At 42.6% G+C, this 119461-nt stretch overlaps 1 protein-coding gene across 10 annotated transcripts; it reads left to right on the forward strand.

The window, feature by feature from the left end:
* The first annotated feature begins 3043 nt into the window (after nt 1–3043).
* On the forward strand, nt 3044–105846 carry lrch3 (leucine-rich repeats and calponin homology (CH) domain containing 3). 10 transcript variants are annotated; one of them, XM_082966443.1, is made up of 21 exons: nt 3044–3344; nt 28615–28759; nt 45712–45838; nt 46002–46107; nt 48370–48506; nt 48678–48787; nt 50994–51087; nt 59558–59690; nt 61324–61466; nt 62395–62471; nt 62796–62835; nt 63102–63260; nt 63539–63586; nt 83220–83300; nt 83869–83946; nt 84645–84681; nt 84940–85053; nt 85780–85880; nt 86165–86302; nt 86649–86726; nt 99336–105846. In XM_082966443.1, the coding sequence occupies exons 1-21, from the start codon at nt 3101–3103 to the stop codon at nt 99477–99479; spliced, it is 2334 nt and encodes a 777-aa protein (XP_082822569.1). In that variant the 5' UTR covers nt 3044–3100; the 3' UTR covers nt 99480–105846. The 10 variants fall into 10 exon arrangements, with proteins under 10 accessions (XP_082822569.1, XP_014017407.1, XP_082822568.1 ...); XM_014161932.3 differs by lacking the exons at nt 83220–83300; nt 99336–105846 and adding exons at nt 80949–81002; nt 87266–98909; XM_082966442.1 differs by lacking the exons at nt 83220–83300; nt 99336–105846 and adding exons at nt 80949–81002; nt 87266–98909 and having other exon boundaries at nt 84648–84681.
* The last annotated feature ends 13615 nt before the right edge of the window (nt 105847–119461 follow it).

Consider the following 119461-nt stretch of genomic DNA (forward strand, 5'->3'; position numbering starts at 1 on the left):
TTTGACCTAAAGTCATTAAATTTGGTAGATAGGTCCCTCACCTCACAAGGAACACATGTTCCAAAGGCCAGGGACCAATAAGGTTTGCCATGATGAATTTTCCATCATTTTGAATTTTGTGAAAAACACTTAAAACGCTACCAAAGATTTTTAAAACAGTTCTGTCTGTGACGGTACTCTTCTGGCACCGAATGACCGATCTGCACGAAAGTATTCACACCTCGTGACTTTTTCCACATTTTGTTGTGTTACAGGCTGAATTGAAAATTGATTAACTTTAGATTTTTTGGTCACTGGCCTACACACAATACCCCATAATGTCAAAGTGGAATTATGTTTTTTGAAATGTTTACAAAAAAAATAAAATATGAAAAGCTGAAGTGCCTTTAGTTAATAGGTATTCAACCCCTTTTTAATGGCAAGCCTAAATAAATTCAGGAGTAAACATTTGCTTAGCAAGTCACATAATGAGTTGCATGGACAATAATATTGCAATAATAGTGTTTAACATATTTTTGAATGACTACCTCATTTCTGTACCCCACACATACAATTATCTGTAAGGTCACTCAGCTGAGCATTGAATTTCAAACAGAAGTGCAACCACAAAAGCAGACTTTGATATCCTTTAGAACATGGTCAAGTTATTAATTACACTTTGTATGGTGAAGCCTAGCGGTTAAGAGCGTCGGGCCAGTAACGGAAAGGTCGCTGGTTCGAATTCTGCCATTCTGCCCTTGAGCAAGGCAGTTAACCCACAACAACAACTGCTCCCTGGGCACCGATGATGTGGACGTCGATTAAGGCAGTCCCCCACACCTCTCTAATTCAGAGGGGTTGGGTTAAATGCAGAAGACACATTTCGGTGTGCACAGTGGCAACTGACTAGGTATGCCTTTTCCCTTTCCCAATACACCCAGTCACTATAAAGATAAAGGCGTCCTTCCAAACTCAGTTGACCGAGAGGAAGGAAACCGCTCAGGGATTTCACGATGAGGTCAATGGTGATGTTAAAACAGTTGCAGAGTTTAATGGCTGTGATGGGAGGAAACTGAGGATGGATAAACAACATTGTAGTTACTCAACCATACTAAGCTAATTGACAGTGAAAAGAAGGAAGCATGTACAGAATAAAAATGTTCCAAAACATGCATCCTTTTTGCAACAAGGCACTAAAGTTATACTGAAAAGAATGTGGCCAAGCAATTCACTTTTTTTTCCCTGAATAGAAACTGTTATGGTTGTGGCAAATTCAATACAACACATTACTCTGTGCCACTCTCCATTAATTCAAGCATAGTGGTGGCTGCATCATGTTATGGGTATGCTTGTAATCATTAAGGACTGGGACTGAGTTTTTCAGGATAAAAATGTAACGTAATGGAGCTAAGCACAGGCAAAATCCTAGAGGAAAATCTGGTTCAATCTGCTCTCCATCAGACACTGGGGGAAGAATTCACCTTTCAGCAGGAAAATAACCTAAAACACAAGGACAAATCTAATCTAATAAATAATCCACTGGAGTTGCTTACCAAGAAGACAGTGAATGTTCCGGAGTGGCCGAGTTACAATTTTGACAAATCTACTGGAAAATCTATGGCAACTCCTGAAAATGGTTGTCTAGCAATGATCAACAACACATTTGACAGAACTTTAAGGATTTTGAAAAGAATAATGGGCAAATATTGCACAATCCACGTGTGGAAAGCTCTTAGAGACTTAGCCAGAAAGATTCACAGCTGTAATTGCTGCCAAAGGTGCTTCTACATAGTATTGACTCGCGTATGACTACTTATGTAAATTAGATATTTCTGTATTTCATTTTCAATACATCTGCAAAAATGTCGAAAAGCATGTTTTCACTTTCTCATTATGGGGTATTGCATGTAAATGGGCGAGAAAAATATATTTTATCCATTTTGAATTCAGGTGGTAAAACACAACAAAATGTGGAACAAGTCAAGGGGTATGAATGAATACTTTCTGAAGGCATCTATGGACAAAGGTCTCTCAAAACACAATATTTTCCAGACTTGTACCTAAAACAACATCATTCTTGGGGGTCAACATGTTTACTGTTGACCAATAATAATTCACATGGGCATGGTCTGGCACATAAATGCATATAAATCAGTCAAGGATATTCATATTGTAACAAAATGTGGTGCACATGTTGCAAACACTGTCAAGACACAACAAGAAGATTCATATCGACCCCATGGTGGCGCATGTGCACATGCAAGGGCACAGAGTGATGAAATTTGGCTAACATGCTCAGGGATGAGTCTAGCTAACCTACAAAATATCTCAGACCCCATTGGCCTGATTTTGACTAAACGTGGGTGAATGATGAGTCTTGTCATAGAGATCCATCATTTACAAAATTACACTGAGTGGCCCAACAGGGTCGCTGCATCATTCGTGGGGGACAACATGTTTACTGTTGCCTTGTTTTATATTAACTTTGTAAACTTTGTCTTATTGTGGTTATTCTCATTGATCATTTGACCACTGACTGATACCTGTTGAGTAAATTCTGTATTGTTGCAATACAATGAATTTGTACTGTAGTGGGATAGTGGACAGTTCAGTGGAGGAAGTTTTTATGTTTTGTTTGTTTGTTTTGCTCTTGAATGTGATTTGACCTTGTTACCTTTTGGATTATAAAAGGTTCAACCAATCTAGCTGTTTTCATTAGTGGTCAGGCCGACCAATGGTCGGTCAGATACACTTGCATTGTTGGGCTATCGTATCATTATAGGCCATGACCTAAGTACTATTGCTGGGGTTCTCAAACGTTTCCTTTCTGAGGCCCACTACTTAGTTAGATGTATATTATGGTTCTTCTGTTTCATCTCTGCTTTTTCAGGGACCTAACCTAAATCTAACTAAACAACTCCCTTGGGCCCCCTAGTGAGAACCAATGCTCAATAGACATCATTTTTAGGCTTACATTTGTATTATCACTGCGCATGGCCAATTCCCAAACTAGCCTCTCCCTTCTACGACGCTTCAGTCTGCCCTCACATTCTGCGCTTGCGTATTATCAACCTAGCGGCTGCGGGGTAGGGAGAATCGGTGGGAGTTAGCTAGGTGTGTAATGGCGGCTTCGGTGTTGTTGTCTGCGGAGAACACTGGACCGACTTTTGCGGTCGGCAATTCTGGAGTGGTAGGGGCTCCCGGTATTGGAGTAGGGGCACCGGGTCCCGCGTCTTGGAATCGGTCTCTGGACAGGGCATTAGACGAAGCCTCGGCAACTGGTTGTCTCAACCTCAGCGGCAGGAAACTGAAGGAGTTCCCGAGGAGCGTCGCCAACCACGACCTCACAGACACAACTCGGGCCGGTGAGTGTGAATCGAAGCTCGTGCAGTAGAATAGATGGAAATGTTTATAATAAACCCAAACAGACACTTAAACGATGGCTGTGGGTATCTAGCTAGACAGCATAGACTCGAAAAATAAACTTGTTTTGACTTGGAGTAGCTACCCAGTTAGCCTGCTAGCTACTGTCAAGACACTGTCCGGCCAACATTAGCAAACTAGCTGACGTTAGCCAGCCAGCTAGCTAGTTAGCGTCCAGACGTCTCCAGACTGAGCAGAGTTGGTAAACACTGCTGTGAATGAGAGTTACATTTTCTGATGAACGATGTTGCTTGTTTTGGCTGCTAGCAAACTAATTAGCTAATTTAGTTAGTTAGCTTACTATTTGCTTTGCTAAATTAGCAAAGTATCGTTCAACTAGCTAAAGTATTAAGCATGTCACTATGTAACAATACTCCTGTTAATTTGGAGAGCTACTCAGCTAGCTAACGTTAGCGGTAACCTTAAGTTAGATAACTGGCTAGCTAGACCATAACGTTCGTTATTTGACGGATGGCTAGTTAGTTACCTAAGTTATTTAATTGCCAGCCTAACATTCGTCAGCTCATGTTTTCATATGGATGTAGGTAGTTACAACATGTGCATGTGTCTGCTGAAAATACATTCCCAGACGCACTCAAAACGTTATAATACGTGGCGCGAGAATTTACAGATTTGCACCCTCATGGAATGTGTAAGGACTCTTATCAAGAACCAGTTTAGTCACCATTACCTGTTTTTGTGGTTAACTCGTGGCACAGAAAATGAGGGAGGGAATACGGGGAACTATTTGTTCTTGATTGTGATACGATGTTCATTTTTGGCATGGTGCACTGCATCGTCCCTCACAGCTCATGTGCGGTGGACAGTGGTTTGAGGGACTGTGGCAGGCCTGGGGTTGGGCTTTGACACGATGTCGCACATTCCTGAACTCGCTCCAGACTGTCACTAACGGCCACTAAACACACATGGCATGTATAATATAGTTTACCCCTTTTACCCATTTCAAATTTTTTTTCTCAGTCTCCTATAGGCATAATGAATGCAATAATTAACCTCGTATGAGATTATTTTCCTCTCCCCAGGACCCTTACACAGACCCCTACCCCATACACACTTGCAGAGGTTGACTCATAACCCGAAGTCCCCTCAATTATATCCATGGGCTTTAGGGTAATTAAAGTGGAACTAACATTATTTTATCAACTTAATCTTATTAAAATATGTTCATATACACACCAAGAATAATATGACACTTAATATATATATTTTATTTTTTATTTTTTTATTTTCTGACAAGGGAGCACTTGGATATGGTCATATTCATGTTTTCATAAATTCTTACAATGTTTGGGAATTACCTATACTAAGACATTTGTGAAAATTATATAGCAATATAGAGTGGGAAAGCAGCCTTGCTTTTGGACAATGAATAGACACTGCAGTAAATAAAACCTAATAAAAACATCTTTCTGGTCCAGCACTGGAGTCTATGCAATACCTGTGCACCATAGCCAATCAAGGCTATAGTAGGCCTTTATGCAAACAAGCCATTTGCCACAGGCCTGGGATCACTGACTTTGAACTAGACTGTGTGTTTACAGGCAGTTGCAACAGCGCAACTTTAGATCATTAGAACGCATTCGCCAAAAGCCACAAAATACACCTGAATGGACTTATGCAAATACCAGGGGAGTCATCTTACATTTGACAACTTTACAGTCCTTTTGAACAAACAACCATGAAAAGGCAGGCTCTCTCCCTCAGTTATGTACATCAACAAGATAAAAAATGAATGCTAGCCAGAGCAAGGTGTGCTAAAATCTAACGAAGTAACATCAGATATACCCTTTCAAACTTTTTCAGCTAGTCCGTCAAAATTTCACTGATGAACGATGTGGAATTGTAGCCTACTTGTCCTTCTGCAGCTTGCCTGCGAATGCATGCTTGTCCCACCCAAGCCAGCTGGCTAAAGTTGTCTAGCTTGCTAGCTAGCTGCTTCCAGACACAAATGAGAGAAACCTCACTCTGACCATTTTACTCGCCCTAGCAGAGTTGGTTAGGCTGTTTACATATTATTGAGAGAGTTCATGACAAAGTATAACTTTTTTTTGCCTACGTTTACTGACACCGGTCATATTCAGCGGGTGTTGCGCGTCTGTAAATTCATCAGTTATTCTGTGCTCTGAAATTGGATTAGCGAGCTAGATAGCCAGAGTGAATTTGCAAACACAAGAGACGCTAGCTAACTGGATAAGTCTTTCAAGTTCTTGCTAGCTAACCAAATGACACTTACATCTCTAGCTGTGTATAGCCACAGAAAAACAATATGAGGGGGACAATTCAATCACTTGCCCACTCCTCCAATGACATTACATCTTCCTAGTAGCTGCAGAACCAGTCAAAAGTTTGGATACACCTACTCATTCCAGGGTTTTTCTTTATTTTTACTATTTCCTACATTATAGAATAATAGTGAAGACATCAAAACTATGAAATAACACATATGGAATCATGTAGTAACCAAAAAAGTGTTAAACAAACATATCAAAACAAATTATATTTGAGATTCTTCAAAGTAACCACGCTTTACCTTGATGAAAGCATTGTACACTCTTGGTATTCTCTCAACCATCTTCATGAATTAGTCACCTGGAATGCATTTCAATTAACAGGTGTGTCTTGTTTATTTGTGGAATTTCTTTCCTTAATGCATTTGAGCCAATCAATTGTGCTGTGACAAGGTTGGGGTGGTATACAGAAGATAGCCCTATTTGGTAAAATACCAAGTCCATAGTATGGCAAGAACAGCTCAAACAAGCAAAGAGAAACAATAGTACATCATTACTTTAAGACATAAAGGTCAGTCAATATGGAGCATTTCAAGAACTTTGAACGTTTCTTCAAGTGCAGTCGGAAGAACCATGAAGCACTATGATGACCTGGCTCTCATGAGGACCACTACAGGAAAGGAAGACCCAGAGATAAGTTCATTAGTAACCAGCCTCAGATTGGCTCCGTGTTCTTAGCTTGCTACATAAATAGATACGCTAGCCTATTAGCCACGTTATGACTGACTTGTGATCATTAACCTTGCAAGTCAGATTTAATTGATATTCCCAGCCTTAATTACATTAATCTGTTTTTGTCCAAAATATTGAGTCATTGAAACTGAAACAGTGAATCCCGAATGGAGGCAGTAAGCAATGTACCAGGCCAACTGTGATTTAGTGTACATGATGGAATGTTGAGTCAAATAGAACCTTCAGTTCCAGTCCAGTTTCGACATGGCTACTTAATTAAAGGGTTTTTCTTTATTTTTACTATTTCCTACATTGTAGAATAATAGGGAAGACATCAAAACTATGAAATAACACACATGGAATCATGTAGTAACCAAAAGTGTTACACATATCAAAATATATTATATATTTGAGATTCTTCAAAGTAGCCACCCTTTGCCTTGATGACAGCTTTGCACACGCTTGGCGTTCTCTCAACCAGCTTCACCTGGATTTTTTTCAACAGTCTTGAATGAGTTCCCACATATGCTGAGCACTTGTTGGCTGCTTTTCCTTGACTCTGCTGTCAAACTCATCCCAAACCATCTCAATTGGGTTGAGGTCGGGTGATTGTGGAGGCCAGGTCATCTGATGCAGCATCATCAATCTCCTTCTTGGTCAAATAGCCCTTACACAACCTGGAGGTGTGTTTTGGGTCATTGTCCTGATGACAAGCAAATGATAGTCCCACATAGCGCAAACCAGATGGTATGGTGTATCGCTGCAGAATGCTGTGGTAGCCATGCTGCTTAAGTGTGCCTTGAATTCTAAATAAATTACTGACAGTGTCACCAGCAAAGCACCATTACTCCTCCATGCTTCACGATAGGAACCACACATGCGGAGATCATCCATTAACCTACTCTGCTCTCACAAAGACACAAAAATCTCAAATTTGGACTCCTCAGAACAAAGGACCAATTCGCCACCGTTCTAATTGCTCGTGTTTCTTGGTGTCCTTTAGTAGTGGTTTCTTTGCAGCAATTCGACCTTGAAGGCTTGATTCACCCAGTTTCTGAACAGTTGATGTTGAGATGTGTCTTAGTGCAAGAGGCGACACTACAGTCCCTGGTTCTAATCCAGGCTGAATCAAATCCGGCCGTGATTGGGTGTCCCATAGGGCGGTGCACAATTGGCCCGGGTTTGGCCGGGGTATGCTCTCATTGTAAATAAGAATTTGATCTTAAATGACGTGCCTAGTTAAATAAAGGTAAAATATTTTTTTTTTACTCTGAAACATTTATTTGGGCTGCACTCTAAGGTGCAGTTAACTCGAATAAACTTATCCTCTGCAGCACAGGTAACTCTGGGTCTTCCATTCCTGTGGCTGTCATCATGATAGCCAGTTTCACCATAGCTCTTGATGGATTTTGCAATTGCACTTGAAGAAACGTTCAAAGTTCTTGACATTTTCCGTTTTGACTGACCTTCATGTATTAAAGTAATGATGGACTGTCATTTCTCTTTGCTTATTTGAGCTGTTCTTGCCATAATATGGACTTGGTATTTTACCAGATAGGGTCATCTTTGTACCACTCAATTTGTGAAATTTCTTTCCTTAACCTGTTATGGCTAGGGGGCAGTATTTTCACAGCCGGATAAAAAACGTACCCGATTTAGTCTGATTATTACTCCTGCCCAGAAACTAGAATATGCATATAATTATTAGCTTTGGATAGAAAACACTCCAAAGTTTCTAAAACTGTTTGAATGGTGTCTGTGAGTATAACAGAACTCATTTGGCAGGCCAAAACCTGAGAAGATTCCATGCAGGAAGTGGCCTGTCTGACAATTTCTTGCCCTTCTTGATTATCTCTATCCATTACAGAGGATCTCTGCTGTTACGTGACACTTCCTACGGCTCCCATGGGCTCTCAGAAGGCGGCAAAAAGCTGAATCGTGGCTTTGCAGGCTCTGGCTGAAAAAAAGTAGCGTGTTTGGGTAGTGGCTGGTTACAGTACTGTGAGACTCAGGCTCGTGCCCGCGTCGACAGAATGCTTTGTTTTCTTTCGTCTGTTTACCTAAACGCAGATTCTCGGTCGGAATATTATCGCTTTTTTACGAGAAAAATGGCATAAAAATTGATTTTAAACAGCGGTTGACATGCTTCGAAGTACGGTAATGGAATATTTAGAAATCTTTTGTCACGAATTGCGCCATGCTCGTGACCCTTATTTACACTTCGGATAGTGTCTTGAACGCACGAACAAAACGCCGCTATTTGGAAATAACGATGGATTATTTTGGACCAAACCAACGTTTGTTATTGAAGTAGCAGTCCTGGGAGTGCATTCTGACGAAGACAACAAAGGTAATCAAACTTTTGTAATAGTAAATCGGAGTTTGGTCAGGGCTAAACTTGGTCGGTGTCTAAATGGCTAGCCGTGATGGCTGGGCTATCTACTGAGAATATTGCAAAATGTGCTTTCACCGAAAAGCTATTTTAAAATCGGACATGTCGAGTGCATAGAGGAGTTCTGTATCTATAATTCTTAAAATAATTGTTATGCTTTTTGTGAACGTTTATCGTGAGTAATTTAGTAAATTCACCGGATGTTTGCGGGGGGTATGCTAGTTCTGAACGTCACATGCTAATTTAAAAAAGCTGGGTTTTGATATAAATATGAACTTGATTGAACAAAACATGCATGTATTGTATAACATAATGTCCTAGGGTTGTCATCTGATGAAGATCATCAAAGGTTAGTGCTGCATTTAGCTGTGGTTTTGTTTTTTGTGACATTATATGCTAGCTTGAAAAATGGGTGTCTGATTATTTCTGGCTGGGTACTCTGCTGACATAATGTAATGTTTTGCTTTCGCTGTAAAGCTTTTTTGAAATCGGACAGTGTGGTTAGATTAACGAGAGTCTTGTCTTTAAAATGTTGTAAAATAGTCATATGTTTGAAAAATTGAAGTTTTCGGATTTTAGAGGAGTTTGTATTTCGCGCCACGCCCATCATTGGATATTGGAGCAGGTGTTCCGCTAGCGGAACGTCTAGATGTAAGAGGTTAATGTTTTTGAGGCAATCAGTTGTGTTGTGACAAGGTAGAACTTTTAACAAGGCACACCTGTTAATTGAAATTAATTCCAGGTGACTACCTCATGAAGCTGGTTGAGAGAATGCCAAGAGCTGTCATCAAGGCAAAGGGTGGCAACTTTGAAGAATCTAAAATATAATTTGATTTGTTATACACTTTTTTTTAGTTGCTACATGATTCCATGTGTTATTTCAGTTTTGATGTCTAAACTATTATTCTACAACGTAAAAAATTGTTCAAATTAAGAAAAGCCCTGGAATGAGTAGGTGTGCCAACTTTTGACTGGTACTGTATTTGTAAAACCTCTTATAAAGTGTGTTTTGTAGCGTAAACTAGGAATTTTATATTTTTTACTGATATTATGATTGTCTGTCTGTCTCATATATGCAAAGTAGTTAAAACGCTGTCCATTCCACTTTTATAGCCAAAAGAGAAAACAATACCTTTTTAAAAAATCCATAAATGTATTATTCTTGTGCAATTTATATCTATAGGCTATATTTAGCGCAAAATAATTTATCTGGCATTAGTGCGTAAATCTCTAAGCTTTGGGGCCTATAACTGTGCGCATGTCAAATAGCCTACCCGCCAAATGCTTTTGGGAACAGCAGAAAAAGTGAACATCGTCCGCGTAGGAAAATAATCGGAGTTTAATTAAAAAACAGTAACACTGCGAAATGGAGAGTTGAAAATAAAGAGAAGGGAGGGCCAGAAATTGTTTGGGAAATATTTGGGAAAGTTGTAAAGGAGGAGGATGCCAGTCCCGGCTATGTTATGTGATGATTGTTAGGAGCTATACAAATTTGACAGTCACAAGACGGGGACTTCAAATAGGCCTATGGCATGTCAAGGTAACAGTAGCCTACTGTTCAGAGGTTAAATGGAAACTGAAATCTGGACACTGACTGTAGGTCTATAACCTCTCACAGCCTTAATATTAAATCCTGTAGAATGAACCATTTCTTGCAGTAAAATGATACACCAAATGTAGGTAAGATTGTGACTTGGGAACAGGAGTGTGGAAATAATATTTATTTTAGCATTTTAAGAAAATGCAAATGCGAAGTTAGTCTGTAGGGGTGCCATCTTTATCAGCATCATAAAAGCGGATAGTATTTCGACCACAAAATATGCATCGAAGCCGAATTGAAATCTTATCAGAAACTTTTTGGGTGGTTTTCACAGCTTTCTATTTCCTATTGCATTTTCTCCCCGGTCCCTAAATGTCTTTGCTCCACCAATTAAGCAGAGATGACAGGTAACTTAACCGATATCAACTAGATTGAAGCATTCATTCTATACATTTTATGACATTCTGTTGAGCAAGGGTTTATTTAGTCTTTTTAGGACAACATATAATGACGAGAAGCTGCTTGTATCTATATTACAGGCAAGTTGACTAACAAATAGCCTACCAAAATGTCAGAAATTATAAGCAGAAACGTATCTAAATCTGGGAAAATAAATCCTGCACCCCCTGTAAAAAATTTTTTTTGCCGTCGCTGACTAGCCTACAGGGCATTATCTATATTAGCAGGTTAGGGTTGGTTGTGGTCCTCAGATATAGTTAGGCTGTTGCAGATGGGTTATAAGCAATTGCGGCAGGTGCGGTTGAACATATAGCTGACCTGTGCACAACTAACTCACACTGTCTCACACGGAATGCATGTCGGGATGTATCTGGGTCAATCTTGATTGTGGAAGGACCAACGTGACCTTTAAGTTAAATTGTTTCTCTGCTGCTGTACTGGCCATCAATTTGTGGCCTGGCCATAGAGAAATCAGGAGTGATCAGTGGTGGTGTGATGTAGGTTGTTCAGTCAACCATGTTCATAAGTAACTTTGTATAAAACCTGAGGACTCGTGTAGGTTTTATCTTTTTAGCTAATGCCTAGGCCATAGCTCAGCGAGCTAACTAACATAGTATTTTGGCAGATTATCTAGGTTTAATTACTAATCGGTAACAAAATCTGGGGGTTGATAAGAGAGAGAGGATGGATTCCGGGGTAATGGAATGAAGTTAGACGATGAAGAGGAAAGATATGTTTGGTCGGCAAGGGCCATTATTTTCTCCTGAGCAGGGACCTGTACAAGAATAACTAATGGGTATCTTAGTGGAGGTGTGATGCTTGGGAGGAAGAATAACATCAATTAAAGAGGCATGATGATAGAGGATAGGGCTGGGAGAGGAAGGAGCTAACTAGCATGGCCGGCCTGGCAGCACACACACTGCTGAAAGTAGTTGAGCCCCATTCAGCAAAAACAACATGCACAGAAACACTTAACACAGTTGAAGTCGGAAGTTTACATACACCTTAGCCAAATACATTTTAATTCAGTTTTTCACAATTCCTGACACTTTATTTTAAGAATATGAAATGTCAGAATAATAGTAGAATGATTTATTTCAACTTCTATTTCTTTCATCACATTCCCAGTGGGTCAGAAGTTTACATTCACTCAATTAGTATTTGGTAGCTTTGCCTTTAAAATGTTTAACTTGGGTCAAACGTTTCGGGTAGCCTTCCACAAGCTTTCCACAATAAGTTGGGTGAATTTTGGCCCATTCCTCCTGACAGAGCTGGTGTAACTGAGTCAGGTTTGTAGGCCTCCTTGCTCGCACACGCTTTTTCAGTTCTGTCTTCAAATTTTCTATGGGATTGAGGTCAGGGCTTTGTGATGGCCACTCCAATACCTTGACTTTGTTGTCCTTAAGCCATTTTGCCACAACTTTGGAAGTATGCTTTGGGTCACTGTCCATTTGGCAGACCCATTTGCGACCAAGCTTTAACTTCCTGACTGATGTCTTGAGATGTTGCTTCAATATATCCACATAATTTTCCTTTCCTCATGATGCCATCTATTTTGTGAAGTGCACCAGTCCCTCCTGCGGCATAGCACCCCCACAACATGATGCTGCCACCCCCGTGCTTCATGGTTGGGATGGTGTTCTTCGGCTTGCTAGCATCCCCCTTTTTTCTCCAAACATAACGATGGTCATTATGACCAAACAGTTATGTTTTTGTTTGGTCAGACCAGAGGAAATTTCTCCAAAAAGTACGATCTTTGTCCCCATGTGCAGTTGCAAACCGTAGTCTGGCTTTTTTATGGCTGTTTTGGAGCAGTGGCTTCTTCCTTGCTGAGCGGTCTTTCAGGTTATGTTGATATAGGACTCGTTTTACTGTGGATATAGATACTTTTGTACCTGTTTCCTCTAGCATCTTCACAAGGTCCTTTGCTGTTGTTCTGGGATTGATTTGCGCTTTTCGCACAAAGGTACGTTAATCTCTAGGAGACAGAACGCGTCTCCGTCCTGAGCGGTATGACGGCTGAGTGGCCCCATGGTGTTTATACTTGTGTACTATTGTTTGTACAGATGAACGTGGTACCTTAAGGTGTTTGGAAATTGCTCCCAAGGATGAACCAGACTTGTGGAGGTTTACAATTGTTTTTCTGAGCAAAGAGGCACAGAGTTTGAAGGTCAGCCTTGAAATACATCGTTACACCTCCAGTTGACTCAAATGATGTCAATTAGCCTATCAGAACTTCTAAAGCCATGACATAATTTTCTGTAATTTTCCAAGCTGTTTAAAACCTCTTACATCTAGACGTTCCGCTAGCGGAACACCTGCTCCAATATCCAATGATGGGCGTGGCGCGAAATACAAACTTTCACAGCATTTTAAAGACAAGACTCTCCTTTATCTAACCACACTGTCCGATTTCAAAAAGGCTTTACAGCGAAAGCAAAACATTAGATTATGTCAGCAGAGTACCCAGCCAGAAATAAACAGACACCCATTTTTCAAGCTAGCATATATCACAAAAAACAAAACCACAGCTAAATGCAGCACTAACCTTTGATGATCTTCATCAGATGACACTCCTAGGACATTATGTTATACAATACATGCATGTTTTGTTCAATCAAGTTCATATTTATATCAAAAACCAGCTTTTTACATTAGCATGTGACGTTCAGAACTAGCATTCCCACCGGACACTTCCGGTGAATTTACTAAATTACTCACGATTAACGTTCACAAAATACATAACAATTATTTTAAGAATTATAGGTACAGAACTCCTTTATGCAATCGCGGTGTCCGATTTTAAAATAGCTTTTCGGTGAAAGCACATTTTGCAATATTCTGAGTAGATAGCTCGCCATCACGGGCTAGCTATTTTGACACCCACCAAGTTTGGTACTCACCAAACTCAGATTTACTATAAGAAAAATTGGATTACCTTTGCTGTTCTTCGTCAGAATGCACTCCCAGGACTTCTACTTCAATATCAAATGTTGGTTTGGTTCCAAATAATCCATAGTTATATCCAAATAGCGGCGTTTTGTTGTGCGTTCAAGACACTATCCGAAGGGTAACGAAGGGGGACGCGCCCGGCGCGATTCGTGACAATAAAATTCAAAATATTCCATTACCGTACTTCGAAGCATGTCAAACGCTGTTTAAAATCGAGTTTTCTCATAAAAAAAGCGATAATATTCCGACCGGGAGTTGTTGTTTTCGTTCAAAGACTTAAAATGAAAACATGGAGTCGTCTCGTGCACGTGCGCGCCAGTCTCATTGTTCTCAGATCGACCACTTACCAAATGCGCTACTGTTTTTCAGCCATGGCCTGCAAAGTCATCATTCAACGTTCTGATCATCTCTATCCAAAACAGGGGATCTCTGCTGTAACGTGACATTTTCTAACGCTCCCATAGGCTCTCAGAAGGCGCCAGAACGTTGAATGATGACTTTCTAAAACTGTTTGAATGGTGTCTGTGAGTATAACAGAACTCATATGGCAGTCAAAACCCTGAGACAAATCCTAACAGGAAGTGGAAATCTGATGTGTGGAATCACTTTCAAGCTTTGCCATTGAAACACACAGGGACTTATTAATCATTTAGCACTTCCTAAGGCTTCCACTAGATGTCAACAGTCTTTACAAAGTGGTTTGAGTCTTCTATGGTAGAAACTGACCCAAAGAGAGGCTTGGGAAGTTGGTCACAAGGGGAGGGCCATTGCTACTATGACGTGGGCGCCCATGGCTACCCTCCCCTTTCGAAACGTTTAAGACAATGCAATCGTCCGCCTTGAATATTATTGAAGCTCTGGTTGAAAAAGGCCCTAAAGATTTATGTTATACAACGTTTGACGTGTTTGAACGAACGTAAATATATTTTCTTTGCACATTCGTGACAAGTCCCGCGCGCTTCAGTACATTATGAGTAGCCTTCGGAACGCGCTAACAAGAAGGAACTATTGGGACATAAATTATTAACTTTTTTGAACAAAACTACATTTGTTGTGGACCTGGGATTCCTGGAAGTGCCTTCTGATGAAGATAATCAAAGGTAAGGGAATATTTACAATAGTATATTTGATTTTAGATGGTTCCAAGAGGGCGCTAACATGTATCGCCTAGCCTATTTTTCTGAGCATACCACGTTGTTTATTGCAAAGTGTGATTTCCCAGTAAAGTTATTTTGAAATCTGGCAATGCGGTTGCATTCACGAGATGTTAATCTATAATTCTTTGAATGACAATATTACATTTTAACAATGTTTTCGAATAGTAATCTTGTAAATTGTAGCGCTGATTCACCGGAAGCATTTGAGGGAAAATATTTTCTGAACGTCACGCGCCGATGTAAAATGCTATTTTTATATATAAATATGAACTTTATCGAACAAAAAATGCATGTATTGTGTAACATGATGTCCTAGGAGTGTCATCTGATGAAGATTGTCAAAGGTTAGTGCTGCATTTAGCTGTGTTTCTGGTATTTGTGATGCATGCTAGTTGCTTTGAAAATGGCAGTGTGATTTTTTTGGCAGGGTACTCTCCTAACATAATCTAATGTTTTGCTTTTGCTGTAAAGCCTTTTTGAAATCAGACAACGTGGTTCGATTCAGGAGAGGTGTATCTATAAAATGGTGTAAAATAGTCATATGTTTGAGAAATTGAAGTTATAGCATATAGAGGTATTTGTATTTCGCGCGACGCGATTCCACTGGCTGTTGACTAGGGTTGTTGACGCAAGCGTCCCACCTTCCCAGACAGGTTAAGAAACGCTTTTCAACAGAATCAGTGGAATGAATACACCCCTGATCACACTCAAACAGTTCACGTTCATAGCAGCCACGTTGTATTCCTTGTTTCATCTATGCACTATCCTCCTCACCTCTTCCCTTCGCTTGTGGACTTCAATGGACAACACATCAACTGTATCTGATCAGGCTCAAAACCCTTTCCAAGCCAAACCATAACATAACTTGAACACAGAGCCTACATCGTTGTAACCATCTTAGCTAAACTGACGTCTTAGTCAACATAGCTAATAGAACTAAAGTGATAGTAAACCCATACAATCATGCTGTGACAGTGAACAGTTACACCAGCGGGCCCCGGTGGCAATAAATTAGTTAAACCAAAAGTTTACCTTGACTTGGAAGAGTTCCATTGTTGTGTTGGATAGTCATAGCCAACTAGCTAACATAGCATCCCTTTGTTTGAACAGGGTGTTTCAGTAGGCTGAACTAGTTGGCTGCTTTTTTTCTCCCACTTTCAATCTCTCTATTTCTCTTGCTTCTCCTTAATTTTGGAAAAAATGTATTAGTTCAAAACTGTTCAACGATTGTGTCTCTCTTTTGACTCACCACATTTTGTACACTGCAGTGCCAGCTAGCTGTAGCTTATCCTTCAGTACTAGATCAATTCTCTGATCGTTTGATTGGGTGGACAAGATGTTAGTTCATGCTGCAAGAGCTCTGATAGGCTGGAGGACATCCTCCGGAAGTTGTCATAATTACTGTGTAAGTCTGGAAGGGGGTGGGAACCATGAGCCTCCTAGGTTTCGTATTGAAGTCAATGTACCCTGAGGAGGACAGGCCCTAGCTGTCCTCCGGCTACACCATGGTGCTACCCCATAGAGTGCAGTTGAGGCCACTGGTAGATCTTCTTTGCAAAATAGTGTTTTTAAGTATTTGGTGACTTGATTATATTTAGAATAAATTATTTTTTTTATGTTGTAAAAAAAAAAGAATCGCTGGTGATGGTCCTCACCTTCCTCCACTGAGGAGCCTCCACTGCACCCAACCCTAGTCTGTTCTACATTTTGGGAGATGAGACATAAAAAAGGTATTGTTAGAAAGGTTTAGTTCAAGTCTACGGTAGAATGTCTCTAGGCATGTTGGTGTCAGAATGGCCTACCTGTTGGACCAAACCTCAAATGTAAATAGCGAGTTTAAATGGCTTGTTGTCACGGAGGAAGAAGTCAGCTTTCGTCTTTGTTGTTGAGTGGCAGGAGGAGGTGTTTGGTGTCTGCGAGTCGCAAGGTGCTCACAGCACAAAATGATCGAAGGAGACAAGGCCAAATAGACAGAACGCTTATAAAAATGCAATAGAGGCATTCAGAACATTGCGCTAGAACATGTGTTCAAATGAATTTGATATATTGCCCAACGCTAACTGTATAGAGAGAGCGAGACAGAGAGGGAGTATACATGTCCTTGTCTGAGTAAGTCTGTGATCCTCTTGCCTGGGTGCTCCACTGATCATTGTTGTCTGTGTGCACTGACTGAGGAATTGGAGCATAGTCAATGCAGTGTGTATGTGCCCTGCAAGTTTGGCGACGCTTGGGGGCTACATCCAGACACAGTTCACACTGCCAGACCCTTACAAAGGAAAAGAGGAAAACGGAGAAGAGATCGAGACTGAGGCCTTACTTGGTTAACTTGGCAGAGGCCTCTTTTGTTGTTCTCTCTCCCTCTGTGTTTTGTTCCGCCAGACTCATGTCTCTGTGGCAAGTCCACACCGGTTATCTAAGGCAGGAGCTCGCTGGAAGAAATTAAAGGGGAACTGCACCCACTGATTTGGTATAGTTTTTTGGGCTTTCTCAAGAAATGCTGGCTGCCCTGACAAAAGCCAAACGTGAGTTGGCTTGGGGTTGTGGTTTGTCGGTGTTTCTTGGATGTGTACTTGCCACCACCAAGACACACCTATCTGTCTGTCAGAACCTGGCCCGCAGCTGTTTCCCCCCCATCTCAATCACAACAAACCAACCTCCTGCAGGTTGATTCAAATAACTACAGGCAGATGTATGGTGAGATGCAGGAGGAAGCTTTGAATAGGAATGCAATTTGTGAATTTATGTAGATATTCTAAACTGTTTTGATAACTTTCAAATGTAGTAACAGTTCCATAAAATTAACCTCCCTTTACATAATACAATGGAAGTAGTGTTCTGCTAAAGTAACAATGTGCACCCCTCACCTTTAATTTTCTTTCCCAGCAGATATAGTTACTGTGCATACCAGCATTTTGTCTGGTGGTAATGGGGCTGCCTTGGAAAACATGTCAGTGGTCATACATTCCTGTGTGGTGTCCAGTATAAATCAATTTCGATTTCCCGACGAACAGTTACTGTGCTTACGTTGCTTTCAGAGGCAGTTTGGAACTCGTTAGTGAGTGTTGCAACTGAGGACAAATAATGTTTACGCGCTACACACTTCAGCACTCTGCAGTCCCATTCTTTGTGCTTGTGTGGCCTACCACTTTGCGGGCTGAGCCGTTGTTGATCCTAGGAGTTTCCACTTCACAATAACAGCACTTACAGTTGACCGGAGCAGTTCTAGCAGGGAAGAATTTTGATGAACTGACTTGTTGGAAACGTGGCATCCAATGACGGTGCCACGTTGAAAGTCACTGAGCTCTTCAGTAAGGCCATTCTACTACCATGGTTTGTCTATGGAGATTGCATGGCTCTGTGCTCGATTTTATACACGGTCAGCAACGGATTTAACTGAAATAGCCGAATCCACTAATTTGAAGGGATGTCCACATACTTCTGTATGTATATCTGACATCTAGCTCAACAAATGTGCTACGTATCCAACTAATACGTTTTCAGCTTTATCATTACTAAAAATGTGTAACGTAGGCTTACGATTCATTATGTATTTGTCTTTATTGTTACTTGGCAGCAGCTACTCTTCTTGGGGTCCAGCAAAATTAACTTCTTATGGGTAACTGGGACGGTAGTGTCCCACCTGGCCAACATCCAGTGAAATTGCAGAGCGCGAAATTCAAAAATACTCAATTCAAATACTTTACATTCTTGAAAATATGTGTTATACATCAAAATAAATCTTAACCTCTATGGGCTAGGCGGGACGAATTCGTCCCACCTACGTAACAGCCACTTGAAGCCTGTGGCGCGATTTTCAAAACCTTAAAAATCCTATTACTTCAATTTCTCAAACATATGACTATTTTACAGCTATTTAAAGACAAGATTCTCGTTAATCTAACCACACTGTCCGATTTCAAGAAGGCTTTACAACGAAAGCAAAACATTAGATTATGTCAGCAGAGTACCAAGCCAGAAATAATCAGACACCCATTTTTCAAGCTAGCATATAATGTCACCAAAACCCAGAAGACAGCTAAATGCAGCACTCACCTTTGATGATCTTCATCAGATGACAACCCTAGGACATTATGTTATACAATACATGCATGTTTTGTTCAATCAAGTTCATATTTATATCAAAAAACAGCTTTTTACATTAGCATGTGACGTTCAGAACTAGCATACCCCCCGCAAAGTTCCGGGGAATTCGCTAACATTTTACTAAATTACTCACTATAAACGTTCACAAAAAGCATAACAATTATTTGAAGAATTATAGATACAGACCTCTATGCACTCGATATGTCCGATTTTAAAATAGCTTTTTGGTGAAAGCACATTTTGCAATATTCTAAGTACATAGCCCAGGCATCACGGGCTAGCTATTTAGACACCCGGCAAGTTTAGCACTCACCATAATCATATTTACTATTATAGAAGTTTGATTACCTTTTGTTGTCTTCGTCAGAATGCACTCCCAGGACTGCTACTTCAATAACAAATGTTGGTTTGGTCCAAAATAATCCATCGTTATATCCGAATAGCGGCGTTTTGTTCGTGCGTTCCAGACACTATCCGAAATGGTAAAGAAGGGTCGTGCGCATGGCGCAATTCGTGACAAAAAAATTCTAAATATTCCATTACCGTACTTCGAAGCATGTCAACCGCTGTTTAAAATCAATTTTTACGCCATTTTTCTCGTAGAAAAGCGATAATATTCCGACAGGGAATCTCCTTTTCGGCAAAAAGAGGAAAAAATCACAAAGGCGGGGGCGGTCGGGTCAAGCGCCTAAGCCCAGAGTCCCTTGATCGGCCACTTGAGAAAGGCGATAATGTGTTTCAGCCTGGGGCTGGGATGACGACATTCTGTTTTTTCCCGGGCTCTGAGCGCCTATGGACGACGTAGGAAGTGTCACGTTAGAGCAGAGATCCTTAGTAAAAGATAGAGATGGATAAGAAGTTCAAGAAATGGTCAGACAGGCCACTTCCTGTAAAGGAATCTCTCAGGTTTTGACCTGCCATTTGAGTTCTGTTATACTCACAGACAGCATTCAAACAGTTTTAGAAACTTTAGGGTGTTTTCTATCCATATGTAATAAGTATATGCATATTCTAGTTACTGGGTAGGAGTGGTAACCAGATTAAATCGGGTATGTTTTTTATCCAGCCGTGTCAATACTGCCCCCTAGCCTAAACAGGTTAACTTCTTGTTAATCCAGCCACTGTGTCAGATTTCAAAAAGCAGACCATGGGATTATCTGAGGACAGCGCCCAGCACACAAAAGCATAAATCATATTTCAACCAGGCAGGTGCGACACAAGTCAGAAATAGCGATATAAAAAATGCCGTACCTTTGATCTTCATATGGTTGCACTCACAAGACTCTCAGTTTCACAATAAATGTTGATGTTGTTCGATAAAGTCCCTCTTTATATCCAAAAATCGCCGTTTTGTTGGCGCATTTTGTTCAGTAATCCAATGTCTCAAAGGCAGTCACAACAGGCAGCTGAAAAATCCAAATGGTATCCGTAAAGTTCGAAAAAACATGTCACGATGTTTATAATCAATCCTCAGGTTGTTTTTAGCCTAAATAATAGATCATTTTTCAACCGGACAATAGCGTCGTCAATATAAAAGAAAAACAAGAAAGGCGCGCTCTCGGTCGGGCGCAGGAAACAGGTCTGGCGACTTCCCAGGATCCACTTACTCAGTGGTCTTACTCCCTCATTTTTCAGAATACAAGCCTGAAACAATTTCTAAAGACTGTTGACATCTAGTGGAAGCCATAGGAAGTGCAATTTGAGTCCTAAGTCAATGGATACTGTAATGGCATTCAATAGAAAACTACAAACATAAACAAAATCCCACTTCCTGGATAGATTTTTCTCAGGTTTTCGCCTGCCATATCAGTTCTGTTATACTCACATTATTTTAACAGTTTTGGAAACGTTATAGTGTTTTCTATCCGAATCTACCAATTATATGCATATCCTAGCTTCTGGGCCTGAGTAGCAGGCAGTTTACTTTGGGCACGCTTTTCATCCGGAGGTGAAAATAGTTCCCCTTACCCTAGTGAGGTTAAGGCATATGCACATTGTTTTAATAAATACAATACATTTATACTGCTTGCATTAGTTACTTAATGGGGAATAGAGTTCCATGTAGTCATGGCTCTATGTAGTACTGTGTCCCTCCCATAGTCTGTTCTGGACTTGGGGACTGTGAAGAGACCTCTGGTGGCATGTCTTGTCGGTGTCCAAGCTGTGCGCCAGTAGTTCAAACAGATAGCTCAGTGTATTAAACATGTCAGTACCTCTCACAAATACAAGTAGTGATGAAGTCAATCTCACCTCCACTTTGAGCCAGGAGAGATTGACATGCATATTATTAACTCTCTGTGTACATCCAAGGCCCAGCTGTGCTGCCCTGTTCTGAGCCAATTGGAATTTTCCTTAGTCCCTCTTTGTGGCACATGACCACACGAATGAACAGTAGTCCAGGTGTGACAAAACTATGGCCTGTATGACTTGCCTTGTTGATAATGCTGTTACGAAGGCAGAGCAGCGCTTTATGGACAGACTTCTTCTCCCCATCCCAGCTACTGTTCTGTCAATGTTTTTACCAGGACAGTTTACAATCCAGGGTTACTTCAGGTAGTTTAGTCACTTCAACTTCATTACAAGATTTAGTTGTGGTTCAGGGTTTTGTGAATGATTTGTCCCAAATACAATGCTTTTAGTTTTTGAAATAATTTAGGACTAACTTATTCCTTGCCACACATTCTAAAACTAACTGCAGCTCTTTTTTAAGTGTTGCTGTCATTTCAGTCACTGTAGTAGCTGACGTGTATAGTGTTGAGTCATCCGCATACTTACACACACTGGCTTTACTCAAAGCATGTCGTGAGTAAAGATTGAAATAAGTAAAAAGCCTAAACAGCTGCCCTGGAGAATTCCTTATTCTACCTTGATTATATTGGAGAGGATTCCATTTAAAGAACACCCTCTCTGTTCTGTTTGACAGGTAACTCTTTATTCACAATAAAGCCATAAAAGGGGTGTAAAGCCATAACACATACGTTATTCCAGCAGACTATGATCGATAATGTCAAAGATTGCACTGAAGTCTAACAAAACAGCCCCCACAATCTTTGTATCACTAATTTCTATCAGCCAATCATCAATCATTTGTGTAAGTGCTGTGCTTGTTGAATGTTGTTCCCTATATAAGCATGCTAAAATTTTATTGTCAATTTGTTTACTGTAAAATAGAAATGTCTGGTCAAATAATTTTTTCCAAAAGTTTAAGGGTTGGTTGACTATTTGAGCCAGTAATGGGTGCTTTACTATTCTAAAGTAGTGGAATGACTTTTTTACTTCCCTCCAATCCGCTATTATCCTCAGTAATTTTCCATCCAGGTTGTCAGACCCTGGTTACTTGTCATTGTTGATAGACAATGATTTTTTTTTTCATTTTCTCCACACTCACTTTACGGAATACGAGATTACAATGCTTGTCTTTAATAATTTGGGCACATATACTTGAATGTGTAGTGTCAGTGTTTGTTGCTGGCATGTCAGGTCTAAGTTTGCTAATCTTGCCAATGAAAAAATCATTAGTAGTTGGCAATATCAGTGGGTTTTGTGATGATTGAGCCATCTGATTCAATGAATGATGGAGCTGAGTTTGCCTTTTTGCCATTTATTTATACCATTTATCTTTGTTTCATAGTGTAGTGTCTAATTCTTATTCAGTTTAGTCACATGATTTCTCAATATGCAGTACATTTGCCAATCGGTTATGCTTCCAGACTTATTTTCTATACCTTTTGCCTCATCCCTCTGAACCATAACATTTTTCAAATCCCCGTGGATTGATGAGGATTTTCTGTTGTAATTTTCTTAATGGCTGCATGCTTATTAGTAACTGGAATAAGCAATTTCATAAATGTATCATGTGCAGCGTTTGGTGCTTTTATTACACACCACACACTAGGAAATACTCTTTACATCATTAACACAAGAATCACAATATAACTTATTCTATGACCTCTTATACACTATATTAGGCCCAGCCTTCGGAACATTGGTTTTCGCGAGATGGATACTATATTATGATCATTACGTCCAAAGGATTTGGAATAAAATCATCAATATGTAATGATCACATCTTTACTAATGCTGCAGAAATGTGCTATAAAGCAGTTCCACATCAATTTTCATCTCTCACATGTGCCGAACAGTTGTAGACCTTACCATGAAATGCTGCCTTTACAAGCCCTTAACCAACAATGCAGTTCAAGAAATAGTTTAGTTAATTTAGCAAATATTTTCTTAAGTGTAAAAAAACACAAACAAATAACTAACAAGGCTATATACGGGGGAACCGGTACCGAGTCAATGTACGGGGGTACAGATTAGTCGAGGTAATTTGAACATGTACAGTTGAAGTCGGAAGTTTACATACACCTTAGCCAAATACATTTCAACTCAGTTTTTCACAATTCCTGACATTTAATCCTAGTAAAAATTCCCTGTCTTCGGTCAGTAGGGATCACCACTTTATTTGAAGAACGTGAAATGTCTCAGAATAATAGCAGAGAGAATAATTTATTTCATCTTTTATTTGTTTCATCACATTCCCAGTGGGTCAGAAGTACTCAATTAGTATATGGTAGCATTGCCTTTAAATTGTTTAACTTGGGTCAAATGTTTCGGGTAGCCTTCCACAAGCTTCCCACAATAAGTTGGGTGGATTTTGGCCCATTCTTCCTGACAGAGATGGTGTAACTGAGTCAGGTTTGTAGGCCTCCTTGCTCGCTCACGCTTTTTCAGTTCTGCCCACAACTTTTCTATGGGATTGAGGTCAGGGCTTTGTGATGGCCACTCCAATACCTTGACTTTGTTGTCCTTAAGCCATTTTGCCACAACTTTACTTGTTGTGGGCATCGCTGCTATTAGCTTCACTACTGACATTTGATCAAACTATTTTAAATTTGATTTCTTTCCATTTTGCTTTTCATTTAACTTCCCATTTTCTTTCATTTCACTAATCTATATAATGTTACTTTACCAGGTGAACAAGTTTTAAATCACATACAAAACTTAACATGATAACTTAAGTTCACAGGAAGGGCACTGTCCTCCTTCCACTCTTTAACCGTCTGTTTTAATCAGTCCCAACGTTTATGTAGCCTTTTATGTAGCCTATACTACACTTAGACAAGGCTACATTTATCTCGCCACCCAGTCTAACGATTTACTCCCGTGTATGACTGGTCTCTCTTTTCCTCCGTTATTTTAAGTAACCACCGCACTACAATGCCCTTAATGTTTATGAACAAACAATTTAAAAAGGTAATTTTAGGTTTGGCAATCCCAATGTTGGCGCCGGACACAATTGCTTTTTCAAAACTCTACAATTACTCACAATATTAACTCCACAATTTCTCGTGACCCCCCCTCCCTTTCGTCAATTCTATGAATCTATTTCAGAATAAGACGGAATCAAGTGTCTCACAAGAAAATAATAAAAATCTGAGCTCGCAAGGAATGTTTTGCTAAGTAATTTTAACTTGGTACATTTTTTAGAATCCATTCCCCTGGCATTTCGCATAGATTCTTCCAACCCTAGAATTAGTTACACACCCATCGCCATGTAACATTTTCTGGTTATGTTACTGGTCCTGTACTAAAGGAAATATACTAAAAACCAAATAACAATAACGAGGCTATATACAAGGGGTACCGGTACCGAGTCAATGTACAGGTTAGTCAAGGTAATTGAGGTAATATGTACATGTAGGTAGGGGTAAAGTGCATAGATGATAAACGGTAGTAGCAGCGCGTGTGAGGGATTTTGAATGTACTCGTGTGTGTGTGTGTGTGTGTGTGTGTGTGTGTGTGTGTGTGTGTGGTTCAGGTCCAGTAAGTGTACATCGAGCCTGTGCGAATACAGCACTGCAAGAACCGGTTTATAGGAGTCACAATACTTAACATATGAAACATATTTGAATTTTGTTTCCATTAACCTTGGATAAAATCATGCATTTCCAAGCATGGCACTGGTATTACAGAGGACACAATATGAGAATATAATTTTTAGCAAACTTAAGGTATGTTTATTTTTTATAAATCTTCAGATCCTTTGCTATGAGACTCGAAATTGAGCTCAGGTGCATCCTGTTTCCATTGATCATCCTTGAGATGTTTCTATAATTTGACTGGAATTCACCTGTGCTAAGTTCAATTAATTGGACATGATTTGGAAAGACACACACCAGTCTATATAAGGTCCCACAGTTGACAGTGCATGACAGTGCACAAACCAAGCCATGAGGTCAAAGGAATTGTCCGTAGAGCTCCGAGACAGGATTGTGTGTACTGAATACCCCGCAATGGCACAAGGATGGTATGAAGGTTCGACAATCTGGATACCGCCCAAGCCTAACTTGCTTTCATAATATATGCTGCTACTCGGTTTATCATATATCCTGATCAGGGTTTCCGTTAGCCGGCTTTTGGCCGTTAAATAAATAGAAATAAATAAATAAAAAATAATAAAATTGCGAAATTATGCTTTTTTTTGCCTATTCGTTGATGGAAATATACATTTGACCGGTAATGGTTATCAGTCTATGGGTTCACTTGCATAATTTGTGGAATTAAATTGCCGTGTGTGTATATTTGTTATGAACCTTACTTTCACACGCGCACATCATACAAACACAGAGCCTTTATAAGCCCAATCATTGAGCATCAATTCTAAATCCAATCGTGTGTTAAAAATAGTTTTTGGGCCACAATTAAAGAATAGCTAATATTTGTATTTCTCAACTGGTAATTGAAGCGCGCTTCCCATTCGTCATTCAGAGGCAACGGAAGGCAGGCTTCATCACTTTGCAATAAGCTGGAAGCATTATGCATTTTGAAAATATATAGCCTTCCCTGTGGCTCAGTTGGTAGAGCATGGTGTTTGCAACGCCAGCATGGTGTGTGCAACGCCAGGGTTGTGGGTTCGATTCCCACGGGGGGCCAGTACACAAAAGAAATGCATGAAATTGTATGAAATGTATGCATTCACTACTGTAAGTCGCTCTGGATAAGAGCGTCTGCTAAATGACTAAAATGTTAATGTAAAATGTTAATTGTTTGAAAGCTGAACGTTTTACTACATATTATTAGGCATGTTTTACCTTGCTTGGAAGTAGCCTGGGCAAAATCCGACCTTATTCCTCGAGGCAATTGTTTTATTAAAACGTCTTATGCCATTAAAACCAGTAGCCTATTTCTCTCATGTTCTATTTTTTTTTTTTCTATTTTTTTTTAATTTACTTTTTTAAATTGTCTGTTAGGCTATGCGCAAATGTACATTTGGCTATTGCCTTGTGCACATTGCTGCACTAAGAATTTTTAAGAATAATAGTTTATAAAAATGTTAAGCTAAACGTTCTGATCTGTTGCATTAGATTCATTGCTTTTTCAAGTTTTTTTATGTAGCCTCGGCCTACTTTGGGATTTATCGTACTGTCCTGGAGACTCTTTGGGCTATTTCTTTCTCGACAAGCTGACCAATAGAAAAGGTAAACTTTTCTACTATGGGGGATAGTATATTAAAATAGGCTCATAAGGCTAATTTGAGCAGCGTACGCGGCAAATACCAAATAGATGATTTGAGTTGGGACTGTTAACGGAAGAAAAAAATTCAATTGCGGGAGAACAGTTTGGAAAGCAAATGGCTTCTCTTTGTTAAAAGAGAAGAAAATTTAATTTCCCAACCTAATTGAGTGAACAACAGTAGGAGAGAGAATTTGGACTTAGGCCATATTTCTGTCATTGGGCATCTTTCAGCGTGGTTGTCTTTGGTTGGAGGGAGAGCCTGGCTGGCGTAGGAAGCAGACAGCATTGCGGAGAGCAGCAGCTTCCTGTATCCTGAATCCTCACACAGCTGCAGGGGACAAATATAGATGACTTGGCTGGGAATGCCATCGGGATACAGCAACACTCACTGCACAGTATTACTGAACAATATGTGACAGACACACACAGAAATACTTGCTCGCAGATGATCATGAACTCCTGAAAAAGCTATCCCTTTGTCTGTCTGTGCCCCCAAATGTTTGGATATACTGGTCAAGTTAACAGGTAGTTAGTTAGCTAATAAGGTAACATGACGGAGCAAAGTCTAAACAAATGGTTAACAACGTGCAAGTAGTTTTAGAACCGTCCACGGCATGGTTTATGAATGGAAAATGCGGCCCCGGTGGTCCACTATATGAAGATAAGAATGAGCTATTAGGCTCGTTTGGCATTACTTATTTAGACAAGCACAAGAAGAGCTGCTTAAAGATACTGAGGCCTTTGATCTGACTGGAGGGAGAAGAACGTTCCTTTATCTCTGTCAGCTTGGTGGCTATTTTCAGACGTCACGGGTCTGTGAGACTGGCTGTGTGTGATGGTAATGGTCTTTTGTGTTGCTGTCTGTAACATAGGCCTACTCGTATATAAACCAACAAAACACATTTAGTCAGAATGAGTGGTCTATTAAAATACCTTTTAGTTATAAAATGAGTACTTCTGTAGATACGTTTTTCAGCATTCACCCCTAGTTCTTATCACAGTATTACATCACAATAAGCAGTGAAGAAAATAAAGACCTATGCTTGGGAATAGGATTGCAAATTCACCAAAACATTTAAGTTAAAGATATGAATGTCATCACTGTACCATATTTTTATGCAGCTAGCGTAACACTAATAAGAAATGACCAGCTTTTAGGCTAGCAAACAGAGTGGACCCAGAAACTATGTGGATTGAGGGATGGGGATAGGGGTTGAATATTGCTTTACAGCTGCTGTTCAGTTAAGTTTTTTGTCAGATATTTAGTAGTGATGGGCATTTGAAAGAATGTCTGTGTTGGAGTACTCTCTTGAAAATCATTTTGAGTACTCTCATGTTAGCGTGAAACAGGGCTGAAGGTATTTACAGTATTGTTCCTTTTACTGGTTGTTCTGATACAGCTGAAAATAAAAATGTAACAATTCTACTGCATTTCACATACTCCACAGGCAATAAGCACATCTCAGTTTGACATTTTGACAGTGTTTCTAAATGTAACCTGCTAATTGAGTGGACTTGTACATTTAGTATACTTTTATTATGTTATTGGCAAACCAAAGTATTCATAATATCTATAAACAATTCTGATTTACACTTTTGAAAGGAACAAAACAAAAATACATCTGTTTTATTCATTAAGGACTTTGTCCATTTAGGCCTACAGAACACATGGTAAATGTAGCTGCTGTGCAGGGTTTTCCCCAGGACAGTGACTGGGGACACTGCCCTGTAAAGGGTGCTGTCCATCAGTTGAGATGACAACCTATGTCCTTACAGATCCCATGGCACTTGTCACAGGAGTATGGGTTGGGTTGGGCCCAAATGTCCTGAGTTTTATTCATTAGTGCATACCAAGTTCAAGTAATCACTCCGTTTCAGTACAATTTCTTCTATTTGGTACCTAGTGAATACAACCCTGGCTAGATCCCAACACAGCCTTTCTTGCCGTTGAGAATGTGTTCTTAACCAACTTCAATCTGCCAAACGGCCCTAACACTAGGACACCTACAGGTGTGAAAACAAAACCAGCCAAATCACCTGCTCAAATAAAGGGTTGAATAAATGAAATAAACTGTGGCATGACGTATACGTCTTTCTCCCCTTGTTTAGATCTGTCCCGAAACCGTCTGCCAGAACTGCCCGTGGAGGTGTGTATGTTTGTCTCTCTGGAACACCTTAACCTCTACCAGAACTGCCTGCGCTCGCTGCCTGAGAGTCTTCTCAATCTCCAGGCCCTCACCTACCTGAACATAAGGTAACGGGTGTGCACACACACCAGTGGTGTAAACTACTTAAAGTTCTAATATGCAGAAATTGCTCTGCCATTTCCTGGTTTTAAAACTAATACTTCGCCTAATTTCAGTTTGTGACTAAATAAGCTAGTGTTGTGTAGGGCAGGGTTCCCCAACTGGTTCCCCCCAAAAATGTCTCCATATTTTTTTGCCCCCCCCCAAATTTAGAATAATAAAAAAATCTTTGACCTGAGATGCAAAAAGTCCCAAATGCAATGTCCCAAGAAGGAAGTTAGCCCACCAAAATAATACAAAAGTATCACGTCGAGTGAAATTTGTACAATGAGCTCAATATGAATTCAATACATCAACAGTACAATAGACTTCGATATCGGCTATATATCCCGCGTAGGTTTGCAAAGGGTCTGAAACTTTCCGGTAAATTCCATACATTTTCCATGTGAAGTTAAGCCTGGGAATTTTGGGGATTTTGCTTAAATTCATTTTAAAAAGTTAGCTTATAACAGTGATTTTTTTGTTGTTGTGGGATACACAAGGCAATTCTAGATCTTGTGGCATATTTTGGTTAAACTCCCCAATTCAAGGGAATTGCAACCCTCTGCATGCACAGTGCATTCTTCCATCACATGTGCAGTGCACTCTTCCGTCACATGTACAGCTGATTCTCAAGTTCTTGCGCACTAATGAGATGCTATTGAGCCCACGCTACTACACTGTCTGAGCCAAGGACTACATGCTTTCTGGTAAGTTTTGATTACAATACTGGGCGGGGTGAATATATTTTATGACATATGATTTTTTTTGTTAACTAGTAAATAGTAGCCTACAGCAAAGTATGTTTACCGTAATTTCCGGACTATAAGCCGCTACTTTTTTCCCAGGCTTTGAACGTCGCGGCTTAAACAATGACGCGGCTAATGTATGGATTTTTCCCGCTTTCAAATTTTTACTATTTTTTATTTTTTTTAAATAAACATTCTGTGACGTGCTCAGTTTTTTTGGCGGCATGAAGCTTTCATTAGACCAATGAAATTGCTGAACGGGTTAAGGTCAAACTTTTTTGTTTACTGTTTAGATTAAATCGAGCGCTCTCAAACTTCCCATCATTCTGATTACGGTAGTCATTTTGTCACCCTGATTCCTGGGGGCACAACAAAGTATTTGCAGCCACTCGACATCAGTGTAAATTGTGCATTTAAGGTGGCGCTCCGTGTTCAGTGGGAGGCTTGGATGACAAGTGGGGAGAAATCCTTCACTAAAACGGGCCGCATGCGAAGAGCAACTTATGGTCAAGTCTGCCAGTGGGTCCTGACAGCGTGGAGCATTGTCAAAAAATCCACTATCATCAACGGGTTTCGAAAGGCTGGACTGCTGCGTGTTGAAGAGGGCTCAGCGGGGGATTTGCCTCCGGATGAAAGTGACGAGAGCGACAATGAAAACGATCCAATATCGGATGAAGCAATTCTGAGGCTATTCAACTCCGACACCGAAGGAGATGGTTTCAGTGCACAGGAGGAGGAAGATAGTGACCAATGATTTTGTTGGTAGGCTACTGTTTACTGCAATTTTTTTATATTTTTTGTTACAAGCCGTGTTTCGTTAAAGCCTGTGTAAAGTTAATTTGTTTCAATCTACGGGTAGGCGCCTGCGGCTTGTATACATGTGCGGCTTATTTATGTTCAAAATATATATTTTTTTTTAATTCAGTGGGTGCGGCTTATATTCAGGCGCGCTTAATAGTCCGGAAATTAACTTGTTAACAATTTCTGCTCATTAGTTTTTGCTACCATGTGGGTTTTAGCTTGCTTGAGCCTGCTAACTAAGTGTTAATTCACCTGTTTCCATACATGTTTCATTTTAAAACATTCATCTTACAAAGGAGTTGTTTAATCTAACTGCTTACCTATTTATCTGTACATGGAATTGTATTTGGGTTTTTTCTCTTTTTTCTAATCTTTACAGGAAAATGCCATGGGCACTATCTGATGTGTGGAGACGTTACACTGCAGCTAATGTAGAAGGAAAAGCTGTGTACATTTGCAAATACTGTGCCAAATCGTATGTGAAGAATGCAACAAAAATGAAGAATCATCTGGCCAAGTGCATAAAGTTCCCTCAGCGCTCACAAAAAGCAACCTCTGACAAAAGTCCCTCTACTTCTATTCGAGGTGAAAATTATGAATCGAACACCTTATCCGAAGTTTTCCAGAAATTTTTTGGACTCAATGGAGGAACGTAGTCAGAGAAATGCTGATTAATGTTTTGCTCAAGCTGTGTATGCAAGTGGTTCACCTCTGATCCTCACAGGCAATGTCTATTGGAAGAGATTTCTGAATGTTCTTTGCCCAGCATAAACCCCTCCTTCAACCAGACATGCTTTATCTACTAATTTAATGGATGCAGAGTTCAAGTGAAGGTCAAGCAAATCATAGAGAAAGCAGACTATATTGCAATCATCTCTGATGGGTGGTCGAATGTTCGTGGGCAAGGAATAATTAACTACATCATCTCCACCCTTCAACCAATATTCTACGAGAGCACAGACACAAGGGACAACAGACACACTGGTCTCTACATTGCAGATGAGCTGAAGGCAGTCATCAATGACCTTGGACAACAGAAGGTATTTGCACTGGTGACAGGCATAATCCTGATAGGTATTAGTCTGGTGTCTACTGTAATGACCTTAGTGATCACTGTTTTACAGCCTGTGTTAGTAATGGCTGCTCAGTGAAACGACCTGTCCTGATTTGTCATAGATGCTTGCTAAAAATCTTCAATGAGCAAGCCTTCCTTCATGAACTGGCCTCTGTAAAATGGTATAGAATCAGCTTGATCCCCTCTGTCAAAGACCTTCTTTTTTGATATTTTCAGTGGTATTGTTAACAAAAACGCACCCATAAAGAAAATGAGAATTAAAAACAGGTTCAGCCTCTGGTTCGACTGTGATCGTGCAGAGTTACTCCACAACGAATTGCATTTGGCAAAAGGCTCTGCACACGCATACTCAGGCTGTGACTGGCTCACGTTCAGGCAAATGAGAAATAAGTGCACTCGGGCTATCCGGAAGGCCAAAGTTAGTTAGTTTAAGGAGCCGTTCTCTCTCTGTACATCTATCCCCAAGAATTCTGGAAAACGGTTAAAGACCTGGAGAATAAACCCTCCTCACAGCTGCCCATGTCCCTTAAAGTTGACGATCAGGTTGTTACTGACAAGAAGCACATGGCTGAGCTCTTTAATCACTTCTTCATTAAGTCAGGATTCCTATTTTGACTCAGCCATGTCTCCTTGCCTGTCCAACATTTCCTCACCTCCCCTTTTAATGTGACTATCCCCGATGCTTCTCCCTCTTTTTCCCCCTGCCCAGCTAAAAAGTTTCTCCCTGCAGGCAGTCACTGAATCCTGAGGTGCTAGAGGAGCTCCTTAAACTTTACCCCAAAAAAACAGCTGGGTCAGATGGTTTAGACCCTTTCTTCTTTAAGGTTGCTGCCCCTATGATCGCCAAGCCTATCTCCAACCTTTTCAATCTGTCTCTCCTCTCTGGGGAGGTTCCCATTGCTTGGAAGGCAGCCATGGTTTGTCCTTTATTTAAAGGGTGAGATCAAGCTGATCCTAACTGTTATAGGCCTATTTCTATTTTGCCCTATTTATCAAAAGTGTTGGAAAAACTTGTCAATAGTCAACTGACTGGCTTTTTTGATGTCTATAGTATTCTCTCTGGTATGCAATCTGTTTTTTTCTCAGGTTATGAATGTGTCACTGCAACCTTAAAGGTCCTCAATGATGTCACCTCTGCCCTTGATTCTAAGCAATGTTGTGCTGCTATCTTTATTGACTTGGCCAAAGCTTTTGATACGGTAGACCATTCCATTCTTGTGGGCCGGCTAAGGACTATTGCTGTCTCTGGGGTCTTTGGCCTGGTTTGCTAACTACCTCAGAGTGCAGTGTATAATGTCATAACATCTTCTCTCTCAGCCACTGCCTGTCACCAAGGGAGTACCCCAAGGCTCAATCCTAGGCCCTGCGCTCTTTTCAATTTAACAATAACATAGCTCAGGCAGTCGGTAGCTCTCTCATCCATTTATATGCAGATGATAGTCTTATACTCAGCTGGCCCCTCCCCGGATTTTGTGTTAAATGCTCTACCACAAAGTTTTCTTAGTGTCCAACAAGCTTCCTCTACCCTTAACTTACGCATCATTGGGACGCTAGCTTCCCACCTCGACAACATCCGGTGAAATTGCAGAGCGCCAAATTCAAATGACAGAAATCTTATTAAACATTCATGAAAATACAAGTGTCATACATCATTTAAAAGCTTAACTTCTTGTTAATCCAGCCACTTTGTCAGATTTCTAAAAGGCTTTACGGCAAAAGCTCACCATGTGCTTATCTGAGGACAGCGCCCCGCACACAAAAGCATTACATACATTTTCTAATCAAGCAGAGGGATCAAAAAAGTCAGGAATAGCGATAAAATAAATCACTTACCTTTTGAAGATCTTCATCTGGTTGCAATCACAAGGGTCCCAGTTACATAACAAATGGTCCTTTTGCTCGATAAAGTCCTTCTTTATATCCCATAAAAGTACGTTTCATTGTCATTGACTCATATATATCATGAGTACCTTTCATATAAACATGAATATAGCTCTTAGCTTTTATCTCTTACAGGAATGAGAAAATAAAACTTAGTCAAAATGCTTTATACTTTAACTACACTACTAGGCTCACATTAACTAAACATTCAACTAACCTGGGCAATGCAAAGGACTAGTGCTTACACCTATACACGTTTGCTATTTCAATTGATTGATCGATAACTGAGCTAGCCTAAATGTTAATGGCTTGTGCCTATGCTTGGTTCAGTATGAACACTCTCAAAATGCTAGCAATAGCTTAGCTTGCCTAATCGCCAGTAGCTCGTTCTCCTCATGAAAACTCACCATATCCTGGCGTCAATCTGTCCCTCAACCCTTTCACAGCACATTTGGATAGATAAGGGAGTGTTATTATCCATTTCTTTTTTTTTGTTCAGTTTTATTCAACTTCTCACGACGATTTGGAACTTAGTTTTTCTTCTATAGAATGGTGGTAGCTATTCACATTCCGTTCTAGCTCCTTTTTAACATGTTGGCGCCCACTGGTGTGGAACGTGAGGTTAGGACAGGGACTAAGAGAGCCAATCAACTCAATAATTCAAAAAAAAACTGCTCTTCATGCAGCTTATGGAACTTAGTTTTTCTTCTATAGAATGGTGGTAGCTACTGATTTTGTAATAGCTGTCAACTTTTAAACATATCATAATATAATATGATTGGTTACTGGAATCTCCCGAGTAACGATAAATATTCAACACCTGCGTTTTACAATCATTTTAAGAAAAGTCTTGGGATCTCCCGCTCCTGTCACGACAGAACAAACAGAAAATACTGTCAGCATGAGACCTAAATAGCCCTGGATAAGCACTCACAATAATGTTAGTATTTACACAATACAGTTATATGGGCTACTAAGAAACTTACTTAATGGAAAAAGTAGCATTTCCCCTTCGACACGATCTTGTGGATGTCGTGGACATGGATGTGATTTTGAGTCATTGGGGAAAAAAATGTGCACATCTTTATGCCTCAGAACTGACAATGATGCGCCCAAACTAATTGAGGACTTACTTTATAAGATTGAACTCCCTATTATTTCCGAAGAACCGAGGTCTCCTTAATGCCCCTTACCAAGGAAGAGATGTTTGCAGTTGAGCATTTGAAATGGTAGGGCCTTTAGGACCAGATGGGTTTTGTAGTGAGTTCTATAAGGAGTTCCAAGGCCTGATCCTTAAGCCATTGCTTGATTATGTTTAACTACTCATTTTCAAATGACGACCTCCCTCAAACTCTGAGGGAAGGTAACATATCACATTCTCAAAAAGGGGAAATGCCCCGAGTTGTTCCTCCAACAGACCTTATTGCCCTTCTGAACGTGGATAGGCAATTGCTTTCTAAAATCCTAGCCACACGACTAGAGGACTTATTGCCACAGATCTGACAAAATGGTGCCGACAGATAGGTCTGCCATGATTCTAGTTCTTAAACTTTTTTATTTCTTACATTATTAGCCCAGAAAATGTTATTTTACATACAGCCGAGAATAACCTTTGGATATCAGAGCGGCGGTGATTCACCAGAATTACGACCAGGAATACGACTTTCCCGAATCGGATCCTTTGTTCGTACCCCACAGGGCAATTGAACTGAGGCTGACCCAAAGCACCGCTGGCGGAGGAGAGGTAGTCGACTTCTAGTCCGACTCAGGAGGCGAGCACACCGCCCACCGCTTCCAATTATATTACTCGATTTTGTTAAGTCTCTGGATAATAAAGTTGACGAGCTCAGGGCGAGGATTTCCTTCCAGGGAGACATCAGGGATTGTAACATACTCTGTTTCATGGACACATGGCTCTCTCAGTTCATCGTGAAGAGAGGAATAAATATCTCTATGGGAAGAAGGGCGGGGGTGTATGTTTTATGATTAACTACTCATGGTGTGATTGTGATAACATACAGGAACTGAAGTCCTTTTGTTCACCTGACCTAGAATACCCCACAATCAAATGCCGACCGTATTACCTCCCCAAGAGAATTTTCTTCGGTTATAGTCACAGCCGTGTATATTACCCCTCAAGCCGATACCACGACTCTCAAGGAACTTCACTAAACTTTATGCAAACTGGAAACCACATATCCTGAGGCCGCATTTATTGTAGCTGGGGATTTTAACAAAGCTAGTTTGAGAAAAACACCACTGAAGTTCTATCAAGACAATGACTGTAATACTTGCGCTGCGAAAACACTCGACTACTGCTATTCCAACTTCCGGGATGCATACAAGGCCCTCCCCCACCCTCCCTTCGGCAAATCTGATCACGACTCCATTTTACTCTATAGGCAGAAAATCAATCAGGAAGTACCTGTGCTAAGGTCAATTCAATGCTGGTCTGACCAATCGGAATCCACGCTTAAAGATTGTTTTGATCATGCGGACTGGGGTATGTTCCAGGTTGCCTCTGAGAATAATATTGACAAATACACTGATACAGTGAGTGAGTTTATCAGGAAGTGTATATGAGATGTTGTACCCACTGTGACTATTAACCTGTTAGGGCTAGGGGGCAGCATTGACACGGCTGGATAAAAAACATACCCGATTTAATCTGGTTACCACTCCTACTCAGTAACTAGAATATGCATATACTTATTACATATGGATAGAAAACACCCTAAATTTTCTAAAACTGTTTGAATGGTGTCTGTGAGTATAACAGAACTCAAATGGCAGGTCAAAACCTGAGAGATTCCTTTACAGGAAGTGGCCTGTCTGACCATTTCTGGAACTTCTTTGCCATCTCTATCATTTACTAAGGATCTCTGCTCTAACGTGACACTTCCCACGTCGTCCATAGGCTCTCATAGCCCGGGAAAAAAGAGAATGTCGTCATTCCAGCCCCAGGCTGAAACACATTATCGCCTTTCTCAAGTGGCCCATCAAGAGACACTAGCTTATGCGCGTGACCCCGACCGCCCCCGCCTTTGGGATTTTTTCCTCTGTTTGCCGAAAAGGAGATTCCCTGTCGGAATTTTACCGCTTTTCTACGAGAAAAATGACGTAAAAATTGATTTTAAACAGCGGTTGACATGCTTCGACGTACGGCAATTGAATACTTTGAATTTTATTGTCAGGAATTGCGCCAAGCGCGCGACACTTCTTTACTATTTCGGATAGTGTCTGGAACGCACGAACAAAACGCCGCTATTCGGATATAACGATGGATTATTTTGGACCAAACCAACATTTGTTATTGAAGTAGACGTCCTGGGTGTGCATTCTGACGAAGACAACAAAAGGTAATGACATTTTTATAATAGTAAATATGATTATGGTGAGTGCTAAACTTGCCGGATGTCTAAATAGCGAGCCCGTGATGCCTGGGCTATATACTTAGAATATTGCAAAATGTGCTTTCACCAAAAAGCTATTTTAAAATCGGACATATCGAGTGCATAGAGGAGGTCTGTATCTATAATTCTTAAAATAATTGTTATGCTTTTTGTGAACGTTTATCGTGAGTAATTTAGTAAAATGTTAGCGAATTCCCCGTAAGTTTGCGGGGGGTATGCTAGTTCTGAACGTCACATGCTAATGTAAAAAGCTGGTTTTTGATATAAATATGAACTTGATTGAACAAAACATGCATGTATTGTATAACATAATGTCCTAGGGTTGTCATCTGATGAAGATCATCAAAGGTGAGTGCTGCATTTAGCTGTCTTCTGGGTTTTGGTGACATTATATGCTGGCTTGAAAAATGGGTGTCTGATTATTTCTGGCTTGGTACTCTGCTGACATAATCTAATGTTTTGCTTTCGTTGTAAAGCCTTTTTGAAATCGGACAGTGTGGTTAGATTAACGAGAGTCTTATCTTTAAATGGCTGTAAAATAGTCATATGTTTGAGAAATTGAAGTAATAGGATTTTGAAGATTTTGAAAATCGCGCCACAGGCTGGCAGTGGATGTTACGTAGGTGGGACGAATTCGTCCCGCCGGTCCCATAGAGGTTAAAACCGTGGATAGATGTCAGCATTTGCGTGAACCATCGCATTTAACCATGGCAAGGTGACTGGGAATATGGCCGAATACAAACAGTGTAGTTATTCCCTCCATAAGACAATCAACATGCAAAACGTCAGTATAAAGACATAGTGGAGTCACAATTCAACGGCTCAGACACAAGACGTATGTGGCAGGGACTACGGACTACAAAGGGAAAACCCAGCCACATTGCGGACACCAATGTCTTGCTTCCGGACCAGCTAAACACCTTCACCCGCTTTGAGGATAACGCAGTGCCACCGACGCGGCCCGCTATCAAGGACTGTGGACTCTCCTTCTCCGTGGCCGACGTAAGACATTTAAGCTTGTTAACCCTCGCAAGACTGCCAGCCCAGACGGAATCCCTAGCCACGTCCTCAGAGCTTGCGCAGACCAGTTGGCTGGAGTGTTTGAAAATGTCCGGAATCTCTTATCCCAGTCTGCTGTCCCCACATGCTTCAAAATATCCACCCTTGTTCCTGTACCCAAGAAAGCAAAGTTAACTTAACTAAATTAAAATTGCCTCGTAGCACTCATTTCTGTCATCATGAAGTGCTTTGAGAGACTAGTCAAGGATCATATCACCTCTACCTTACCTGACACTCTAGACCCATAGATGATAGATCCACAGGCAATGTCATCGCACTGAACACTGCCTTGTCCACATGGGATAAGAGGAATACCAATGTAAGAATGCTGTTCATTGACTATAGCTCAACATTCAACACCATAGTACCCTCAAATCTCATTTAGCTCGAGACCCTGGGTCTCAACCCCGCCCTGTGCAATTGGGTTCTGGACTAATTGACGGGCCATCCCCAGGTCGTGAAGGTAGGGGCCCCACAAGGATGGGTGCTCAGCCCCCTCCTGTACTCCCTGTTCACCCATGATTGCGTGGCCATGCACGCCTCCAACTCAATCATCAAGTCTGCAGACGACAAAAGTTGTTGGCCTGATTACCAACAATGACAAGACAGCCTACAGGGAGAACGTGTGGGCCCTGGGAGTGTGATGCCAGGAAAATAACCTCTCACCCAATGTCAACAAAACATAGGAGCCGATTGTGGACGTCAGGAAACAGCAGAGGGAGCACCCCCCCTATCCACATCGACGGGGTCGCAGTGAAGGTGTAAAGCTTCAAGTTCCTTGGCGTACACATCACGGACAAACTGAAATGGTCCACCCACACAGACAGTGTGGTGAAGAAGGCGCAACAGTGCCTTTTCAACCTCAGGAGGCTGAAGACATTTGGCTTGGCACCTAAAACCCTCACAAACTTTTACAGATGCACCATTGAGAGCACCCTTTCGGGCTGTATCCCCGCCTGGTACGGAAGCTGCACCACCGACAACCACAGGGCCCTCCAGAGGGTGGTGCGGATTGCCCAACGCATCACCGGGGGCAAACTACCTGGCCTACAGCACCCGATGTGACAGGAAGGCCAACAAGATCATCAAGGACAACAACCACCTGAGCCACTGCCTGTTCACCTCGCTATCATCCAGAAGGCGAGATCAGTACAGGTGCATCAAAACGGACCGAGAGACTGAAAAACAGCTTCCATCTCAAGGCCATCAGACTGCTAAATAGCCATCACTAGCACGTTAGAGGCTGCAGCCCTATATACATAGACTTGAAATCATTGGCCACTTTAATGTTTACATTTTGCATTACTAATCTGTTTCTACTGTATCTTAGTTTATGCCGCTCTGACACAACTCGCCCAAATATTTATAGATTCTTAATTCCATTCCTTTTGATTTGTGTGTATTCTTGTGAAATTGTTAGATATTACTTGTTAGATATTACTGCACTGTTGGAGCTGGAAACACAAGCATTTCGCTACACTCGCAATAACATCTGCTAAACATGTGTATGTGACAAATAGCATTTGATTTGATTTTTTAATTGTAAAAGGTGACAACAGGCTTCGTTAAGCGCCGTAACTGATGTAATAATGTCAGGCGTATCTTAATGTTATTTAAGACTACCAAGGAAGGCTGCTATCCTTACTAAGGTCAAATAGCTTCTCCACACACCGAGGTACCAGACAGGGCTATCCTTATTCCCCTCTCCTATTTGCGCTCAGTATGGAACCATTGGCCGAGGCCATCAGAGTAACGCCTTATATACAGGGTCTGCTCATTGGTGACGTTCGTCAAAAAATAAGCTTGTATGCTGATGTTTTGATATTAATCTCGAGCCCCGAGACTTCAATTACATCTCTTGTTAATATTATTGAATTATTCAGTGTATTTTCAAGCTACAAGATTAATTTAACTAAATCAGAGTCTATGCCACTTGGTAGTCTTAGCTCTGTACCTACTACCGCTCCCTCATTTCCTTTTAAATGATCTCCTTCAGGTTTTATGAATCTGGGTATATTCGTAACTCCCAAATTCCAGCAAAAGTATAAAGCTAATTTTGTTCCCTTATTTGACACAATAAGACAGGATCTGGAACTCTTCTCTGATTTCATGGTTGGGTAGAATATCTCTATTGAAAATGAATATTTTACAAAGACTACTCTACCCAATCCAAATGATCAAAGTCTTACTTTCCAATAAGGTAATAACAGATTTAAATGGCTGGTTAAGTTCCTTGTATGTGTACACACAAGCCAATACTTAAGATGGCAATATTGCACTTGCTAGGTTCTCAGTGTGGTTGGATCTGCCCAATATTAGGTTTTATCAGTAGTGTGCCCACTTAAGTTATATTTCTGACTGGATCACAAATGACTCCTCTATTTGATTAGATATTGAGACTTTTTGATATTCTTTATTTTTTTCCCCCAGAAGCTTCAAATCTGTGTAAGATTACTGCATTAATCCCATTCTACTTAATACACTCAAAGCATGGAGGAGGCCTGTTCAAAGTGTTTTGGGAAGGTCCAAACTAACCTCTGCTCTTACCTCAATTCTTAACAACCCAGATTTGTACCAGGATTGCTGGATGCTGTCTTTAACGTTTGGCTTAATAAGGGCATCGGCAGACTAAATTATTTATTCACTGATAGGATTTTATTGTTATTTGAGCAGATGGTTGAGAAATATGGAGTTGATAAGTAGGACTTTTTCCACTTTCTACAAGTTAGACATTTTGAAGAGCACCACCTTAATTGGCAACCCTGATGTCTGTCATTTGAAATAATTATTTTATGATGCTTTAAGGTCCATTTCTACTGTTGACACACAGGGGGTCAAGCAGGTGTGGGAGAAATAATTGTCTGTTACTGTTGATGAGATGTGGGAGGACATTTGGAGATGTGCAAAAACAATATCTATCTGTTATGGTACTAGAGCAATCCAATTAAGAATAATACACAGATTGCATATATCCCAGAATCGCAGACATGCTTTTAGCCCCCCCTCGTCCTCTCCTCAGTGTCTTAAATGTATAAGTTATACAGGCACTCTTAACACATTTATGGTCATGTTCCAAATTACAAAGGTACTGATCTAATTGTCTTCAAGAAATGGAAAAATAATCAAATTAACGGACATATACACACACAACTGTGCTACATCAATGTTGTCATCAATAGCCAGGGAAAAATGCCTAAAGCCTGATTGAGCCCCTCCAGAACAATCCTATGCACATCATCCACCAGTGCATGGATGTGGCGGCCTGCTGTTGATGCAGACAGGGGCACCTGTTTGACAGTCTCAATTATGCTATCCATAGACTTGTCCGTAGCCAATTCCACCAAAGCTGTCACCATGCACTTTTTAAACACCTCCACGTCTGTGAAGGGCATGTTGTGTTTGGTTAGAACCCAGGACGCTTTTAATGGAGGCACTGCATGGAGGATTCTGCTTCCATGTGTTAACTCTTACATTTTTCTACATCATGCCTCTCTCTGGAGTGGGAAGACCACTGAAAGTACCATGCTTAGATTCATAATGATTTATGAGATTGAATTCTTTGCAAACAACATTTTCGTTGCAAATAACCCACAGGCTTGGCATTGGAAAGGTGGTAAGATGAATGCATATCTCTCTGTCCATTCATCCCTTAAACGTCAATTTAAAAAAAAAAATCTCCACCTTTTGATACTTGAGATGAAAATTTCCTCTTGCTAGAGCTTCTCAGGGATCGGCGTCCCGTCAATGGGACCGTTGTAAATCATGCAGCGCCTGATCGCAGATTTTAGAGAAACAACAAATTTCGGTACATTTAAGTGTCTTATATCGGCTGAAAGATTAAGTTATTGTTAATATAACTTGTGACGGCCCTGAATTTTTCTGAACAGTCTGTGCTTCTCCTTCCAATAGGGCGCTTTCCCTTTAATTCCCAATTAAATAGTGCTTCTCCTTCAAATATAGGGCGCTTCCCCTTTAATTCCCAATTAAATAGCCAGCATCACCTGCGCAAAAGTGGGGTTGTGATGAAGACGTGAATGAGGATGTGGTCAACCCTCAGTTTTGAAGCTTCTCTCTTCCGTTTGTTTTGTTGCATTTAAAAGTGTGCTTTGTAGCCTAATAGCAAGTTTACCCAGGATCGGATCCACTCTTTGCGTCCGTGGACTACACCTCTTCGTGGCCTTTCTCCGCTGGAGATCTGTCGGCGGATTGGCTTGTCTGACTGACCGACTGACTACAACCTTTTTGTAAACGGTATTTCATTTGTTTTGGTGTGATGTATACAGTGATGATTTATGTAGCTTAGTTGTGAGGACGTATTAAGATTTGATACACTTTATAGTTGTGTGGTAAAATATTTGTTATTTTGATTGTATGATTGATACTGGATTTACGCTACACTTGTATGAACGGACAAACATGGCATGACTAAGGTCACATGAGTTCCCTGAACTTCTTTACTGGGCTGGACTCTTTTTAGGCCCGAGGTACAGGACATTTCTGGAGGAACCAGAGCTCATTATTTGTGTGTGATCATTTATGTTGCTAATACAACCCATGCAAAAGAATACAGTAATTTTTTGAACTTCTTTCCAATGTTTTAAGGGTTTATGAAAAGTGTATTTCCATCCTGACTTTTACATGAGTCCTTTGTATTGGTGTAGACTTGACGGACCAGATGGGACTCATTCCCTCCCAAACCAAAAGGAGAAACCAATATTTTCTCTGGTAGGCACAACCTACCTGGCACCCCAATAAACAATAACCTCAAGTCAAAACCGTTACAAACTTCACTGTCCAATTTACAGTAGCTATTACTGCGAAACAATGCCATGCTATTGTTTGAGGAGAGCTCTGATTTATCATCCAAAGGGTCCCAGAGATAACATGAAGTGTTGTTTTGTTGGATAAAATCATTTTTCATATCCTAAAAAGGTCCATGTAGCATGCACGATAGATTTTGTATTTCCGCTCGTTCAATTTGCAAAGAAAGGAATCTGAAAATCTAACCCTAAACATTGTTTCAACCAGTCAAATCACATTCGTATATATTCCTCAGAGATCCTAGAACGTAACCAGACTTCACTATATCATTAGTGGTGTAGTATATCCAATAGAACACCATTTTAGGTCAGAGAGCAACACCTTCATGGCACGCCGATGACGCGGGCGGTCTTCACTTGAACGACTCTAAATTTGTCAAATAAGCATCAATCGGGGTCAAACAAAGCTAGCTAGATAGCTAGCAAGATAGATAGCTAGCAAGATAGATAGCTAGCTAGATAGATAGCTAGCTAGCTAGATAGCCAATGAGCTGGGCTTTACGGGAGTATCCGGAAACCCTGTATCTGACGTAAAATGTAGCTACTAACCTTGTGCGACAGCATGCCTTTTCCTTTTGGACAAAAATAAGAATATTCACAGTTATGAAGTTATGAAAACTGGTAGTTTTGCAAATGTTGAACTTATAATATGGCTACTAATACTGAAAAGTCCAAGTATACAGATTTGACGATATTCTTGCAGAAAATGTTAGTTCATTTAGTGTGAATGCAATTGTCTCGATTTGCCCTAATGTACCTGGGTGACTTCACACTAAATGTCATGTAGTTCGCTCATACTTCACGTTATCTGTCTGAAACTTTGCACATACACTGCTGCCATCTTTTGGACACCATCGGAATTACAACCAGAGTGATAGCTAGAACTGGGACCTTTCTGTTGCATTTCAAAGATGGTGGTAAAAAAAAAACGTTTGGGTTTTTACTTTGTATTTTCTTCTACCAGATCTGTTATTCTTCTACATTCCTTTCACATTTCCACAAACCTCTGTGTTTCAAATGGTAACAAGAATATGCATATCCTTGCTTCATGGCCTGAGCTACAGGCAGTTAGATTTGGGTATGTCATGGTTTGTCAATGGTGGGTTTATTTGAACAGTGAGAGACAGAATAACAACAAAAATATCCATAAAAAAAACGCATGTCAAAAATATTATAAATTGATTTGCATTTTAATGAGGGAAATAAGTATTTGACCCCCTCTCAATCAGAAAGATTTCTGGCTCCCAGGTGTCTTTTTATACAGGTAACGAGCTGAGATTAGGAGCACACTCTTAAAGGGAGTGCTCCTAATCTCAGTTTGTTACCTGTATAAAAGACACCTGTCCACAGAAGCAATCAATCAATCAGATTGCAAACTCTCCACCATGGCCAAGACCAAAGAGCTCTCCAAGGATGTCAGGGACAAGATTGTAGACCTACACAAGGCTGGAATGGGCGACAAGACCATCGCCAAGCAGCTTGGTGAGAAGGTGACAACATTTGGTGCGATTATTCGCAAATGGAAGAAACACAAAAGAACTGTCAATATCCCTCGGCCTGGGGCTCCATGCAAGATCTCACCTCGTGGAGTTGCAATGATCGTGAGGAATCAGCCCAGAATTACACGGGAGGATCTTGTCAATGATCTCAAGGCAGCTGGGACCATAGTCACCAAGAAAACAATTGGTAACACACTATGCCTTGAAGGACAAAAATCTTGCAGCGCCCGCAAGGTCCCTCTGCTCAAGAATACATCTACATGCCCGTATGAAGTTTGCCAATGAACATCTGAATAATTCAAAGGACAACTGGGTGAAAGTGTTGTGGTCAGATGAGACCAAAATGGAGCTCTTTGGCATCAACTCAACTCGCCATGTTTGGAGGAGGAGGAATGCTACCCATGACCCCAAGAACACCATGCCCACAGTCAAACATGGAGGTGGAAACATTATGCTTTTGGGGGGGGGGTTTCTGCTAAGGGGACAGGACAACTTCACCGCATCAAAGGGACGATGGATGGGGCCATGTACCGTCAAATCTTGGGTGAGAACCTCCTTCCCTCAGCCAAGGCATTGAAAATGGGTCATGGATGGGTATTCCAGCATGACAATGACCCAAAACACACGGCGAAGGCAACAAAGGAGTGGCTCAAGAAGAAGCACATTAAGGTCCTGGAGTGGCCGAGCCAGTCTCCAGACCTTAATCCCATAGGTTCGAGTTTCCAAACGTCAGCCTCGAAACCTTAATGACTTCGAGAAGATCTGAAAAGAGGAGTGGGACAAAATCCCTCCTGAGATGTGTGCAAACCTGGTGGCCAACTACAAGAAACGTCTGACCTCTGTGATTGCCAACAAGGGTTTTGCCACCAAGTACTAAGTCATGTTTTGCAGAGGGGTCAGATACTTATTTCCCTCATTAAAATGCAAATCAATTTATAATATTTTTGACATGCGTTTTTCTGGATTCTTTTGTTGTTATTCTGTCTCTCACTGTTCAAATAAACCTACCATTAAAATTCTAGACTGATCATTTCTTTGTAAGTGGGCAAACGTACAAAATCAGCAGGGGATCAAATACTTTTTCCCCCCCACTGTATGGTGATTAACACACAGTGGAGTAAATTCTGATGGACATATCTATTTACAAATTTGACATAACACTTGTACACTTAACCGTAGAAAGACGGCCTATGCATGCATACAACACACCTGTGTAAAGATGTGTGATGCCTAAAACAGATGGTCAGCATCCCAAAGGCACCCTATTCCCTATAAAAGTAGTGCAATAAATATGGAATAGTGTATCATTTGGAACGTCAACATGTTCATTCATAAACCAATATTAATGCGATCTGTTTTGGGCATAGAGAAACGTCACAACATGTCTGTAACATCAACCTGTTTGGTAGGAAGTATTCCCAGACAATAGCAATAGAATGTCAAGAACATCATTGAACATTGTAACTTTGTTTAATAATAATCAACATTTTCCTGCCAGTACACTTAAGAAAACATCCACCATCACAACTATTTGAATGGACATACATTTACTAAGCTTTACTCAAAAACATCTCTTACATCTTCTCTCCGCCCTCTGTTTTTCTTTCTTTCATCCGGATTTCAGTCGAAACCAGTTGTCGACCCTGCCCAGCCCGGTGTGCAGTCTGCCGTTGAAAGTCCTGATCGCCTGTAACAACAAGCTGGTCTCCCTTCCCGAAGAGCTGGGCCAACTACTACAGCTCACAGAACTGGTCAGTACAGACAGATGCACACAGTAGGGCTTAATTGGCCGTGGGTTTTAGTGTCAAAACCACCATGTTGATTTGCCGTTCCCCCCCCCTTATTGGTAGTCTTTGTGTTGTGGTTTGATTACAGTTTAACCAGTCCATCCTTTTCCTCTCCTTCTCTCTCCAGGACGTGAGTTGTAATGAGATCCAGACACTCCCTCCTCAGGTTGGTCGACTGGACTCGCTGCGAGACCTTAACATCCGCCGCAACCACCTGGCCCACTTACCCCCAGGTCAACACACACACACTCAACCACCTGGCCCGACGCAGTGTCTGCACTGCTCAACACACACACACACACACACACACACACACACACACACACACACACACACACACACACACACACACACACACAGCAGTGGCGCTCAGTGCCGTTTATTTGTATTTTTTTATGAGCATGGCCTTATTTCTATTACAGCATGTTGGATGACTCCCATTCATATTCCATTCACCCAGTACAACGTAGGTGCACACAGCCCGAGAGAAAATTTGAGGTGACAGTGACATTGAATACCGCTTTCCACACTTTTGCCTGCATCTAGCTGATATAGGGTGTAATCATTAGTCCAACAGTTGCAAACGAGTTTCTATTTGACAAATTCAGATATGTTTATCCCCATTTTGTTCTGTTTGCTTCTGTTTAAGAAACATTTTTCAACAGAATCGGCGGAATGAATAGAGTTCACTCTCATAACAGCCACGTTGTATTCTTCTTCCCTTTGCTTCTTCCCTTCGCACGTTGTATTCTTCTTCCCTTCGCTTCAATGCACAACAAATCAGCTGTATGTGACCAGGCCAGGAAAAAAAACGTTCTCAGCCAAACCTCTACAAACAGCCTACATTGTTGTCACCATATTAGCAAAAGCAACGTCATAGTCAGCATAGGTAATATAACTAATGTGTTAGTAAACCACCAGCTGGCCTCGGTGGCAATAAATGAGTAAAACCAAAAGCTTACCTTGACTTGGAAGAGTTCCAGTGTTGCGTTGGATAGTCATAGCCAACTAGCTAACATAGCATCCCTCTGTTTGAGCAGGGTGTTTCAGTAGGCTGAACTAGTTAGCTGCTTTTTTTTCTCACTTTCAATCTCTTTCTCTCTTGCTTCTTCTTAATTTTGGAAGAAATTAATTCGTTCCAAACTGTAAAACGATTTCCTTTCTCTCTCTTTTGAGTCAATTACTCACCACATTTTGGTGGGGTGGGACGGCAGGTAGCCTAGTGGTTAGAGCATTGGACTAGTAACCGGAAGGTTGCAAGATCGAATCCCTGAGCTGACAAGCTAAAAATCTGTTGTTCTGCCCCTGAACAAGGCAGTTAACCCACTGTTCCTAGGCCGTCATTGAAAATAACAATTTGTTCTCAACTGACTTGCCTAGTTAAATAAAGGTAAAATAAATATAATTGTATACACTGCAGTGCTAGCTAGCTGTAGCTTATGCTTCAGTACTAGATTAATTCTCTGATCCTTTGTTTGGGTGGACAACGTTGGTTCATGCTGCAAGAGCTCTGATAAGCTTGAGGACGTCCTCCGGAAGTTATCATAATTACTGTGTAAGTCTGGAAGGGGGTGAGAACCATGCGCCTCCTAGGTTTTGTATTGAAGTCAATGTACCCAGAGGAGGATGGGAGCTAGCTGTCTTCCGTCAACACCATGGTGCTACCCTAATGCGTGCTGTTGAGGCTACTGTTGACCTTCTTTGCAAAATAGTGTTTTTTTAATCAGTTATTTGATGACGTGATTATATTTAGTATAGTTTTATCTAAAAAGGAAAACTTTTGAAATGCTATACAATTTATTTTGTATTAAATTCACTGAGGAGGATGGTCTTCCACTGACACACACACACAGACACACACACACAACCACCTGGACCACACACAAAAGTATATTTTGAAATAAAAAAATACCATAATTTCTTGATTAGATAAATCTGGCATGTTAGAGCTTGACAACACACATTTGGGGGGGGGGGGGGTTAAATAAGAAAGATCAGGATTTAGTTGACCGATATTTAACCCCCCTTTTTTGGGCACTAAACTACATCCATTAACACTGAGTATAGGAAACATTTAGAGCCCCTGCTCTTTTTATGACAAAAATAACTGGTGAAATCTGATCCCTTATTGATGTAACTTGTTAAATCCACTTCATTCAGTGTAGATGAAGGGGAAGAGACAGGTTTAAGAAGGATTTTTAAGCCTTGAGACAATTGAGACATGGATTGTGTATGTGTGCCATTCAGAGGATGAATGGGCAAGACAAAATATTTAAGTGCCTTTGAACTGGGTATGGTAGAAGGTTCCAGGTGCACTGGTTTGAGAGTCAAGAACTGCAGCGCTGCTGTTTTTTAAAATGCTCAACAGTCTCCCGTGTGTATCAATAATGGTTCACCACCCAAAGGACATCCAGCTAACTTGACAACTGTGGGAAGCATTGGAGACATGGACTCTAGGGGATTAAAGTTAACCTGTGTGTCCTATGTCCATACAGAGCTGTCTGAGTTGCCCCTGGTGCGTCTGGACTTCTCTTGTAACAAGGTGACATCCATCCCTGTGTGTTACCGCAACCTGCGCCACCTACAGAGCATCGTGCTGGACAACAACCCACTACAGAACCCACCTGCACAGGTAACACACGCACACAGTCTGACTATATAAACACACCTTTGCTCCTAGTCAGTGACTAGGAAACACTCTCAGCTTGACTATACAGTTGACCTGCACCACACGTGTTAATATAACCTAGTGAAACTGTTCCTTCTATTGTCTATCATGTGTTTCGTTCCCTGTCATTCCCAGATTTGTATAAAGGGGATGATCCATATATTTAAGTATCTGAACAATGAGGCCAGCAAGACTACACCTGAGCTCCCAGACTACGACAGGAGACCCCTCCCCTTCGGATCCTGGTGAGACACACTTGCACACACACGCTTCCACTGCCAATAATATGGCAGAAGCCAGTCTTGGAAGCAGCTGTGTGCAGAGGAACAGCTGGAGAGAGGCAGAAAGAGGGGGTACTCTTTCCTGTACATCTCCCTGCTCCTGTCTTTTTCTGTCAGTATCTCTACTTTTATCTCTCCCTCACAATTGTGATATTTTCTGCTCTACAATCTCTCATGCTTTCTCAGAGCCTTCTGTAAATGTTAAGGTACTTTACTAGAAACTGTTTGGGGAGGAGACATAGAAATTGAGATCAATGGGAAGTGAGGGAGTGTTAAAAAGAAAAGGGAGAAAGGTGAGTTTACGAGGGAGCACAGCTGAAAGAGGGAGTTTATCCATTGAGTTGAGAATGGGGGGTACCATAACAACAACCTTGCAAACACTCAGGATACAAAATTAATCATGCTCACTGGATCTCAGGGGTGTATTTCCTAGAAACCAAGCAGGTCAAAACAGGGAGGGACCAACCTGAATTTGTCCAATAAGAAAACTCTACATGTCCTTGCAAATAATTTTCCATTTCAAAAAGTTTTGCGACAGGTAGGTGTTGTGGACATTCTTACACAGGGACACTCATAGTCAAACTTAAATGAATCATTGTTTATTATCAGTGCGCTGGAGAGGTTCCAACAAACTTGATGCACCATAGTGAAAGTCTGAGTAGCACTAATCGGGATATCCCATTTAGTTTCATAGAGTTTCATAGAGTTGGTTCTGGCATTTTTGGCACCTTCTCCTATCTTGATTTAAAGAACATGTTCTGGGCGTTCTGCCAAATAGTTTAAAGGAGGAGGTCATGACAGCCCCTCATATCTTTACCAGGCACAGGCAGGAACCAAGGAATGTTTATGACACCAAAGACAAGATGCGCAAAGTAACATTTCCTTTACATAAGCCAGCCACGCAACTCAAGTTTATTTATCCAGACCTGCATAGTCACTCTAGTATAGTTTTACACACACGCACCTTTTCCCTTCAGTCACATAATAAACTCAGCAAAAAAACAAACCTCCCTTTTTCAGGACCCTGTATTTCAAAGATAATTCGTAAAAATACAAATAATTTCATAGATCTTCTTTGTAAAGGGTTTAAACACTGTTTCCCATGCTTTTTCAATGAACCATAGACGATTAATGAACATGCACCTGTGGAATGGTCGTTAAGACACTAACAGCTTAGACGGTAGGCAATTAAGGTCACAGTTATTAAAACTTAGGACACTAAAGAGGCCTTTCTACTGACTCTGAAAAACACCAAAAGAAAGATGCCCAGGGTCCCTGCTCATCTGCGTGAACGTGCCTTAGGCATTCTTCAAGGAGGCATGAGGACTGCAGATGTGGCCAGGGCAATAAATTGCAATGTCCGTACCGTGAGACGCCGAAGACGGCGCTACAGGGAGACAGGACGGACAGCTGATCGTCCTCGCAGTGGCAGACAAAGTGTAACAACGCCTGCACAGGATCGGTACATCCGAACATCACACCTGCTGGACAGGTACAGGATGGCAACAACTGCCCGAGTTACACCAGGAACGCACAATCCCTCCATCAGTGCTCACACTGTCCGCAATAGGCTGAGAGAGGCTGGACTGAGGGCTTGTTGGCCTTAGTCTCATAGCAAAGGGTCTGAATACTTATAAATAAATAATTTATTTTTTGCATTGTCATTATGGGGTGTTGTGTGTAGATTGCTGAGGAATGTATTTTTTTTATTTTTTTTATCCATTTTAGAATGAGGCTGTAAATGAACAAAATGTGGACAAAGTCAATTGGCCTGAAAAGTTTCCAAATGCACTGTAGATACTGTCGCTGTCCCCATACTCTGACAGACAGACATATCCACTTCTCAGTGACACACACCGTACCTGGGTCAAGTGACTTCCTTGATTTTGCACTTGTACTGCAACTCAATAAATTGCTTTGTTTCAAATGATTGTGTTTTGTTTCCTGTTGACATGTTGTGTATATAGGTATGTATAGTGTAATGTTGTTTATTGATGTGTTCATGTAGGGCTCATCTGCAAAAGAAACCGTGCTCTCTGCATGACTCCCTGCTTAAGTAAAATAAAAGTAAAGTGCAGCTCAAGTGTTTGAAAGCATTTGACGTTGTGTTTTGACCCACATCCTGTTCTCAAGGTGATCTTGAAGTTGATCTTATCTTCTGTACTCTTAGTGTGGAGGAGCTGTACCCTGGCCGGCCATACGGTGCACTGGACTCTGGCTTCAACAGCGTGGACAGTGGAGACAAGAGATGGTCAGGCAACGAGGTGAGAATGCGCACACACACACACACACACACACACACACACGGTCAGGCAACTAGGTAAGACGCACACACACAAGATGGTCAGGCAACTAGGTAAGACGCACACACACAAGATGGTCAGGCAACTAGGTAAGACGCGCACACACACAAGATGGTCAGGCAACTAGGTAAGACGCACACACACAAGATGGTCAGGCAACTAGGTAAGACGCACACACACAAGATGGTCAGGCAACTAGGTAAGACGCACACACACAAGATGGTCAGGCAACTAGGTAAGACGCACACACACAAGATGGTCAGGCAACTAGGTAGGGCACACACACACCAGATGGTCAGGCAACTAGGTAGGGCACACACACACCAGATGGTCAGGTAACTAGGTAGGGCACACACACACCAGATGGTCAGGCAACTAGGTAAGAAACACACACACACACACACACACACACACAGAAGATGGTCAGGCAACTAGGTAAGGCACACACACACACACACACACACACACACACACACACAATGGTCAGGCAACTAGGTAAGGCACACACACACACAAAATTGTCAGGCAACTAGGTAAGAAACACACACACACATACACAAGATGGTCAGGCAACTAGGTAAGGCACAGACACACACACACAATGGTCAGGCAACTAGGTAAGACACACACACACAGGATGGTCAGGCAACTAGGTAAGACACACACACAAGATGGTCAGGCAACTAGGTAAGACACACACACACAAGATGGTCAGGCAACTAGGTAAGACACACACACACAAGATGGTCAGGCAACTAGGTAAGACACACACACACACAAGATGGTCAGGCAACTAGGTAAGACACACACACACAAGATGGTCAGGCAACTAGGTAAGACACACACACACACAAGATGGTCAGGCAACTAGGTAAGACACACACACATACACACACAAGATGGTCAGGCAACTAGGTAAGACACACACACATACACACACAAGATGGTCAGGCAACTAGGTAAGAAACACACACACACACACACAAGATGGTCAGGCAACTAGGTAAGACACACACACACACACACACACACGGTCAGGCAACTAGGTAAGACGCACACACACAAGATGGTCAGGCAACTAGGTAAGACGCGCACACACAAGATGGTCAGGCAACTAGGTAAGACGCGCACACACACAAGATGGTCAGGCAACTAGGTAAGACGCACACACACAAGATGGTCAGGCAACTAGGTAAGACGCACACACACAAGATGGTCAGGCAACTAGGTAAGACGCACACACACAAGATGGTCAGGCAACTAGGTAAGACGCACACACACAAGATGGTCAGGCAACTAGGTAAGGCACACACACACCAGATGGTCAGGTAACTAGGTAGGGCACACACACACACGATGGTCAGGCAACTAGGTAAGGCACACACACACACCAGATGGTCAGGCAACTAGGTAAGAAACACACACACACACACACAAGATGGTCAGGCAACTAGGTAAGGCACACACACACCAGATGGTCAGGCAACTAGGTAAGAAACACACACACACACACACACACACACACACACACACACACACACACACACACACACACACACACACACACACACACACACACAGAAGTTGGTCAGGCAACTAGGTAAGGCACACACACACACACGATGGTCAGGCAACTAGGTAAAGCACACACACACACACACAAGATGGTCAGGCAACTAGGTAAGGCACACACACACCAGATGGTCAGGCAGCTAGGTAAGAAACACACACACACACACACACACACACACACACACACACAGAAGATGGTCAGGCAACTAGGTAAGGCACACACACACACACACACACACACACAATGGTCAGGCAACTAGGTAAGGCACACACACACAAAATTGTCAGGCAACTAGGTAAGAAACACACACACACACACACACAAGATGGTCAGGCAACTAGGTAAGGCACAGACACACACACACAATGGTCAGGCAACTAGGTAAGACACACACACACAAGATGGTCAGGCAACTACGTAAGACACACACACACAAGATGGTCAGGCAACTAGGTAAGACACACACACACAAGATGGTCAGGCAACTAGGTAAGACACACACACACAAGATGGTCAGGCAACTAGGTAAGACACACACACACACACAAGATGGTCAGACAACTAGGTAAGACACAGACACACACACACACACACACAATGGTCAGGCAACTAGGTAAGGCACACACACACAAAAAATGGTCAGGCAACTAGGTAACACACACACATACACACACAAGATGGTCAGGCAGCTAGGTAAGACACACACACACACACAAGATGGTCAGGCAACTAGGTAAGACACACACACACAAGATGGTCAGGCAACTAGGTAAGAAACACACACACACACACAGAAGATGGTCAGGCAACTAGGTAAGACACACACACACAGAAGATGGTCAGGCAACTAGGTAAGGCGCACACACACATGGTCAGGCAGCTAGGTAAGAAACACACACACATGGTCAGGCAACTAGGTAAGGCGCACACACACATGGTCAGGCAACTAGGTAAGACACACACACACACACACACACACACACACAAGATGGTCAGTCAACTACCTAAGACACAGACACACATACAAGATGGTCAGGCAACTAGGTAAGGCAGGCACACACACACACGGTTAGGCACTTGGGTAAGATTAGAAGTAACTCTGGGTCCTCCTAGTAATTTTTGGGTTGTGTAACTTGGTAAAAAAAAATAGAATTTCTTATACTAACTAGGGGTTAAATAAAGAGTACTATAGTAAGTGCCAATGAAGTGAATCTTGTTGTGTGCATCAGAGAGGGACAATTAAATGCACGTCTCAGTCTAGAAATGTTTTAACAATTTGCGCTTTTATGAATCTTTCTATGGGTAACAGGGTTGACGTGTTATGCTCGACCTGCTCAGTTTTCCACCACAAAACACCAGAAAATGGCCAAAAAGAGTAGAACCAGCTCACCTGCTTTTACTCTGTGATTTAACTATTAGATGTTCAATGTTTATAAAATCTATGGTTTCACCATATTAAAACGAGAGTTCAGTTCACATAACGGGGTTGACCTTAAATTGGAACTGTCAGCATTTTAGCCTCATGAAATGTTATTAAAATCTGTTCAATTTTTTTTATTTATTTTATTTCACCTTTATTTAACCAGGTAGGCAAGTTGAGAACAAGTTCTCATTTACAATTGCGACCTGGCCAAGATAAAGCAAAGCAGTTCGACAACATACAAAAACACAGAGTTACACATGGAGTAAAACAACATACAATCAATGATGCAGTAGAAAAAAAATAAAAATAAGATTATATACAATGTGAGCAAATGATGTGAGATAAGGGAGGTAAAGGCAAAAAAATGCCATGGTGGCAAAGTAAATAAAGTATAGCAAGAAAAACACTGGAATGGTAGATTTGTAGTTTGAAGAAAGTTCAGAGATAAAATATAAATAATATGGTGCAAAGGAGCAAAATAAATAAAATAAATAAATACAGTAGGGGAAGAGGTAGTAGTTTGGGCTAAATTATAGATGGGCTATGTACAGGTGCAGTGATCTGTGAGCTGCTCTGACAACTGGTGCTTAAAGCTAGTGAGGGAGATAAGTGTTTCCAGTTTCAGAGATTTTTGTAGTTCGTTCCAGTCATTGGCAGCAGAGAACTGGAAGGAGAGACGACCAAAGGAGGAGTTGGCTTTAGGGGTGACCAGAGAGATATACCTGCTGGAGCGCGTGCTACAGGTGGGTGCTGCTATGGTGACCAGTGAGCGGAGATAAGGGGGGACTTTACCTAGCAGGGTCTTGTAGATGACCTGGAGCCAATGTGTTTGGCGACGATTATGAAGCGAAGGCCAGCCAACGAGAGCGTACAGGTCGCAGTGGTGGGTAGTATATGGGGCTTTGGTGACAAAACGGATGGCACTGTGATAGACTGCATCCAGCTTGTTGAGTAGGGTATTGGAAGCTATTTTGTAAATGACATCGCCGAAGTCGAGGATTGGTAGGATGGTCAGTTTTACGAGGGTATGTTTGGCAGCATGAGTGAAGGATGCTTTGTTGCGAAATAGGAAGCTGATTCTAGATTTAATTTTGGATTGGAGATGTTTAATGTGAGTCTGGAAGGAGAGTTTACAGTCTAACCAGACACCTAGGTATTTGTAGTTGTCCACAAATTCTAAGTTAGAACCGTCCAGAGAAGTGATGCTGGACAGGCGGGCAGGTGCAGGCAGCGATCGGTTGAAGAGCATGCATTTAGTTTTACTTGTGTTTAGGAGCAGTTGGAGACCACGGAAGGAGAGTTGAATGGCATTGAAGCTCGTCTGGAGGGTTGTTAACACAGTGTCCAAAGAAGGGCCAGAAGTGTACAGAATGGTGTCGTCTGCGTAGAGGTGGATCAGAGATTCACCAGCAGCAAGAGCGACATCATTTATGTATACAGAGAAAAGAGTTGGCCCAAGAATTGAACCCTGTGGTACCCCCATAGAGACTGCCAGAGGTCCAGACAGTAGGCCCTCCGATTTGACACCCCCAATTACACCCCCATGTAGAATAAAAAAAAGAGTATTCTTTTTTTGGGACATGCAAGTGCTTAGATATGGTAATTTTAAAGTTTTCATAAATTCTTAGAATGTTTGGGAATTACATATACCAAGGCATTTGTGAAAATTCTATAGCAATATAGAGTGGGAAAGCGGCCATGGGTTTAGACAATTAATAGACACTGGTAAATAAGGACCGGAGTCAACGCAGACTGGTGCGCCATAGCCAGTCAGAGCTGCAGTAGGCCTTTATGCAAACAAGCCATTTGCCACAGGCCTGGGATCATTCACTTTGAACTAGACTGTGTGTTTACAAGCAGTTGCAACAGAGCAACTTTAGATCATTAGAACGCATTCGCCAAAAGCCACAAAATACACCTGAATGGACTTATGCAAATACCAGGGGAGTCATCTTACATTTGACAACTTTACAGTCCTTTTGAACAAACAACCATGAAAAAGTAGGCTCGCTCTCTCTGTCAATTATGTATGTCAACAATAACATCAACAACTAATGCTAGCCAGATCAAGATGAGCTAAAATCTAACAAAGGAACATTAGATAAACCCTCTCAAACTGTTTCAGCTAGTTGGCCGTCAAAATGTCACTGAGCTGCCGCTTTCAAGGAGCGGGACTCTAACCCAGAAGCTTATAAGAAATACCGCTATGCCCTCCGACGAACCATCAAACAGGCAAAGCATCAATACAGGACAAAGATCGAATTATACTACACCGGCTCCGACGCTCGTCGGATGTGGAAGGGCTTGAAAACTATTAGCGATGCACAGCCGAGAGTTGCCCAGTGAGATGAGTCGACTAGACGAGCTAAATAAGTTCTATGCTCGCTTCAAGGCAAGTAACACTGAAACATGCATGAGATCATTAGCTGTTCCGTACGACTGTGTGATCACGTTCTACGTAGCTGATGTAAGACCTTGACAGGTCAACATTCACAAGGCTGCTGGGCCAGACGGATTACCAGGACGTGTACTCTGAGCATGCGCTGACCAACTGGCAAGTGTCTTCACTGACATTTTCAACCTCTCCCTGTCCGAGTCTGTAATACCAACATGTTTCAAGCAGACCACCATAGTCCCTGTGCCCGAGAACACGAAGGTAACCTGCTTAAATGACTACTAACTCGTAGCACTCACGTCTGTAGCCGTGAAATGCTTTGAAAGGCTGGTCATGGCTCATATCAACACCATTATCCCAGAAACCCTAGACCCACTCCAATTTCCATACCGCCCCAACAGATCCACAGATGATTCAATCTCTATTGCACTCCACACTGCCCTTTCCCACCAGGACAAAATGAACACCTATGTAAGAATGCTATTCATTGACTACAGCTCAGCGTTCAACACCATAGTGCCCTCAAAGCTCATCACTAAGCTAAGGACCCTGGGACTAAACACATCCCTCTGCAACTGGATCCAAGACTTCCTGATGGGCCGCCCCCCGGTGGTAAGGGTAGGTAACAACACATCTGCCACGCTGATCCTCAACAGGTGGGGCCCCTCGGGTGTGTGCTCAGGCCCCTCCTGTAATCCCTGTTAACCCATGACTGCATGGCCAGGCACGACTCCAACACCATCATTAAGTTTGCTGATGACACAACAGTGGTAGGCCTGATCACTGACAACGGTGAGACAGCCTATAAGGAGGGGTCAGAGACCTGGCCGTGTGGTGCCAGGACAACAACCTCTCCCTCAACGTGATCAAGAGAAAGGAGATGATTGTGGACTACAGGAAAAGGAGGACTGAGCACGTCCCCATTCTCATCGACGGGGCTGTAGTGGAGCAGCTTCAAGTTCCTCGGCATTCACATCACCAACAAACTAACATGGTCCAAGCACACCAAGACAGTCGTGAAGAGGGCACGACAAAACCTATTCCCCCTCAAGAGACTGAAAATATTTGCCATGGGTCCTCAGATCTTCAAAAGGTTTACAGCTGCACCATCGAGCATCCTGACGGGTTGCATCACTGCCTGGTATGGCAGCTGCTCGGCCTCCAACCGCAAGGCACTACAGAGGGTGGTGCGTACGCCCCAGTACATCACTGGGGCCAAGCTTCCTGCCATCCAGGACCTCTATACCAGGCGGTGTCAGAGGAAGGCCCAAAAAATCCAAAGACTCCAGCACACCCTAGTCATAGACTGTTCTCTCTGCTACCGCACGGCAAGAGGTACCGTTGGCCAAGTCTAGGTCCAAAAGGCTTCTCAACAGCTTCTACCCCCAAGCCATAAGACTCCTGAACAGCTAATAAAATGGCTACCCAGACTATTTGCGTTGCACCCCCCCCACGCTGCTGCAACTCTCTGTTATTATCTATGCATAGCCACTTTAATAACTCTACCTACATGTACATAACTACCTCAATTACCTCTCCACAGGTGCCCCCACGCATTGACTCTGTACCGGTACCCCCTGTATTTAGCCCCGCTATTGTTATTTACTGCTGCTCTTTAATTATTTGTTTTTCTTATCTTACTTTTTTGGGGGGGGGTTTATTTTATTAAAACCGCATTGCTGGTTAAGGGCTTGTAAGTAAGCATTTCACTGTAAGGTCTACACCTGTTGTATTCGGCCCATGTGACAAATACAATTTGATCTGATTTGAAAATAAGGAACAGAAACAAATGTAACTAATCACATGAAATAAATAATAATCTTCAGAAATGACTGTCAAAGTAAGGACATCTACAATGATGGTGTTTATCTTTACTGCTGGCATTAAGTAAAGCCTGTGTGTATGTTTGCTGACTCAACATTATCATGTACCACTACAACACTTAACAAAGAGGTAGAGTCAGTTTTAGAATGGGTGGCAACTAATAAACTAGTACTAAACATGTAAACTAAAAGCATTATATTTGGGACAAAACATTCACTTAACCCGAAACCTCAACTAAATCTGGCAATGAATAATATGGAAATTGAGCAAGTTGAGTAAACAACTGCTTGGTGTAACCCTGGATTGCAAACTGTCATGGTCAAAACATATTGATGCAAGGGTAGCTAAGATGGGGAGAAAGTCTGTCCGTAATAAAGCGCTGCTCTTCTTTCTTGACATTGCTATCAATAAAATAGGTCCTACAGGCCCTAATTTTGTCCCCTGGACCAGTCATATGGTCAAGTGCTACAAAGAGGGACATAGGCAAATTACAGTTGGCCCAGAACAGAGCAACATGTCTGACCCTTAAATGTACACCGAAAATGAACGTCAATGATTTGCATGTCAGGCTCTCCTGGCTCAAAGTAGAGAAGATATTGACTGCATCACTACATGTCTTTGTTAGAGGTATTGACATGTTGAACACACCCAGCTGTCTATTCAAACGACTATCACATAGCTCAGACACCCATGCATACTAGACATGCCACAAGGGGTCCCCTTCACAGTCCCCAAGTCTGAAACAGACTCCAGGAAACATACAGTACTACACAGAGTCATGACAACATGGAACTCTTTTCCATATCACGTTTTACATGTAATTACACCGCTGAAGGTTCTTCGTGTGTCCCAAATGACAGACCGACTGAGTTCCAAACGGTCAAAACCATTACATTTTAAGACAGGGGTGTCTCCAAAGCTGTGTTGTCGCTAATTGTCAAAGATGCATTATGTTGCATTACAAGCACAAAACATTTAACAAAGATGAATATTATGAAAACTGGTTATATACATGATCCAAAATTCCATAATCATCACAGCCCTACACCACACACGTGCACACGTCAGTTATCATAAATGGAAACATAGAACCTTTGATTGCTCTTTTGTTTGCAAGGTAGTGTAATATTTCACAGTTATGTTGAAGCTTATCTCTCCATTCATGTGTTTATTCCTCTCCCATCCATTTTCTCTTTCATTCCTTGTGTACCTACAGCCCACGGATGAGTTGTCGGACCTGCCGCTGCGTGTGGCAGAGATCACCAAAGAACAGAGACAGCGGAGGGAGAGGGAGGAGCACAGGACGTCTGGCTCCCATTCTGTGACCAACGGCACATGTGAGAATCAAGGCATGTCTGTCTGTGTGTGAACTGTACTGTAGTGTATTTCCAGTATTATTCTATGGTTTTCTAGCTTGGGAACCAGTCTGTTGGTTTAGCATTTCACTCCCTGCCACTCCTTGTCATGCCAGACTGTTTGGCATATGACACGGAGTACAAGGAGTGAAATGGTAGCACAATGGGCCTGGATTTCAGGCTGATTATATTACACATCTGTACACTGAACCAAAATATAAATGCAACATGCCATGTTTCACGAGCAAAAATAAAAGATCCCAGAAATGTTCCATGTGCACAAAAAGCTTATTTCACTCCAATTTTGTGCACAAATTTGTTTACATCCCTTTTCGTGAGCATTTCTCCTTTGCAAAGATAATCCTTCCACCTGACAGATGTGGCATATCAAGCAGCTGATTAAACATCACTACACAGGTGCACCTTATGCTGGGGACATTAAAAGGCCACTCTAAAATGTGCAAGATTGCCACAGATGTCAAGTTTTGAGGGAGCGTGCAATTCGCATGCTGACTGCAGAAATGTCCTCCAGAGCTGTTGCCAGATAATTGAATGTTCATTTCTCTACCATAAGCCGCCTCCAACGTCGTTTTAGAGAAATTGGCAGTACATCCAACCGGCCTCACAACCGCAGTCCCCGTGTAACCATGCCAGCCCACGACCTCCACGTCCGGCATCTTCACCTGAGACCAGCCACCCGGACAGCTGATGAAACTGGGTTTGCAGAAGCTAAGAATTTCTGCACAAACTGTCAGAAACCATCTCAGGAAAGCTCATCTACGTGCTCGTCATCCTCACCATGGTCTTGAAATGACTGCAGTTCGGAATCGTAACTGACTTCAGTGGGGAAATCACCTTTGATGGCCACTGGCATGCTGGAGAAGTGTGCTCTTCACAGATGAATCCAGGTTTCAACTGTACCGGGAAGACTGAGTATGGCGTCGTGTGGGCGAGCGGTTTGCTGATGTCAATGTTGTGAACAGAGTGCCCCATGGTGGCGGTGGGGTTATGGTATGGGTAGGGAAAAGAGGTCAATGAACACAATTGTATTTTATCTTAGGTAATTTTAATGCACAAAGATAACGTGACGAGTTCCTGAGACCCATTGTCATGCCATTCATCCGCCCAGATCACCTTATGTTTCAGCATGATAATGCACGGCCCCGTGTCGTAAGGATCTCGACACAATTCCTGGAGCATATTTCTATCCTCTGGGTCGACGTGTACCACAGCGTGTTCCATATTCAGCAACTTTGCACATCATTGAAGAGGAGTGGGACAGCATTCCACAGGCCACAATCAACAGCTTGATCAACTCTATGCAAAGCAGATGTCGCGCTGCATGAGGCAAATGGTGGTCACACCAGATACTGACTGGTTTTCTGATCCACGTCCCTACCTTTTTCTTTTGAAGGTATTTGTGACCAACAGATGCATATCTGTATTCCCAGTCGTGAAATCCATAGATTAGGGCCTATTGATTTTTTTCAACTGACCAATTTCCTTTATGAACTGTAAATCTTTGAAGTTGTTCCATTCATATTTTTGTTCAGTGTATATTCTACATCTTTGGTCATCTTTACTTTGAACTGGTGGTAATATGTCCTTCTGTTTTATCTGTCTGTAGTAGAGGGAGAGCTGGAGCAGATAGACTTTATAGACAGTTGTACAGGAGAGGAGGAAGAGCAGGGTAGGAGAGGAGAAGTAGCAGAAACCATCAGCCTCAGCTCCCAGTTCATGGCATACATTGAGCGCCGCATCACTGGAGAGGTGAGTGTGTGTGTGTGATATAAAATAGAATATATATATCTTTCATCCAATGGGACTTACATTTTTGCTCCATACTCCGCCAACTGGACCAACTGTGTGTGTGTGTGTGCTTGTGCGTGAGACTGGCCAGTGTGTACAGGACTGTATTTAGAAGGCTGCGGGCCTGTTCATCACGCCAGAACAGTATGCCATGTTTAATTCAACAGAAACGGCCTCCTGAGTGGCGCACCAGTCAAATGCACTGCATCGTAGTGTTGTGGCGTCACTACAGCCTGAGGTTCGATGACTGGGAGTCCTATAGGGCGGCGCACAATTGGCCCAGTGTCGTCCGGGTTAGGGGAGGGTTTGGTGGGTGGGCTTTACTTGGCCCATCGCGCTCTAGCATCTCCTTGTGGCGGACCAGGTGCTTGCAAGCTGACTTCGGTCGTCAGTTGAACAGTGTTTCCTCCGACAGATTGATGCAGCTGGCTTATGGTTTAAGCGAGCGGGTGTTAAGAAGCGAGGCTTGGCGGGTCATGTTTCGGAGGACTCATGACTGGACCTTCTCCTTTCCCGAGCCCGTTGGAGTTGTAGCAATGAGACAACATCACAATTATACATCATGAAATTGGTTAGAAAAAATTATGAAACTACTGTTCTGAATGACCAGTTGAACCTGATTATGGTGACCAGGAAGCGATAGTGTAATGTGTGCTGCATGAGTTTTGCAATTTGTATTGATCAGGCCACACTCCCCAAACAGGAGCAAACGTACCTCCAAAAGGCTGTTGAAGAATGGTGCGCACCGTTTTAGGGAAACGTGTCATTCAGGGCAAAACTTCACACAACATAGTAAACATTGAACCGAACTGAACGCACTCCGTGTGTTTGTGGTGTGTGGGGTAAGAGCGAGATCGTGGCTGGTGTATTGATGACTGTCTCTTTGTAGAGCTCTCCAGTCAAGTCCAACTCCTCCAGAGACTCAAGGACAGACGACCCGAGGCGACACAATTCTCTGCAGAACAGGTAGGAAGACGTGTGTGTGTGTGTGTGTGTGTGTGTGTGTGTGTGCACACCCTACCTTTCTTGTAAATTGACCTATAGCAGTGTTGTATGTGATGTATAACACTCTCACAAAAACACATGATCCCATCTCTATGGCAGATTCTCCTGTGTTACTGTCGTGTCTCTGTTTGGTTTTTAACAAAACAAATTGACTTACCAAATGACTGTGCGCAACAGACCATAAAATCTCCAGTCTAAATAAAGATCCCTAATCTGTATTTAGTTAGATCCCACATCTAACCCCCTCCCTTCTTCCATCTGTCTCCCACCCACCCCCTCCCTCAGGACTGTCCATGATCCAACCTCTTCTGCCTCTCATAATCAGGTAATTCGAGTATGTCTAAATGCTGTGTACAGCTTTCAATACTGATTATTACTGCGTAATTACTACCATGTATTTAAACTTGATGTATTGAGTCTAAATGTTGATACCGCCTCTTTTCAACTCCGCTCTTCTCTTCCTCGTTCCGCCTCCTCTCCCTCCGTTTCCCCCCTATCTTCCTTCCTTCATCTTTCTCCTCTCTCTTGGTTTCTCTCCTCTCGCTTTGTTTCCTTCCCCTTCCTCTCTCTCCCCCCTCCCTCTGTGTTCAGAGAGGGTCAGGGGCTGGGGTTGGTGCGGGTCCGAGCGGGGCGCCGGGTGGGGGCGTGGAGCGTGTGCGGAGGATGGCCCAGTTGGCCGCCCTGCGGTACGAGGAGGAGAGACAGAAGTCACGCACAGTGCAGCGGGACGCCGTCATGACCTACGTCAAGGTTCCTCCGACTACTATTCATTTTTATTGTTGATTTATGTCTTTCTCTTGTATCACTGTTAGTGGTGGATTTAGTGGGGGAGTTGGTGGAACGTTATTGGAGTTTACACTGATGCTGTGCATGTCTACTGTAGCCTTATGTTTAAAAATGTTAAAGTAAAAGATAAATATGATTGGCCTCAAATGAATGACATTCTCTAGCACTTTTTCTAAGTAGACATTTTGGATACTTTTGGAGAGCATTGTGTATGACTGAGACTGGTCTCTCGGTCTCTACAGCACAAAGTGTCTCAAAGTCCTACCAAGCTGAGTCCCACAGAGAACGAGGTGAGTCCACACACTGCACTCTCTCGCTCTCTCTCCCACCTCTTTGCTCTGTTTTCTCTCACTCTAAAGGTCTCGCCATGCTGAGTTAATATAGGTGTTGGCATGAAAGGTTCTAGATATAACAACAAAAAGCATAAGTTTGAATAAAAATTCACAGGGGCTCTCCAAAAACATGACCACGCATTTTCTTCAGCAGTCACGTCCGGTGTTCATTCCCCCCATGAATTCTGTCATCCCCCTATCAATTGTCCTCATTAATCCTCCACCTCACCCCACACACACATCCCTCTTTTGCTCCTATTGTGGTCACATGCCTTCCTTCACACTCCCTCCCCTTAAGTTATACCATCACTGATTCTTGAGGGTAAAGACGAAACATCTACGACCCCAGCAATGTATTGTCGTTTAACAATATTTTATATAAGATGTCTTTTTTTGTGCCTACTTTAAAATTTGCAGAGCTCTAGACTGCAACCATTTAGTCGCATTTTGCAACCCTTTAACTTCGCTGTGCGAGTAAAATGTTTTATTGGTCGCACATTCTACCTGGTCACCTCAATCAAAACGTCCTATTTTATGGGCGGATAAAACCATGAATTTGTTAAACAATAAAGTTCCTTATCCTCATCATTCCTGTAATGAAAGTGTCTGCCCTGCTGCTGGGTACAGCCTGTTTCGTTTGGACCGGCTGCTGTAATGAGCAAGCCTCTCAAACTCTCTACCCCCTTGTGAGCCTCTCGTGATTGTATTACCGTAATTTCCGGACTATAAGCCGCAACTTTTTTCCCAGGCTTTGAACGTCGCGGCTTAAACAATGACGCGGCTAATGTATGGATTTTTCCCGCTTTCAAATTTTTACAATTTTTTATTTTTTTTAAATAAACATTCTGTGACGTGCTCAGTTTTTTTGGCGGCATGAAGCTTTCATTAGACCAATGAAATTGCTGAACGGGTTAAGGTCAAACTTTTTTGTTTACTGTTTAGATTAAATCGAGCGCTCTCAAACTTCCCATCATTCTGATTACGGTAGTCATTTTGTCACCCTGATTCCTGGGGGCACAACAAAGTATTTGCAGCCACTCGACATCAGTGTAAATTGTGCATTTAAGGTGGCGCTCCGTGTTCAGTGGGAGGCTTGGATGACAAGTGGGGAGAAATCCTTCACTAAAACGGGCCGCATGCGAAGAGCAACTTATGGTCAAGTCTGCCAGTGGGTCCTGACAGCGTGGAGCATTGTCAAAAAATCCACTATCATCAACGGGTTTCGAAAGGCTGGACTGCTGCGTGTTGAAGAGGGCTCAGCGGGGGATTTGCCTCCGGATGAAAGTGACGAGAGCGACAATGAAAACGATCCAATATCGGATGAAGCAATTCTGAGGCTATTCAACTCCGACACCGAAGGAGATGGTTTCAGTGCACAGGAGAAGGAAGATGGTGACCAATTACTTTCTTGGTAGGCTACTGTTTACTGCTAATTTTGTATTTTTTGTTACAAGCCGTGCTTCGTTAAAGCCTATTTATTTTTGTTACAAGCCGTGTTTCGTTAAAGCCTGTGTAAAGTTCATTTGTTTCAATGTACCGGTAGGCACCTGCGGCTTATAGACATGTGCGGCTTATTTATGTTCAAAATAATATTTTTTTTAAATTCAGTGGGTGCGGCTTATATTCAGGTGCGCTTAATAGTCCGGAAATTACAGTACATTGCAAAATGCAAATGCAGGAAGCAACTAGTTGTCCATATTAAAGAGAGGAGGGTCTGAATGCGATACAGATGACATTATTGTGGGAGCACCTCTAAGAGTATGAATTAGGTTTGAATCCTAAGCAACCTGCATGCACATTGTTTGAAGTACAGTAGACTAACATAGCTACTGTAGTAGGTCAAAACTGCGCTAGAAACCCTTGGTAGAGCATGGGGTGGACTAGGCATTGTGGTGCTCATATTTATTATTTTTTGGCTTCAGACCAATGCCTACTTCTCACTTAAAACAGTTTTTAATTTCTGTTTTTTTTACACTTGAAGGTGATTGTACAGATAACACCAATACAAAAAGGAAAAAAATACTAGAGGTCGACCGATTATGATTTCCCAACGCCGATACTGATTATTGGATGGCCCAAAAAAAAAAGATACCGATTAATCGGACGATTTTTATTTTTATTTTTTGTAATAATGACAATTACAACAATACTGAATGAACACTTTTACCTTAAATTAATACATAAATAAAATCTATTTCGCGTCAAATAAATAATGAAACATGTTCAATTTGGTTTAAATAATGCAAAAACAAAGTGTTGGAGAAGAAAGTAAAAGTGCAATATGTGCCATGTAAAAAAGCTAACGTTTAAGTTCCTTGCTCAGAACATGGGAACATATGAAAGCTGGTGGTTCCTTTTAACATGAGTCTTCAATATTCCCAGGTAAGAAGTTTTAGGTTGTTGTTATTATAGGAATTATTGGACTATTTCTCTCTCTACGATTTGTATTTCATATACCTTTTGACTATTGGATGTTCTTATAGGCACTTTAGTATTGCCAGTGTAACAGTATAGCTTCCGTCCCTCTCCTCGCTCCTACCTGGGCTCGAACCAGGAACACATCGACAACAGCCACCCTCGAAGCAGCATTACGCATGTCGAGCAAGGGAAACAACTACTCCAAGTCTCAGAGCGAGTGACGTTTGAAACGCTATTAGCACGCACCCGCTACTAGCTAGCCATTTCACATCGGTTACACCAGCCTAATCTTGGGAGTTGACAGGCTTGAAGTCATAAACAGCGCAATGCATTGCGAAGAGCTGCTGGCAAAATGCACGAAAGTGCTGTTTGAATGAATGCTTACGAGCCTGCTGCTGCCTACCACCGCTCAGTCAGACTGCTCTATCAAATCATAGACTTAATTATAATATAATAAACACACAGAAATATATGAGCCTTAGGTCATTAATATGGTCGAATCCGGAAACTATCATCTCAAACAAAACTTTTTTTTCTTTCAGTGAAATACGGAACCGTTCCGTATTTTATCTAACGGGTGGCATCCCTAAATCTAAATATTCCTGTTACATTGCACAACCTTCAATGGTATGTCATAATTACGTCAAATTCTGGCAAATTAGTTTGCAACAAGCCAGGCAATGAACGCAAGAGCAGTGACACAATTTCATGTTAGCAGGCAATATTAACTAAATATGCAGGTTTAAAAATATATACTTGTGTATTGATTTTAAAGAAAGGCATTGATGTTTATGGTTAGGTACATTGGTGCAACGACAGTGCTTTTTTCGCAAATGCGCTTGTTAAATCATCACCCGTTTGGCGAAGTAGGCTGTGATTCGATGAGAGATTAACAGGCACCGCATCGATTATATACAACGCAGGACACGTTAGATAAACTAGTAATATCATCAACTATGTGTAGATAACTAGTGATTATGTTAAGCTTGATAGTTTTTTTATAAGATAAGTTTAACTTCTCTAGGGCCAGTGGGACGATTTCGTCCCACCTACGTAACAGCCAGTGGAATCCCGTGGCGCGTTATTCAAATACCTTAGAAATGCTATTACTTCAATTTCTCAAACATATGACTATTTTACACCATTTTAAAGACAAGACTCTCGTTAATCTAACTACACTGTCCGATTTCAAGAAGGCTTTACAACGAAAGCAAAACATTAGATTATGTCAGCAGAGTACCCAGCCAGAAATAATCAGACACCCATTTTTCAAGCTAGCATATAATGACACATAAACCCAAACCACAGCTAAATGCAGCACTAACCTTTGATGATCTTCATCAGATGGCAACCCTAGGACATTATGTTATACAATACATGCATGTTTTGTTCAATCAAGTTCATATTTATATAAAAAAACAGCTTTTTACATTAGCATGTGACGTTCAGAACTAGCATACCCCCCCGCAAACTTCCGGTGAATTTACTAAATTACTCACGATAAACGTTCACAAAAAACAATTATTTTAGGAATTATAGATACAGAACTCCTCTATGCACTCGATATGTCCGATTTTAAAATAGCTTTTCGGTGAAAGCACATTTTGCAATATTCTAAGTAGATAGCCCGGCATCACAGGGCTAGCTATTTAGACACCCAGCAAGTTTAGCACTCACCAAAGTCAGATTTACTATAAGAAAAATGTTATTACCTTTGCTGTTCTTCGTCAGAATGCACTCCCAGGACTTCTACTTCAATAACAAACGTTGGTTTGGTTCAAAATAATCCATAGTTATGTTCAAATATCCTCTGTTTTGTTCGTGCGTTCAAGACACTATCCGAAGTGTAAAGAAGGGTGACGCGCACGACGCGTTTCGTGACAAAAAAAATCTAAATATTCCATTACCGTACTTCGAAGCATGTCAACCGCTGTTTAAAATCCATTTTTATGCCATTTTTCTCGTAAAAAAGCGATAATATTCCGACCGGGAATCTGTGTTTTAGTACAAAGAGAGAGAAAATAAAAACATGGGGTCGCCTCGTGCACGCGCCTCAGTCTCATAGTACTCTGACCGACCACTATCCAAACGCGCTAATGTTTTTCAGCCAGAGGCTGCCTCGACATCATTCAGCTTTTTCCCGGGTTCTGAGAGCCTATGGGAGCCGTAGGAAGTGTCACGTTACAGCAAAGATCCTAAGTTTTCAATAAAAAGAGTCAAGAAGCTCAAGGAATGGTCAGAGAGGGCACTTCCTGTAAGGAATCTTCTCAGGTTTTTGCCTGCCATATAAGTTCTGTTATACTCAGACACCATTCAAACAGTTTTAGAAACTTTAGGGTGTTTTCTATCCAAAGCCAATAATTATATGCATATTCTAGTTTCTGGGCAGTAGTAATAACCAGATTAAATCGGGTACGTTTTTTTTTATCCGGCCGTGTAAATACTGCCCCCTAGCCCTAACAGGTTAATGCTAGCTAGCAACTTACCTTGGCTTCTTGCTGCACTCGCGTAACAGGTAGTCAGCCTGCCATGCAGGCTCCTCGTGAAGTGCAATGTAAGGCAGGTGGTTAGAGCGTTGGACTAGTAACCAGAAGGTTGCAAAAAGGAATCCCCAAATCCCCCCTGAACAAGGCAGTTATTAACCCCCGTTCCTAGGCCGTCATTGAAAATAAGAATGTGTTCTTAATTTGACTTGCCTAGTTAAATAAAGGTGTAAAAAAAAAAAAAGGCAAATCGGTGGCCAAAAATACCGATTACCGATTGTTATGAAAACTTGAAATCGGCCATTCCGATTAATCGGTCGACCTCTAAAAAAATAGACAATGACAAATGGCAACCAAAGTAATGTAGTTATTAGTATTTATTTAATATTAACAACTGATTTTCCAGAGGGAAGTGAAAAAACAGAAACCCATTGAAGCCAAAATGGAGTAAACTCTCTTTTAATAAGCCAATCGAACGCTCCTGGAAAATACAGAAATAATCAACCTGTAGCCTACCCATTGTTTATTTACTTTCATTATTGACTGTCACATTAGGTGGCTCAGAGAGCAAGGCATGAAGTGACACAAACTGCTCAGTGTTTTGCGCCAGCAGAGGGCCTGCGCTACTTCTCCCCCTGACATCCACCTTGGTGGAAACGACTTGGGATACACCAAGGGGACGGCACTGGTGCGGCAGATGCACAGATTTACAGATGGTCATCTGACTGTTTCCCTGGACAACGGTGGTCTTATATCGCGCAGTGGAGAAGCTGGATGTTCCTGTGGGACCAGAAGTGCATAGAGAGGGCCTTGCGCCATTAAGCAGTGTGCCCCTGGGATGTAGGAGTGGAGTGCATCTGACGGAAGAGGGCAATGACGTATTCCTTGAGTTGGTCTCAAGTCTACACCATTCCCTCCATAATAACAAGATGGAGAACGGTGCAATTCCAGCCCGTAATCCGGGGCGTTCCTGCATATGGGCATTCCTGCATCTTTAGATCTCCCGAGTGGCGCAGCGGTCAAAGGCACTGCATCTCAGTACTACAGACACCCTGGTTCGAATCCAGGCTGTATCACAACAGGCCGTGATTGGGAGTCCCATAGGGCGGCCCACTATTGGCCCTAAGTCGACCGGGTTTGGATGGTGTAGGCCGTCATTGTAAATAAGAATTAGTTCCGACTTGCCTAGTTAAATACAGGTTTCATTAAATCTGAAGGAATCGCTCATACTTCTATTGGTCCATTTTTAAGCTAAGACTCGGGGATGCAGGCGGGAGCGCTCCAGTACAGTAGGTGGCGGTAATGCACCATAACGTTGGATGCCAACTGCGGTTAAATCCCACAGAAGAGGAGGCACAGGCGACATTGCCGGTAGCTAGCTAGGAGACTGTCCTTCGCCCCTGAAAAACTCAGATAATACTTTTATTTCCCTTTTGACTCACATTTTAATTGCATAGACACTCGGAGGAAATCCCAAATGCAGAAACCAATGGGATGCTCGGGGTGGGCCGCAATCTCACACTATTGGCAAGACGCTCCCAGTAGTAGGCACCACACTGTCTGTTGCCACTTGAAAATAAGCATACACCGTTGCATGCGGGCCAATGTGTGTCGGGACTGGAAAGAGAATGGTCAAAATGTTCTGAACCCAAGACCTTCAGATTGGTTGCCTCAGTCATAAACCGTGCCTATTTCTACCATTTCTCTTTAGTGGAACTGAAACCATTTATGAAGTAAGGGACCGTTTAATAACCTAATACGATCACCAAGCATGTCACAACCCCTAAAATTGCAAAAACTTGCATATGTAAATAAAAACTTTAAACTCTCACTGACCGACAGGGCGCGGCCATCGTCAATTCGGTGACGTCATCGTCGTGTTCACGTCTCGCTGGCAGCTGCTTTAGATAGCAGCTAGCTCATATTGGCTTCAACAGAACCAGCTCAAAAAATGCGTAAATGGGGGACTAACTGTATAGCCCCAGGCTTAAGTAATGAATTTTACACAACAGGAGTAGTCCACTACCATGCCCTACCACTCAAGCGACATCAGTGTTGCGACAATGGCTTGTGGCTATGAAGCGCCAAAGCCCACCTGTTGCCCCCTGGAGATTTAGCGGTAATAACTAAACAAACCTGTGTACACGCGGTTACTAAAGGTATGATCATGTACATGTTCTCTATGCATTTACACATCATTTAGTGCTAGGGAGCTTAACCATGCTACAGATGTATATTGCTAGCTTACTTGGCCAATGACCTAATTGACACACTTCTAAACGGCATTAAAGACATTCAACTCGGAGGGAAATACGGTGTGCTGGCTAACAAATGTACAGGATAAATACATTATAAACAGTGACATGGAAAGCAACTTAGTGTTGTTCATCAACACTCACCAAAGGAACCACTGTAAGTAATGTACAAACAGCCAGGCGCGCCGGTAACTTTCAAAACAACTGGGAACTCTGAAATCTCTGATTTCCGACTTCAGTGCGTTCAAAACACTGGGAACTGGGCGAAATCGTTTTGAACGGTCATTCAACTCGTTATTCCAATTCGGAAACTCGGGCATCTTTCTAGACTTTCCGACCGTAAATTCACTGACGTCATGATTTGAACTCGTTTTTTGAAAAGCACTGTTAGTTCTTTACAGTAACTAAACTTGCCTGTGCATGCAGGAGGGCAGACTTTCGTGTAAATACTCGATAGGGAACAATTTGGTGGTGGAGTAAATGAAATTGTATAAATACATTTACAGTAGCATGGAGAAATTCATATATAACAGCCATGTTATTCATTACACAATTTACTACAGTAGACTTCATAAAATAGATGAAGGATAAACAACATGTAAAGTAGGCTGCATAAGCAGGTCAAATCTTTCCGTCATAAAAAGCATATTCAAATCCGTAGTACTCCTCAGAGGGGAATTGTGACTGGAATGTATGGACCACACAGGCATGTATAGACACTATTCCTCTTCCCCAAGTGACATCTTGCCTACAGGGTAACTTCCTGATAGGCAGTCAATCTGTAATGACTGAAACATTAAGTTGCCTAGTTAAATAAAATAGAAGTGCCCCCTTATTGTAAGAAATTCATGAGGTCCTTACAATAAAATGCTTATGATTGTAAAAGTAATCAGAAGTATGGTAATAAGAAAATAGCTAATTATAGATAGAATGGATTCAAGGTAGCCTACAAATAACAGACATTGAAAGTGGATTGTGTCACGATCTATAAACGCTCCTGTCATTACAGTAACCAGCAAACAACTATCTTGGCAACTTGTGGGCGACACAATTCACCAGACTTCACTTAGTTATTTAGCTGGCTAGCTTTCCTAGCAAACAAACGCACTGCCTCTGAGTAGGTTTTGTTTACATTCATTGACGTTTACGACATCCACGTTCACCCAATCGATACATCAAAATGATCAAACAGTGCTGTGCCAATGCGGGATAATCTGTAATTTAGCTAGCTACTTCCTTACTAGCTAACTAGCTCTTCTAAAATGTAAACAAAGCATTACGATACCTGCTGTTTCATAGGGCGCTCCAAACCTTCTGCCCGTACATCCTTCAAGCAAAGCATGGCCACCTCCAGAAGGTCTCGCTCTTCACAGAGCATGGTGAATAGCCTGTGATTAACATTACAAGGTTGTTGTCCTGGTCCACCACCGATACCCATGTCATGTAGGGCTGCTTCTTTGCAACAGATCTACTCTGACAGTGGGCATGGCGGTGACCTACATTTTACAAGTACTTACGAGGTGTTTGGCAAAAGTATAATATTTAGCTTTTCTGGCATTTGAAAGTTTCCTTTAGCTGTATATTGTTAAATACATACAGTGCATTCGGAAAGTATTCAGACCCCTTCCATTTTTCCCCCACTTTTTGTTACTTTACAGCCTTATTCTAAAATTTGAGGAAAGGTTTTAATTGAATCAATCTACACACACTACCCCTTAATGACAAAGCGAAAACGGGTTTTTAGAAGTGTTTGCAAATGTATAAAAAATGTAAACATTATTACCTTAATTATATAAGTATTCAGACACTTTGCTATAACATTAGAAATTGAGCTCCGGTGCATCCTGTTTCCATTGATCATCCTTGAGTAGTTTTTACAACGTAATTGGAATCCACCTGTGGTAAATTCAATTGATTGGATATGATTTGGAAAGGCACACACCTGTCTATATAAGGTCCCACAGTTGACAGTGCATGTCAGAGCAAAAACCAAGCCATGAGGTTGAAGGAATTGTCCGTACAGCTCAGATTCAGGATTCTGTCGAGGCACAAGGGTACCAAAAAAGGATACCAAAAAATGTCTGCAGCATTGAAGGTACCCAAGAACACTGTGGCCACAGTCATTCTTTAATGGAAGAAGTTTGGAACCATCAAGATTCTTCCTAGAGTTGGCCATACTGAGCAATCGGGGGAGAAAGGCCTTGGTCAGGGAGGTGACCAAGAACCCGATGTTGACTCTGACAGAGATTCAGAGTTCCTCTGTGGAGATGGGAGAACCTTCCAGGAGGACAACCATCTCTGCAGCACTCCACCAATCAAGCCTTTATGGTAGAGTGGCCAGACAGAAGCCACTCGTCAGTAAAAGGCACATGACAGCCTGCTTGGAGTATGCCAAACACACCTAAAGACTCTCAGACCATGAGAAACAAGATTGAGAAACCAAGATTTAACTCTTTGGTCTGAATGCCGAGCGTCACGTCTAGAGGAAACCTGGCACCATCCCTACAGTGAAGCATGTTGGTGGCAGCATCATGCTGTGCGGATGTTTTTCAGCGGCAGGGACTGGGAGACTAGTCAGGATCGAGGCAAAGATGAACGGCGCAAAGTACAGAGAGAGACCCATGATGAAAACCTACTCCAGAGCTCACAGGACCTCAGACTGGGGCAAAGGTTCACCCTCCAACAGGACAGTGATCCTAAGCTCACAGCCAAGACAACGCAGGAGTTGTTTTTGGACAAGTCTCTGAATGTCATTGAGTGGCCCAGCCAAAGCCTGGACTTGAACCCAATCTAACATCTCTGGAGAGACCTGAAAATAGCTTTGCAGCGAAGAATGCGAGAAACTCCCCAAATACAGGTACAGCTTGTAGCGTCATACCCAAGAAGACTCGAGGCTGTAATCGCTGCCAAAGGTGCTTCAACAAAGTACTGAGTAAAGGGTCTGAATACTTAGGTGAATGTAATATTTTTTGTATTTATTTTAAATTTGAAAACATTTCTAAACTGTTTTTGTTTTGTCCTTATGGGGTATTGTGTATGTTTGTAACCGGTTCTGTACCGCTACCTTTCTGCGTTGTGTTCTGGTGAGGTTTCGGTAGAAGGGAAGGCGCTAAACACAATTCTGCCGGTTGTCTCTCTTGACTGCATAGAATGGATACAAATGCAAGGCAAACTTTAATGCTGCCATCTTGACTCCCATACACAAGTATATTGCTATTGCTATTAAGTGCCAAATATTTATTGGAGTGTACCATTGTACCTGAGGCATACTAATGAGGCAGCAACGGCATTTTTGACATGACCGGACAGGTAACAAAATGAACAGCTAACTTAACACAAACAGCAGGGGTTCAAACTTTAGAACCCAGTTCTTACATTTGAATATAAAAGTTGATTTTGACAAACAAAACTATGCTACATTTTATCACTGGGACCCTCAGGATGACAAATCAGAGCAAGATTACTGAATGTAAGTACATTATTTACCTTCAGTGGTCAATGTATCAAACCAGTTGCCGTGATAAAAGTTTTGTTGTTGTGCACTCTAACAACGGCATGGTATTTTTTCACTGTAATAAATACTGTAAATTGGACAGTGCACTTAGATTAACAAGAATTTACACTTTCTGCCCATATAAAACATGGCTATGTCCTGGAAAGTTGGATGTTACTTACAACCAAGGACGTCACTAGAGATTCATGGATAGGGGGGCTAAGCCTCTTTTAGGGGGGTCTGGGCATACTCCCCCAGGATTTGTTTTAAAGTCCCCAAAACATATTTTCATCATGTATTTTTAGATTAACAACGGGTGTAAAATCGATCAAAATAAGGTTATTTTTGGTCAAGGTTGGCTAAAAGTATACCCGTCTCATAGTTTGTTAGACACTGATCTAATATGACTTAGTTAAATTCTATCCAAATAAAGAAATCAAAGTCCACTCTGTCCTCATCCATCCAACACCAACAAAAGGCACAAAAATGGCTGTACAATCTAGCCAAAATACTTTTTGGATGTTATTTTGAGAGAGGGAGACATGCAGGTCATATTATACCAATAGAAAAAAATCTTTAAGTTTCACCCTTTTGTTAATTGTTGTTAAAATTAACCCAATAATTCAGACACATGGAACATCTTAAACAGTATCATCCACAATGGGGCAAAACTAAATTCAACTAATGAGCTAAATAACATTTAAAAAACTGAAAAATAATTAGGAATAAAATCTGAAAAAGTAAGATCCCAAACAAATATTACAACCTATATTACAGAACTGCTCCTCCTGCTTCTCTCTTTTGATGCTTATTTTGTGGGTGGACGCATCAAAGTGTACCTCCTATTTTTAAAGGTGGCAAAGTGGTCAATAATACTATTGTGGCTTAGTGGCCCAAACACTTCACCCTCAATGGACATGGCTGCAAGACTTGCAAGCCTTTTCTGACCCATTGTCTTACGCAACCAGGAGTGCTGCTGCTCACAGGAATTGTGAGGGCAACCTGAATGATTTCCTTCAGAGAAGGAAACATATCATCATCCAGGAGGTTATGCACAGCAAGCATATCTTTGGGAGGATGTCCTCTTTTCCGGGCAAGGACGTTTCGGCCACCAACATCTCTTCTGTTTCAACATCAATACCGTAGTGCTTGGCAAACTCAGTTTAGCATGATGTATCTAAGAAGTTTATTGGAGCTGCATGCCTGTATGCCTTTGAGCAGACCTGCATCTACAGTCAAGAGCAGACCTGCATCTACAGTCAAGAATTGCTGGTCAAGCTCACAAACTATCCTGTCCAAGCAGGGGAGCAACAACTCTATTTTCATTGTTTGGGAACATGACAGTTCTGTGCCTAAACCCAAGGAGGTACCCACTACAAAATCTCCCATTTTCCTTTGTTTTTCGCTTTCTTGCGGAGTCTGCCTCTGGACTTATTGTGAATTTCGGAGTGCTTTGGTTCTGTCAAAGTTCTGTGGCAAATGCATTTGTGCGTTTGCCTATCAGTGTGTCACATTCAGCTTGTTTGCCGAAACAACAAGCTTCTGCCAGGTCTACAGTCTCTTTCTGGAGGAACTTATGTAGTCCCTCAGTTATAGAAAGAAGGGACTGAAACATCAGTAGCAAATACACCGTGGAAAACTTATGAAGCTTTGCTCTCAGACCAACAGCCATGGGGGATCCAATGGCAGACATTCAAAAATAGCAGTTAGTGTCCAGGACTGCCCAGCGAGTGTTTAAGAGCTGTACAAGTTCAGCTGATGTTATTCCAAGTTTGGACTGAGCTTCTTTGAACTTGTGGTGGTTAACTAGGGATGTACATTTTTACATTTTAGTCATTTAGCAGACGCTCTTATCCAGAGCGATTTACAATAGTGAATGCATACATTTCAAAAAATATATATATATTCCGTACTGGTCCCCCGTGGGAACTGTACTGAAAAACGAATACACATTCTCCAAGAAACTGAAAAACTCCGCAGCCTCCGGAATAGCCCTGCAAGTATGACACAACACCAAATTAAGATCATGAAATTAGCAATGTACATAAATTGCCTCTGGATGCAACACTCTGACATGTGCTTGCACACGTCCTTTGCACCCACTCATGACAGCTGCACCATCATAGGTCTTTGCAACGAACTTTAGGCCTGCTACCCCTCTCATTTGGAGTTGCTGTTGCAACTCATTTGCTATCGATTGGGCATCAAATGACTTGATTTCTGCTAGTGCTAGTAAACGCTCCTTAACTGTCCCCTCTGTCACTTACCTAACACACAGAGCCAACTGTTCAAACTGCCCATCCCTGGCCTCATCCGCCATAATGGCATACATTCCAGACTTTGACATCTCAGAGACCATGGTGTCCATAATCTCTTGAGCACAGCTTTCGATCATGTCATTCTGAGATTCTGGAGAGAGACGTCGCATTTGATGGAGTATTGTACCTTTGCAGGAAAGGGTCAAACTCCTTCAAAAGCTCCATACATTCAAGAAAGTGCCATCTATTTGTGCTTTCATTAGATTCATCATTGGCACGGAAAGAGTCCCTGTCTTCCTAACATTGAGGTGACCGCCACAATTCTCCTCAGATACTCCCTTCTCTCTGCAATATCGCAAGTATGAGTAGATGTTAAAATCTGAGCAATGTTCCCATGACTGCTAGTTGTCTGGTAGCTTTGCCATGCCACAACACTGTCTGTGTGTTTGTGCCATTTCATGTTTACTGAAGATAAACAAAGCTTTTTCCAATTTTTGCAGCCATTTCTGACAAAATAATCGAATTTAATGTTTTTGCCAAAAACTCTACATGGAAAGCAGAAAGCTGCATTTTTGTGCACAGAGTACTCTACCTAATTGTATTTCTCAAACCAGCAGTGCTGAAATGCCCCTTTCTGTGTACCAAAACTTTAGTGTGGGTAGCTATTCAGCTTCACTTGTCTGGGCCCAGTGTCTAAATTGCTCTCAGTTCTGGAAGAATTTGCTGCAGCGGCTTGATTACTTTCTTTCTCTGGATCTTTTGTTGTCCCTCCCTGTCTGGATCGGTTTGTTGTTCCTCTTTCTGGATCTGCTTGCTGTTCCTCTTGCTCTGTATCTGTTTCTTGTCTGTCTTTCTCTGGGCATGCTTGCTCTCTCACTTATACAGCTCGCATGTTGATCTCTGCCTTGCATAGAAGCTTCTCTTTCTGCATGACCCTTTAAGATATCATGAACATCATTTATTTATGCCTAACAAAAGTAAGACATGCTGTACACATTTAACTGAAAGCTTAAACATCTACTTGATTTTTTTATCACTAACCTTCATCAGACATGCTCCCTCAGCTCTGTCAGCCTCTAGCTTCTTTCCCTCATTCTTGTCTGCTGTGTTTTGACATGTATTGTTATTAAACTCATATTTACAATAACTCGAGGCTTAATAGGTGATTAATCAGTTTAAGTCTTAATTTGTTTGTTTGAACTGGTCAAATCTTAATTTCTCACCGGATTAGCCTTCGGCAGAGCTGCTGGCGCACTGCCTCTCTTGAAGAATTTCTGTATATCCATCTAACGTTAGTCGTTAGCTAGCCCACAGTTGAGAAATTGAGGATAATACAATGACATTGTGATCAACACTGTCACCTTTTCTACACATGACCTACTGATAATTGTTTTGCAATGGCCTACTGAATGAAAGCAATTGAGTATGAAAAGATATGTGCATGATGTTACGTCATCTGTCTCATTTAAGTTACGTCATTCTAGTCACGTTAGCATCAACCGTCCCGGTATAGGGACACAGATCCAATAGAGGTTAACCTCTACAGGATTGGTGGGTCCCCCTCTGGACTGTTGAGCTAACGTAGGGTACTACGATTAGCATGAGGTTGTAAGTAACAAGAACATTTCCCAGGACATAGACATATCTGACATGGGCAGAAAGCTTAAATTCATGTTAATCTAACTGCACTGTCCAATTTACAGTAGCTATTACAGAGAAATAATACCATGCTATTGTTTGAGAAGAGTGCACAGTTATGAACTTAAAGTGATTAATAAACCAATTAGGCACATTTGGGCAGTCTTGATACAACATTTTGAACAGAAATGCAATGGTTCATTGGATGTCTAAAACTGCACATACACTGATGCCATCTAGTGGCCAAAATCTAAATTGCGCCTGGGCTGGAATAATACATTATGGCCCTTCTCTTGCATTTCAAAGATGATGGTACTAAAAAAATACATAACGCATGTTTTTTTTCTCTGTATTATCTTTTACCAGATCTAATGTGTTATACTTGGGGCAGCAGGTAGCCTAGTGGTTGAGCATTGGACTAGTAACCGGAAGGTTGCAAGATCGAATCCCCGAGCTGACAAGCTAAAAATCTGTCGTTCTGCCCTGAACAAGGCATTTAACCCACTGTTCCTAGGCCGTCATTGAAAATAAGAATTTGTTCTTAACTGACTTTCCTAGTTAAATAAAGGGGGAAAAAAGTATATTCTCCTACATTTATTTCACATTTCCACAAACTTCAAAGTGTCTCCTTTCAAATAATATCAAGAATATGCATATCCTTGCTTCAGGGCCTGAGCTACAGGCAGTTAGATTTGGGTATGTCATTTTAGGCGAAAATTGGGGGGGAAAGGGGTCCGATCCTTCAGAGGTTAATTAATAATGAGCGAGCGACGACGGACGTAGTCAATATAACTGTGTTCAGCACATTTGAAATGTAAAGCGACCTAATGCAGAACATGGGCTGCTCTTACAGTATTTTCCCTGTACACCAAGTCAGATAAAGGGGGCATATAAGCACATAATGAAACCTCTTACAATATTAGATTGACATTTCTCTAAAACAGGTTATAGGCTACTCAGCACCGCTGAGTCAGAACAGTAACCTTAGGCAAAATTAAGAGGTGAAAATAGACCAAATTATAAGGGTGAGGCACATGGGCTATTAACAGCTTACCACACAACATACTTAGTATTACTTTCTTAGCTACAGTATACATATCTCCCTTGCATATTACATAATTGATGCAGCAGCACCTTGGCTTGTGATGTGCTCACTTAAACATGAAGGTGTCATCAAAGTCTGGCATTCTCGGAATTTATTGTGGCAACTTGGGGGGGGGACACAGCCACTCCATTGAATAGCAGGCTAATGTTACTGATTGCTTTGCACTGCTTGCAGCTAGCTGCTGATTCCTTCCAAACCACTCATTGTTAAATTTGCGATTTCCAACATGTTGTGTAATGTTAATGTCCAATAGCCGATGAGTACCAATACGTTTTAGCTGTCATTTCTCTTCATTATTTCTCTTCATATGACAAGGATTTGCAAGTAGATTGTTGACTTGATTTATGATGATGACTGCTAGCTAAGACTTTGAAAGTAAGATGTTGACATGATCAGTCCAATTAAAGCTACTGTAGATATGTGATTTGATGTCATTCTATGTGTTGCCAATGACCTTGAGCCTTCTTGGATGGACACTTCTAATATACATTTTCTAGCTCTAACCTTAGACTTGTACTGTCCCATGAGTGATAGAAAAATGAGTCTACGCTATGCTCTGTATTTTCTGCTGGCTTGCCCCACCACCACAGAAAGCACTGAGCTAGGCTGAAACACCTGCATTTTGGAGCTGCCTTACTCAAGAAAACAAAAATGAGACTAAGTTTGTATGCGGCTTTATGAACTCAATGAATGTATTTTTTTATTTTTTTTACATTGTTTGCAAACTGATGTGGCAGGTATTAATGCCAAAATTACAAGCAAATCAGCCCCACATGCCCTGAATGATGGGTTGCCACTGGATACATTATACATTTCATAAACTGTTGCACCTACAAACTTATTCAGTCCGAAAGGTGGCAAGTCTGATGCTCATTTTATGAACGCTGTGGACTCGTATTAATCCGACGTCTAGAATTTGAGCTAGGTTTGGGGGAAAAATTGTCTGACGACCCTAATGCTAACAGTCAAAAATCCGATATAGTGGTCCCCACCAACAGCCGGACAAATCATAACAAGAGGCGGGGAGTGTGTTGTGTACCGCCAAACAAGTTAATTTGCACATTTTCATCGACATTGGTGTCATATTGGTTTAGATATGATGGTAGGGGAATTTGAATGTAACATTGAGCTTCAACCAATGCATATACTATAACCCAATAATAACAGTGCACATCAAGACAAAAAAAAAACATCTGAATTCTGGAGCCCTATAGTGACAGTAAAATACAACAAAAGTAGCTTAATTGTCAACCCAAAATTCCTGACAATCACTGATTTAGGGTTCTATATCAAAGTATTTTTTATCATGCATTCCTGCTTGGACATGTTAGATGTAATAACTTATTTATTGAATACCATCTCTGTAGTCTATGACACTTCTTAATAAAGCATTGTAAAATGACTTTATAATGACTTAATAAGGTGCTGACTCAAATGTATTCTATTGTGGGACGCTGTACAATTCTTTTGGGGGGGTGCCACCAAATCATGTGCTGGTGCCACCAACTGAAAATGTTTGTGCCATCGGGTTAAATGTTAGTCTTGAGCCCTGGCTATATATCCTCCCCCTCTACGCCTAGCTATCTCCCCCTCACCCCCTCTCCATCCTCACCTCCTGTCTTCCCTGTGTGTTCTGTCCTCATTCCCTCTCTTCCACTCCTCCCTGCCAGAACGCGTACCCCTCCAGGCGTTCCACCCACACGGACGACTCAGCCCTCTTCATGGTAAGGCGTCATGGCTGTGCTCCCATTCTCTTCTTCCCTTCTTCGCCAACAAGTGTGCACTACTTCTCTTTCTCCACTAATATAAAACAGTTGTCAATTTAGGTTTTTACATCAACAAATTACCTTCAATTCATTGCACTTTCATCTCTTATCAAAATGAAAAGAAACCAATAAATACATTTACTGAAACATTTATTTTTCAAGGTATCTTTATCAAAAACGTATTTCATTCCATACAATAATCTGTCATGTTAATTTAGAAATAATACTTGGCGACCCCATCTGCAGTTCCCGGTCGGCCACACAAGGGGTCTCGACCCCGACTCTGAATAACACTGTTTTAAAAATGAGCAACTGGGGAAAGAAATATGGTAGGCCATTGCATGCTTACACCAATCTAATGCTGTTCTGGGGGAATAAAAACCAAACAAACATTATTTCAACAAAAATTATTTTTTATACTTTTAAACCCTTGTGGCGGAGTAAACAAGTGTCCACTTTCGGAAAACAGTAGGAAATGGGAACACGACCTGTGTGTCACCTGCTCTCTATTCATCCTCTACCCACCTGTCAACACCCAATAACCTTTCATAGTCCTCCCCCTCCATCTCTCACTAGTCATCAATGGTTAGATTGACACACTTGTCTACTGTTTGGTTATATAGCTAAACACATTGACACTATAATGAATCTATAGATTTACAGGTAACTGCCAAAAAAAAGGAAACGCAAGTAAATGAGGGATACAGAGTATATTGAAAGCAGGTGCCTCCACACACGTGTGGTTCCTGAGTTAATTAAGCAATTAACATGCCATCATGCTTAGGGTCAAAATGCCCAGTTGCCCATTATTTTGGCTACCATGGTTAGATGAGATCTAGATGACTTTGAAAGAGGGGTCTCAAAGGAGCATACAGGGTTTAAAGGGTGTTTATCTCAGTCACCAGATCTCAACACAATTGATCACTTATGGGAGATTCTGTAGCGGCACCTAAGACAGCGTTTTCCACCACCATCAACAAAACACCAAATTATGGAATTTCTCATAGAAGAATGCTACTCATCCCTCCAATAGAGTTGTAGACACTTGTCGAATCTATGCCAAGTCGCATTGAAGCTGTTCTGGCGGCTCGTGGTGCCCCAACGCCCTATTAAGACACTTTAATTTGGTGTTTCCTTTATTTTGGCAGTTACCTGTGTTTCGTCATATGCCTGTGTGGAAATCTGGTCTTTCTGATTGTTAGATGCAATCTTTTTGGTCAGTGAGCGATGCGTTCTGCCATTCACTACCACTGTAAAAGAAGTGGCGTTCGACAACGTTAACTGGGTCGTGTTCATTACGCACCAAATGGAAGAAAGCGGCTTGAACTTCCATGTGGGACTAGGATAAAACACTAATTTTCATTTTCTGTCAAGTGCCCTATGAACACAACCCTGGGTATTATAACTTTTTCACAGTAACGTTCCTCCGACCCAAACTGTACCCCTCTGGCTCGCCTACTCAGTACAGTACGGTGTAACCCAAGGATCAGCCCACTTTTGTTACACATGGCTTATTTACAGCCTGGTTTGGCGGGACTTGTCGGCTCACTTAAAATGTATATTTTACCAAAAAAACTAAGTAGCTTAAGATGAAGCACTGTAATGAAAGTGCTCTGTCTTGAAAAGTTAAACTGTTGGCATGCACATTTTGTGACTGTCAATAGTAGACTAATGAACAGTAGACTAATGAACAAAATACCCAAATATTTTTTTATATCATGTCCCTTTAAAAGGGGGCTGGCACCAGATACTTCCATTTCCTTCCATGCACCCGATTAAGTATCTACACCAGCATGGTATGGTTTGGGTCAGCACGATAGTGTGAAAATGCTGTTATTTTAGTTATGAGATGACCTGCTGCTTGATTCTGGGTTTCAGCTGGCTGTTGGAATCCTTGCCTGTCCCGATGCTTTCTAACTCTAAACTTTTTTTCACTAACCTGTTCCAGAGACGTGGTTGTGTCCCAAATGGCATCCTATTCCATATATAGTACACTACATTTTACCAACGCCCATAGGGCACAACAAATGGGTCCCTTTTTCCTGGTGCATTGTAACCAGCTTACACCTGTCCTGGCTTAACCCCTCTTCTCCTCCACGTCTTTCTCTTCTGATTCCCCTCTTTGTGTTTATTTTCTGTCTCGCTCTCTCCGTTCTCCGGCTGGTTCACTGTTAGAGCGAGTACCAGCCTCGCATGGTGTTTGAGGTAGACACTGACACCAACACCATAAAGAGGAAGCCTGGCACTCACAAGCAGGTGAAACACACTTTTGGTTACAGTACTACACACACACACACACATTTGACTTGTTTCACATGCACATTTAGTTAGCAATTATGTGTACACAGCATACACACAGTCGCACATTGTTGGAGTACAACACAGCAATACATACAAACAAACCAACCAAATCATAGGCCCTTAGCCCAAATTGCTCCTTTAATTCGCTCTAGATAAGAGCGTCTGCTAAATTACTCAAATGTAAAATGATATACGGGCTGTCTGAAAACATACCATCACACACGCACAAAGTTGTTGTTTTGTGGCCTGTATCTGCAGCATGTTGTGTGTGTGTGCACTGTGCTTACTCAATTAACAAAACAGTACTCCATTTTCTATTGCTCTCTGCTTATAAATCTCTCCATTATTCCACATCTTTTTATTTTCCTTCACACTTCCTTGTTACTCTTTCTCCTCAATTCTCATTGGATTTTATTTTTAAATCCCTCAATCCACCTGTTGCCATTCCTTCCTTGTCTCTCTCCTTATTTCTCCTTTTATTTTTGTCCTCCTGCACTCTTTCTCTCCGACCACCTCCCCCCAGTCTCTTACTGTGTCTGGGATGTCCATAGATGGGTGTCTCTCCTATCCTGCCGATATTTTCCCCACGTGTCTACTGCAGGTACTGCAACCTTGCACGTCTTCTTTTCAGAGCAACCTCCCTTTTCTGTCTCTTTCTCTTTATTTCCTTATACTTTGGATTTTGGAGCATGCTGCTAAACACTGGTCCAGGGCCAGTTTAGTGATGGTTAGAGTTTGGCTAGTGCATGTGTGGTGCGCTCCCCTGTGCAAAATGCCTGCCGTGGCATCACCCAGGTGAGCTACACTTTGGCTGTGGATGAGGTGAGTTTCTCCTGTACAATGGAAACGCGTTGAGCACCTATTAGGAAAGCACTAGGTGTCTATAAATCTAATCCATGATTTTTATCATTATAAGCTAACCCTAAGGGGCACTCTACCTACCTGCTGCCAGAGAGCCTGCTCCATGGCTCTATGCCCATAGTCCACCCTCTTCTATGTAAGTTGCACATCTTTGATGTAGCTGTAAAAGATTGGTGTTAACAAACCTGTCAAGATGAATGCTAATGCTAACAGCGCTAATGTTGGTGTCAAAAGGGGCTCGCGTGATATTTACGGGCCTTTACTCTCCCCCATTACATCTCTGGTGCCAACGAAGGTGTGATATATACATGAGTATTGTTGAGAGAACCGTATATGCATGACTGCTGGAGTTTCAGTCCTGACTCAAATTGAAAGAGGGATGAAATTAACCTTCTCTCCCTCTGTTTGCTCTCCTCTGGGACTCGACTGGCCACTCAGCAGGGCGAGGATCGCTCCTCCTCCCTGTCTCCCACAGGTAAGACACCAGTCACACTATTCCTGCTGCCCTTCACTGCTAGGTGCAGCTAGTCCCACTGGCTTCCAGGGAAACCAGAGTATAAATGGCTGTGAACTAGAGCAGCTTCCAACACACCCTTCCCCTCTCCTTACTAATTTACTGTATCCCAAATTGACGACTACTCCCTAGACGTTCCTGTGGATCTGAAAGGATTTTATCACACGCCCTATTCACTCTACCACTCTCCCACCTGCTCACTTCCTGTTCTGCTTGCAGCCCTCCAATCACCTTCATACCCCGGCCCTGTTAGTCCGCCCTCCTACTGGGGACCCGCACAGAGGCCAGACAGCATCTTGTTTCGCCTCAGCCAGAAGGAAGAGCAGAGGAGAGGTATGTCACTGGATCACAACCTCTGGATCTCGGCTGCATGGCCTTGGGGGCTTTCAGAAGAGTGTGTTGATACCTCTTGAGTGTGCAATGCGCATGTCGCAATTGAGTATCATGTGACATTGCTCTGGTAACTAGCTGGGCTGATGGACACGTCTGGATGGGATCCTGCACAGTCACTGAGCGGTACTGTGGATAGTCAAACAAAATAGATGGTTCACACCCTTAGAATTAAATTGGGGGTCGGGGAGGGGCGGTAGTAGTATTAGATCATTTTGCTTATGGAAAGATTTCTGTTTTAAATGGGGGAGGGGATATTGTCGGCTTTTGTTTTGACTTATGTATGATGGTCTGCTCTGTTGGTTTTGTGATCCCATCTATTACTTTGATTTCTGTCTGTATATAGGTCAGAGTTTTGTCTGTCTGGTTCAGTGACTTCCATGTTCAGTTCAGTGACTAACATGCATCTGTGGCCTACAGTTTCGTAGCTCAGTTTTCTGTTGGTTTTGTTCCAACTCTATTACTTCAAGTTCCTTCTGTTGCTGTAGAGTTCTATCTGCTGTAGTTTGCCTTCTGAATTGTTTGCCAGCCGTCTGATCATGCCATTGTATCTGTAGAGCTGGGCTTTCCCCATCTTCAGGATAAATGATTAGCACCCATTCTGCTTTCACCAGCTTTTGATCTTGTGTGTGTATGTTTGAGCCTGTCTGGTTCTGTCTTCCTCCCCAGGTGATGGTGCCGCCCCCAGGCCGGAGCCTGAAGAGGTGACCCCTACCCAGCCTCAAGGCCCCATGGGAGAGGAGGCTGCTCTGGTGGAGCAACTGCGGAAGGTGAACAGATTCTCCCCCCTTTTGACCAAGCCATTAGGGCCTGGAGTTTCTACTGGGTTCCTTGGCCCATATTCATAAAGCGTCTCAGAGTAGAAGTGCTGAACTAAAATCACTTTCCTTTCAGATCGTAATGAGTACAATTATATGGACATGGGACCTGATCCTAGATCAGCACTCCTACTCTGAGATGCTTTAGGAGCCCAGGTCAGATCACAAGGTCAGGAAAAACTCCTATCCCTACATGTGCAGATCCCCCTGTAATTGTGTTGTACTCTATTTTGTAGAACATCGAATCGCGTCTGAAAGTGTCCTTGCCAAGCGACCTAGGAGCAGCACTGACCGACGGGGTCGTGCTCTGCCATCTAGCCAATCACGTGCGGCCACGATCCGTACCCAGCATCCATGTGCCCTCCCCTGCTGTGGTGAGTGTTTGTGTGTTTGCGCACCTTGTGCGTGTGCTGTGCGTGCATACCATGTGTGCTTTGGTGAGATATCAGTTTTAGAATACATTTTGTCAGTGTGTCTTTCTGTCAGGAGCACTACACTTCAAGCATATCAATACAGCAATGCTACTTTTTGCATTTGGGTTATGATCAGACACTGTTTACATCCCAAATGGAACCCTATTCCCTATATAGTGCACTGCTGTGACATAGCCCTATAGGCCCTGGTCAAAAGTAGTGCACTATACAGGGAATAGGGTGCCATTTGGGACACAACGCTGTCATTGTGCTTACCGTTGTCCCCGTTCTGTCTCTGTCCATCAAGCCCAAACTGACAATGGCCAAATGTCGGCGGAATGTGGAGAACTTTCTGGAGGCGTGTCGCAGGATCGGGGTTCCACAGGTAAGACCTTCACACTAGTTGAATAAAGGACTGGCATACTCAACTCAGTAGTCTTCATGCTAAAACGTCTGTGTGTTTGTGATGGGTTATAAAAAGCATATGATACAGGAGTACCTTTAATTTGCTAGCAGCAGACAGTGACCTCAACAAATTAATTAAATATCTGAAGGCTACTTTCAGACAGTGCAGGTTTTTCTCTTCTGTCATAAGATTTATTGTACAGAGTAGGGAGACAGACTCCCTCTACTACTCTGCTTTTTGTATCAACAACAGTTTAGCCTACTTCTCTGTCCCTGCTGTTTATATCAGTTGACTCCAGCTAACTCAATTGACAAACTGGCAACCTGCATAGCTTTTGTAAACCGCTTAATAACAGTAACTTTCTCTCTCTCTCTTTCCGTTCCTCCGCTTCCCTCTCAAATGCATCTGTCCATCCAAACACAAAACTCCCCTATCTGTGTGATCTTTGCCTCCCACCCCCCCCCCCCCCCACCTAACCCCTTCCTCCACCATTCTCTTCCTCCACTCCCGTGGGACAGGAGAGGCTGTGCACAGTGGAGGAGGTTCTGGATAGCCGGGGAGGCTGTGTTTACGGGACGCTGGGGGTCCTGCTCTCCATGGCTCCTCCCCCCCTCCTAATGCCTTCTCCCCCAGCCCAGCTGGCAGGCTTCGCCCTCTTCTATCTGTCCATCATGTCTGTACTGTGTGCCCTGTACTGCCACCTGGTGCCCCACCTCTGAACTGTCTGGGCAACACAATCCCTTCCTCGTCCCACAACAAACTGACTCTCTACCACTTGTGCACGCGCACACACACACACACACACACACACACACACACTATCTCAAACACACACACACACACACCACTCGCACTCCTCCGTGCTTCTCATTTCATATTGCGGTGTTTTCCATCAATGCAGCAGTATCTATTCAGACACAGCAGTCAGCAGAACTCAACAAGGGAAAAACACAAGAATGAGTGGACCACTCCCTCTCTGTCCCACTCTGCCTTAACAAAAAGGAGCGCTCGCAACTGCGTGGTTTGCCATCCACTGAAAAGGGCACAACTCCATATGCCAAATACCATATAGTAGGTTTTATCTTTTGTTGTTCCAGTTGTTTGTTGGGAAAGGTTACTTGCGTCTCAAGGAGTGGCGAGGTGGACCTTCAATGCTCTCTCGTTACCCTTCTGTCATGTACTGGCACTGCCCCCATTGAGAGAGACAGCAAGACCCTGGAGGTTGCTGTGTTGTCACTGAACTGTCCGCTACTCTACCTACCTACTGAACCTCCTTCTGTGCCTTAAGTTTGTCCGCCTGCCGGTGTGTGTGTTTTAGATGGAACCTTCCCACCCGAAGCCACTTCCATTGCACTAATAACATCAATCAAGTCGGAGTGCTTGTCATATGTAGCCTACGTGCTGCTTCCTCCCTCCTCCTGCCCCTGAGAAAAACCAACCACGAGTAATCTGACTAATCAATGCCGAGCGCTTCTCTTCTCTCCTGACTCTAGCACAGTTTAGCCTAAGCTGCAAAGTCAGTCTGAAGTTTTTGCCTAATCAAAAAGAGAGCAGGTCGGCGAGGGACATTTGTTAGCCTTTGAGTCTTTTCTGACGCACAATCAAGTATCCTACAGGAACCTTTTTTTTCCCTTGACTGTCTGTGATCCAGCCCCCCTTAGTCATAATGCTCATTTTGTGGCACTGGGGAGATGTTTCCCCTAGATACAGATTTATGATCAGCTACACCTCCCAAATCCTAACCTTATGAAGAGGAACTGAAACGCTCAAATCAACCTACATTTTACAAGGTATGTAACCTTGTTGAAGGTGATGTTCTGAAAATACTTTTTAAACATAATATGATACATTCTTAGAGTGCCAAGCACAAGTTTATTTTATTTATTTTACCTTTGTTTAACTAGGCAAGCAGATGTTTACCGTGTCAGCTCGGGGATTCGATCTTGCAACCTTTCGGTTACTGGCCCAACACTCTAACCACTAGGCTACCTGCTGCCCCATAGAGAGGTGTGGCCACAGCCATATTGAAATAACCTCATGGGAATGGTAGGGTGGCCGCGCGCCTACTGTACTCATGGCTTTTTGATCAAGACTGATTAAGAAGTGAAGAAACTAAAAGCTAGAACTACCAATTTGAGAGGGAACAACAATAAAATATCATGTTAACAAGCCTGTATTGTCCTGTCAAAAATCCACTTGCATAAGTTTTTGAGCTCATTCAGATGTATGCTACATTAGTGATTTTTGCAGGGGCATCGGATCTACTGTTACCCGACATTAGTAAGGTAGTTAAATGCATGATTTCCACAATAACAAAGCAGTTAGCTTTGAATAAGCTTGTATAGTCCAGTCAAAAACCCATTTGCATAAGTTTTTGAGCTCATTTAGCGAGCAAGGTCTAGCTGTGTTAAACATTACAGGAATTTTGACATGGGCATCGGATCATACTGTGTTAGCCAGCAAGCTAGCTAACAGCAAAAAGTTTAGCTTAATGCATGGTAGTACCCACAATAATAGTCACTTTTGCAGGCAGATGGTGTACACTATGTACAAACAGTATTCAATATGGTTTACAGTGAGGGACTTAAGATGTGCCAAACCTAAGATGTGCCAAACCTAAGAGGCTAGCTGGGCTAGAAAAACAAGTATTCAGATAATGCAAGCTAACGTTAGCTACAGACATGTAGGTTGTTAGATGTCCACTCCTATTAAATCAATTGCAACTAGTTGTGAGATTTACCAAATGATCCTGCCAGTATCCATAGTGAAATTAATAATTCATAGTAAAATTCTGGGCTGTAGCAAGCTGTTCTGTTAACATCACGAGCTACTGTAGCTAACTGACAAAATATCCGTCAATGATAGCTGAGCTTGCCATGGTTTTGGACTTGCTAGCTATGATAGCCCACCTTGCACAGTATATTTGTTTTTTATTTATTTAACTTTTATTTAACTTGGCAAGTCAATTACGAACAAACTCTTATTTACAATGACTGCCTACCAAGAGGCAAAAGGCCAAATGGGAGAATGGGGGATAACATTTTTTGGACAAAAACACTACATAAAGAGAGACCTAAGACAACTACACAACATGGCAGCAACACATGACAATACAACATATTAGCAACACATCATGACAACATTCACCACAATGGTAGCAACACCACAATGGTAGACAGCAATACATCACGCAAAGCAACCACAAGTGTCAGTGGTTGAGTCTTTGAATGTAGATAACTGTCTAGTTTGAGTGTGTTTTGCAGCTCGTTCCAGTCGCTAGCTGCAGTAAACTGAAAAGAGGAGCGACCCAGGGATTTGTGTGCTTTGGGGACCAGAATGTGACTGGCAGAACGGGTGTTGTATGTGGAGGATGAGGGCTGCAGTAGATATCTCAGAGGGTGGGGAGTGAGGCCTAAGAGGGTTTTATAAATAAGCATCAGGCAGTGTGTCTTGCACTGGGTATACAGAGATGTCCAGTTTACAGAGGAGTATAGAATGCAGTGATGTGTCCTATAAGAAGCATTGGTGGCAAATCTGATGGCCGAATGGTAAAGAACGTGTAGCCGCTCGAGAGCACCCTTACCTGCCGATCTATACATTTCGTCTCCATAATCTAGCATGGGTGGGTTGGTAATCTGATTCAGGGTTTGGCAGCTGGGGTGAAAGAGGAGCAATTACAATAGAGAAAACCAATCCTGCAGCTTGGATATGAAAACATTCTCAATAAAGCAACTAACATGCATTGTAATCTGGGCTGCCTGTCAGATGAACCATTCAAGTGATGTCATTTATGGCGGCACGCATTAGTCAATGACGCAATTTTCTAATGTTTTTTTCAGCTACTTTAAGGGTAGGAACTTGCTTCTTTATCACATTAGACTTAATAAAATGTTTCAGTTCGTCTTTAACCATTAGTAGGGAAAACTGACCCACGATCAGTGTCTAGGTGCAACTTCACTCTACTCCCTTTTAGCACTTGCCTGATCCCAGGTCTGTTTGTGTGTTAAAACAAATCTGCGACCAGTCTAGGTAGGCACAAGCTGTGGTAACAATCAGCCCCAGGATATGACTGGACTGCCTTCAGAAAGTATTCACACCCTGTGACTTTTTACAAATGTTGTTGTCTTACAAAGTGGGATTAAAATGGATTTGTCATTTTTTGTCTACGATCTACAGAAAATACTCTAATACAAATACAAAGTGGGGGGGAAATTATGAAAAATAAAACCCTAATCTTGATTAGGTAAGTGTTAGAATCCCATTTGGCAGCGATTACAGCTGTGAGCTCTGTGAAATTGGTTGTTGATCATTCGTGAACATCCATTTTCAGGTTTTGCCATAGATTTTCAAGAAGATTTGTCAGAACTACAATTATGCCACTCAGGAACATTCACTTTCTTCCTTGTAAGCAACTCCAGTGTAGATTTGGCCTTGTGTTTTAGGTTATTGTCCTGCTGAAAGGTGAATTTGTCTCCCAAGTTTTCGCCTCTGCTTAGCTCCATTACATTTATTTTTTATCCAGAAAACTCCCAAGTCCTTAATTATTACAAGCATACCCATAACATGATGCAGCCACCACTATGCTTGAAAATATGGAGAGTGGCACAGAGTAATGAATGCATTACAGAGTAATGTATTCAGGACAAATTGTGTATTGATTTGTCCATTTTTTATGCAGTATTACTTTAGTGCCTTGTTGCAAACAGGATACATGTGTAGCGTGGTTCGTTCTGCGTTGTGTACTTTTACTTAGGACACTGCCACAACTGGAATTCTGATGGTTGGATAATTTTGATTCGACCTGCACACGAAGAGACAACACACAATATTGTAATGACCCGGCTGGGTCATAAAGGAAAAAGAGACGGACTCTAGGTGTGCAGGTCAGAACACAGGTTTATTCCTAAACTGGGCTATTGTTCAGGCCACAGCCCACGCCGCTAAATGCCGAATGTGCACAATTATACCAAGTCTAATTAATGTTTACTCCCATAGGAACAGATCAAGGCCCCGAACAGAAAGAGAGAGAAGATGAGACAGTAATCCCTATTTATCATTTCCAAGTCCCGCAGGATTACCCATCATACCCCCCCAACCTTTCCCTCTGTCCTGACATATTTAACCCCTGCTAGTAGCCATGAGAACCATAACACACCCACAAACACAGAACACAATACCGGGTCGTTACATAGCCCCCCCCCCTTCTAAACCCTAGCCCCTAGGGTTACACAACAAAATCCTTAAAACGACCCAGAGGTCGCATCAGTCTCTTGGGCCTCCCCGTGGCTCTCACCGGTGAACCCCCAGAACACTCATCTGCCCCAATGTCATTTCCAGCGCCCTCCGAAGAAGCAGCCCCCATCCCAGGCTCAGGTTGCGCTAGAGTCTCCTCGTTAGACTGTTCCCGTGGGCTCACATCAGAGACCTCACTCCCATTTCCTACCGTTTTCCTCCCTCTGTAGGGTGCCATTCGGTCCCGGTGGACCACCACCTTCCTGCTCCGTGGGGGGACCTCCACCCGGTACGTCACCTCCCCCACTCTCTCTATCACCAGACACGGCCCCACCCATGCACTGTCCAGCTTTGGGCACCGCCCCTTCTTGCGCATGGGGTTGTGAAGCCACACACATTCTCCCGCTCCAAAGTGCCTCCCCCTAGCGCGCGAGTCGTAGTGGTGCTTTTGGCGCACCCCTGCGTTCTCGAGTTGCTCTCTTGCGAAGGTGTGAGCCGCTTCTAACCGTTTCTGCAGACGACACACATAGTTCGGGCCAGGCAAAACCCCGTCGTCATTATCAGGAGGGTGGCCAAACGTCAGTTCGGCTGGGGTGCGCAACTCACGACCTAACATTAGTAGCGCTGGGGAGCACGCAGTCGATTCTTGAACAGCCGACCTACATGCCATAAGAATAAACGGTAAGTGGGTGTCCCAATCTCTCTGGTGTTTTGAGGTAACGATGGCCAGCTGCTGTGCTAACCTTCTGTTAAATCTTTCCACCACCACTCTGGGGGTGAAGCGGAGTAGTGCGCGTCTTCTCCGCGCCTAACCGTCTACACAACTCTGAGAACACCCGTGACTCGAAGTTTCTCCCCTGGTCGCTGTGGATAGACTGTGGCACCCCAAACCGACTGATTATTCCCCCCACCAACGCATCAGCTACTGTCTCTGCCTCCTGGTCTGGGAGAGCGTAAGCCTCCGGCCACTTGAAGTAGTCCATAGCGGTTAGAATCCACCTGTTACCTCTGTCTGTGTTTGGAAATGGCCCCACTATGTCTACCCCCAGTCTCTCCATGGGCTCCCCTACTGGGAATTGTTGTAGGAGGGCGTGTGACTGACCTGGAGGTCCTTTTTTAGCAGCACACTCGTCGCACTGCCTACAAAAGTCCTCAACATCCCTCCTGTGCCTGGCCCAATAGAAGCCTTTACGCATGCGCTTTAACGTTTTGGAGACCCCAAAATGCCCTGCGCCAACTTCCCCATTAAGCTGCTGTAACACGCTCCCCTGCAGCCTTTTGGGCACCACTACCTGCCACGTAATTTCTCCAGTCGCTGGCTTTTTCCACCCCCTCTGGAGCACTCCCTTAGCCACTCTAAGGACTGTGAATTTAGCCCACAGTCCCTTGGTGACTGGTGATAGAGGGGCTACTTCCCCCCACGGCGGTCGTCTTCTCTCTTCCACCCACCGCAGCACAGGACGCAGCTCTGCGTCCTCCTCCTGGAGACGCCTCCACTCCCCAACGTCCACAGCCTCAAGCTCCCGGCACTCTGTCACACTCAGCTGACTCACCGTGGTGGTGACTCCCTCCTCCCTGCACAGTTCTCTCTCTCGCTCCACCCGTTTGGCGCAGTACCCACAGCCATCCTCAGCACACGGGCGGCGGGACAAGGCGTCTGCATTGCTGTGGCGAAGGCCGGCTCTGTGCTCCACCTGGAAGTCGTAGGGTTGCAGCTCCTCCAGCCAGCGGGCAATCTGACCCTCTGGCTCCTTGAAGGAGAGAAGCCACTGCAGGGCGGAGTGATCCGTCCGGACCACAAACGGCAGGCCCCCCAGGTAGTACTTGAAATGGCGTACTGCTGCCACGACAGCCAAAAGCTCTCTCCTTGTCACGCAGTAGCGTTTTTCAGCCTTATCAAAAGTCCTGCTGTAATAAGCTACTACGTGTTCCCCATCCGGACCACGCTGAGCCAGCACAGCCCCCAAACCCTCATTGCTTGCGTCGGTGTCCAGGATGAACGGACGGTTCGGGTCTGGTGAGGCCAGGACAGGGGCCACCATCAGGGCACGTTTGAGAGCCTCAAACGCCCGCTGGTGCTCTTCAGTCCACTGAAAAACAGTGTCCTCCTTGAGAAGGTGGTTCAACGGAGCCGCTACCCCCGCAAACCCCTTCACAAACCTACGATAGTAGGATGCCAGCCCCAGGAAGCTCTTAACCTCTTTTTTTTCCCCCTGGAACTGGCCACCCCCTCACAGCCTCTACTTTGTCTGGCATCGTGCTGATGCCCTCACCACCCAGCTGATGTCCCAGGAACGCCACCTCCCTTTGCATGAAATGGCACTTTCCCGGATGTAATTTTAGCCCCGCCCCCGAGATCCTCTCCAACACTCGCCTAAGTGCCCCCAGTGCCCCCTCGAACGATGTGCCGTGCACCAATATGTCGTCTAGGTACACAACACACTCGTCTCTCGGAACCCCCGCCAGCACTCTGTCCATGAGCCTCTCAAAGGTGGCAGGAGCATTACAGAGCCCGAAGCACAGCACCTTGAACTGCCAATGGCCCCTATCTGTGGAGAAGGCCGTTTTTTCACGTGCCCCTGGCGAGAGGGGCACCTGCCTGTAGCCACTGCGCAGATCAAGGGAGGAGAACCACGAGGACCCTCTCACGTGGTCTAGCGACTCATCAATCCTCGGTAGGGGATAAGAGTCTTTAGTGGTGACAGAATTTAGGCCCCTGTAGTCAACACAAAACCTAAGTTTACCCCCTTTCTTAGGCACCATGACGACCGGCGCGGACCATGGGCTATCTGATGGCTCAATGAAATCAGCCCGCAACATGTCAACAATAGCTGTGTCTGCTGCTTCCCTCCTGGCAAGGGGAATACGACGGGGCCGAATTTTAATGGGTCGGGCGTCCCCAGTGTCTATTTCGTGCTGAACTAGGTGCGTTTGTCCTACCTCATCTTCCCCCCAAGCGAAGCTATCTTTAAAGTCCAACAGCAGCTGCTTTAACTGTCTCTGTTGTCTCTCATCCAAACCCTGACAGTTCTTCAGCCACACAGCCTCGACGGCGTCGATAGCTTCCTCCTTCCCCCCGTCGGGCTGATGGGGTGAAGGAGCCAGTGTGTTTTGGGCTACTGAGCTGCCTGTGCTTGCACCATGATGGGGAGTGAAGGCCGTCGCCGCCGGAGACAGCTGCTGGAATGGCACAACGACCAAGGGAGCAGCCGGGATGACCGGTGGAGTTTCTGCCAGCTTGGAGGAAGACGGAGGGACAGCCCTGCCCCCTGCTGGCTCTCCCGAAGGCGACATTCCCACTGTGGGCCCCCCCCAACAGCCTCAAAGTGCCCGACGCTAAGTCCAACTGAGCCCCACAGTTTTTCAAAAAGTCCATTCCCAGTATACAGGGGTCCTGCACCGCTGCTACCCACGCCAGACACCCCACAGTTCTCCCCCCCACAGTCACAGATAGCTGACACTTCCCTAACATGGGGGCTAGCTCCCCCGTGACAGTCCGTAGCTGGACAAGGGTCGGCTCCACCCGCACCCCAACAGGTAGTATGTCTGGTCTCACCAGGGTTACTGTAGAGCCCGTGTCGACCAGGGCGATACATTCCACCCCCTCTACCTTGACGATGACATTGCAGAAGTCCCCAACGGTGGTACGTCCCACCACAACTACCGGACTAGGAAACACGGCGGCAGCTACACCCTGGGGGAGCAGGTCCCCACCCTCTTGTCTGCGCTGCTGGGTACCTCTTTTGCTTACAGTGGGTTTGGGGGCGGGGGGGTGGGTCCGCGCTGCCCCCTGCGCGAGAACCCGCCGTCGTTTCCTTGGTGACGGGGGAGTCTGCCACACTCCCGCTGAATGTGGCCAGGCTGGCCACAACCCCAGCAGACAATAGGAGTTGAGCTGACACTGCGACGCTGCCTGGAGCCCCTCTCCATGACAAGCGAAGCAGTCTTGACTAGCCCGCCCAACTCATCGACCCACTCTGGTTTCGTGACCCCTGGCACCCCAGCCACCACTGCTCTCACCTCTGGTTGACTGGCGACTTCCACTCTCACTCCCTCACCCCAGATCAGCTCCCTCTTCCTGGCTATCTCCACTGCAGCCCGCAGAGATGGTGGGTCCGCCATCTGAACATGCTTACCCAGTTCGGTGGAAGAGAGCGCTCTAATAAAACTGTCCCGTGCCAGCTCGTCTTGCACCCCAATCGGCATAGTTGCATAAGCCCGCCTGGTCAGGCTCAGAATACCACTTGCCAACGCCTTTAATGATTCCCCCTGAAGTCTCTTTTTGTTACTCAGTTAAATCCGCAGCATGTTGGGCTGCGCGTCGCTGCCGAAACGGCCCCCCAATGCCTCCACTAGCGCACCGTAGTCGCCCCTCTCGTCCGGGGCTAGCGTTAACAGGCATTCCGACGCCTCCTCTGTCAGGCTCAGGGCAAGCTGTAACGCTTTCGTCTCGTCAGACCACCTCCCGGCTCTAGCCAACAACTCGAATTGAGTGGAAAAAACTTCCCATTTACCTTGTCCATTGAACTTTGGTAGTTTAGCCGCTACCGTGGCTAATGGCAATAGGCCGCTGCCATCTCTGTTTACATAAGCAGGCCCCGCCATTTCCGCACCTGGTGACGTCGATATCCCCGTCGCCGTGACGTCTGCTCTCGAGCGGTGTGAAGGAAAACCCGCCAGTTCTGCCATCTTGCTGACTGACAATTTAACTCCCGCCATGTGGCCCTCCAGCTCTTCTACGGCAGTCGCCGCCCGACCCTCCCGAACGGGTACCCCCGAGCCCACAACGGACACATTGTCCGACTCTTCCTTAATTTTCCGCCTTGCCCCAAGCATCATGACCGTAGATGCGAGTCACGCTAAAGCTAACCCGGCCTATACTACACAGCTAACTCGCCTAGTCTTGATCCCGTAGTTCGAAAGCACTTCTGACGCCAATGTAATGACCCGGCTGGGTCATAAAGGAAAAAGAGACGGACTCTAGGTGTGCAGGTCAGAACACAGGTTTATTCCTAAACTGGGCTATTGTTCAGGCCACAGCCCATGCCGCTAAATGCCGAATGTACACAATTATACCAAGTCTAATTAATGTTTACTCCCATAGGAACAGATCAAGGCCCCGAACAGAAAGAGAGAGAAGATGAGACAGTAATCCCTATTTATCATTTCCAAATCCCGCGGGATTACCCATCATACCCCCCAACCTTTCCCTCTGTCCTGACATATTTAACCCCTGCTAGTAGCCATGAGAACCATAACACACCCACAAACACAGAACACAATACCGGGTCGTTACAATATGTTAGCCCTTGGTGCAGTCACAGCTCTCGGGCACCTGCGTGAGCACATAGAAACTCACTCAAACACGGTCCCAAATACTCCCGAGTTACAATAGGTACCCTAATTAGCGAGCTCGGTGAAAGTTGTTAACATAAATCTTTATAATTGTCCACATTGTAACAAAACCTATAGTTGCGTAACAGCACTTTATGTAACTTTACCACAGTTTTATATTGACAAATTACGGCGCCAAGTACAACATACCTTGCTAGTTGAAGGTCAGGCAAAAGAGAACAATAAGAGGGTACGTAAGTACAGATAACCCGCGATGGACCAAACCAAAATATACAAAACTTTTACAATTAGGTGTATTTACAATATAGATATCAACAACAACAAAAAATGTACACCGAAAAATAACATTAACTATGCAGCTGTAATTAAATAAAGGAAACCCATAGAATTATTATTATTGTTATTAACTTATTAACATCCCCTCTTGACCTGGCCTACTTGAACTGTCCTTGTGTGCAACTTGGTGCATAATCTAGGGGAACAACATCACTCTACTACACATGTTTTGGAATATTATTTTGTACAGGCTTCCTTTTCACTGTCAATTAGCTTAGTATTGTGGAGAAACTGCAATGTTGATCCATCCTCAGTTTTGTCCTATCACAGCCATTACACTGTTTTAAAGTCACCATTAGGCTCATGGTGAAATCCCAGAGCGGTTTCCTTCCTTCCTGGGGCGTTGTGTGTTAGGAAGGACACCTGTTTCTTTGTAATGACTGGGTGAATTGATGCACAATCCAAAGTGTAATTAATAACTTCACCATGTTCAAAGGAAAATTTATTATCTGCTTTTTTTTTTAACCCTTCTACTAATAGGCGCCCTTCTTTGCGAGGCATTGGAAAATCTCCCTGGTCTTTGTGGTTGAATCTGTGTTTGAAATTCACTGCTCAACTGAGGGACTTTACAGATAATTGTATGTGGGATACAGAGATGAGGTAGTCATTAAAAAAAAAAATTGCACAGAGTGAGTTCATGCAACTTAATATGACTTATTAAGCACATTTTTACTCCTGAACTTATTTTAGGCTTGCAATAACAAAGGGGTTAAAGACATTTCAGATTTTTATTTTGTAAAAAATACCATTTTGACATGGGGCGTTGTGTGTAATCAGTTTTAAATTCAGGCTGTAACACAACAAAATGTGGAAAGTGAAGGGGTGTGAATAGTTTCTGAAGGCAGTGTTTATTGCAATGAGTGCTCTTATACTGTTCTATACGAAAGACAAAGCACATATTCTGTGAGAAAGAGCGAGCAAGTGACTCTGGGTTTGTTCCAAATGGGACCCTATTCCTTATAGTGCACTACTTTTGATCAGAACCCTATGGGCCCCCTGGTTAAAAGTGGGGGGGAAATGACAACTCAATAGGGAATAGGGTGCGTGTGTAGCTTGTTGTTGATCTATGCTGAATGACAGGAGGGCTCTGAAGAGCGGTGTGTATGTTCTCTGTGTCAGTGGTCTGTTTGGTTAGAGGATGTGTACCCACGTGCCGATCTCTACTGTTGTTGACCTTTCAACTCTTTCCCAGAGCTCCTCCTTTCACAATAAAATGAACCAAATATTTGGTGTTCCTTCCTTCTTCTCTGCAGTTTGTCTTCTCTCCGCGCTACTTTAAATTGTGTTACCACATTTTCTCTCATTCACTCACACACTTACATTTGCTCCTGTGGGATATGTTGTTCAGTGGGTATCTCAGTGCACCAGTCCCTACTTATTGTAATCCTGTGCTTCTGTTTGCACACCTCTGCTCCTTTTCCATGCTCTCCTCAAGGTCATGCCTTTGGATCCCATTCACCTTTTCCATTATGTTGAGTTTCATGTCTTTACATTTTTGTTGATGATTTCTGTTATCTTTTGGTGGTGGTTTTTGATATTATTATTTACACATCCATTGACATATCCTTTTTTGTTCTCCCCTCTCCTGTTTTCCATCCTCCTTTTGCCTCGCGTGTGTGTTTCTGTGCGTGTATGTGTGTGCATGTGCTCTTTGTCTGGCCTCAGACCCAGCTGTGCCTGCCCCTCCACATCCTGGAGGAGAGAGGGCTCCCCCAGCTGGCCGGGACGGTGTGTGCGCTCCTGGAGCTGGCCCCGCCCAAACACACAACTTCCCCCACCACCACCATCACTACCCCTCTGGCCATTTAGGGCAGCGGAGTTCCACATTCACTCTCATGGATGGACAGACACAGGACCCACTCTCTCCCTCTCCGAGGGTACGTTACATGGCTTTCCCTCTCAACCACCCCTGGCACAAGGGTGTGAAGAGAAGACACCCTAAAAAAATGCTCCCCCATTTTCCCCCCGCCCCCTCAGCCATACAGGGGCACCCAGCCTTCCCAGACAAGTCTTCCCCAATGGAGAGAGAGAGAGAGGGAACAAAAGTAGGTAAAAGAAAGGGATGACTGTCTTTCCCCCAGTGTCCCCACACAGACTGCTTACGATTTGCATCCTCTAAAGACAGACAGACAACCGAGATTGTTCCAGACAAACGGTCAGTTGGACGGCAAGGAAGAGGGTTCTTTTTTTCTAATATTAGTCAGTTGTCTTCTCTCTCCATCCTCCTTTTACTTATGTTCACCAGGGATTGTTTTATTTTACACCATTATTATTATTATTATTATTAATGCATCTCATTTTTCATATTCATGTTACTGTTACATGTCAGATCATTGCATGTCAGTGGGATCAGGTAGGGGGAAGGGTTCGGAGACTAGGAAGTTGTCTAAGTAACACAGTCATGTGCTACAAAGAGTCATTTGAGCAACAGTTACGTTGATGCTGCCAACACTTAAAATGGCTGTTATTAAATGAACCAGTCTTCTACATTTTTTTATTATGTGTGTCAAATCACGAGCTAGCTGAAACAAAAGCGATGCTGGAGTAGAAAGCGAGAGGGAGCTCTGGGAATCTCTGTTTTATTCTTTCTCAAAATGTTGTGTACAAATATATAATGAGTGAACAAAACATTAGGAACACTATCCTAATATTGAGTTGCACCCCCTTTTGGGGCATGGCCTCTACAAGGTGTCAAAAGCGTTCCATAGGGATGCTGGCCCATGTTGACTCCAATGCTTCCCACAGTTGTCATGTTAGCTGGATGTCCTTTGGGTGGTGGACCATTATTGATACACATGGGAAACTGTTGAGCATGAAAAACCCAGCAGCATTGCCGTTCTTGACACTCAAACCGGTGCGCCTGGCATCTACTACCATACTCAGTTCAAAGGCACTTCAATATTTTGTCTTGCCCATTCACCCTCTGAATGGTTCACATACACAATCCAGGTCTCAATTGTCTGAAGCCTTAAAAATCCATCTTTAACCTGTCTCCTCCCCTTCATCTACACTGATTTGAAGTGGATTTAACAAGTGACATCTATAAGGGATCATAGCTTTCACCTGATCAGTCTGTCATGGAAAGAGGTGTTCCTGATCTTTTGTACACTCATTGTATATGGGTCATTATACAGAAGTGGTGCAAATTGGGGGTTGGAAAAAATTCACATTTGTATCCTATTTTCCCTCAACGTTCTGCACACGTCTTCCAACATATGTCAGGGAGGTGTGTGTGTGTGTGTGTGTGTGTGTGTGTGTATATATACGCACACACTACTCACTTTGTATTGCATATTTGAAGTCTTTACCTTAACACTAGATGTCATTTCTGAAACATAGTGTAAAAGTTGCAGTAAAGGGAGAACCAGCACAGTAGTGATAATTTTGATTAACCTTATTACACATTCATTTGAGAAATTATTTGCATACCAAATTAACAAAATGACAGGCGTTGGGAAAATAACGTGTTTCAGTGTCAATAGAGGACTCCGATGGATATAATTCGTTTTAGTATAGACATTGCTATTGAGGGCTTCCCCCATTTAAAAGTAGTGAACTGGGTGCGTATTCCTATGGGTTCGGAGTGATCAACCAATGATCAGAAAGCATTGTCGTCTTCAAATTTGTAAACCAAAGACGAAAGTAATATCCAGGAGCCATGACCGATATTTATATCAGGACATTGGTCCCAAGATCCAGACCCAGTGAGTTGAGACGATGACACGTAAAGACCAAATTTGTGGTCTTGAGTGTTTTTATGGGGGGGGCTCAGTTCGGCTTTCAACTAACTCCTTAAAGTCGTAGTAGTGTATTGCACAAGGTGCCACTTTGAAAGTGGATAGTGCATAAGCAATTTCTCTTGTCATGTCAATCATTGCAGACCTTAGAGAGCTATTTATGACATGTCAGAAATGTCCAGATCAACTAGCCCATGTCAGCTAAAATCTTTTAGCAATGTTTTTTAGACTATTGATTTGCAGGAAATAGGATATAAAATGGCAAAACGTTCTCTCAGCCAACAAGAGGGGTGTGAACAGTTTGTCAGTAATGTGCTTGTGGCACAGATGTTCCCCAATGTGGAAGGGGGCCTGAGTAAAAAGTTTGGGAACCCCTGCAGTAGAGCATAGTACATTTATAGACGTCTATGTTTTGGCTAAATCGATGCTAATGTTTGGGGTCTTGGATGGTTGGATCGCCCTGCTGGATATGCATCTCAATACTCTACACTTTTTCATAAAGTGTGGACTTGTCCCCTACCCACATGGTGGTCCTCTTGTAGCTCAGTCGGCAGAGCAATGCCGCATGCAACTTTAAAATGGAGATAGCCTCAATGGCACTGCCCATGTTGTCACAGACGCCGTAATGGCATAGATACAAAGACGAGACCTCTATATAAATGTCCCTTTTTCAGGACCTTGTCTTTCAAAGACCATTCGTAAAAATCTAAATAACTAAACAGATCTTCATTGTAAAGGGTTTAAACACTGTTTCCCATGCTTGTTCAATGAATCATAAACAATTAATGAACATGCACCTGTGGAATGGTCGTTAAGACACTAACAGCTTAGACGGTAGGCAATTAAGGTCACAGTTATGAAAACTTAGGACACTAAAGAGGCCTTTCTACTGACTCTGAAAAACACCAAAAGAAAGATGCCCTGGGTCCCTACTCATCTGTGTGAACGTGCCTTAGGCATGCTGCAAGGAGGCATGAGGACTGCAGATGTGGCCAGGGCAATAAATTGCAATGTCTGTACCGTAAGACGGCGCTACAGGGAGACAGGACGGACAGCTGATAGTCCTCGCAGTGGCAGACAACGTGAAACAACACCTGCACAAGATCGGTACATCTGAACATCACACCTGCGGGACAGGTACAGGATGGCAACAACTGCCCGAGTTACGCCAGGAATGCACAATCCTTCCATCAGTGCTCAGACTGTCCGCTATAGGCTGAGAGAGGCTGGACTGAGGGTTGTAGGCCTGTTGTAAGGCAGGTCCTCACCAGACATCCCCGGCAACAACGTCGCCTATGGGCACAAACCCACCGTCGCTGGACCAGACAGGACTGTCAAAAAGTCGTCTTCACTGACGAGTCGCGCTTTTGTCTCACCAGGGGTGATGGTCAGATTCGCGTTTATCGTCGAAGGAATGTGTGTTACACCGAGGCCTGTACTCTGGAGCGGGATCGATTTGGAGGTGGAGGGTCCGTCATGGTCTGGGGCAGTGTGTCACAGCATCATCGGACTGAGCTTGTTGTCATTGCAGGCAATCTCAAAGCTGTGCGTTACAGGCAAGACATCCTCCTCCCTCATGTGGTACACTTCCTGCAGGCTCATCCTGACATGACCCTCCAGCATGACAATGCCACCAGCCATACTGCTCATTCTGTGCGTGATTTCCTGCAAGACAGGAATGTCAGTGTTTTGCCATGGCCAGCGACGAGTCCGGATCTCAATCCCATTGAGCACGTCTGGGACCTGTTGAATCGGAGGGTGAGGGCTAGGGCCATTCCCCCCAGAAATGTTCAGGACCTTGCAGGTCCCTTGGTGGATGAGTGGGGGAACATCTCACAGCAAGAACTGGCAAATCTGGTGCAGTCCATGAGGAGATGCACTGCAGTACTTAATGCAGCTGGTGGCCACACCACATACTGACTGTTACTTATGATTTTGACCCCCCCCCCCCCCCCCCCCCCTTTGTTCAGGGACACATTATTCAATTTCTGTTAGTCACATGTCTGTGGAACTTGTTCAGTTTATGTCTCAGTTGTTGAATCTAGTTATGTTCATACAAATATTTACACATGTTAATAAGTTTGCTGAAAATAAACACAGTTGACAGTGAGAGGACGTTTCTTTTTTTGCTGAGTTTATATCTCCATGTTGTCAATTGTTTCGGTTGCGACTGTTTCCAACTTCAAAGAATCCCCATAGCTCTCTTTCATTTGGACAGATGTACATCCCACCAAACATATAATTAATGACACTAATTAAAAATAGATGATTTACCAACTTGCTCACTCATTTTCTAAAAAATGTTTGCAGATGGACTACTCACCATGTGGCCATGCTGGAGAAGGGTGCAATCCTTCACCTGGTGATATTTGTAGGGGTGTGGCTTAAGGTACATTCATTCTATTATCTTTTAATGTGTGTATTTCGGTAGTGACTTCAAAAGGTGGGACAGCATTTTTTATAGATAGATGTTTAGAAATAAAGTACTAATGAGAAGAGTATCTTTCAATGTAATAATAGAACAATTCAAGATGTTCTATGAAATAAAGCATTTAAGTAGTTTTTATTATTTCAAAACATGACGTTTAGGAATCGGTGTAGGACAGCCAACTCAATAGAAATAGGTGTATAAAAAATGACTTTGTACTATATTAATTTAACAATATATTTTTTATTGCCTTGGATTGAATTACAAGATATCATTAAGTAAATACATTTGTAGAGGTTTTTTTTTATATATATATATATCTCTATATCTATATATCTATATATATATATATATATAGATATATCTATATATATCTCGTTTTTTGGGGGGTGGGACTGCAATTTGCACCACTTCTGTAGAACCACTCGTATATAAAGCTTCAATTTATGTGTTTTGCTACAAGGAGTTGCGGTCTCGTGTAGCTACATGGATTGGACACCGCACCCCAGGGTGTAGGTAGACACTGTCCGTAAGTGCTGTGCCAGGGCAAGTAAAATAAAAAGTTCTTTAAGAAAACAAAACAGGCCTCTTTAAAGTTTAGTGTTTTGAGTGTGATTGGTTCAAGCTGATCCTAGACCAGTGTTTACAGGCAAGTTCTTCCTTGAGCGCAGCTCAATCAAGTCTGTAATCAAGGGCCTATGTATGGGCAGGTTGACTGACAGCATGACATTATTGCCTGCACCTTTGCATTCGTCTCTGTTTCTATCCTGAAGTAATGTTTTTTTCTTATTATTGTCCACTCTAGTGATGAGCGGTTGGGGCCTGCCAGGGTCTGGGGCTAAACATACACTAACTTTGTAGAAAATAAGTCTGTTTTATTTGTCTTTTTTACAAATCACCTCCACAGTTGAGTTCAGCATGGCGAGTTGTGACACCATAGACAAGTAGTAGTGAATATGACACTGTTTCCCTCATGCACGGAAATCTTTTTATCACTACATGTAGCTAAGCTTGCATGAGATTAAAAGCGGTCTATAGATTTTGCTATTGACAGTGTTCAAGACACCCTTCCGATTCTCATGATCAAGTTGTTTTTTAAGTGTATTGTATTGTTTAAGTGTATTGTTTTTTTATGGACACAAATGTGGCTCTTGCTGCACACATTGATAATTTGGTCTGTTCATTAGGCGCCAAACAGGGAAAGAAACACAGGGACTACCTGTTTTTGTCCAATAAGAAATGTTAATTTTTGTTATCCATTGCAAAACATTTTCAGTTGCAGTGTTACCTACAGAAAGACAGGTTAACTGACTGACTCTTAGTTCTGAGGCAGACACAACCTCTACTTCCCATGGAGGGGGATGAGGGAGTGCTAGCCTCAGGACTGACCCGAGGACAACTGATTGAATGGGCTCTTGTAGGCAGATTCCCAGCCTCCCTTTTCAGAACTCGAAGTCTATCGAAAATAAAGTTAAAATGGTAATATCTCTGATATTTTCCCCTTCAGAAGCTATGTAGGCAGCCTACATAGCTTTTACTGTAAGGATGTGCATCGATGTAGGCTGGGATTCTGCCTACATAGCTTCTGAAGGGAAAGAATATCAGAGGTATGTTTTTACCATTAACTTTCTTTTGGATAGACTGAGTTCTGAAAAGGGAAGTTAAAGGTGATTTAAATAGTAGTATAAATGTTTTGTATAGATATTTTAGTGTTTCTCCCCCCCCCCCCCCCCCCCCCCGCCTGACTTGGACTTTCTCCAGCTGAAATCATGTGCCCCTACTGCTGGTTCTGGACCCTGTGACATTTGTACAGTAAAATAGATGCATTCCATTTGTTTACAAGTATGTACTACTTCCCACATACAGAGAGGACCTTTTTTTTAATGACAGCAACATGGTCTTTACAGTTTGCTGAAATTGTCCCTGAAAACATTTTAAAAAATGTAATTATTTTCTGGAATGAATATTTGGCTTTATGGTTAAAGTGGATTAATAAAAGTTTCCCATTTCAGTCTCCTGAGTGCGCTTCTTTATTACCATTCTTGCCCTTGTTAGACTGCATATAAGTAAGGACCTTGGTGGTTGTAGTATTCAAAATTGCCATGCCAACTTTATACTCTAGATCAAAGAAAAACATCAGTTCTCATTGAAGATATATTTTACTACAGGCCAAGTGTCGAGTTAGATTGTCTGTAATCAGGAATTGAACACTGAAAAGTAACATGTCTGTATTGAGAACAATACTTTTTTGGAGTTTACTTTCACTGGAGCTCCTGAAGCCGGGACACCTCACTTTTTCTTTCCTTTATTGGACTTGGGCTACTTGCTTTTCTTACAGGGGCCCAGGCTGCGTTGTACTAGCGTTCCTCTCCACCGCGACTGGATCTGCAGGCGACATACAGGGAATAAGACTGTTTGGGTGTAATAAACAGAGGGGACAGTTGTGACTTATTTTTTGCTTTCAGAGAATAAGAGCTGAAAATACTTGGTAGAGGGAACATACAGTTGAAGTCGGAAGTTTACATACACTTAGGTTGGAGTCGTTTTTCAACCACTCCACAAATTTCTTGTTAACAAACTATAGTTTTGGCAAGTCGATTAGGACATCTACTTTGTGCATGACGCAAGTAATTTTTCCAACAATTGTTTACAGACAGATTATTTCACTTATAATTCACAATCACAATTCCAGTGGGTCAGAAGTTTACATACACTAAGTTGACTGTGCCTTTAAACAGCTTGGAAAATTCCAGAAAATGATGTCATGGCTTTAGAAGCTTCTGATAGGCTAACTGACATTTCAGTCAATTGGAGGTGTACCTGTGGATGTATTTCAAGGCCTACCTTCAAACTCAGTGCCTCTTTGCTTGACATCATGGGAAAATCAAAACAAGTCAGCCTAGACCTCAGACAAAAAATTGTAGACCACAAGTCTGGTTCATCCTTGGGAGCAATTTCCAAATGCCTGAAGGTACCACGTTCATCTGTACAAACAATAGTGCACTAGTGTAAACACCATGGGACCATGCAGCCATCATACCGCTCAGGAATGAGACGCGTTCTGTCTCCTGGAGATGAACGTACTTTGGTGCGAAAAGTGCAAATAAATCAAGGAACAACTGCAAAGGACCTTGTGAAGATGATGTAGAAAACCAGTGGAAAAATATCTACGGTTGAAGTCGAAAGTTTACATACACCTTAGCCAAATACATTTAAACTCAGTTTTTCACAATTCCTGACATTTGATCCAAGTAAAAATTCCCTGTCTTAGGTCAGTTAGGATCACCACTTTATTTTAAGAATGTGATATATCAGAATCATAGTAGAGAGAATGATTTATTTCAACTTTTATTTCTTTCATCACATTCCCAGTGGGTCAGAAGTTTACATACACTCAATTAGTATTTGGTAGCATTGCGTTTAAATTGTTTAACTTGGGTCAAACATTTCTGGTACCCTTCCACAAGCTTCCCACAATAAGTTGGGTGAATTTTGGCCCAGTCCTCCTGACAGAGCTGGCGTAACTGAGTCAGGTTTGTAGGCCTCCTTGCTCGCACGCGCTTTTTCAGTTCTGCCCACAAATTTTCTATAGGATTGAGGTCAGGGATTTGTGATGGCAACCCCGATACCTTGACTTTGTTGTCCTTAAGCCATTTTGCCACAACTTTGGAAGTATGCTTGAGGTCAATGTCCATTTGGAAGACCCATTTACGACCAAGCTTTAACTTCCTGACTGATGTCTTGAGATGTTGCTTCAATATATCCACATAATTTTCCTCCCCCATGATGCCATCTAGTTTGTGAAGTGCACCAGTCCCTCCTGCAGCAAATCACACCCACAACATGATGCTGCCACCCCCGTGCTTCACGGTTGGGATGGTGTTCTTCGGCTTGCAAGCCTTTCCCTTCCAAACAAAATGATGGTCATTATGGCCAAACAGTTGTATATTTTTTTTCATCAGACCAGAGGACATTTCTCCAAAAAGTACTATCTTTGTCCCCATGTGCAGGCCAAACCGTAGTCTGACTTTTTTTATTTTTTACATTTTTTACATTTTATTCATTTAGCAGACGCTCTTATCCAGAGCGACTTACAGTAGTGAATGCATACATTTCATACAATTTCATACATTTTTTTTTTTGCTGGCCCCCCGTGGGAATCGAACCCACAACCCTGGCGTTGCAAACACCATGCTCTACCAACTGAGCTACAGGGAAGGCTTTTATGGCGGTTTTGGAGCATTGGCTTCTTCCTTGCTGAGCTGCCTTTCAGGTTATGTCGATATAGGACTTGTTTTACCATCACAAAATAGATGGCATCATAAGGAAGTAAAATTATGTGGATATATTGAAGCAACATCTCAAGACATCAGTCAGGAAGTTAAAGCTTGGTCGCAAATGGATCTTCCAAATTGACATTTACCTCAAGCATACTTCCATACTCCGACATCAACTGTAGCAACCATAAGCCGTTCAACTAAACAAACAGTAACAGGAGGGAATAAAAATGTGGCATGGGCTATCCCCTTAGAATTCAGAATTGTTTTTTTTTTGTCAATAGTGTCATAAAATAAAACAAGATGGATTGCATAAAACACTGCACTGCCACTGGATGTGACAGGTTTCCTTGCTAGACAAGTGTGGTTTAGAGCCTATGTCCCAAATGAAACCATATTCCCTACATAGTGCACTACTTTTGACCATGACCCAATGGTTATTAAAGATTGTTTAATGATTACCTCGGTGGCTGCGTCTCGCTCCCTGGGTTCCTTCTCCAGCTGCCTGTGTAGGGCCTCTTTCTCCATCCTGTCCTCGATGACCACCTGCTCACTGTCTCTGTACTGGAACAGTAGAAAGATCAGAGTCAATATCCAGTGTACAATTTCAGTTCCATACAGGTATACTTTCTTAAAGCGGCAGTTTTCAGTCAGTTTTAGTAAGAAGCTGAGGGATAGGGCTGGAGAGAAGTAACGAATCTCACATTTATAGACGGCTATGTATGCAAGGACTGACCATCCATGATTTCAAAATGATATAGTTGACCATGTTTTGTAGTGTTTGTTTACATTTACAATGTTTACAAACATTGGAGTTAATGAAGTATGCTCATGCACATTTATAAGTTATTCTTAGAGAATCAATGGATATATACACATGACCAAAAGTATGTGACACCTCATCGAACATCTCATTCCAAGGTCATGGTCATTAATATGGACTTGGTCCCCCCTTTGCTGCTTTAACAGCCTCCACTTTTCTGGGAAGACTTTCCACTAGATGTTGAAACATTGCTGTGGGGACTTGCTTCCATTAAGCCACGAGGATTAGTGAGGTTGAGCTCTGATGTTGGGCGATTAGGCCTGGTTCACAGTTGGCATTCAAATCAAAATCACATTTTATTAGTCACATACACATGGTTAGCATATGTTATTGCGAGTGTAGCGAAATGCATTCCAATTCATCTCAAAGGTGTTGGATGGGGTTGAGGTCAGGGCTCTGTGCAGGCCAGTCAAGTTCTTCAACATCAATCTCAACAAACAATTTCTGTATGAACCTTGCTTTGTGCATGGGGGCATTGTTATGCTGAAACAGGAAAGGACCTTCCCCAATCTGTTGCCACAAAGTTGGAAGCACAGAATTGTCTACAATGTCATTGGGTGTGTGCAACTCAATATTAGGAAGGTGTTCAATCACCTTCTTGGCCAGCTCCTGGAGCTGGAAGAGATTGTTAGCCTTGTTGTTCCCCAGGTTGTTGATCTCCTGCTGCTTGTCCTCCATGTCTCTCTCATAGCGCTCCATCCACACCTCCAGCTTCTCCCCCAGACTGAGGGGCACACACAAACACATATTACCACTTTGTTGCAGCTTCACCTGACAGCCAAATATGGCTCTGCTGACGGCTGCTGTCCAATGTTCTGTGGTTCTGAATGTCTGATTTTGCGGTGATTTGACGGGCTGCTGTCCGTGGTGCTGAATCTCAGCGATGGCCGCTATTGCTCAAAACAAGGGCTCATCAATTTCTTGTTCGGACTCCCTCAATTCTCGTTTCTTGTGTACTTTTGAAAAGAAATCTATTCTTGTTGTAAAGGTTGCCAACCCCTAAATAGGGGCTAGGGATTGATTTTTGGGATTCGACTACGGTCCCGTGTGGCTCAGTTGGTAGAGCATGGTGTTTGCAACGCCAGGGTTGTGGGTTCGATTCCCAAGGGGGACCAGTACGGGGAAAAAATAATAATAATGTATGAAATGTATGCATTCACTACTGTAAGTCGCTCTGGATAAGAGCGTCTGCTAAATGATTAAAATGTAAATGTAAAATTACTATCTCAATAAAATAACAGCTTTACAGAAGTTTTAGGATGGCAGCTCAAAGAATGTAATAAGTCACCCTATTACACCCAAATATACAGTTCCAGTCAAAAGTTTGGACACCTACTCATTCAAGGGTTTTTCTTTATTTTTACTATTTTCTGCATTGTAGAATAATAGTGAAGACATCAAAACTATGAAATAACACATGGAATCATGTAGTAACCAAAAAAGTGTTAAACAAAAGATTGTTCAAAGTAGCCACCCTTTGCCTTGATGACAGCTCTTGGCATTCTCTCAACCAGCTTCAAGAGGTAGTCACTTGGAATGCATTTCAATTAACAGGTGTGCCTTGATAATTTGTGGAATTTCTTTCTTTCCTTAATGCATTTGAGCCAATCAATTGTGCTGTGACAAGGTAGGGGTGGTATACAGAAGATAGCCCTATTTGATAAAAGACCAAGTCTATATTATGGCAAGAACAGCTCAAATAAGCAAAGACAAACAACAGTCAATCATTACTTTAAGACATGAAGGTCAGTCAATCCGGAAAATGTCAAGAACTTTGAACGTTTCTTCAAGTGCAGTCGCAAAAACCATCAAGCGCTATGATGAAACTGGATCTGATGAGGACCGCCACAGGAAAGGAAGACCCAGAGTTACCTCTGCTGCATAGGATAAGTTCATTAGAGTTAACTGCACCTCGGATTGCAGCGGAAATGAATGCTTCACAGAGTTCAAGTAACAGACACATCTCAACATCAATTGTTCAGAGGAGACTGTGTGAATCAGGCCTTCATGGTCGAATTTCTGCAAAGGAACCATTACTAAAGGACACCAATAATGAGAAGAAACTTGCTTGAGCCAAGAAACACAAGCAATGGACATTAGACTGGTGGAAATCTGTCCTTTAGTCTGGAGTCCAAATTTGAGATTTTTGGTTCCAACCACTGTGTCTTTGTGAGACGCAGAAGAGGTGAACAAATGTTCTCCGCATGTGTGGTTCCCACTATGAAGCATGGAGGAGGAGGTGTGATGGTACTTTGCTGGTGACACTGTCAGTGATTTATTTATAATTCAAGGCACACTTAACCAGCATGGCTACCACAGCATTCTGCAGTGATACGCCATCCCATCTGGTTTACGCTTAGTCTGACTATCATTTGTTTTTCAACAGAACAATGACCCAAAACACACCTCCAGGTTGTGTAAGGGCTATTTGACCAAGAAGATGAGTGATGGAGTGCTGCATCAGATGACCTGGCCTCCACAATCACCCAACCTCAACCCAATTGAGATGGTTTGGGATGAGTTGGACCGCAGAGTGAAGGAAAAGCAGCCAACAAGTGCTCAGCATATGTGGGAACTCCTTCAAGACTGTTGGAAAAGCATTCCTCATGAAGCTGGTTGAGAGAATGCCAAGAGTGTGCAAAGCTGTCATCAAGGCAAAGGTTAGCTACTTTGAAAAATCTAAAATATATTTTGATTTGTTACACTTTTGGCTACTACATGATTCCATATGTGTTATTTAATAGTTTGTCTTCACTATTATTCTACAATGTAGAAGATGGTTATAAATAAATAAAAACCCTTGAATGAGTAGGTGTCCAAACTTTTGACTGGTACTGTATATGTCACACAAGTTCAATTATTCTCCTATTCACGAGTCATTTATTTAAGTTGCCAGTCCTTTAATGCATTTACCCGAGATCGAAAAACAGAGGCTAATTCTCGCCCCGATTTTCAAAGACATCGACATCTGACACCCTCAAGAAACTTCTCCCTGCAATACACACAGACAGCAATCAGGCCCAATGTGTAAGCGTGAGTAGTCTGACCCTATCATACCTAGAAATATATTCAAAGCAGAACAGAATGAGATGGCACAATCAACAAGTGCTGCCTTAAAATGAAATCTAAAAAGGGATTCAATTAGATTTTTTTTCCCTACAGATCTACATAACCTACTCCACATTTTCAATGTAAAAGAAAGTTATTGAAGATACCCCCTCAAAATGTTTCTATCATACTTGGATAAGTCTTCACACCCCAGAGTTAATACTTGGTGGAAGCACCTTTGGCAGCCATTACAGCTGGGAATCATTTTCATTAAGATTCTACCAACTTTACACAACTCTTAGTGAAACATACACTGAGTGTACAAAGCATTAGGAACCCCTGCTCCATGACAGACAGACTGACCAGGTGAATCCAGGTGAAAGCTATGATCCTTAATTGATGTCCCCTGTTAAATCCACTTCAAATCAGTGTAGATGAAGGGGAGGAGACAGGTTAAAGAAGGATTTTTAAGCCTTGAGTCAATTGATACATGGATTGTGTATGTGTGCCATTCAGTGTGCTCTATTGGATTTCACCTAGCCTGGTTGTAAAACAGGCTTCACTGAAACGGGAAGCCCATGGCACAAAATCAGCAAAAAAATTGTGGGAAACCCGATGTAAATCAATAACGCCACACAACACATCAGACCAACCAAATGCCTTGCTTGGGTGGAGCACCAAAGGTGCAATCTAGGTTAAGCAACCGTGCATGAGAATGCCCATGAAATCGGAGAGTAAAACCCCATCAAAATATGTTGATGTATGCCGTGTTTGTGTACGGCTGTAACAGGAACAAACAACCTTTTGCAAGGTAAATTGTCTTTATTGCAACCGGACTACACATTTGGCTTTAGAAGAGATAACGGGACCTGCCACGCTGAGTGATGGGTTTTCAAAAGCAGTGTGTGGTCCTGTCACAATCTTCTACTCAAATATAAAAGAAGTGCTAATGACGTGGAAATAATTGGCTGTTCTGTGAGTAATAGAGCAAATTCTAGAGTTAGAACGAAAATATGTCGCGGCTGTCTCGATCCCCAGAAGTACCAAATTAGTGTTTGTTCAAGAAAGCAGAGTCCGTCGAGACTAAGCCTATTCATGGACCCTGAGACAGATGACCAGCCGCCAGATATAGGAATTCAATCGCTACAAGCACCATTTTTTGGTGCATCATCGGCTGTGACAACAACCATCGCCGTGATCACCGCATAATTAAAGTGCTCTACCTTGGAACAACATAGCTATCTACAGCTAACTTTTGTCAATGCAATAGGCCATATAGCTAGCGGTTAACTTTTGTTTGATTGTTTGTTATTAATCCCAGTATTAATCATTGCATACTTCAGACTATATAGGTAGAAAAATGTTGCACAAGTCCTAGGCTCACATTGTAGAATGCATTTAATAATATCTTTAGTTGATCATTGTGACAATTTGTAGGCTAGATCATTTATACAGTTAGTGTTTTTCCTTGACAATGAAGTTACTGATAAAGCCCAATTTATGTGGCACATACAAAGTGTATGATTGCAAATGTAATGCATGATGAGTCGCATATATTATTATTTGATTTAAGGTCACTCTTACAACTATTTCTGGAACAAAGTCTTGGATACAAAGAGGTCATTTGGAAAGAGTTGGTATGTCTTCAAGGTAATTCACCCAGAAAAATGCCAACGTATTTGAAGCAAGTTCCAGGTTTGTCACAAGTTGTTATCAAGCAAGCACTGAATATTGTGATTGAAGAGTGTATAGGATTGGCCAGTAATAAGGTGGACTCAATACTGCAACAGTTCCTCAGCACTGAGAGTGTTCATGGGATAACTATGAGACGCTCGCGGTTTTAGATGAGTAAGAAAATTCTACTCCAAGATTTCTATAATTTTTGCAATGTGTAAGCACTTTCTCCATGGCTGTGGCTACAGGAACAAGGAAGAGGCCTCCTGACTGCACAATGGCCGTGGCAGGTGCCACCCTTTAAGGGCACATTCGAAATGTATGTGTGCACTAATGTTTCGTAATGTTCCATCATGCATCAAGATGGAATGCTTTGAACAACTATCCACACTAGGTGTCTGTGTCCAGGAAAAGTACAATGACAAAATTTAAACAGATTGGCGAGTCATGGGATGAGAAATGTCTCCAGGGGAAGAGCGATATGGAGCATCCAGGTCCAGACTGCAGGGAGTGTAGCTTGGCCTGACAACACAACTCAACACAACGATGATTGAATGGTATGTTCATTGCCTTCAGAAAGTATTCATATCCCTTGACTTATTTTACATTTTGTTGTGTTACAGCCTGAATTCAAAATTCCGATCCACACACGATACCCTATAATTACAAAGTGAAAACATGTTAATTAAATACAGAAATATCTAATTTACGTAAGTATTCACACCCCTGAGTCAATACATGTTATAATCTCTGGTAAATGCTGACCACACTGCTCGCATTACGTGTGCGAGTGTTGCAAAATAAAATGTACACATCAATCATTTCATCCAAACTCACGATCGTCTGCGTAGCCAGGTGCTAAAATAGAACTTGGTTCTAGTTTTTTTTACGCATGATTTGCTGCAAGTCCTGCCTCTCCCATGTCATCATTGGGTTTTAGGAGCATATACCCACTTGGGTGATTGAAGGCTGAACTGGCTCCAGTCCAATTGGTGGTGCTAATACACATTAAAGTTGGTTGCCAACCACCATATAAAGTCCACAGAAGACAACTGAAGGAGGAGATTTTACTAGAAACTAACTATGTTCTCCCTTTTATCTGTCAATTAATTATTGGTTTTGTGTGACTCAATGAATCAACATTCTACAAAGAACCAGGAAAAAAAATTGACCTTATGCAGTTCAGGTAAAATAACAACCCAATCCCAGAACAGATTAGCTAGTAACAGCAAGCTATGAATATTTCATGTTTCGACCTGTCCCCAAATGAACAGAGTTCGTTTTGATATTTCATCCTGCGTGTCCTTATCGGGTCATGTGTGGATGGTCAAAATCAACGTGCCCGGTGTAGTCAGCATGTAAGTCTTTAAGAGCTTTGCACACCTGGATTGTACAATATTTGCCCATTATCCTTTTCAAAATTCTTCAAGCTCTGTCAAATTGGTTGTTGATCATTGCTATAAAAACTCTGACTTTGTGCACATGACAGCCCTTCAATGTTGCAGAAAGGTTTTGGTACCCTTTCCCAGATCTGTGCGGACGACAATTCCTTGGACCTCATGGCTTGGTTTTTGCCCTGACATGCACTGTCAACTATGGGACCTTATATAGACTGGTGTATGCCTTATCAAATCATGTCCAATCAATTGAATTTACCACAGGTGGCCTCCAATCAAGTTGTAGAAATATCTCAAGGATGATCAATGGAAACATGATGCACCTGAGCAAAGGGTCTGAATACTTATGTAAATACGGTATTTATGTTTTTTATTAATACATGTTATCCATTTTAGATGAAGGCTGTAACGTAACAAAATGTGGGAAAAGTCAAGGGGTCTGAATTCTTTCCGAAGGCACTGTAACTCACCGTTTTAGCACGCTGTGGCCCTCGTCGACAGCTATTCCTATGAGACGCTCGCGGAAAAATGACGATGAAGTAGGCATCGCCAACAACCGTTTCAGCAGTCCCGAAGACAATCGTGTGTTCACCCTTCGCAATTTTACCGTCCTCCATCTCACTTTGACCAGCGTATGCGATGGCGATCCCTTGAGAGTTCAGAACACGAACCTAATCCTAGGATATTGACATCTGAGAAACTGCTATTACCAGTGATTTCTTCACTTTCATTTTCAATAGATCGCAGACTGCCGACCACAGTTGATACACTCAACGTTTACCATAACCTGTAGGTAGTGTTAGGGCTGCGTCAATTCAATCTGGTATTGGAATAAAACAGAGCGAAGTTCCAGTACCAGATCACGTCGGGGTCACCAATTGTTAGGGCTGCGTCAATTCACTCTGGTATTGGAATAAAACAGTTGGGGTCACCAATTGTCGGGTTGCGTCAATTTGAATCTGGTGTCAGAACAAAGAGAAAATCTGGTCGCTAGTACTGTTTCACAGCTGTTTATTAAGTTAAGTAAATAGTGATAAATGCAATGTTCATATATACAGGCTCACTGTAACACCTCGCAGGGCAGCCAGAGAACTGAGTGACACATCCTTTGCTTTTCATTAAATATTCTGACATAGATAGTTCCTGCTCACTGCTGGCCTGTCAGAGGGAGGATGAGCGTGGTTTAAACTTACTCATCCTATCGTTGGCGTGCAGGCTGGTCCCAGCCTCTAGACGCATCATTGTTGCCAAACGTAGTTGTCTTCCAGTTTATCTTCGTGTGTGTATCCCAGAGTCAGACACCCAAGGACAGTGCCTGTTCTAATGCCACAGCCATTCTCCCCTCTATCAGTTCCTCACATACACCTGTCCTTGAGCGGTCCCACAACCAGGCATTGTGTGTGTGTGTGTGTGTCACGAGTCCAACTCAGCCTACACCCCAGTAACCCTCCAGTTAGTCACACATTATTATATGTAGCTCAATCCATGTTAGTACAATACAAACCTGTTATGTTTAACATTAATTTACTCATAAGCTATGCATCACATTTAGTTTAGGAAAATATTATCCCAACAGTAGACATGCCAAAACGTCTCTTTTTCTTTAGTAAGTTAGTGTTAACGCAGAGGAGCTGTAATGCCTTCATCGACTATTTAAGGGATAATGCCCTCGAAGCCGGTGTTTGGATGATATATTCGTCTCGGCTGGCAAACCGTGCCAATATATCCCGCTAACACCGGCTTCCGAGGGCATTATCTGTTTTATACAATGGGTTACCAACATATTCAAATAATGAGTGACATATTTTCATTAAAAGCTTTATTTTTATGAATTAATTCATATTATTTCATACTTTAACGTGACTGTAAGTCCGTCAGCTAGCTAGCAAACAAGATATAGTCCCGACACAAATCTAGGGTTGCTTCCCAAACCGGCTGGTCGTTCCTACTATCAGTTCGGTTGCCTGTCGTTCAGTATCTATGGACGCGACCCAGTCGTTGGTTCTAAATGTTCCATTGCCATACTGGCTGGCAACGTTCTTATTGCTTGCTAGCTAGCCAACTATGGCTAACTTACAGTCACGTAAAACAGTGCAGCCAGAATGTTTAAGCTGTTTTCAAGTGACATTTATTTGGATGCTCACATTTTAAAACCTTTATTTAAGTCAGTTAAGAACAATTTTTAATTTACGCTGACGGACTACCGGGCACTACCTTGTTCGTGGGCAGAATGACAGATTTTTACCTTGTCAGCTCGGAGATTTGATCCAGCAACCTTTCGGTTACTGGCCCAATGCTCTAACCACTTGGCTACCTGCCGCCCCACATCGAACACAATATTTTCAAATTGAAGCTGGAAAGACTGCAAACTAGCTGTACTTCGTTTCATTTTACCTTTATTCAATTGACATTTCTTTGTATATATCCCTAAAAATAATGCCAGCTGATTCATGATTTCGACCAGCTGAGAAACACTGCCTGCCTTTCTGTCTCGTCCCGACACATTCATTACTATGGGACAGAAGGAAATCAAATTTGAATATTGAAACAATGTTGCAAATGTTGGAGAGACATACAGCAAGGTTTATACAAATCTCCACTGTTAAACTAAATGTTAGTCTAAAATAAATGTGAGAATGTCTAGATGGTTTTTATTGTGAATATAAAGTGCCTGGCTGGGCTCATGAGACAGTGGATTGCACAGTCAGATGGAACAGAGTAAATAGGCATTTTAACGTCAGAATTAATTTGATCGTTTGTGGAATAGATACCTGGAATGCGCTTTTAACCAATCAGCATTCAGGATTAGACTCACCCGCTGTATAATTTGTGTATAGAGCAGAATTCAATTTCCCCCCCCATTTTATCCTCAATGTTCAGCAACTTTGCAAACTAGCTAGCATATGGAACAACTTTCTACAAAATGTTTCCTACCCGGTCGGTGACAGTGACGAACACGTACCACCAGACAGACCAACACAGACAGAAGACTTAAAGGCTCTTCATGGTTAATCTGATGTATGCATTGGCTGTGCAGCATTTACGGTGATATGGCCTCTGCGTTGTGCCAGTAACCGAAAGGTAGTTGGATCAAATCCCGAGCTGACAAGTTAAAAATCTGTCGTCCTGCCCCTGAGCAAGGCAGTTAGCCCACTGTTCCCTGGGCGCTGAAGACATGGATGTTGATTAAGGCAGCCCCCCCGCACCGCTGTGATTCAGAGGGGTTGGGTTAAATGTGGAAGACAAATTTCAGTTGAAGGCATTCAGTTGTACAACTGACTTGGTATCCCCCTTTCCCTTCATCCAGAGGCGGCGCTCCTAATGGCCGGGGACTTTAATGCAGAGAAACTTAAATCCGTTTGACCTAATTTCTACCAACATGTGCAACCAGAGGGAAAATAACTCTGGACCACCTATACTCCACACACAGAGACGCGTACAAAGCTCTTCCCTGCCCTCCATTTGGCAAATCTGACCGTAATTCTATCCTCCTGATTCCTGCTTACAAGCATTGAGGAGTACACCACACCAGTCACTGGGTTCATCAATCAGTGCATCGATGACGTCGTCCCGACAGTGACCGTACGCACATACCCCAAACAGAAGCCATGGATTACAGGAAACATCTACACTGAGCTAAAGGGCTGCCGCTTTCAAGGATCGGGACTCTAACCCGGACGCTTATAAGAAATCCCGCTATGCCCTCAGATGAACCATCAAACAGGCAAAGCGTCAATTCAGGACTAAGATCAAATCGTACTACACCAGCTCCGACGCTCTTTGGATGTGGCATGACTTACAAACTATTACACACTACAAAGGGAAGCACAGCTGCGAGCTGCCCAGTTACACAAGCCTAACAGACGAGCTAAATGACTTCTATGCTCGCTTTGAGGCAATCAACACTGAAGCATGCATGAGAGCATCAGCTGTTCCGGATGACTGTGTGATCACGCTCTCCGTAGCCGATGTGAGTAAGACCTTTAAACGGGTCAACATTCACAAGGCCGTGGGGCCAGAAAGATTACCAGAACATGTACTCGGAGCATGCGCTGACCAACTGGCAGGTGTCTTCACTGACATTTTCAACATGTCCCTGATTGAGTCGAATACCAATATGTTTCAAGCAGACCACCATAGTCCCTGTGCCCAAGAACACTAAGGTAACCTGCCTAAAGGACCACCGACCCATAGCACTCTCATCTGTAGCCATGGAGTGTTTTGAAAGGCTGGTCATGGCTCACATCAACACCATTATCCCAGAAACCCTAGACCCACTCCAATTTGCATACTTCCCCAACAGATCCACAGATGATTCAATCTCTATTGCACTCCACACTGCCCTTTCCCACCTGGACAAAAGGAACACCTATGTGAGAATGCTATTCATTGACTACAGCTCAGCGT

The sequence above is a fragment of the Salmo salar genome, chromosome 20, assembly GCF_965601325.2.
Source record: "Salmo salar chromosome 20, fSalSal1, whole genome shotgun sequence".
Classification (NCBI taxonomy): domain Eukaryota; kingdom Metazoa; phylum Chordata; class Actinopteri; order Salmoniformes; family Salmonidae; genus Salmo; species Salmo salar.

Coding starts and splice junctions, on each gene's coding strand:
- lrch3 (XM_014161928.3), top strand. CDS start 3,101: ATGGCGGCTTCGGTGTTGTTGTCTGCGGAGAACACTGGACCGACTTTT. Junction 48,788..50,993: donor CCCCTCCCCTTCGGATCCTG/GTGAGACACACT, acceptor CTGTACTCTTAG/TGTGGAGGAGCTGTACCCTG. Junction 85,054..85,779: donor GAAGGAAGAGCAGAGGAGAG/GTATGTCACTGG, acceptor CTTCCTCCCCAG/GTGATGGTGCCGCCCCCAGG.